At 48.8% G+C, this 142,776-nt stretch overlaps 4 protein-coding genes across 12 annotated transcripts; 2 read left to right on the forward strand and 2 right to left on the reverse strand.

Annotated features, from left to right (window-relative positions):
* Window positions 1-50,664: 50,664 nt before the first annotated feature.
* On the forward strand, window positions 50,665-56,341 carry FICD (FIC domain protein adenylyltransferase). 7 transcript variants are annotated; one of them, XR_007121843.1, is made up of 4 exons: window positions 50,665-50,742; window positions 52,250-52,603; window positions 53,595-54,847; window positions 55,413-56,340. XR_007121843.1 is itself a non-coding variant. In XM_047696977.1 (3 exons), exons 2-3 carry the CDS (start codon window positions 52,303-52,305, stop codon window positions 54,668-54,670), a joined length of 1,377 nt encoding a protein of 458 aa, XP_047552933.1. In that variant the 5' UTR covers window positions 50,665-50,745; window positions 52,251-52,302; the 3' UTR covers window positions 54,671-56,341. The 7 variants fall into 7 exon arrangements, 6 of the variants coding, with proteins under 6 accessions (XP_047552933.1, XP_047552929.1, XP_047552932.1 ...); XM_047696977.1 differs by having other exon boundaries at window positions 50,665-50,745; window positions 52,251-52,603; window positions 53,595-56,341; XM_047696973.1 differs by having other exon boundaries at window positions 53,595-56,340.
* Window positions 56,342-56,483: 142 nt separating this feature from the next.
* On the reverse strand, window positions 56,484-94,714 carry SART3 (spliceosome associated factor 3, U4/U6 recycling protein). 3 transcript variants are annotated; one of them, XR_007121842.1, is made up of 20 exons: window positions 94,185-94,520; window positions 84,731-84,857; window positions 83,507-83,611; window positions 79,763-79,947; window positions 78,571-78,676; window positions 77,176-77,300; window positions 73,309-73,464; window positions 72,451-72,589; window positions 71,852-71,959; window positions 71,351-71,428; window positions 71,167-71,225; window positions 70,112-70,221; window positions 66,487-66,599; window positions 64,878-64,954; window positions 64,108-64,276; window positions 61,279-61,733; window positions 60,589-60,741; window positions 59,560-59,750; window positions 58,553-58,805; window positions 56,484-56,605 (listed from the first exon to the last, which is right to left on the reverse strand). XR_007121842.1 is itself a non-coding variant. In XM_047696971.1 (19 exons), the coding sequence occupies exons 1-19, from the start codon at window positions 94,506-94,508 to the stop codon at window positions 58,628-58,630; spliced, it is 2,958 nt and encodes a 985-aa protein (XP_047552927.1). In that variant the 5' UTR covers window positions 94,509-94,714; the 3' UTR covers window positions 57,751-58,627. The 3 variants fall into 3 exon arrangements, 2 of the variants coding, with proteins under 2 accessions (XP_047552927.1, XP_047552928.1); XM_047696971.1 differs by lacking the exon at window positions 56,484-56,605 and having other exon boundaries at window positions 57,751-58,805; window positions 94,185-94,714; XM_047696972.1 differs by lacking the exon at window positions 56,484-56,605 and having other exon boundaries at window positions 57,751-58,805; window positions 78,571-78,622; window positions 94,185-94,712.
* A 1,116-nt stretch (window positions 94,715-95,830) lies between these two features.
* On the forward strand, window positions 95,831-102,982 carry ISCU (iron-sulfur cluster assembly enzyme). The gene is made up of 5 exons (XM_047697965.1): window positions 95,831-96,021; window positions 97,840-97,953; window positions 98,839-98,949; window positions 100,898-100,976; window positions 102,453-102,982. The coding sequence occupies exons 1-5, from the start codon at window positions 95,908-95,910 to the stop codon at window positions 102,539-102,541; spliced, it is 507 nt and encodes a 168-aa protein (XP_047553921.1). The 5' UTR covers window positions 95,831-95,907; the 3' UTR covers window positions 102,542-102,982.
* A 20,404-nt stretch (window positions 102,983-123,386) lies between these two features.
* TMEM119 (transmembrane protein 119) lies at window positions 123,387-130,302 on the reverse strand. The gene is made up of 2 exons (XM_047698184.1): window positions 130,156-130,302; window positions 123,387-125,512 (listed from the first exon to the last, which is right to left on the reverse strand). The coding sequence occupies exon 2, from the start codon at window positions 125,500-125,502 to the stop codon at window positions 124,645-124,647; it is 858 nt and encodes a 285-aa protein (XP_047554140.1). The 5' UTR covers window positions 125,503-125,512; window positions 130,156-130,302; the 3' UTR covers window positions 123,387-124,644.
* Between the last annotated feature and the right edge of the window lie 12,474 nt (window positions 130,303-142,776).

Consider the following 142,776-nt stretch of genomic DNA (forward strand, 5'->3'; position numbering starts at 1 on the left):
ACAGGGACATGGATTATATACCATTGGAATATTCCATTGGAGTATTAAGCATCTCTTTTAAAAATGCAGTAGATCTTGGGGGCGCCTGGATGGCTTAGTTGGTTAAGTGTCTGACACTCGGTTACAGCTCAGGACATGATCTTGGGGTCATGGGATCAAGCCCCACATAGGGCTATGCTTGGTGCAGAGACTATTTGGGATTCTCTGCCTCTCCACTCCATCTGCCCCTCCCCCATGCTCTCTCTCAAAAAAAAAAAAAAAAAAGAGAGAGAGAGAGAGAAAAGTAGATCATGCACTCACCAGACCTATTCTGAAATTACAAATGATATGTATCATTAGAATTAGATAAGTATCATTAGAAAGAAAAGAAACATAAAACTACATTTGGGCCCATGCATGGAAACAGGTTGTATGCAGAACAAGTTTGTGTTCCCTGGAAAAAGAAAGATGAGAGCTAGCTTTCTTGACATAAGAAAAGTCATTTTAGGTCCCCACCATCTTATCATCTACTTGCCCAAAGAGCATTCCTTGCAGAATTTCCTGGGGTATGTTGAAACTGCAGAACAGATCCCATAGATAATGTTTTGGGGGGATGGTGGTTAGAAGGGCCCGTGGGGGTTGGGGGTTAAGAATGTAAAGAACTAACAGCCACCTACCGGCCAGAAGATAGCCTAATCATATCAAGACAATAAATCAGACAGAAAACTACCAGCACTGGTTCAAAGTAAAGACTGACCTAACGCACATTCTTGAGTTATCTCAGCAGGATCTAAACCCCTCTGAGCACTCAGATGCCAGACCAACTAAAGTCGGAGAATTGCTGATGATGACTTTTACCTGGACTCTGTCACCTTAAGATGACTTTTGCCCCAATTCCCTGCTGAAGCCCCTTCAAGAATATGGACACTTTTAGCTTAAAACTTCCCCAGTTTCAAAGAGACACTGCTTTGGGAAATAATCCTACTGTTCTCCTTTAATCGGTGCAAGTATACCCTTCCTTTTCCTATTCTTTGGCTAGGTTGTGTCCTTTGGCTTGACAACTCACCAAAAGGGGAATCCAATTTTGGGTAACAAGGTGTGCAAATGCATGGGAGAAATCCCGCCAGAGAGCCCTCCACACTCATAAAAAGTGGGTACTGAGGGATGAGGAGGTGGAGCAGAGAGGATTTTTAGGATAGGAACCTATTCTGTAGGATACTAGAATGGTGGATACACATCATTATAAATTTGTCCAAACCCACAGAAGGTACACCACCAATAGCAAGCCTGAATATAAAACTATGGACCCTGGGGGCGCCTGGGTGGCTCAGTGGGTTAAAGCCTCTGCCTTCGGCTCAGGTCATGATCTCAGGGTTCTGGGATCGAGCCCCGCATCGGGCTCTCTGCTCGGCAGGGAGCCTGTTTCCTCCTCTCTCTCTGCCTGCCTCTCTGCCTACTTGTGATCTCTGTCTGTCAAATAAATAAATAAAATATTAAAAAAAAAAAAAAAAACAACTATGGACCCTGGGTGATAATGATGTGTCCCTGTGGGGTCATCAGTTGTAACAAATGTCTCACTCTGATGCAAGATGTTGGTACTTGGGGAGCCTGTGCATGGGGGCGGGGGGGTGGGGGCACATGGCATACATGGCAAATCTCTGTACCTTCCTCTCAATTTTACCATGAACCTAAAACTGCTCTAAAAACCAAAGTTTATTTTAAAAATAAAATAAATGCGAAAACATTTTTAAAAAGTGGATAACTCCGGAGAGAGGAGAGAGAGGACTTGTGTTTTCCATTCTATATATAAAAAAAAAAACCTTTAAAAATACAGAAATAAGGAGGGTGATGGTTTATCAGCTGAAAAACCTCTGCCTTCCAACGCCATCTCTCATTCCTGCCATTCTTAGTAAGAAGATAGATGTAGGTCCTGATTTTAAATATTCAGAAGGCTTTCAGGCATATGCCTTGCTTTGTCTTCTCTGCCTGCTTCCCTTGCCTGAATCTGCTTGGCATCCAATCCATGAAGGCCTCCCTGTGGGGCTGTGCTCCCCGTACAAGGGGCCCTAAGCACAGAGAAGGTCTAGGCAAAATATACACATGATGCAGTTACAGTCTTGCATGATTTCCCACTTGTGTCTTTTTGTAAACCTTGATTTAAATTTCGTTCCCTTAGCACATTCCCTTAGCACATTCTCTCCTCTTCCAGATATTTTTGCAATTGATACTGTGCTCTTTAAGATCTTCTGGGTTGCAAGTAAGAGAAACTAAATTAGCAAAAGGTAGAATTTATTATAAGCATTCAGTAAATGGTTTTTTTTGTTTTTGTTTTGTTTTGTTTTGTTTTGCTGCTGCCTTGCTATTATTAATTTTTATTTATTTATTTATTTTTTATAAACATATATTTTTATCCCCAGGGGTACATCTTGCTATTATTAAAGAGAGGACTTGGCTGGGTTTCAGAAACAGCTGGATACAGGAACTGGTATGCCATCAGAAATTTCATCTCCCCCCATTGCTCATCTCTGGTCCCATTTCAGACTGGTCTCTTTGTCTCACAAGTGAAATCCAAGTCAAATCAGCTTTAGAAAAAAAAAAAATTGGAGGGGGAGCACTTACTGGCTCATACAACTGTGTCTTCAGGAACTCCTTCAGTTCAACACCTTTAGGTGCTAAAACTATGTCAGTTATATGCTCATCCTGGAAGAGAGTGTGGAATCAGTCCTATCCAACCCACATGAGCTAACAGTGAGGAAAGGGTGGTTCATGCCATGGCAAATCAGGGTATTGTCACCAAAAAAGGTAGAAGAGATGTCAGGTAGGCAGAAACAACACACATCCATCACAGCTCATCTCTTTCCACATTCCTTTCTCTGTCTCTTGTCTCTGAAAACTGGTTTCTTCAGACACCAATCTTTATGGTAGGAGATACAGCTGCCAACACCTAAATCCACTTGGCCTGACTCTCTCCATCCCAAGTCCAAAAAAATCTCAGTGACGGTCTTATACCAGTTATCTGCTGCTGCCTAACAAACTATCCTAAAACTGAGTGGCTTAAAAAAGCAACCACATTTATTATCTCATGTAGTTTCTGTGGGTCAGGAATCCAAGGGCAGCGTAGCAGTGTGGTCATGGTTCAGGGTCTCTCAGATGCCAGAAACCATCTGAAGGCTAGACGGAGGCAACAGAATCCATTTCCAAATTAGTTCATGCACGTGGCTAGGGAGCTAGTTCTGGTTGTCACAGCTCTTCACTACGTGGGCCTCTCTATAGGCTGCTGGAGTGTCCTCAATTAATAGCAGTTGGCTTCCCCCCAAGGTGAGCCATCCAGGACAGAGAACATCTGTCCTCTTTATGAACAGCCTCAGAAGTCACATACCATCATTCTATTCATTAAGAACAAGGCACTAAGTTCAGCCCGTATTCAACAGGAAGGAAATTAGGCTTCACCGTTTGGAAGAAAGAATATCAGAGAACTTGTGGATATATATCGAAACCACTACGGAGCTCACTAGTCTTTCTTGGGTCAAGTTTTCCCCCTTGAATTAATCAACTGTGTCCAGAGGCAAGGTCGTGTTGTAACATGGCTTTTCCCTCTACAATTGTGTGGCTATGGATGGAAAAGAAATTTCTAGAAAAAGGAGCTGCACAACCAAAGAAGAAAGAGCTCTTTTCCTCCAGCTCCAGAGAGAAAAATCCCAGAGAAAGGTTCTAATTCGCTCAGCTTGCATCACATGCCCCTCTCAAGAGTCACCTATCACAGTGGTCAGGGGGCAGAACCTGGTGCCACAATGAGGGAATGGAGGAGGGGTCCAAAATGGTCATGTATGATCGTGTCTGTACTGTGGAACTTTAGGTGAGCCCCTCAGGCTTTTTATGTCTTAGCTTCAACATCTCTTAAGTAGGGATAAGAAGGCCTTCTGTATAGAGTTGCGACAACTATTCAATTGGGTGCTATCTGTAAAGCACATTTAGCCACATGAAAGTCTATTAAGATCCTTATGGCTTCAAGTCTATAAAACTTAAACTGGCATTTTTAAAAAGTAATATATAACTGGAAAGTCTCAGGGCCCACTCTGCATTTCTTTTTTTTTTTTAAGATTTTATTTATTTATTTGACAAAGAGAGATCACAAGTAGACAGAGAGGCAGGCAGAGAGTGAGAGGGAAGCAAGCTCCCCGCTGACAGAGAGCACAATGTGGGGCTCGATCCCAGGACCCTGAGACCACGACCTGAGCTGAAGGCAGAGACTTAAGCCACTGAGCCACCCAGGCGCCCCCCACTCTGCATTTCTGATTCTCTTGGTTCTTACTTCTTCACTGTGGTTGACTTCCTCCATTAGCAGGCTTTCCTCACAAAAGCAAAATAGTTGCAGCAGCTCCAGGCCTCAGGTTTGAAACCCACACCACACACACACACACACACACACACACACACACACACACACACACAAAGAATGTCTTCCTCCCAACATCACAAGCAAGACTCCTAACGTTCACTCTGATTGGTCTGACTTAGGTTACATGCCCACCTCTGAACCAATCAGTGTCCAAGAAAATGGACTGTGCTGATTGGCTTAGGCCAATCAAAAGTCACCCTGATGGCTGGAGGTAAACTCAGTCTTCCAGGAGCACAAGGGACAGTTGGGGAGAGGTGGAATAAAAACCAGGTACTATTAGAAAAGAGGGTAAGAGAGAACAGATGCTGTAGGCGAGGGTTGGCTGGCTGGCCAAATCAAGCCCACTGCCTGTTTTTGTTTTTTTTTTCTGTAATAAAGTTTTATTGGAACATAATCACATACACTGTTCTACATTGTCTATGGCTGCTTTTGTGTTACAACAGCAGCGCTGAGCAACTGCCAGAGACTGTGTAGCCCACAGAGCCTAAAATATTTACTCTCAGCCCTTTACTGAAAAAGTCTGCAGACCCCTGCATGTGGGCAAGCATACAATTTCCATTGCAATAGTACTAAAAAAAAAAAAAAAAAAAAAAATTTCACTCCCTTCTCCATTTTCTTTCGAGAGACATCATGACAAACCAGCAGAGCAGGCATGTGTAGGCAGAAGAATCTTACTAGGGTCCATCAACTCCCACCCCTTTGGCAATGACTAAACACAAAGCCACAGAATTCACATCAGGCAGAGGGCTGGGTTGAGAAGAGCTTTCATGGCTGCTGGAGCGTATAGGCTCTGACTCCATTACCCACTGCAGAACTTCACCACTCAAAGATCAATGACGCAGCCTAGATGATGCTGGCAGCCCACGGGCTGCAGATCTCAATTTTTCCTCTGTGATAAATGAGGAGCAATCTCCAGGAGCTCTAGCCTGAAAGACAGCCCTAGTTAAATTACTTTATCGCCCAGCTGAGAGATGGCCAGCTTGGAAAAGAGGTACTCAGGCAGCATGCTAACTAGAGTCAACATCAGCACAGGGGCCCTATCTTGGAGCACCAGACTCCTCCTTCCTCCTTCCCAACAAAGCAGAGAACTCCACCCTGCGACTGGCCTCTGGAAACCACTCTCCCGCTACTTTTTGTGAAAAAAAGACCAGGCGTCTGCGAAGAATACTCACCCTACATGCACATGTCCAGCGAGATCACTGCTTGCACGCTTGTTGAGTGGCAGAGAACTTACACATCATGGTGTCCTTGCAGACACTTGAAATGCTGGTATATCGAGCTTAAAAGAAAGCGCTCAAGCAGTGGCTAAGTGCACAGGCATCAGAGAGATTCAGAATAGGGTTCAAATCCCAGCTCCTCAATTCACTGTTTATCATGGGCAAGTGTCTCAATTTGGGATCTCTTAGAAACTTCCTCTGAGACGAGGGTTCAAGTGTAAGTAGTTGATTTAGAGGGTGACCTCGTCTAGTACCAGCAGGGGACTGTGGAAGAGATGGAGCCATGCAGCGTGTATATTAAGGAAGCTAATCAAAGTGGGCAACTGGAATTGAATTCTGGTGGGGACCCCTGGGAGCCAGCGATGAACACTGCCTCAGTGCTAACTCACCCAAGGAGCAAGGGAGCTGGGGTATTTATACACCAACTCCTCCTATAAAATATTATTCAAGGGCTGCCCCTGGGGGCAGTAACTCCCCGCCACTTCTGCCCTGCTATACATGGGGACCCTGGTGATCAGTGAGATCCCTCCGGCAAAAAGCTGTAGATGCTGGGCATTGGTTGGAAGTCCAGCCATGAACCCTGAAATGGTAAGACCCCAGGGAGTAAGTGCAGAGGGACACCAACAGCATACACTACAATAAGCAATCTAAATGCCTTCTTTCATTGTCTGTAAAATGTAATAATACCTAATATCGTGGGCTTGTCTCAAGGGGTAAAGGCAATACCACAAGTTACAAGAGTCAGCACAGTGGCTGGTGCAAGCACCCATGTGCGCCAGCTCTCTTTACAAGACCCAGGTTGCAAAATCAAATAGGCAATGACTGTCATGCTTATTTTCTTAATCCTCTGACAAACCCCCCAACCACACAGATACACATCCTAACGGGTTGTTGAGAAATTCAACTTCCATATTTTGGGGTGGTCCTTCCACCTTTCTCAGGTGGCACTGGAGTCTGAAAGGCTTAAGGTGGGGCTCAGGAAACAAAGGAGAAGCCTCTGGTCTTCAGTTCCCTATGCGTGGTTGATGGATGATCATCCAGCTCTATAGAATGGTTTCAGTTTGGCTGCAGAAATCTTTGTGCAGACCGAAAGCCTCAATAGGCAGGGCCCATCTTCCTTCAGGGTACCCCAGTCTTTCCAAACCACTCCATCTGAACCACCAGTGGGGTTCCAGCCATCCCCTCAGGATCCTGCAAAGCATCCCAACGTCTGCAGAGCGCCAACCAACCCCCTTCTGGTCTTGAGGAATCTCCCTCCCTCCACTCTCACTGCTTCTGCTGTTCCCCTGCTCCTCAAAGGCGCTTGTCTCCCTGTCTTTCCCTTCGAGACCTTGGCATCATCTGAGCTACACATCATCTTTGAGCTATGAATGGAGACGTTCTGTGACAAGCAGTGGAATCAGAGCCCCTCGCTCTCCTACAGAATCTCTGAAAGCTCTCATTAACCCAGTCCTCTGTCTGATGTGAATTTACAGGCTTTGTATGTAGGTCATTGGCTCTAGAGTGGCTTTTGACTCCCCCTGGGACGGTTGTGCCTGCAGACGACTACTTGACCAGTTTGTCACAATGTGTAACAAGACAGAAAAGGAAAGAGAGAAGGAAACAAACACTTATTGAGTACCAATGGTGGCAGACATTGCACATCTGTCTACCATCCTCTTTTCCCCTTTCCTAGCAGTACAGAGGAGAATTGACAAATAACCCCCACCTCGGCATTCTGATTCTTTTCCTGCAGCAAAACAAAACACAAATATCTCAATGAATTATCCTGCCTTATAAAACTGTGCTAAATCAACTATCATCTCATACCAAATTCTAATATAAGCCAGTAGCAAGTGCCAATGATCTAGTGGGGAAAGAAAAAGCCAAAACTATAAATTCTATTCATTTGGGGCTTGGTTTTTTTGGTTTGGTTTGGTTTGGTTTGGTTTTTCTGTGTCTGAAACAAGTTCATTTCGATAAAGGAGAATGCCTAGTATAGAGTAAGTACTCAATACTTACTGTACAATGCTGTGTTCAGTCCAGCACAGCAGATGTACCACTCTGGAGGCATGTTCACACTTTGAGTAAGAGAACTGTGTTATTTCTCTGGGAGTGGCCAAATGTCTGCTTCCCAAAACAAACAAAATAATGACTTTTCCCAGGGGGACGGAAGAGTGATCCAGGAAAATATGACCTTGCCACCTCACCATCAAAGGTATCAAAGGCATGAAAATTTAATACAGAAAATTTGCATCTATTTGGGGCTTTTAGCATTTCAAAATGGTCTCACCTCAGTTGCTATATTATGCAAGACTTCGCAAGTGTCAGAAATCCCACTCACAGTAATTAAGCCTAAAGGGAAATTTACTGCCTGGTATAACCTGGAAGTTAAATGTGGCTTGATCCAAGTACCCACAAAACAGCAGCAATACCTGGTTCTTTTCTATTTTGTATCTGCGTTGGTTTCCCTCTCAGGCTGGTGTCCTACCTCTCCCCAGGCCTCCTCCGCCCCGCCCAACCCATAACAAATTGACTGACAGCAGATCCCTGCTTCCACCCCACCAGCCAGAGTGCGCAGCAGAAAAAGAAGACCTCTGTATCAGGATTTCTCACCTTAGTAGTGGAATGCATTCTGATTGGGCCAGCTCTGAAGTCACGTGTCCTACCTGAGCCAATCATTGTGCCACAGGATGCGATATGTGTTCTCTGATTGGCCAGTCCTCATGTTGCCCAGGCCGGGAGGCTAGAACGGCACTAATCCAAACCCCACTGACTCAAACAAAGATGGCTCCTCACTGTAAATCAGAGTGATATTCCCAGAAGAGAAAGCTATGCCAAGCGGGCAGGCATAACTGATGCCCCTGCCAGATCCACAGGTACTATGTAATTCTCAAGGGGGGCCTGTGATCCCCGAAACGATCATCTGGGCTTTTTACCCTTTTTTAATCTCAAAGTCATACACACTCACTGTAATAATTACTTTTATAGATGAAAAAAGCAAATTCTCAGTCACTCTTCCTCTGAAGTCGGGGTCTTTACACCGCCCACTGTCTTTTCTCTTCCTTTTTCTTTTCTTCCAAGGTCCATTTACAGGCCCAGGCGTCATTTTCAGGATTGTCCATACTCTTCGATTGTATGCATGAACCAAAGGACCAAAGAGCATGCCTCACCCCTCACTCTCACAACCCAGGAAAAGCAAATTTCAAGAGACCATCTGCAGCCACCTGGAAGGGGAAGTGATCACTGAGCAAGTAACTGTATGTTGGGCTAATGCAGCAGTCTTGGGGGTTTTTGTTAAAAACAGTGGATCCCTAAGCTCTTCCCATTCACCTGTGAAATCAGAATCTCCCAGACTGTGGCATCCAGCCTCCAGGACGGTCTCCAGTGATTCCTGCCTCCCAGTGAATCCCTGGTGTTTGCATCTTGCGCACAATCCCCTCATCCTTGACTAGGCCTGACGTGTTGTCTTAGTTAGCTCGGGCCGCTATAACAAAAATGCCCTATGAGGGGGGTTGATGTAAACAACAAACTACTTCACAAGTTTGAGTAGCTGGGAAATCCAAGATCAAGGTGGCGGAGCTCACCTACTGGTTCAAAGATCACCTTTTTTTTCTGTGGTCCTCACCTGGCAGAAAGGGGCAAGAAAAATCTCTGTGGTCCCATTCATGAAGGCCTTCCTAACCTACTCACCTCCCAAAGGCCCCACTTCCTAACCCATCTCATTGGGGATTAGGATTTCAACATACAGACAAACACTCAGTCCATAGCACCCATGTAACCAGTAGGATATTGAGGAAGCTGACTTCTGACATCATCTACTTTGCTCTCTCCCAAATCACTTGTTCTGGGGGATGTCAGCCACCATGTCATGAAGAGACTCAATCAGCCTTCCAGAAGCTTCCATATGCCAAGAACCTGAGTTCTGCGATGGCCATGTAAGAGAGCCACCTTGGAAATGGGTCCCCCAGCCCCAGCCAAGCTCTGGCCCACACCCTGACTTCAACCTCCTGAGAGACCAGATGCCGAAACATCTAAGATGCTACCTGATTCCTGACCCTCAAAAGCTATGTGAGGCAAGAATTCATGTTGTCTTAAGCCATTAGGTTTCAGGGTAATTTGTTAGGTAGCAGTAGACAGTTACTGTACAGAGTGAGCCCAGAAGTCTACATTTTTCATAAGCTTCCTGGGTAAGTTAGATGCACATTTGTCAAAGCCACTGCAGCCCCAGGATGTCCCTGCAGCATTGCACAGACAGTGACATCGGGGCTCTCCAGGGAATCAGGAAGCAAATTACAGTCCACCCCCCAAATTACAGACAGGGATGCAGAGTACACAGCTACCTTGTCTTTTTTCAAAGGAGGCCCGGTATTATTTCATGACACATTGAATGAAAAAGCAGTTAGCATATACTATGCCATCCTATTTTTGTTTTATAGGTAGTATTATTATGTAATCCCTCATGCCCCAGGAGTCACCAACCTGTAAATATGTAATCAAGTCTTTTATTCCTCAAAGAGTTCCCGTTATTCCTAAATTATCTAGGCACAAGCCCACAGCAGCTTAATTGCTTAGAGTTAGTCCCTACTGTTTCTAAGGGTTCCCCAAGAATCTATTCACCCAACTTCAGGAATGAGCCCACATATCCCTTTGACCTTGGCCTCCTGCTGTCCCATCTCTGTGTTCTGCTTGGATGACACTCATCCCTAACCCAGGAGGGGAGATGCTGTTCCCCAACCCCAATTCCCCACACAGTCCTCAAATATATCCAAGTGAAACCAGGCTTCAGGGTTGGTTTATTCTGACACATGTGTAATACATGAAAATTCCACCATAAAAATTAGTTTTAAGGGGGGAACGGGGCAGGTCATGGAGGTAGTAGTGCTGAGTGGTTTAAATCCTCACTCCACCTCTTAAATCGGCACCATTGACTCTTTTCCTTGCTGTCCCCCTGCCCTGCACGATTTCAGGGCCACGGCGCCTATTGTTTTCTATGTACATAGCACCCCCTGGAGGTGTGCCCTTGTTTCCGCAAGTAAAATAAAGGATCATAATCATAATTATAGGGTCGTTATTAGAATGGAACAGGTTAACTCATTCAAATAAAGTCCTTCAACAGCGTGTGGCCCAGAGCCAGCACTCGGCACGCGTCACCAATATTTTAGTCCCACATAGGCTCCACACACAAAATTCCACTGCCCTCCTCTGAGGTCACCCTGCTTATTGTGTAAGTAGACACACTTGCAGGGTTTTCTGTGTAGTACATACATACAGAAACATGCTCTTGCATAGGTTTCTGTTTCCGGAATGAATGGGGTTGTTCTCTGTGGATCGCTCCCCAGCACGGTGTTTCAGAGAAACATCCACGTCCACACATACGGACCTGTCTCACTCCAGTGCAGACATACTGTGGTTTGTCTAATAGTCCCCATGAGATGGACACCTAGCTTATTCCTGGTTTTATGCTATTACAAACAAGCCCTCTGGTTCAATGTTCCAAAGAATGCCGACACATGCCTCTTTGTCCATCCTCTAGTATTTAGACAAGAGATTCCTAGAAGCAGCATTTGTGGGCCAAAGGGGATTTGCATTTCAAATCTTGACGGTTCCTCAGACTGTGAAACTACTACAGATGGCAAGATAAGAGGAGAGGCATAGTAACATGGAGATTAATTCTGAACCGTTGTTAAGAAAGTTTCCTCTCTTGGGGCATCTGGGTGGCTCAGTTGGTTGGCCATCTGCCTGTGGCTCAGATCATGATCTCAGGGTCCTGGGATCCAGCCCTGCATTGGGCTCCCCGCTCAGCAGGGAGTCTGCTTCTCCCTCTGCTTGTCCCCCCTGCTCATGCTCTCTCTCTCCCTCTCAAATAAATTAATTAATTAAATATTTAAAAGGAAGGAAGGAAGGAAGTTAGTTTTCTCTCTCTCCATCCTAAAGAGAACACCACATCTAAGCTCCATGATAAGGAGCTTGCTCACTTAGCACTAAAGTTGTTCTGGGGAGAAGGGGTGGCCTCCACTCCTCCAAGTTTCTGCCCAGCTCCTTCTGGGCCAAGAAAGATAGGAAAGAAGATTTCTTGCTAGTAGACCAACAACACCTCCCCATGGACCTGAGGAACATCTGCCCCACGGAGAAGTCCTACTTAGGATGCAGTGAGCCGCATGGCCCAAAGCAGATAACCACACTGCCCGGCAGGACATTTCCAAGTCAGTCTATTGAGTATTATATATCACCACTGGGAGGGAGACCAACATTGAGGACTCACTCTCCCATCTCATTTTGCCTCCAGCCTCAGGAGAGGGAAAGGTCAAACCTGCGCATCCCTCCTCCCACCACTGTCTGGCCCTCAAGCCCCAACACCAGTGAGCAAATGCTTAGATGAGAATACACAGCCCAACTGCCAAGAGCAACCAGGCACGTTCAGGCCTGGGGCAGCCCACCTTCGAGTTTGGAAACAGATTTTTCTCCAGTGCTCCAGGGGCATATTCTGCTAACACACACGCAGTCTGCATTAGGGTCTCCTGAGAATACTTAACAGCCCTGTCCCTGGCTTTAGCATGGCATTCAGGGTCTCCCCAAGAACTGCAGAGAGATATTTTTCTTATTTTCTGCTCACCAAGCGCTCACACACAGAATCAAGGGATGTTCCTTCTTAAAGGTAAATTCCAGCCTCCTGCCCAGACTACAGGAAATGTAATGTTTTAAATTAGGGTTTTCCAAGTGTTCCCCCAAAATGTGCGAGTTGACTCTACTCCAGGAACTCTGTTCAATATGCATTTAGAGTTTTCATTCCTTCCACCATATTTCCTGAGCACACTACATGCCAAACATTGGTCTAGGTGCTGAGGACCCAGGAGTGGGAAAAACAAGCCAACAATCCTCAGGGATTGCATCCCAGGGCTCGTACACATAGGGGAAAAAAGCCTACAGAATATTTTTAAATGATAATGGTTATCCTGAGGTCTGTGAAGATAGCAGACCCCCCCTTTTTTTAATGTATTGTTTGAAACTTTTCTGTTTGGAAAAAATCATGGTTTAGAAGAATATCGTTGTGGGCATGAGACCACAATATAGTACTGCATGAAAATCACTGACTATAGAAGAATATGCCAAGTGGTGTTTTTGGTAGTATGGTGCGTGCGCGCGCGCGCGTGTGTGTGTGTGTGTCGCTAGTAGTGATTTGTGACTGGAGGAATTATAAAAGAATCTGTTACTTCATTTTCTTTGTACCCGTGTTTTTCAAGAGTCATGCATTGTGCACACACAGCTCTTATGAATGGGGGAGAAATGTTATTGAACACCCGGAATGGCTGCCTAGCCCTAAGCTATTCTATCCATCCGTCTATCAGAATGCCAGAATGTTCTCCATTAGAGTCACTCCTATGATTAAACACTGTCTTCACGGAGGCTCCTGTTAAAATACGGAAGAGGAACAGCATGCTGCTCTCTGCGAGGGCTCACACTGCGAGGTGAAAATGTGAACAAGGGGATGGAGAAATGAACTGTTGCTTTGGGGAGCAGGGAGGTGCCCCCTGGCTCGGCGAGCTGTGGACAGAGAGGGAAACCAATGGCTGAATGGGAAGGAGGAAGCTAGCCTAAGGCAGGATGGGGTGGAGGAAGGACTCCTGTCCACACCCCTCCACCTGCCCCTTCCACCCCAACACCCAAGAGTTATTCTGGAAGCGAGGTCAACATGAATTAGCAGACTAATGAACAACCTATTTGTTGCAAGGAGAAGGACACCTATTGGGGAGAGGTTTTCTCAGGAGTGAATGGCTTGGCCCCAGTTTCAGAAGCTCCAGCTGGGGTGACGTCACTGTCCCTTGTCACAGCTGCCAGAGCTGAATGTCACGGCAGCACCTAAAGGACTCACTCTCCCTTCTCATTCTCTCTCTCTCTCACTGTATGTTTTTATCCATGTCCTGTTTGGTGCCATCTGACAGAGGAGAAGGGGGTCCCTCAGAACCAGCAGGAGAGCAGAGGGGAGGGAAGGCTGGCCAGCAAAGACCGCTTCTTGCACTCTGGATGGTCATGGTGCTGCACCCACGTACCCCTCAAAGCCTCCCTTGCTGGGACACCGTGATTGCACCCATCTAGGGGTGGGGGATGCAGGCCAGGGGTGTGATTCGGCCAACATCACTGAACGAGTTGGTAGTGGAAGAGGGTGATAGCCCAGATCTCTGATATCACCTCGCTCAGTCTCCCTTACAGCCCGTTCCCCCTCCACCGCCCCCCCGGGAATCTGAGGTGCGGCAATCCTAATCATCAAGGGAAGCCTAATCGGACAACAGCATTGCACCTAAAAAAGACAGATGAGTTCAAATCTATTGCCCTTACCCCAGTCCTATCCACCTCTCACGTCAGCAAGTCTCGTTGGCTCTTCCTTCAAAATATATTGGGGTTCCAGCTCCTCCTTTCAACGGAGGCCACCCGAGGCCAAAGCACCAGGAATGGGCAGCCAAGTAGGAAGGAGGGAGCTAGCCGATGGGGGAGCCGCCTCACTGCTCACAGCTTCCACAGGCCATTCACACACAGCAGCCAGAGTTCTCTCTTGAAAATATCAGTGGGATCATATGTCTCTTTCTGGCCTGGAGCCTCCAGCAAATGACTTCTGGTGGCACTTAAAATAAAACCTCCATCTCTCACCCAGTCTACGAGGCAGGACATGATCTGTCTGCTCATCCGACCTTATCTCCAGCAGCATTGCCCCAGTGAACCCTATCCTTCCTATTCCTGGAAAGCCCCCAGCCCTCCTTCCACCCCACGCCCTGGCCTTCACACTTGCTGGTCCTTTTCCCTGGAATTCCCAGCCCCTAGGTGTCTGCATGGCTGGCTCTTTCTTCCCCTTCAGGTATCAACTCAGACGTGGCCTCCTCCAGGAGGCCCTCCTGGAGTCTGTATGAAATCTCCTTCCCCTCATCCTTCCCATCTCATCAGCGGGGTCCTTCCTTCAAAGAATTTCTCACCATCCGAAATTAACCTTGTTCACCTATTTGGGGGAAGGCGAGAAGGGAGAAGAGAGAATGGGAGACCTGTCTGGACACCTCAAGCCCACACCCTTGCTGCAGCTCCAAGCACTCAAGTAAGCATCAGCTAACCTGGGTGGCAGGCCCTGAGCCACCCCCATCCTCCATCAACACCACCACAGTGGGCACTGTGTGTCGCCAGGCACAAGCCCCTATGAGTCCAGTCATGGCTATTCAGAAAAGCAGGGGCCTCTGCTAAGGAAGTGAGCAGGGACTCAGCAACTGTTTTCTCCAAAGCTGTAACATCACTGAGAATGCTTCTCTCTGAGCCAGGTTTATGGCCCTTACCTTTATTATTAACATTCTAAGGTATAATAATAGGTCTGTGAAAAATAGCCAACACCTATAGAATTCTGCCCCCCAGCGTCCGGCCCTGACCTTGGGTCCCGGGGTACACAGGTGGCCATATCACAGGCTTAGGGGTCCACACTGAGCTGCGGAGAGGAGCCATCCCAGCCAGTGTTGGAAATCCCTTCCTCTTACTCTGCAAGGAGTGGGGGCCCAGGTCAAACCAACCATGGATGATTCCCCCCAAATCCCAAGTTCTCCCTCCAGCAAGAAGAAAGTAATATCAATTCTGTAAGCTCTGGGGATGGTAAATTTGCCCATGTCAGGCAGGCTCTGCAGACTGGGAAGAAAACAAACCACTCCGGCACCTAAATCTAGTAAACTGGGGAGACGTGGCAGCCGGGATTGCTGCGGAGAGGGGAGGTAGGGGCCGGGAGAGATTTACAGGGCACCAGCAGGAGAGAAATGTGGGTGGTTGAGCCCATTCTTCTGCCAAGCCCAGATTTATGTGCTCCAGGCCTAGTTCACTGTACCCATGGGATCTCAGGGAACTTTTGGCCTCTCCTCCTAGCCTTGGGGACATTAATCACACAAAGAGGAGGCAAGTGTCAGGTGTATCATTGTGGGTGTACCTGTGTGTGCTTGGGTATGTGTGTGCATTGTGTGTCTTTGTGTGTTGGCCTCAGTGCATCTGTGTATTCTGTGCATGTATGTATTTGTGTTTCTGTTTGGCCATGCCTTTCAAATATATGCTCTCAGTATCCCTTTCAAATAACCTTTTGGGAATTTACTACAAGGTGCATGTTCCTCTCCTCTACTGGACATCATGAATCCTCATCCTCCCTTCCTGAATGTCAAGGCACCTTCTCCCATGCTGACCTCAGGGCAGATCTTGGAGGTGGTCCTGGGTTATATCGGGGATAAATGAAAATCTGTGATTGTGATATGCCAACAAAACAAGATAGGTGGTCTCGAGCCCCTAGCTGGCGAACACCTTCCTCCTTCCTTCCTGTGAGTCAGTTCTGATTTACAGCAAAACTTTTAAAATCCTGTGTCTGTAGTCTTTTTTTTTTTTCTTTCAATGTGCAGCCCTTCAATTCTCTCTTCCTCTGCCTCATTACCTGGATAATACATGAGACGGCAGCATCAGAAAACTCAAAACAGCCTGAATCCTTAAATCACTGCATAAAGAACCACCACCCAGAGGGTCGACTGACCTTCACCAGCATTCTCATAGGAAAAATAAGGCTTTGTTGTGGGAAGCCACGGAGATTCCTGGGTTTGCTTGTTATTGCAGCATTAGTGGGCTTATCCTGACTAATATATCCCTGGTGAGAAGCACGAAAATACTTTGCAATGTGCTGGACCTATTTTCAAGATGCTAACCTCTTGAGGCTCCTGGGTGGCTCAGTAGGTTAAGCATCTGCCTTTGGCTCAAGTCATGATCCTGGGGTCCTGAGATCAAGCCCCACATCAGGCTCCCTGCACATCGGGGGGCCTGCTTCTTCCTCTCCCTCTGTGACTCCCCCTGCTTGTGCTCTCTTTCTCTCTCAAATAAATAAATTAAATCTTAAAAAAATATATCCTAACCTCTTATGATTGGGTGGACCTAATTCTTTCCCCAGTCATACCACTGGACTCTACAAAGATGAAATCTCATCCTGATGTTGCCATCCAACCCTCCAGAGAGTTAGGAAATAAGTCTAAAGACACTGTCAAGCCTTCCCAGAATGGCAAAGTGTAAAACTGAGGGGGTTTTTTTTCTGTTTTATTTTGTTTATTTTTGGATTTTTGCTGTGACCGTGAAGCTTCTATATTTACTACCTACCTCAGAACTCAATCAACTGCTTGTTACCCTGCCCTGGGCAACTGTTCCCAACCTAACCCAAACCCCTTCTCTCCAGATGCCTTTCTATATTCAAGACCCTCCCAATTAAGGAAATTGCTTTGAAATTAACCACAGAAGAATCACCAGAAGTGCCCCTTGGCTTCAAGCAAGCTGGGTGCCTGGAGGGGTTTATCCTGGCTCTTGTCCAGTAAACTGGTCACTCGTATCTAACTGAAGTGCCAGTGACCTAGGTTCAAATCCCCACTCTGGCATGTCCTAGCAGTGTCAACTCTGACAAGTTTCTTAGCCTTCTGGGCCTCAAGTCCCTCATCTGTCAAATGTGGACCATACAAGTACCTGCCATACAGTTGCCCTGAGGAACTAGAGAACATGAAACTAGTTCTCCAAGTGTAAGTGAATCAGAGTAGTCCTTCATGTAAGCAGATTGGGGAAATACACTGTATTCAAAAATCCTTTTGTTCCCTTACCTGGCGAAGTGTCAGTTCTTTTGCCGCTACAGTCACCAGTTTGCATTAGTATATGGCCTCCAGAAATAAACTTGACCTGAGAAAGCAGCCCTTTGACTCTCTATTGCTCTCTAGCTAAGCATATTGCCATAACCACTGCGATCCACCCTACCCACAAACCCCCTTCTAAAACCATCCCTCCCTCAGTGCTCCTCACACCTTCTCCTTCCTGAAACCCCCCATACTATGTGGCTGGATGAATCAAAACCAACACTCTCCAATTTCCAGGGCTCTCGTGGAATTATTGTTTGTTCTCCAAGAGGGTGGGCTTTAATTCCTTTGTAGGTGAAAGCCTGGCTTCTATTCCCTCTCTGCTGTCATGGAAACCGGGGCACTGGCAACTTGGCATGGAAACAAGAACGCGGCTTTCTTCTTTCACCGAGCAGAGGAAAGGCTGAGAAAACTTCAGCACAGGAGGAGGAGATCTTACAGTTGATTTGATCTCCCTTTGTGAAGGAACAGCCACCCAGAAGATGCCAAAAGAAAGAAGGTATCACGCAGAGCTGCTCACCCATGGAGCCATGGAACTGATTTCAGAACCATGGAGAGCTCCCTAGGACTTCAAGGTTGAGTGAGGAGGCCACACCATGTCCTGACTTCTACAGAAAGCAGCGTATTCAAGATGGGGACTGTGCTATGTTTAAGGGTGCCAGAACCACAGAGAGGAAATGTGAAGTATCATTTAGTTCCTAGTTCCTCAAAGTGTGCTCCGAGGGCCGAGGCATCAGAATTCCCTGGAACACTGTTCCTTCTGCCATCTGAATCATTCTCTGCTGGGCGGAGCTCTGGATTGTGCATTTTAACACATTGCCTCAAATAATTCTGACACACCTCAAGACTTGAGGCCAAGTGATCTAGTGCCACACTCATATTTTTCAGGTGGGAAAGTGGGCTAGTCAAAGTGAAGTACATTGCCCCTGTTCAAACAGCAAGTTGAAACCAGAATGCATGTGTCTCAATTATCAAGAGTTCTCCAAACCATCCAGCATTGCTCTGGGTCCCACCTCAAAACCCTACCCTAAGTGCTGATGGCTCTGGGGAGCGCATGAGATACTCATGCCTGTGGTCATCTCTCTGAGGGTTCTCTTTTATGATACAAATTCTCCCTGGGAAACGCAAATTGTCTATCATCATATCCATATCCCTGGAACCTAAAGCACACACAGATGCTCAGTACGTGTTGGCTGCACCAACTAGTCGATTCGTATACTAGTGGATGAATGAACTGCTCAGCGATGGGGTGGGATGTCTCTTTAGTGCATCTATGATAAAAATTCACATTTACTGAGCAAGCATTATATGCCTGTTACAGGGCTAAGAAACCAACATTCATAGGCCCATTGAGTTTGCACAACAACCTAATGAGATAGGCACTATTATCGTCCTCAATATAAAGACGAAGAAATACAGCTTAGAGAAGGTTAGTATTTTACCCAAGGGGCACAGGGCTGTGGCAGAGCTGGGATTCAAACCCAGGTATACTGAATCCAAAGGCAGAGCTCCAAGCCACATTTTCTGGACACACCAGGAAAAGGCACTTATCCTTATGAATGGCCTCTCTGCCCTGGGAAGAAGGTTAAACAAAAGGCCGTCCAGGTCCCTGTGATATGCTTGGTCACTAGCTACAGCCTCTGCTTGGGGCTTACCAAAGAGAGGTTAAATCCATCCATCCATCCATCCATTTCTTCATTCTGCAAATGTTTTTTGGCCACCTACTATGTGCCAGGCCCTATTCAGACACTGGGGTACAGTAGTGAATAAGATAGACAAGGTCTCTGAGTAGTTGAGGGAAACAGCACACAAAGAACTAACAGGTCCCGAGATATCAGGCAGCGATGAGGGCCAAGGAAAATAGAGAGGGGCAGAGGGATGGAGAGTGCCCGGGCAACGCAGAGAAACAGTGAAGAGAGCTGCTGACCAGCAGCAGCAGTCGTATCTGTGATAACCCCAAACAACGAGCTGAAAAAGAACGGGTCAGGCAGCCCACTGTTCAGATCAGAACCACCCGAATAAAATTTAAAAATTAAAAAAAAAAAAAACCACCCGACCTTCTCAGGGATTTCTCTCCGCTGAACCGATCTTACTCTTACGTTGTCTTATTTTTTTTCTAACAGAATCGTTGCTGTATCGATAGAACTCGAACCTGAGAGCTGGAGACTGTGACCGACCCTCCATTCCCGGGCCTGGCCTGGGCCTTTCTTCTGGAGAAGACAGCACTGCTGTGAATAGTGGGGGCTGGCGGGAATGCCTGCTCAGGGCTAAGAAAGAACAGAGGCCTGTCTCTGGACAACTATGTCAGCTGGGACTCTCTGGAGACAGGTAAGAGAAGCTTTCCAAATCTAACATTAGGAATAAAAGGGGACATATAAGGGTGTGGAGTGTTTCAAAGAACCCAGGGTGGGGATAGGCCAGGACTGAGGAGAGACCTGAAGGAGCAGCAGGAGGCCCTCGGGATGCCGGCTTCCTCTCCACCTCTGACCCTCGGCTTCTTTCTCTGCCCACACGCGGGCTGTCCAGTTTATGTGACAAGTGACAGGATAGCTGCCTATAGCTCCCAACTTTCATCGTTTTGCTCAAAAGCATCCTTTTGACACTAAATCTTCTTAGTCCCAATCTCAAAGGCAAGAGGCTGGAATTGGCCCATCTGGGGCTAGGAGCTTCCAACTTGGGCCAGTCAACTCTGGACAGGGAGAGGGATGCTTCATTGAACAATTATGGGGAACCTGTGTATCAGAGGAGCAATGGAGGAGTTATTTCCAGGAATAAGGAAATCAGTGTGAGCTCTGCAGAATCTCATAAACTTAGCTGCGACAATGATACATCCCGGACTCTAAAAAGCTGAGAAAATGCATACTCCAAGGGCTGAGCAATGTGACCGGGAAGAACTTGGGGACCATCCTTCATGGAAGCCAGTGATGGGGATGAGAGAGTTAAGCCAAACCCACAAACTCTGAAAAGCACCCAACTCCACTCAGTAGTCATTGAGATGGCCTCATAAAGCTCGGAGGCAAAATTATAGATCATCATTTTAATTGAGTGCAATTGGCTATACATTAATATTCATGATTATTAGAGCAGCTAATTTTCGTCTTTATAGAAAGTGAGTGGGGGATCATTTCAGCTGCTACTTACTTTTCCTCCCTTAGATTTCCGTGGGGAGGTGAAAGAATAGAAGGCGCGGCTCTTGCAGTCAGCCGTCAACTTCTGAATGTGGGGTAATTACTAAGGATTTTTAATTGCTTTGACCTCTTAGAGGGGGCTAGGGAGAAGCATCTTATGAATATAAAAAACACACACATCCATGAGCCTCCAGAAGTGGCTCCTCTGGCTAGAGGAAAGCAGACTGTCTAAATGAGAATCCTATCCGTTCCTCAGCTCCACTCACCTGCCACGGCTGATAGTGACAACGGCAATGACAACGGTAACAGTAACGGTCGCCATCAGAGCCCAAGCGGGATGAGGACGGTATCCACCTGACAGTACAGCCAAGATGGGCTAGGAGAAAACAGGCGGGGCGACAAGGGCATCCACGCATGGCAGGGGTGGCAGCCTTAACAGGACAACTGTTTCATCAGTCAGACAATGAAATACACTGAGGATGATGGCAGCCAGATTTCTCATCATCAGAAGGGAGTGACAGAAGGGAGAAAAAAATCAGGATGAAGTCTATGGTGATAGATTCGAATCAGAGGTATTGATGTGACTTTATGGTTTTCTTTTTTTTTTTTTTAAGATTTTATTTATTTATTTGACACAGAGAGAGAGATTACAAGGAGGCATAGAGGCAGGCAGAGAGAGGTGGGGGGAGGGGGAAGCAGGCTCTCCGCTGAGCAGAGAGCCCGATGTGGGGCTTGATCCCAGGACCCTGAGATCATGACCTGAGCTGAAGGCAGAGGCTTTAACCCACTGAGCCACCCAGGTGCCCCGACTTTATGGTTTTCAATACACAGGAAATAAAAAATCTAGAAACAAATATAGGTGTAAACATGTATATATGTGTGTTTATACATGTGCACACACGTGCATGCACACATACACCTGTCCCCTAGCTTTGTTCCCGGAGGGGCTCTTGGCACCATGATGCCCCAACAGCAATACACACACCAACACCAAAATCTTTACTTCTAGATATTCTGCACTAAACCAAAGCAGGGCCCCCTTGAGAAATGGCTGATTCCAGGGCCACTCAGGGAGAGTACAGGAAGAGCCCAGAGCGTCTTGCTGCACCAGAAAGCAAAGCAGTGCACAGAGCAAAATGGAGGTCGTATCAAGGGACGCAGAAGGCAGCTTCCAAAAGGGACTTCTGCCAGCCAAAAACGAGGCAACTGAAGCCCTAAAATAAATGATGATAGTAATGGATTAAATGCACTAAGTAAAATAGCAAAGAATTAGTTCTTACCGACATGAATGAATGAATGATTTGTGACATGTACATAGTTTCAAAGAACCTGTCCACAAAAACACAAAGGGGGAAAGGGTAACTTCACAGCAAAGAAGCTCAGGAGAAACCACCTTTGTCACTGACCAAAGGGAACAGAGAGTAAGGGGATAAATGGAAACCATCTGGCAGGATTCAAGGAGGACACAGCGTCGGTCCTGTGCTAGTCCTGCCAAAGATGCACAACCTGAGCTCGTCTTTTTTTTTTTTTTAAGATTTATTTATTCTTTTGAAAAACAGAGAGAGAGCACAGGAGGGGGGGTGGGCAGAGCAAGAGGATCTTAAGCGGACTCCCCACTGAGCACGGAACCCGATGCGGGGCTCCATCTCGTGACCCATGAGATCACGACCTGAGCCGAAACCAAAAGTTGGACAGATGCTTGATGGACTGAGCCACCCAGGCGCCCCACAGCCGAAAGCTAATTTTGAGGGGATGTCAGATAAATCCAAACTGAGGAACATCCTACGAAATGATAGACCTGTCACCTTCAAAAGACTGAAGAATGCTCGGACTGAAGGAGACTCAAGAGATGGGACATCTACGGGCACTCTTCTACTACAAAGGACATTATTGGGACAGATAGCAAAACCGGAATGGGATCTGAGGATTAGAGGTTAGTAATGCATCAGGGCTGATATCCTGATCCTAAGAGTTTTATTCTGATTATCCGGGAGCCTTCCCGTTTTAGGGAAATAAATTCTACTCAATTCAGAGACGACAGGTCATCAGGTTGGCGGCTTTCTTTCAAATGGATCTGGGGGGAGAAAATTTTTTTTATTGAACTTGCAGTTTTTCTATAATAATAATAACTACCAATTTGAGTGCCAACTGTATGCTGTGCACTTTTCTCTTTTTTTATTTTTTTTTATTTTTTTTTAAAGATTTTATTTATTTATTTGACAGACAGAGATCACAAGTAGACAGAGAGGCAAGCAGAGAGAGAGAGGAGGAAGCAGGCTCCCTGCCGAGCAGAGAGCCCAATGCGGGACTCGATCCCAGGACCCTGAGATCATGACCTGAGCCGAAGGCAGCGGCTTAACCCACTGAGCCATCCAGGCGCCCAACTTTTCTCTTTAAAAAAAAAAAAAAGATTTTATTTATTTATTTGAGAGAGTGAGCACAAGTTGGGGGAGGAGCAGAGGGAGAGGGACGAGCTGACTCTGTGCTGAGAATAGAGCAAGACATGGGGCTCCATCCCAGGACCCTGAGATCAAATCAAAGAGCCAAAATCAAGAGTTGGACGCCCAGCAGACTCAGTCACCCAGGCGCCCTTGCTGTGCACTTTTCATCGCTCCATTTCTACCTTACAAACACTCTTACAAGACAGTTCTAGTTTCCTTCCCATTTTACAGGTGAGGAAATGGAAGCTCACGGAGGTTAAGCATCATGCACAAGACTGTTACCTCTTTCATTCTACAGGCATTCACTGCATCTCTGGGGTTGTGCCAGGCACCGGTACGTACCGTGAGGAAAAAAATAAGCATGTCCTACCTTCATGAAACCTCCAGTCTGGGAAGGCTATGGGAAATAACCGGGAATGCAAACAAGGAAACCGTTCCAGGTGCTGACGAGGGCCATGAAGGTAGCAATAAGAGGCAAGAAGGAAGATAATGTTGGAGAGGAAAGGATGATGAGCCAGGGTATGTGGGCCTTCATAGAATTTGGATCAGATTCTAAATCAATGGGAAATTCATGGACATGATTATACAAGGGAGTGACAGGATCTGATTCATATTTTAAAGGAACTCCTTGATTGTGGAGAGATATTAGACGGAGCAAGAAGAGAAAATGTAGGGTCCAGATAGCTGGTAAGTGGCAAAGCCAATGTCCCCCAGCCCCCACCAAGATCTGTCTGACTCACTCTCTTGCCACTTAGAGCAGGCCCTCTGGGTGCCCTTCCCTATTCTTCCACACTTACCACAACTGGATACCATGGCCCAACTTCTGGCTGCCATGCCAGGTCCAGCTCCTTGCCTTGGGCTTTCTCCAGCTTTCTCTGGCTGCCCAGGGCAGGTGAGCAGTGCCTGGAATCAATGCTGTCTATAACACGGGGAGGACATCCCTCGACTGATGTGGATAAATCCCACAGCTGCCTGGCTCAGGAAGAATTAAGCCAAATTAGCCACTTCATAGCGACCTGGGGCAGTCCATGTTACATAGAGATTAAAGATGGGGGGGAGCTCTGGAATTAAATGAGATCTGGATTCTCGCCCTAGTTCTGCCCCTTAGTGGGAGATGGAAGCGAGAGGTGTATAGGCTCCTTAAGTTAGAGCCAGTAGAGATTCCCCTCCTTTTTGCTGCTGGAGTATCCTCTGTTTTAGGTCTTCCTGACAGGGGGCACTAACCAGCAATGGCCAAAGAATTTTATGGGACAGGGTGAGTGTTCCTTTATCTGTACTATCCAATATGGTAGCCACTAGTCACACGCGGCTATGGAGTACTTAAAATCTGAGTAATGCAGCTGAGGGACTGACGTTTTTGTTTTGTTTTAAGGACTGAACTTTTCGGCTTCATTAATTTGAATGCAAATAGCCACATGTGGCTAGTAGCTTCCATAACTGGGAGGCACAGCTCTACACAGTGGGACAAATGGTAGGGCACAGCCGCTGGAATGGGCATACGCACCCAGCTTCTGAGGTCTCTGGAGAAAGGCAGCCGGTGGGAGCACCAAACTGCACATCCAAAGCCATGTGACCCCTGTCCTTGGGTCCCCAGGATCACCTCCTCTGTCCCGTCTAAACAGTACTGGTTCCTTTACAGAGAAGCACACGAATTTTCATAAGAACATACAGTGCTAAACTGCATTTCTCTCTCTCTCTCTCTCCTAGTAAGATTTCCCCTGCTAGCCCATTTTCACAGCTGCTGTGCTGAAAAGTCATCTTCTGATTGAGCCAAGACTTATGCAAGGGAAGGTGGGCGGGGTAGGGGGGCAGAAAGCCAGAGGAATTCAGGTCTATTTTCTCACCTCTTTGGGGACAGCCAGGTGATACAATCAAGCCAAGGACAATTTCCCTAACACCCGCTGTGAGGCCAGCTGACCCGCACCTGCCAGGCCGCCTGCAATTGACAATGTTGCCAACAGACCTCACCTTGGCCCTGGGACAGGTGGGTGGGGCCCTCATTTCTCTGGAGTGAACTTTCTCTTGCCCTTTAGGGGGAGTGAACACAGAGACCTGTTTCTGGAGAGAAGTTGGGCGGAATTTATTCTCTAATAGGAGATTGTGAGAGGCACGCTGGTGGTCTGAAAGCTCTTCAGGAAAGCCGAGCAGAGGTGATGCTTTTCCTTCTCCCTTCATTCTCCAGCCCTGGTCTCTTTAGGCCCCACAGGTCACAGACTCCATCCCTTTCTCCCCGCCTCCACAGCCCAGACCCCAGCCCCACCTGCGGCATCACTTCTCAGCTGGAGGAATGAAGTCACCCTCTGCACCAGAGTAACTCCCAGCGGGCAGGACAGGTGATGGGGCAGTAACAACTGATCCCCGAAAGCCAGTTACTCAGAACAATCAGGGTTCAGTTCTTGCTCAGGAACCATTCAGCTAGGACATCGGCTCCACATCCCCACGTGCAGGATGCCACCGGCGTGACTAACACGGGTTGGTGGCTTTTGACAGAAAATGCAACGGCTGCCCCTCGCTCCCCAGGCTCCCTGCACAGGGCCACCTGCTGTCATGTCTGCCCCTCTGGCCTCATTTCCTAGGCCAGGCTGGGGCAGAGGTCAGGGGGCTGCAGAATCTCTAAGGGGACAGATCGCCACTTGTGTCGATTGCATTTAAACAGTTTATGCCAGGAAGAAAAGCTCAGGCGCACACAGGACACTCCCTCCCAGATTTAGCACCAGGTCTATTCCTCCATCCCTGGGGCAGCCACACCAAGAACCGCAGATCAGGGAGTGCCCAGCCCTGACTAAGGTTTTACTTTATAATTGTTAGGATTATGGAAAGGAGATGTTTGCGGATAGGCCACCCTGATCTTTATTGTTGAAATGAAGATTTCACACCAGTAGCAGAATCATCTGATAAACAGGGAGGAGGACTCTTTTCCTGACCTGTCCAGTGCCTGTTTCACCCCTCCCCAGCATCCTCACCCCTCCAGCCCCTCCACCCCACCATCACAGGCAGGAAGAATGAGATTAAAAAGGTGGTTCTTCTCTCCACCCACCCCACCCCCCTTAAAGCAGCCTGAGCCAAAGCTCAGACCTAAGTTCCTGAGTTCCTCTCTGGTGAGGAAAGAGGACAGTGGGGGCAAGCCAGGAAGCCAGGGTGACTCATGTAGGCAATAATCCCAGTTCCACCAATTAACATCTGTGTGTGATTTAGCCTCAGTCTCCCGATCTATAAAATGGGGATACGAATAAGGTTGTTTGAGGATTAAATGGTAGAGTGAAAGCAAAGTGCCTTACATGTAGTAGGCGTTCGATATTATGAAGAATTTTTACATTTTGGGGTTTCTTTGGCTCCTGATGTGTCTTCCCCAGTGTCTACAAACTGACCACTGCCCTTCCTTCAGGGCTACCTCTGCTGGGAAGTCCTCCTTGATTGGATTTCCTTGGCTAATGAAGGTCTTGGTCACCTCAGAATCTGCATGCTATTTAGGTCTCAACGGTGACCTCTGGATAATTCTCGTCTCCCTGCCTCGACCATAAGCTGGAAACAGAACCTTGATTTTTTTCATGTGTCTGCTGAATCCAGCAGGGGTTGGACGTATAGCTCAGTACCATTCCCAGTGCTCCCTCTCTTCCTTGATCAGTCTTCTGTGCACCCTTTGTGGGATATTTTCAGTGCAAATTAGGCCCTGTCCATGCCCTGGTTAAAACTTTCAGGGACCATGCCAGGGGATAATGAATAAGTCATTAGCACTTGCAGCCATGCCCTCCACCTCTGCCACCCCTCTCCTGCTGTCCCCACCCTCTCATCCATGCCTCCAGCCAGGCTGAGCTCTCTGCCCTTGTGAATTTTCCAGACTCCATCCCACAAGCTGCTCTCTGCTCTCAGAACACCCATCCTCCTCTCCGTCCCTTGGCCCATGGCTGTCCCATTCTCTCGATCCTTACCTCCTTGAGAGCAGGGGTCTTGCCTGCCTCCCTCCTTGCCTTGCCCCGGGGGGCCTAGGACAGCACCTTGGCCCAAAAGGCACTCAATTCCTAGCAAGGGAATGAGTGAGTGCGTAAGTGGGCTTCTACCTCCGTGGCATCTAGGGAATGGGAATTACAAATCAAACGTGGCTGACAGGAAGAGGTGTGGCAGACCAGGAGACACCCTTATGGACACTCACCCCAGAAATGGAGGTGACGGAGAGGAAACCAGGCACAGACCCATGCTACAAGGCGAATGGGCCTCAGAAATGCTCTGCTAAGTGAAAGAAGCCAGACACGAAAGGCCAAATAGTGTACAATTTCAGACACACGAGCTGCCCAGAATAGGCAAATCTGTAAGACGGAAAACAGATTAGCAGTTTCCAGGGGCTGGGGGAAGAGGCTGGGGAGAGATGGGGGGGTTGCTAATGGAAAGCGGGCTTCTTTTGGAGCTGGTAAGCATGTTCTGGAATTAAATAGTGGCGAAGGTTGTACAACCTAGTGAGTACACTAAAACCACTGAATTTTACACCTTAAAAAGGGCAAATTTTATGACATGTGGATTATAGCTCAATAAAAAAAATGATAGATAGATAGATGGATACGTTGGATTTTTTTGAGTCACACCAGCTCTTTGCCTGCAGTTGATGGTGATTAGTATGTTGAGATCCTTATGCTTTGGTGAACATGTTCCTTCCCCTGCAATAATATCAGAGGATTTTCCTTCTAAACCTGAAGCATACTCCTTTAAGTAAAAGAATAAAATAAAATAAAATAAAATAAAATAAAATAAAATAAAATAAAATAAAATAAAATAAAATGGACCAGAGCGCTTAAGGCGATCTCCTCTTCCTGCTTCCCCATCAGCTCTGTACTGTTAACACTTTCATGGTGAATATAACATTCTCGGCTTTAACCCCTATATTATCACTCACAGAGCAGCCAATCACGGCCACACAGCTAGGAGCAAGGGACAGAATGAAACTCTGGCACCTTGCCCCAGATACTCTCCCAGCCTGCTCCAAGCCCCCATCCAGAAGGGATTGGCTGAGAAAATCCCGGCCTAAGACCCCCAGCTGTAGACAGACAGCACAAGAGGAAGATGGCAGATTGGGCCCCCTCCTCCACTCCCTCCTGCGCCCACACCCTCTGTCACGTCCCTCCCACTAGAGGTACTGTGTCTGCTCCACCGAGGCTGAGCTTGGGCCACGGGATGTGGACTTGCACCAATGCTGTGCTAGTGGACATGGTAAGTGCAAAGTCCTAAATACGATTTTGCAGTCGACTGGTGTCTTGTGCTCCAGCCGGTGGCCCGGGAAGAGAACACCCTGCGCAGCCCACTGGTCCCAAGAGGCCGAAGGTGAAGGCGTGGAGGATCCAGACCCTACTCTGCAGGCTGGAGCCCAGCCGTCTGAGCCCAGCTGCAGCTGAAACACAGAGATGCTGCAGGAGTGAGATGTACGTTCCGGTGGTAAGCCGCTGTACTTTGGGATGGCTGCTCATGCGCTGTTGTCATTATCGCTGACTAGTGCTTCTAGGCCCCTATGGTGGCACACCCTGGCTTCCTGAAAGACAGGGGCCTTCGGTCTGGACATCCAAACTGGCCTCAGCTCCCAGGAGATGGAGCAGCGGGCACTGTCTCTGGGCTCCAATCCTGCAGCCCCTCAGACCCTGGGCCTCCCGGCGATGGTGGGAGGAGTTTTCTCAGGCAGCAGACCCCCTGTGTGTCTCAGCAACACTGCAGTGGGGGCTCCTCCCCTCCACCTGCAAGGGAAGGAATGGACAGAGGCTGAGAGGGGGCTCTCAGGTCCCCTTCTCTTGAGGACTCTGGGTCAGGCCGGAACTAGAACGAAGAACCGATGCTTTCCTGCTGGGGGGCCAGGACCCAGCACTATGGGCCGTTTGGGTGATACTGCTCTCAGGAGGGCCCAAAGCTCTCTCGGGGTCCAGAAGGCAGGAGGCAGCCACTGAGTATTTGCTGGATGTGTGCCAAACTCCTTGGATTCAAATCCCAGCTCCATCCCTTGCTACTATATGACCTAATGTCTCTATGCCTCAGTGTTTCCATCTGTAAAATGGGAATTTAACAACAAGAACATAGCATTTGTCCCATGGGATTGTTGTGAGGATTAAACAAAATGGATACATGTCAAGCAATCAGCCCAGTGCCTAGGACATACTGAGGGCTCAGTCGTGGTTACTGTCGTTATTATTCTCAACGTTATGAAGGGAACAAATGGGTGAAGGGATAAAGAATGAGAGAGGAATATATTTAGTTAGGGTGGCCATAAAAAGCTGTGCCAAAACTCTCATTCCAGCTGAGACTTGAATGATGAGAAGGAGACAGGCATGTGGAAGAGCTGGAGGAAGGGGCATCTCAGACTGAGGGAACAAGTGCAAAGGTCCAGAGGTAGGACAGAACTTGATGCTTCTGAAAAATGGAAAGGGGCTGTGGATGGAGCAAGGTCAGTTCCTCCCACCTCAGGGACTTTGCATATGCTCTTTCTTCATGAAACACTTCTCCCCTCCCTGTTCCCCCCTCACCTCCAGCCCAGCCCCTTTTGCCAGCATGAACTGCTACCTATCCTACATCTCTCTGCCAGTTCAAAAGTCACCTCCTCACAGATTCTTGTGATTTCCCAGATGAGGTCAAAATCTGTTACAACCTCTGGACTCATTTCCCGGGGCTGCTGAAGCAAACTTGCACAAATGTGATGGCTTCAAACGGCAGAAATCCACTTTCTCACAGTTCTAGAGGCCAGAAGTTCCAAATCAGGGTGTCAGTAGTTAAGAATCCTTCTTTGTGTCCTCCAGCTTCTGGTGGCTCCAAATGTCCTTTGGCTTGTGAATGCAACACTGCACTCTATCCTCACATGGCCCTCTTCTCTTTTCTCTTATAAGGACCTGTCATTGGATTTAGGACCCAGCTGGAAAATCCAAGATCATCTCATCTTGACAGCTGTCATTTAATTATATGCACAAAAATCCTTTTTTCCCAAATGTAGTCCCATTCCTAGGTTCCAGAGGTTGGGGCACAGACATATCTTTTTAGAGACCACCATTCAACCCACTCAACCTCTGCCTGTCATCTTAAACCTCCCCTCATGCCTTTAACCATAGGTGGAAATTCTATAATTACTTGTGACATCATTTGGCAATGCCTATCTTCTTAGGAAGCTGCAGGCAAACGGAAGGCAGGTCCCACGTCTGTACTGCTCACCCCCAGCACCTGGTGGACAGTGGGTGCCTGGTGTGTGTGTGTTTTGACCGAATGGACTGCTGAGCCCCGAGCTCCCAGAGGATGCTTCTTGTCAAGGACACAGACCGGAAGCCATAAGCAAGGCCTCCAGCCTACATGTACTTAAGCCTTTACAGCCTCATAAATTCCCCGGCTGGTGGCATGATTAGGGACTGAGTCAAAATGCAAGAAATTTAATTTCCCAGTGCCCAGCCTTGTAAACTCACCCCCCCAAACCAAAAGCCATAAATGTCTGATAAAATACCATGCGGGTTCTGCTTCCCAGAAATGGCCCCTGGGCCCAGGGAAGAAGCCACGTTGAGTCTGCGCTAGACGTGATGTGGGCATTGTAATTAATGTTTGGGAGAGCTCTTCTTAATGGCCTGGGCTCTTTGAGGCCATATCAATAACAATGACAGTCAACCAGCCAGTATGCTGTCGAGTCCAGTCCAGAGAGGAAAAGAGAAAGAACAAAGAACCTCAGAAGCAACTTCACACATGTGACAGGGTAGAGGAACATGGCTATGGACTTACAGAGGGCTTTGGGCTTTTCATCACACAGCCGTGTCCTTGATCTCACTTGATCCTTGCATTTGGGTCTATGAGAAGAACAAAGCAAGAATTGCTAACTCTCAGGGCGCCTGGGTGGCTCAGTGGGTTAAAGTCTCTGCCTTCTCATGCCTCAGGTCATGATTCCAGGGTCCTGGGACCGAGCCCCGCATCAGGCTCTCTGCTCCACGGGGAGCCTGCTTCCTCCTTTCTCTCTCTGCCTGCCTCTCTGCCTACTTGTGATCTCTGTCTGTCAAATAAAAAAAAGGATTCCTAATTCTCTTTAATGGAAGAGAAAAGTGAAGCCCGGAAAGGAAACTTTCAGGTCATGTCACTCATCAAAGCCCCAGGAATTGAACCCAGCTCTCAGGACACATGGTCCCCTCATAGACAACCAGGGGTGATGCTGGGAAGGAGAGAATCCACCTAAATAGCAGCTGGAGGGAGAGAGATCAGGTTTGAGGAGGACCTTCCTGACCAAGAGCATTCTACAGCACATAACCAACTGCAAAGGCCTTCTAAAGGACACCCGGATCCAGCCACACCTGAAGCCAGAGCTCTGGATTGTTCAGGATATTGAGCCAGCATATTACTTTAATTCAACCAAGGTGGATGGAGTTTCTAAGGTGTTCAAACAGAAGAACACTGATTCAGACACTCTGGATTCTATCTCCAAGAAGAAGGCGAGGAATTGGAGGAAAACCCCCCTTACTCTTTATATAAATAACTTAAGGACATCCTAGCTGTACACATGTTGGCAAGGGATGTTATTGCATCAATAAATTCCAGAATGTCAGAGCCGGAAAAGTCAATTCACTGTACAGAAGAAGAAACAGAGGCCAAGAGAGTGGACTTGACTCTCCCAAAGCCACACAATACAGGGACCAAAGCAGGACTCATATACGGTTCAGAGTTTCTTCCTTTACCAGCAGGCAAGGAAGGCATCACTCGAGGAGTACGAAAGAGCATCTACCAAACACAAATGATCAAATCAATTAAATCACCTGATCAGAATGACTTCCTACTCCCATTAGGGACCCATTCCTCCCTTGTTTTCTGTCTCCAAGATGAATCTAACAAATAAATAAACCCAGGGAAGGAATTCTAGCTAGGCTGGCTGGTGGAATGATACAACTAAACCAGTTGTGGATTATCACTGGGTTACTATAGATGGGGAAACTGAGGCCAGGAACAGGACCATGACTGGCCTTTCCACTTCCATAGAAAGATCTGCCTACAGCAGGCTGAAGGCAGAGCAGACACATCTTTGGGAATGACACCCAAGGGGAAGAAGTGGGAAGAGCCCAGGGTTAGATGGTGCTAACTCCCCTAATTCGCCCAAACTGACATTGGCCAGCTGGAAACATGAGGACTGCAACCGGAGTGGGACACAGGCTCTAGATCAAGCCCCCCTTCCTTTAAGAGTCTAAAAAACACAGCAAGTGGGCATCTGGGTGGCTCAATCGGTTAATTGTCTGCCTTCGGCTCAGGTCATGATACCAGGGCCCTGGGATCGAGCCCCATGTCAGGTTCCCTGCTCAGCGGGGAACCTGCTTCTCCCTCTGCCTGCCACTCCCCCTGCTTGTGTTCTCTCTTTCTCTCTCCCTCTCTGTCAAATAAATAAATAAAAATCTTTAAAAAAGAACACAGCAAGCTCTAGTCACTCTATCCCTGTAGTAAGAAGAGAGAATCTCATATTTTGCCCTTAAGAAATGGGTGTTGACGTCTCTTTACATTATTAGAGAAAATGCCCGGCCAAGAAATAAACCACAGCTTTATTTACAGTATATTTCCCAGAACTCAGAGAAATGCTGTGCTTTTCTGCATAGACTTCAGACCAAAGCATAATTTATCACAATACATCAAACTTAACAGAACATACACCTCTACCTACCTTATAAAAACATACAAGGGTTTGTTCACTCTTTATATAAATTACTTAAGGACATCCTAGCTGTACACATCATTTTGAAAGGATTTCCATTACTGGAAAGAGCTGATTCTACCAGTGGCAATCTTTGCCGTGGCCGAGGGAACAGTTAAAATGGGAATGATGGAAGTTGTAACAAAGCTGTTGGCAGGGAACAAACATCCCAGATCAGCCTAGAGCAGTGGGGGTTGTCCTAACCACGAAAAAAGTCACCTCCATACTGAAGTCCAGGCTTGCAAGGCGGATGATTGAAATAGGACCAGGATTATAAACACCCCAAGGACAAGGACTGCATCTAGTTTTGGTCACCAATGTACCCTAGCACATAGCAGATGCTCAATAAATTCAAATTGAAGAGGGAGAGAAGGGGGTGAGGGGGAAAGGGGCAACCAAGCCTACCACAGTAATGATACCCAATTCCCAACCACCCTCGACCCAAACCACACCCCACATTCTGTGATCTTGAGCCCAAGGAAGAAAGAACAGAAAACACGATTCTACCGACCCCATTCTCCATACGGGAAAAGTAAGGCCCAAAGTCAGGCTCTTCAGTTAGTCGTATTTATTTAAACCAGCCATTGCAAATCTTAATACCTACAGGGACAGGCAGGATAATTACTGAGCCAGACCAGGCGGGGGAATGGAGTGCACCGGAAACCACTCCCCAGTGCTTCCCCAAAGGCTGCTGGCATGCGGCTCAAGCCAACCAAGGCCTCATAAGAATGCTGGCCCCGGGCTGCCAGCTGCTAATTATCTTAAGAGAAGCTGGAAATAGCCATTTTTAAGCAAAATCATATTTTCAAAGTTAACTACTATTTTTTTTTTAAATTTTAAACATATTATGGGCACTCCCCCCACCAGTAGCAATGAGGCCCTCCCGACTGGTAGGCCGGGGTGTGTCGGCTTTGATTTCAAACAGTGCGTTTTAAGGATCCTGGGCCCAACCCTGAACTTACCTATTTTGCTTTACCACAGGTGAGAGGCCAGGTATTTTCAGAGGACATGAAGGCAGGAACTGTGTCTGTCTTGTTTACCACTCTGTTCCCCAGGCCAGGACACTACCTGGAATGTAGCACTGTTTGGAAGGAAGGACAATGGGGAGGGGGGAGAGAAATGGACATTTACAGCATCTGCTTACACACCATGCAAGCTTTCTACACATATGGTATGGACTGAATGTGTCATCCCATGGCCCCCGCAAATTCATATGTCAAAGCTTTAACCTCCAAAGTGACTGCATTTGGAAATGGAGCCTTTACGGAAGTAATTAAGGTTAAATGAGGTCATGGCATGGGAGCCCTGATCCAATAGGGTTGGTGTCCTTATAAGAGGAAGAAGAAACACCAGAGATCTCTTGCTTTTCCTCTCTCTCCTCCTTCCCTTCCCCCTCCCTCCCTCTTTCCTTCTCTCTCTCTCCTTCTTCCTCTCTTCTTCTCCCTCTCTCCCTCTCCACCCCCTCCCTCATACACACAAGCACTGAGGAATGAGCCATCTGCAAACCAAGGAGAGAGGCCTCACCAGAAACAACCCTGTTGACACCTTGATCTTGGACTTGAAATCTCTGAAACTGTGACAAATACATTTTTGTTGTTTAAGTCACTCAGTCTTTTGGTATTTTGTTATGACATACTACCTAATACAATACATAATCCCATTCCATTTAAAATACAGAATAAAGGTATGACATAAATAAATCCCCAACCAAGAGAACAGTGAACACTTTACCTTTGTGCAGTATTTTATTTACGAAGCCCTGGCGATGGGGAGAGTGATGGCGGACAGATGACTGCCTCCATTTTTCCGATGAGAAGACTGGGACTCAGAGAGGTTGAGGGAATTGCCCAAGGTGAGAGGAGAACACCAAGTCAATCACTCTTCCAGACAGATTGCAGCATTCTGTCTAACCTAGACAATATTGGTACTCAGGCCAAATCCACTCAGATCCCTTCACTCCTTTTCTGGGAGCCCCACCATCCACCCCAGCCTCTGGGTGCATTCACCTCTACCAGCCAGTCCTGGGGACCCTTCTTGGAGCACCACCCTTGGCTGCTAGGGGCTCTCTGCTGGCACTTATAGGGGACCAGAAGCCCCTGAGCTTTCCTCCCAGGCAGCCCTTGCCTGATGGCCATCAGTTGCCTATGTCCAAAAGCCCCGCTCCTTCCCCAGGCATGGGCTAATTCTGGGATGTGACTCACTCTCCAGGGCACCCCTCTGCGGGAACAGGCTGAGAATACCCTCCACGGGACTTTGCCAAAAATCATGCCTTGTTTGGTTTCCTCCCTTTCCCTGTCCTGTCTCCCCCTTCCCCTTATTCATCTCCCTTGGGACATGTAAGTCCTTCTCTCAGAAGATCTTCTTCAAGGAAACCCAACCCAAGACCAGGTTCCCTTGAAGACACAGGCCCTAACATCAAGGCTGTTCCTCTCCCCTGGGTCTTGGGTCCTGATGTGGTCAGAGCCAGGCAGAGCCCAGAGCTCAAACAGAGACTCACACCTCCAAGGAGACCCTGAAGGGAACAGCTGGGCAGCTCTGGGGACAGCTGTCAGTGGAGGTGGGTATGACAGCAGGAGAGGGAAGAGAATGAGGCCCTCTGGCTTTCTTTGACCTTTACTATTTTATTGTTACACAACTTCGACACACACACACACACACACACACACACACACATATCTATATATATATATATAATTTTTTTTTCCTCAGTGTATAGTGAAAAAAAGTTTCGAGGCAGACTTTTTTTAAGATTTTATTTACTTATTTGACAGAAAGAGAAACAGTCGAGAGGAAACACAAGCAGGGGGAGTGGGAGAGGGAGAAGAACGCTCCCTGCTGAGCAGGGACCCTGATGAGGAGCTTGACCCAGGACCCTGGGATCATGACCTGAGCCGAAGGCAGACACTTAAAGACTGAGCCACCCAGGCGCCCCTCAAGGCAGATTTTTTTTAAAGATCACCCAAAGATAAAATAAGCAGTCAACATAATGGGGTATCTCCAGCCAGACTGTATGCATGTGTTTAAACAAAAATAGGGCCATCCCATATACAGAATAAGTACAGCATAGAGGAGGCGTCAGAGTGCGGGTTCTGGAGCCAGATTACCAGGATGTGGATCTTGACTCCACACCCACTAGGCTGTGGGACCTGAAGCAAATAAGTCACTTCTCTGTGCCTCTGTTTCCCCAGCTGCAAAGTGGGGAGGCTAGGGTCACCCTTAGAGGGTGATCTTGAGGATTCAATGAGTTAGTGCACATAAAACACAACAGTCCCTCACATACGCAAAGCGCTATGAGAACATTGGCTAGCCTCACCATCAGTAGTGTTACAACTGCAGGTCGCAAACCAGCAGCTTCTGGCAAGAGCCAGCCTGCAGATGTGTTCTGTTTATCTGAATAATGGTTTGGGGCTCCGTTCAGCTCAGCGTGTGTAGGGGCGTATCCCCCCTCCTCGCCTCTCAGTCATTGCCAGGTCCCAGCAGAATGGATTCTGGCAGTCTGAGAATGAAGCTCCAGCACAGAGATGCAGGTGTGGGTTGTGGGGGAAACAGTGCATGTGAGCACAGTAAAGGGGTCTGGGCCCAGGGGCAGGGCACTGACTGTATTCGCTAGAGACAGATTCGGACGTGTGTGGAGGTATCTTCCAGCTGCCAGTGACTGGCAGGGGTGGAACAATGGAGGCTAAACCATACCTTGCCCAGTCCCACATAATGAAAAACAGTCCCACCCCAGAGATGAACACTTCTCTAGTCCCTCATTTGACAGGTGGGGAAATTGAGGCTCAGAGAGGGAAAGCGACTTGCCCAAGGTGAAACAGCAACCCCCCCCCCCAAAAAAAAAGAGGCCACAAAGCCAGGGGCTAGAACACTGGTCTCTCCTCAGCTGCCCTTGAATCCTAATTTGTGCCTAAACCTAAAAGAGAACATTCTAAGCCCCGAGTGCATAATCCCTGCTGCAGTTCTAGAAGGGGGAGCCAATCCCCCAGCCTTCTCTGGCTGGAGTGGGGAGAAATCAAACTTCAAGACAGTACTAGTGCCAAAAGCAGATGTGCAAACAAAGATAAGGAAGGCAGGGTTTTCACCAGACAAATTTGTGCCCCGCTCAGTTTAGACATTAAAATGAACTAACTTAATTTCATGCCATATGCAAATCCTTACCAGCTGTCAGCTCTGTAATCACAGGAGACTTAATGTAATAACTAAACAAGAACAAAAACGCAGCAAAGACAGGCTCTGGGCAAGTCCATTGACAGCGGGTTTTATGTTCCTGGGAACTCAGCAAGAGGGGAGTGTTTATGGTGGACATCTGGAAGCAGCTATGGGCCCCAATGCCTGCCATCTCCTTCATGAAAATGCTGGTGGCAATAATAAATAATGGCTAAGGACCGATGTGGGCGTTGCACACCCTGAGCCCCCATGTTCCGTGAACGTCTCTCTCTAGACCCTACGGCCTCTCCACACTTGTCAAGGTTCAGCTGGGCCTGGCTGCAATCTGGACTAAGAGCTTAGAAGAAGCCAAAAGACAGTCCAGGCTCACGGGGTTTGGGTCCCCCCCCGCCGTGGAACCAGAAAAGGGGGAAGATGCCTGCCGCCAGCAGCTGACGATGGGTGGTCTTCCAACCTGGGGAGCTCCACGTTACCCTGACTGCTCGAGCTAACAATCCTAACAGCAAACATTTATTAAACGCTTGCCTTGGGCCAGGAGCCAAATGAACCGCCTTCTGTGCTTTATCTCAGTGTTTCCCAAAGTGTGGAGGATGACTGAAGTTCATCTAGTCATTCATTCAACAAGCATTTATTAAGCGCCTATTGTGTGTTGGGCACTGTGCGGGAACTGGATCAGCAAACGAGATACATACAAATGCCTGGCCGCGTGAAGTTTAGTTTCTGGTGGGGGACATCTTTAAAATACAGCAGGGACGTGTGTTAGGAAATAGACACTTCGCACTCTATGAGGTCACCAACGTTACTGCCTTAGGATGAAGTTCTAGGTTTAAAAGTTGTTTCGAAGAAAAGCATTAAATGGAGTGCCTGGGTGGCTCCGTCAGTTAGCGTCTGCCGTCAGCTCAGGGCATGATCCCAGGGTCCTGGGATCGAGCTCCGTGCCAGGTTCCCTACTCAGTGGGGAGTCTGCTTCTCCCTCTACCTCTGTCCCTTCCCCTGCTCAGGTGCGTGCTCTTTCTCTTTCCCTCTCTCTCAAGTAAATAAAATCTTTAAGAAACAAAAAAGATTTTCTAAGAAAAGCATTAAATAAATAATAAAACAGGTGGTTTCACAGGTGGGCTAAAAGCATGATGGGGTTTCTTCTCCTATAGGACCGTGATACAGGTTTTATCGTTAGTCTCGTTTTATAGCCAGGGAAGCTGAGGCTCAGGGAGGTGGAGTCATTTGCCCAAGGTCACATGGGACACGGTGGAGTTCAGATTTGAACCCAGGTTCATCTTCAGAGCCCGTGTTTTAACCACTACTCGGAGCTAAGGAGATACACCAGGTGGCCCATTTCATCCCACCACTTGGCTCCCTACCACCAGCTCCCCAAATCACTGTGCACATGGCTTATATCCCCTCTACAGAAATCCCACCAAGGGGTTATGCCATGGCTCTTGCCCATGGTTTAGGGTTAAGGAGGATCCAGTGCAGCCTATTTTATGCCCTTCCTTCATTTGGGAGCCAGGACCGCCCCCCATCCACACAGTAGCCTAGCTCAGGGGCCTGTGGAAACAACCAGGGACCCACTACAGGGAGGGAAGACCCTCTGACAACCCACAGCTACTTGCTCAGCCCCAGCAGGGCTGATCTCAAGTGCGATCGTGTCTGTGACCAACATGCAAACCTCCCAGCCTCCCCCACCACAAGGAAAGCAACTCAGAACATCTTCATCTCCAACTGCAAGCCCGAGGAGCAAGAACATCTCCCAGGTGTCACCGGCCAAGAGCTCATTCACTCCTCCAAAAACCATGTGACAACCATTGTGATCATTCCCATTTTGCAGATGGAAAGACAGAGCCAAGGAGAACTAAGTAACTTGCCCAAGGTTGCACATCTGCTCAGGGGTCAGAAACCTTGTGCTATGAAGGGCCCAGGAGTAAATATTTTAGACTTTGTGAGCCATAAAGCTGCTGCTGCAGCCACCCAAATCTGCCAGTGTAGACTAAAACAGCCATGATGATACATAAATGAGTGGGTACAGCTGGGTTCCAATAAAATTTTATTTACAAAAAACAGGCAGTGGGCCACATTGGGCCCACAAGCCGTAGTCTGCCAACCCTACTTTAAACCATTGCACGACACTGCCTTTTGTCATTTCCAAAGGATATACCGTGAGCCACCCACCCATCACAGAAAAAGCAAATGAATGATCAGTTGGTCTTGAAATCAGGAGGCGAATCCTGTGGGACCCTGAGAAGACCGTGTAACCTCCTGGTCCTGTTTCCTCTACTGTAAAATGAAAACAACACCCACATGGCACACACAGAAAACGCACACACGCGCGCGCGTGCGCACACACACACACACACACACACACACACACTCTACAGGCTTACTAGGACAATCCAGGGAAGAAGTGCATGCCGACGGTTAATAAGATCATCCCTGTCCAAATGCAATTATTGTTATGCTATAATTGGGGCCTCCAGCTACTTCTTCAGGAGGCACAGAAAATATTAGGCATCGTCCAGAGGCTCTCTCTACTACTTCTAAGGGCCCCTCTATGCCGTCCCATCGCACTGGAAACTCATTTGTCCTCCATTTCCATTGTGACTGAGCCTCTTAACTCCCTCCCTGTTTGAAAGCCATAAGGGCCAACGTGTGAGATTTAACACTCCATTCCCCGAGTAATTAGACTCAGCCATACAAAGTGAAATGTTGAACAATTAACTTCTGTGTGGCGCCCGGAGGTGATATGGCAACAGCACCAGCGACCCCATCCATAAACCACGCTTTTGTTCTCTCCTGGAGCCCTGAAACCACTCATTTGTCCCCTGTTGACTCCGCATTTTCAGAACTCCAGGATGGGGTGAGCAGAGGTCCACACCCCAAGAGAGACACTTAGCCCAGTGAGGGGGAGCCACGGGGAAGATGTTTAAAATGGAAGCAGCAAGGTTCAGTAAAATCTAATCAGCCCTGAAACAAGGTGAGCTCTTGATGCTTACAAGAACGTTCCATTCGTGCTGGAACTATTTGGGGGTTCGAGCTGTGTGTTGTCACTGCTGCAGACAAGGGCTGCCCTCATGAGTCCGCAGGCTGCCAGGGCTTCAGCAGACAAATAATTCAGTACAAGAGGGACTGACACCCAAGGAGAGACCACAAATGGGGTCAGGACTTGAGCAAGTTCCCCAAGAAAGGAGCTGAGATGCTCTGAGGTGAGCAGGACTTTGCTACGGGAAGCACAGATGTGGGAAAGAATATTCCAAGAAAAGAAAGTGAAGCAGTCCTCTGACTAGATGGCTCTCGGTGTGTTCTGGGTAGTCCCTGAACTCCCTCATGGATTTTTTTGCTACTTGACATCACCCTGCACATCACTGGGGATCAAAAGATCTTTCTTGAAGTGAAATGGATGGTCCAGGTGTGCTCCTTTTGCTCCTCCCTGATTCAGGGAGAGACTCTGAGCTGGGAAGCAGGGCCTGCAGCATGTAATTCTCCTACAGAATCCTAAGACAACCAGCAAAATCAAGCAATAGGGGCACCTGGGTAGCTCAATTGGTTAAGCGTCTGTCTTTGGCTCAGGTCATGATCCCAGAGTCCTGGAATCGAGTTCCGCATTGGGCTCCTTGCTTAGCGGGGCATCTGCTTCTCCCTCTGCCCTTCACCCCGCTCATGCTCTCTCTTGCTCTCTCTCAAATAAATAAAACCTTCAAAAAAAAATCAAGCAATAAACATCTATGTATCATCATCAATTAATCCTCAGACCCCAATTAAATTTCACCAGTTATTCCAATAAAGTCCTTTATCATAAAAGGAAACAATTCAGAATCAGGACATATCATATTTAGATATCCGAACATTTCCTCAGTGTCTTCCAGTCTGTCATAGTTCCTCGGTCTTTCTTTGGCTCTTGAGATCAGGACACTTTTGACAAGTACTGGCCAGATAGTTGGCAGGATTTTGCTCAGTTTCCATCTGTTCAGTCAGATCATTCAATTAGATTGTCCACGGCACACCCACTACTGCAGAACAGTATGCCGCCAGCTGCCACCGGTGAGCGGCGCGCTTACCAAAAGTAGCCATTTGCTCCCAAACCTGTTTATGTCTGTTGTAGATGCCATTATAATTACATATCTTAGGTACAAAGCAGATAGGATAGAATAGGAGGGGAAAAGAAAGTTGTGTCTATGAAACATGAAGTGCTTGGGAAAGCCCTAAGAAAATCAACTTCCTCAATAGGAACTGATGGGGCATCTGGGTGGCTCAGTCGGTTGAGCATCTGCCTTCAGCTCAGGTCCTGGGATTGAGCCCTGTGTCCGGCTCCCTGCTCGGCAGGGAGTCTGCTTCTCCCTCTGCCTCTGCTGCTCTCCTTGCTTGGGCTCATTCTCTCTCTCTCTGTCAAATAAAAAAATCTCTAAATAGGAACTGATAAAGAATTAGTTATTGAGGTAGGCACTGTAAAGCATCAGGTGGGGGCCACCATTAAAATCAGGAAGGGTCCTATATTCTGCTCCGCAAGTGTCTAAATTCTCATTACACTGAAGTAAGCCAAAAGAGACAATCATCTGATCTGTACAGGAAAGATGAGAGGAGACTTGAATCAATTAAACCCTCGTTGATTAATTAACCCAATATTAATTACTTAGGTTATTTAATTGACCTAATATTAATTAACCCAATATTAATATTGGAAAATTAATGTACAGAATACAAATGAACACACAGAACACCTGTGCCGGGACACTAACATAAAAGAGAAAGTATTCTAGGATATAAAACCTTCTGTTTTTCTGCTTTCACAAAATTTTCCAATTAATCTCCCCAGACACAAGTCAATGGGAAAATCCTATCATGCTCCGCGTCACAGGTCATCGGGGAAATGCAAATTAAAACAAGACACCACCACAGATGTAGGAGAACGGCCAAAACCCAGAACACAGACAACACCAAATGCTACCAGGGAAGTGAGGCAACAGGGGCTCCCGCTCGGTGCTGCTGGGAGTGCAAAATGGGACAGCCGCTTAGGGAGGCGGTTTGGCGGTTTCTTAGAATGTGAAACATCCTCTCAACGTACGAATCGGCAATCGCTGTCCCTGGTATTTACCCGCAGGAGTTGAACACTTCTGTCCACACAAACACCTATGCACAGATGTTTACAGCAGGTTTATTCGTAACTGCCCAAACCTGGAAGCAACCAAGATAAATAAATGGGGGTACATCCACACATGGAAATATTCAGGGCTAAGAAGCAATGAGCTATCAAGCCACAAAAGACATGGAAGAACCATCAGTGCATAGGACGGAGTGAAAGAAGATCTGAAAAGGCAACATACTGTAGGATCCCAACATATGACATTCTGGAAAAGACAAAACTTCCAAGACAATAAAGAGATCAGGTTGTCCTGGGTTGGTGGATGGGGAAGTGGGGGTGGGGAAGGGGTGGGAGGCATGGGATGGATGAACAGGCAGAGTGCAGAGGATATTTAAGGCAGTGAAAATACTCTGTATGATGCTGGATGCCTGTCCTTAAGCATCTGTCCAGACCCACAGAATGCACAACACGGAGAGAGAACCCAGATGGAATCTATGGACTCTGGGTGGTGACGATGTGTCCGTGTAGGTCCATCGATTACAACGAGACTTCTACTCTGGTGGGGGTGCTGGTAAAGGGGGAGGTTGTGCCTGGGTGGGGGGGACAGGGCATAGAAGGGAAATCTCTGTAGCATCCTCTCAATTTTGCTGTGAACTTCAAGCTGCTCTAAAAAACAAAGAAAGAAATAAAATCTTTTAAATTAAAAAAGAAATGATAGCAGACTAGCATCTCAGCTGTACCCAAGGACATGTTCAAAGTGGACCCTAGGAAATGGTATTTGGCCTCAAAAAGGTAGGAAACTCTGACCCGTGCTATCATGGGGATTACCCCTGAGGACACAGGCTAAGTCTTCTCAAAGATACAAACACTGTAGGGTTCTACCTGGAGTAGTCAGAATCTGAGAGTCGGAAAGTAAAAGGGGGTCCCCCAGGCTGGGGGAGGGGGACTGGGGCGCTAGAGTTTCAGTTTGGGCCAATGAACAAAGTCCTGGAAATGGATGGTGGCGTTGGTTAGACAACAATGTGAATGTGTTTAATGCTACTGAGCTGCACAATTCAAAATAGTTAAGATGGTAAATCTTACGGTATGTGCATTTTAATGCAATAATAATGCTGATGAAATAAACAAGTCAAATACCTAGACCAGCGCAAGGCAAAAAGTGAGATGATTTCTACCTGCATTGTTAGGGCTGCAAGACAGAAAACAGAACGTAGCTTCGGCAAAGCAGGTGCACAAAGAGGTGGCTTCTCAGTGAATCCCACAAAAAGAAAAGGAGGGGAAAGAAAGGTCACAAGGACAGACTAGTCCTGTCTAGTCCTAACACACGTGACACTTGCAGGACAGTGCCGGGCACGTAGGAAGCACTTGCCGGTTGTGATGATAACTGTCCCACCCCGGCCTCCATAAAAGGGAGTCGTGGGGAAGCATGTCCAACTCAGCGCAGGTGGGACACCTGGCCAGCCGTGCTCCGAAGGGGCCTCTTGCCCCACTACAGTCTCGAAGTAGCGGGGAAGGCTCCAGATGGAACAGGAAGGGCAAGCGCTGGTGGCCTTGGCCTTTGTTAGAGAGACTGTGGAAGACCTTAAGGAGGGGCAAAGGATAAAAATGCTGAAAGAAGCCGGTCACCAAAGACTACACATTCTATGCCTCCATTTATAGGAAGAGGAATCTATATGGACACAAAGTTGTTGCCAGGGAGGAGGGCAGAAAAACCTAAAGGGTGGGAGGTTTCTTTTGAGGGGGAGGGGGGAGATGAACAGTTCTAAAATCGACTATGATTATGAGTGAATGGTGTAGTATGAGAATCACAGCTCAATAAAGTTGATATTAATAACAGGAGCACCTGGCTGGCTCAGTGGGTGGAGCATGAGACTGTTGATCCCGGGGTTGTGAGTTTGAGCCCCATATTGGGTGTAGAGATTTCTCAAATAAACAAATAAGCTTAAAAAAAAAAAAAAACCTGGCAGTCTTCTTAAAAACAACAATAAACAACAACAGAAAGCTGCATTGGCTCTAAACTTCCTCCTCCGGTTCCTCTAGGAATGCCAGAGCCAACACCATCACTCTAAGGGCAACGCTCTTTTCACAATTCATTAAAGAGCATTTCCCCGATGCCAGGAAGACACTTTGATGTCCGTCTGGAGCCCATTCGGAATTCTTATCTAGTTAGAGGAGGGGAATGCATAGTAAAGGGTTGGATTCCTTGCCTAGTCAGACACCCTTGCTAATTTCCTTGTCTCCATGTTACTATGGCAACAGAAAGCTTCCTCCAGAGAGCTTCTGGGGCGTGTCCAAAGAGACTGTAATCTGGACCCAGGGTGGCTGCCTCCCGTCTGTCCAGTAGCTCCCAGGCACTGGCTGCCCTGCTGATGGGTGGGACAGCCCGTAATCCCATGAAGTAGGGAAATCGGGAGGGAGGCAGACAGGGGGTCCTGTGGGTCCACACTCCAGGCTGGCCTAGTGGCCACCCTGAGTCACTATCACCACGCAGGAAGAGGAGAGGGTTTTAGGCACATCTCATAGAGGCTGTGACTAAAATGGCATCTTGAGCACCTGAGCCAGTCTCCAATTGTCGGCACGGCCATATTTTTAGGTAGGGGGAGGCAGCTTCTCCGGCCAATGAGAGAAACGTAGCTGGAAAGCTCTCATGGAACATCTGGGGGAAAGGCAATTGTCAACTGGAAGCCCATTGTTGCGGAAGGTGAGTCTCACAGATGCAGAAGCTTCCCGCCCCCCCCCCCAAGACTTGGCCAAAGGGGCCTGAAGTCCAGGCTGTTGGGCTGTCAGATGGAACCACTGGGGTTGATGAGGGGCAGGCACAGTGGGCACTGGATAGGTGGCCTCCAAGATGGCCCCTAATGATCCTCACCTTCACCTGGCTGAACAGGATGCAGTCCCCTTCCACAGTGTACCTAGGTTGCTGTGTGTCATGACCCAGACAGTTCAGACACTATGTGACTTCCAAAGCTATGTAGTAGAGGACATCATGCTCTCAGAACACTCATACCAGGGGGAAGCCACCATGTTGGGAGGGCACCCAGACAGCCCTAATGGAGTTACCCACGTGGAGAAAAACTGAAGCCCCTGCCCAGTAGCCAGCACCAACCTGCCAGCTGCCTAAGCAAGCCACCGTGGAAATGGCTCCTCAGCCAGGTTAAGCCTTCAGGTGACTGCAGCCCCAGCCAAGATGGTGACACAATCTTAAGACTGATCCTGAACCTAAACTATCTGACTAAGCTGCTCCTGGACTCTTGTCACACACAAAGTACATAAAATAAAATACACTTGTGTTGTTGTGTTAGGCTGCTAATTTTGGGCACTATTTGTTACACAGCAGTGGATAACTGATTCAGAGTAGGTCCAGCAGCCCCTAGGATGGCCAGAAATTGTCTTGAGAAGAAAAGATGGTTGAGAAGATGGTCTTGAGAAGAAAAGATTTTCCCTCCTTGGGACACCTGGGTGGTTCAGTTCAGCTTGGCCCATGATCCCAGGTTCCTAGGATCAAGTCCCACATCAGGATCCTTGCTCGGGGGGAGTCTGCTTCTCCCTCTGGCTGCTGCTCCCCCTGCTTGTGCTCTCTCTCTCTCTCTGACAAATAAATACAAATTAAAAAAAAAAAAAGATTTTCCCCTCCTTGCTCCTCATACCCTTCCCCACCCTTTTACAAAAGAAAGTGATGTGTTGGTGAACTGTGAGTCTGCAGACTTGGATTTGCATCCAGGCTCTGCCCTTGCCCTCTAACCACTTCAGTTTCTCTATATGTAAAATTGAAGAGCTAGCCCACCAGCCCTGAAATCATAGGGTCTGATACTGGTTAAAACTCTAAGTTTTGAGTTAGGAATACTGGTTGTGAACCCTGGCTCTGCCACTTGCTTGCTGTGTGACTCAAGGTAATTACAGAACTTCACTGAGCCTTGGTTTCCCCTTCTGTAAAGTGGGTTTAATGATCTCTACTTCATGGTATTGTTACAAAAATCCAGTAAAACAATACACATCTATTACTTAGTACACAGTAAGTGCCTAATAAGTGGTTGTTACCACTACCAATAATGAGATAGAGAGACAGGTACAATTATTTCCACTTATAGTCAAAATAGAGGAGGGTCACAAAGGTTGGAGGACTTTATTGGTCTAGAGCAGGCCCAGGTATGGATTTTTTTTTTAATCTCCCTAGGTGATTCATTCTTTGAGAAACTCTGCCCTAGAGAAACTTCCACACACATGCCCAAAAAATCATACAAGAATTTCACTGCCATGTGTTTGTAACAGAAAAGGACCTGATTTGGCTTAGGTCCTGATCTTGGGGTCATGGGATGGAGCTCCACACTTACCACCGAGTCTGCTTGAAATTCTCTCTCCCTCTCCCTCAGCCCCTCCCACTCGTGCTCTCTCTCTCTCTGTCTCTAAAATAAGTAAATAAGTAAGTCTTAAAAAAAAAAAAAAAGAAATAGATCATATTACCAATGCTCTGAAGCCCTGAGCATCCTCTCTGGTGTCACTTCCCCTTCCTTCCCTCCCAGAGACAATCACTGTCTTGAATTTGTGGCTTATTATATCCATACATGGCTTCTTGTTTTTAACCATATGTATATACTCTTAATAATATATAGCAATATTCTACACGCTTTTACATGTTACATATACATTGTGTATCCTCCTGCATTTTTTTTTTTGGTTTAGCATTATATTGTAGAGATTTATATTAATGTTGATACAGTTAGTTTGAGCTCAACAACTATCGATTGCTGTGTTGTACTCCACTTACGATTTCCCATTACCTGTTGATAGGTATTTGGATCATTTCTAGTCCTTTTTTTTCCTTTTTAAAGATTTATTTATTCATTTGAGAGAGAGAGAGAGGCAGAGAGAGCACAAGCAGGGGGAGAGAGAGAGGGAGAGGGAGAAGCAGGCTCCACACTGAGCAGGGAGCCCAATGAGGGACTTGATCCCAGGACCGTGGGATCATGACCTGAGCCGAAGGCAGCCACTTAACCATCTGAGCCACCCAGGTGCCCCAATATGGTATTTCTTAAACTGGAGACTTGGCACACAGGTACCCATTTTATTATTTATGCCTTCTGGATGTCTGAAATACTTCATAATTTAAAAGTAGACATGCATAAAAAATATCTAGTACAACTGCCCATGGGAATTTTTTTCTTATTATTGTTTGTGACCCCATTTTGCTTCTATTCTGTCTGTGATCCCATTTTGCTTTTAGGAAATAAAGTGGTTGTAAAAACCTTGTAAGGTGATGGACAGTAACTGCACTCTTCGTGGTGAGCACTGAGCGAGGTACAGAGTTGTCGCATCACTATGTCATATACCCGAAACTAATATGATATTGTATGTCAACTACACTTCAATTTAAAAAAAAAAAAAAGGGAAATAAAGTAGTTGGTTATTTTGGCTATTTAACAAGAAAAGAGTTATGTCTGATTTATTGAAAGTAAGAAACATCACTTCCCCAAGTGATTGGCTCTGAAAGCAACACTTGGCGTATCTGAGATCATCCTGAATCCAGAGCAGGAGTCTTGGGCCCAAGGACACCTACGGGGTGTTCCCCCAAACCCTGCCTCTTGGGGATGCCCCAGGCACTGGGCCTGACCACACTGGGTATGCAAACTGAAGATGTCAGTAGTCAGGGAGAAGGGCTGCTGGGGTGGGGGTGGGGGGGTTGCTCTTCGGCAGCAGCTCTAAGTTAGGAGAGAAAAAAAAATCCAAGCAGGCTGGGAGATGAGAGGAAGAGGGGGTGTCAGGGGAAAGGGGGACCAGTATGGTGCATTCTCTTTTAAATGAAGTTGAGTCATTCTGGAGCCATTTCAAGGCAATATAGCCTCCATTTGGGGAGTTTTGTGTTTCCTAAGCAATAGAATCCGACTCTGCCTCCAAGATGCGCTTGACTGCTGTTTCTTAAAGACGCATAAGGGTTTGTTTTGTTTTGTTTTGTTTTGTTTTGCAGTTGTCGAGTGTCAAGGTAAGCTTTTAGAGAACTCCTCTGTAGGCCGCGAGGAGGCCATTTCACCCAACATGGAATGCTTAAGGTGGAGCAAACCAACTTTTGAATATCGCTTCAGGGACCCTGTTTTGTGCATTCAATGCAGCTGAAGGCAGTCAAGAAAATTGAGAAGGTCTCCTGACAGAGAGACTGGATGGGGGAAGTGATGCCCGTGAAATTACTACCCCCTAGTGGTCACAGGCAGTGGTGCGATCATCAGCCGAGAGGCATCTATGACGTTCCTTCCTGTGTTCCACCAGCCACCATCTCCGGCCCATTTTAAAAGCCTAAAACGGGGATTACGGTCTGGCAGCCCTCCGTAGCCAGTGGGCAGACATACCAACTGTTTGAAAATCTGGAGAGTTTGCTTAAAAATCTAGGCCTGACATCTCTCTTGAAAAATTAGAAAATCTGTCAACTTTTGGACTTAATACATTTTTTACACAATAAATGTAGGCTAGAGCTGAGAAGTTGCTGCCCCCTTTGGATAAGGCAGGTACTCTCACCTTCTCCACACTCCCCACCTCACCCTGTTGTCTGATTCCCAGGCAATTTTACTCATCTATGGATCTTGTGTAGCCTCTGGGCTTGCTACCCATCTTTCTAAGCTCATTGAAGAGGCGACGCTGGCACCTCAGAATGTGGAAAGTGGATGGTGCCTTTATGTTTTTTAATTTTTTCTTTTTCTTTTTTTTTTTTTTTTTTTTTTTTTTAAGATTTTACTTACTTGAGAGACAGAGACAGCGAGCGAGCACAAGCAGGGGTGAGGGGCAGAGGGAGTGGGAGAGCAGGGAGCCTGCCACAGGGCTTGATCCCAGGACCCTGGGAGAGTGACCCGAGCGGAAAGTAGATGCTTAACTGACTGAGCCACCCAAGTGCCCCAGACAGTGCCTTTTTTTTTTTTTAAAGATTTTATTTATTTATTTGACAGAGAGAAATCACAAGTAAGCAGAGAGGCAGGCAGAGAGAGAGGAGGAAGCAGGCTCCCTGCTGAGCAGAAAGCCCGATGTGGGGCTCGAACCCAGGACCTGGGATCATGACCTGAGCCGAAGGCAGCGGCTTAACCCACTGAGCCACCCAGGCGCCCCCAGACAGTGCCTTTTAAGCAAATGATGACATCACCTTATGCCTGGGAGGGGTAGAGGTCCACAAGCCCAGGATACCCAGTTCAGTGGGTAAGTGACCTGCTCCAGGACACACAGCTAATAAGAGATACACCCTGCAACTGAACACCTACCGGCTGGACCCCTGAGCTTCAATTCTTTCTACTCCACCAACCATTCCCCATAACTAGCTGGTTGCATAGTAGGCCATTTTCTGAGGAAAGTTTTTACAACACTACTGCTTGGGCCATCAAAAGCAAAATTCACAAGACTTCAAGAGAACAATGTTGGATTCTTTGTTTAAAAAATAGAAACAAGAAGCCCCAGAAATAACCACTATCCTGATTTTGTTTCTTGAAAACAACATGGTTTGTCCTGCTTTGGGTATTTCTTATTTGAGTCAACAAAATTTCTCGAGCATTTACTAGATGCCAATTTCCATGCCAAGGCCTGGGAGCTGGGGGAATGGGGAATGGTTACAAGATATAAACAGGAAGCACAACCAGCAAGGGCCAAAGTTGTTTGGTCCTTCACTTTGCAATGACCCCCACCCCCACCCCATGGTGTCTTTTACGACAGCACACTTGCCTAAACTGGAAGCAGATTGAGACCTATGAGAGGACACGGAGTCACTCCCCAGGGACTGGAGCCACCTGCAGCTCTGACAATTTCTTCTGTGAATAACAAAACAGCAATGACTTTATGTCTTCTCTAGGAATAATTGCAACAGCAGATACTTATCAAATGTTTGCTTTGTGCCAGACATGTAGGATCTCACTTCCCTGTCGCTCGAAACTTTATGAGGAGGGAATGGCATCACACTGTCCCCATTTTACAGAAAAGCAGACGGGACCAGTGAAATCAAGTCACTTGCTGAATGTAACTCCATTTCCAAGCGGCAGAGCTGTTATTAGAAGCCAGGGCTGTGTGGCTTCAGTGTGACACCCACAACCACTGCCTGATAGGGGCTCCCAAGGAATGTGTGTTGTGGAGGAGGTCAGATCTTGAAGGTCAGGCCTTCTGCAGATCCTGAACTTGGTGGTGGTCAGGCCAAAGGTGGGATTGGCTGTTTGTCCCCATTTTACAAATGGAAAAACTGAGGCTTGGAGCAACACCCAAGATCACACAGAGCTTAGGTGACAAAGTCTGGATTGAAGCCAGGGTCTCTCTACCTCCAGAAACTATAGGCTAACATCTAATTGCTCAGCATTTCTGGGCACGTCCTGGATGTTGAATTTCAGTATTTGTGAACAAGGATGCAGGTTTCAGCTCTCTGCTTCGAGGAAAAATACCAGTCTCTCTGAGAAGCTAAATAAACCAGCCAGTTCCTTCTCCAGTGGATACAAATTAAAAAGTTTGGGAGAAAAAGGGAAAGAGAGGTGAGAAAGAGGGGGAAGGGGGCAAACCTGGTATCACAGGGTGGTGACTAAGAACAGGAGCTCTGAAGTCAGACAAAAAGGGTGCGGATCATCCTCATTTTCCACCTAAGGAAACGGAGACCCAGGAGAGCGGCCCCGCACAATGAGCAGAAGAACAGCACTTCACAGCAGGTGGAATTGCGAGTTTCCGGTCGCGGAACCTATCGAACCCCCATATAGCCGCCCCGCGTGTTTGCCGCCCGCTACTCCCGCCTGCCGCCGAGCCACGCCCCTACGGCTACCTATTGGCTGCTGAGTGCACGAGACCAACACAGGAGCCAGCCAATGGGGGTGACCCACGGCGCGTCTTTCCTGGGGAAGCAGACACAGGGGCTAGAACCCGGAAGTGCGAAGCGGCGACCAGTCGGGTAAACCAATCCGCCGCGACGAGGATGGCGGGCCGACCAATTGCGAGTCGCCGGGGGCGGGGCCAGAGGGTAGCGGCGGAGCGGAGCCTGGGAGCCGGTGGCTGCGGAGCCTCGGAGCGCCTGGAAGGCGGCCGCAGGGGTCGGGCAGCAGCGCGCGCGGTAGGACGGGGCGAGCCCCAGGAGCTCGGAAGGGGCAAGCTGGGCAGGGGGGAGCGGGGAAGTGAGTCTTGGGCGGAATTCAGAGGGACCTAAGTCCAGCCACTTCGCCCCTCTGGGCCTCAGTTTCCCCCTTCCTAGAGTAGTGAGGGGTGAGACGTTCTTATCTCCTGCCTCCCCCGCGCAGACCTGGGTCCCTGGAGAACTCCAGACCTGCCGCGGATCCCGTCGCTCCGGGAGCCTCTCAGAGCACCTGGACGAAGCAGTGACCCATATCTTCTAAAACCCGACAGCACGCCCAGCGTACCCGGGTTAGAGCGCAGACCAGGCCACTTTAGGTGTATCAATGAGCCAGGCTCCCTCATTAGACTCCAAGCCCTGGGCGATCAGAAACCTAATCAGTCATTTTTGGGTCTTGGAGGCCCAGCACCAGGAGCAGGCTGGAGCAGGGGTGCATGGGTCCTGGTTGGAAATAGAGGCTAAGTAAGACCTGGGTGCTCTTCCCAGATGTACTGGGGATGCCATTCATTCATGGCGCTTCTGTTTACTCCCATGGCCTTCTAGAGATTGACTTACTCTGCTTTAGTTTCTCTTGTCTGTAAAATGGAGTTGGGGGTAGCTTTCCTTCATAAGGTATTGATGTTTGAGATAATGCATGGCTAGCACTCAGCTTAGTGCTCAGTACACCATAGTTGCCCAATAAATGCTTATTGTTAGCATAATGGTGCTTGCATACCTGACCCCTCCACTACCACTGCCAGCCCAAAGCACATACCCACTGTCATGTGGGAGGTGAGTGGTCACCCACTCTGGCCCGCAGCTTGAGTTCCTTTTGAGATGCTTGGACTGCCCAAGCTCTCGGTGAGATCCTTTCTGGACAGGTCAGGGAAGGCAGGCTAGAGAGGGGAGCAGCACTGCAGCTAATACCAGGATGTGGGCATGAATTGACAGCCACCATGAGGCAGCAAATCAGGCCACCAAACAGCTGTGTGTATCAAAGACTAGACCTCAGAACTGCTTTGGCCAATCTGGGTATGTGTGTGGTCAGAGACCTGTGGTCAAGGGAAGGGACTTCAGAGCCATGGGTTCCTGAATTCAAGTCCTAAGGCTGTCACTTACTCACTGGGTGACTTTGGGCAAGGGGCTTCATCTCTCTGAGCCTGTTTCCTCATGTGGAGAAATGGGATGACTGTAGCCATCAGCTCCTGTTGAAGATTGCAAGAGATAGTGTGAGGTCCTTAGTGCTTGGCCCAGGGCCTGGCATACAGTAAGTGCTCAGTAAATGTTGAGTGCCATGGCATTATTTTTCAGAGTCACGGGGCCCTAGAAGTGGCACCTGTCCTCCAGGCTGGCCCCTTCCCATTTATATCCACTTCCTGCCTTGCCCCAAACCCCTGGTCATAGTGAAATAGGAGGTGTGGGAGCCTCCAAGCCTCCACTGAATTCAGAAACTTATCTGGAACATGCCCGCTTCCCCTGCCTCATCTACAACTCTTGGTTCCCTGCAGATCTTGTTCTCAGGCAACTGAATATGAGCAGGGGGCCCACCCCTGAGTCCAGATGACACTCATGCCGATGGCTTCAGTGATGGCAGTGACTGAACCAAAATGGGTCTCCGTCTGGGGCCGTTTCCTGTGGGTTATGCTGCTGACCATGGTGCTGGGGTCCCTGCTAGCGCTGCTGCTACCACTGGGAGCCTTAGAAGAGCAGTGTCTAACCGTGCTCAAGGGCTTCTACCTGCTCAGGAGCAAGCTGGACAGGGTGCAGCATGCTGTCACCAAGTGCAGCAGACCATCCACAGAGCTCAGTGTCACCTCCAGGGACCCGGCACTGCTGGCGGTCAAGACCAAGGCCTCTCCAGGTAAGGCAGACCAGACACCGCTCCTCACCACTTCTTAATTGGATAGCTGTGTGGAGTGCCCGCAGTGTCCCACGTGCAGGGTACAGGGTACTCGGCGAACAAGACTGCCCCGAGCTCCCAGCCTAGACAAACGGACAGTCAGCTAAGATAATAAGCATCACCAGCGGTGATGGGGAGACAAGGGAGCACACCAAGTAGGTTCCCTGGAGGGGATGCCTGAGCTGAGACCCCACTGTAAACAGGAAAATGACCCAAAGGAAAAGGAATGGGGGGCAAGTACAACCAGGTGGCGACCAGAGGGTGAGAGAGCCTAAGGATGTGAGGAAAAGCAGCCCCGTGTGTGGCGGACATACAGCGGGTGGAGGGCTGGTGATGGGAGGTCTAGATCTAGAGCAGTTTCTCTCCTTCCACACTGTCCTCTGGGGTGCATTGCAGGATACTGAGCAGGATCTCTGGGCTCTACCCACTGGATGCCAGTAGCACCCCCCCCAACTGTGACAACCCAACAAGTCTTCAGACACTGTCCCCTGGGGGGGAAATCACCCCTGGTTGAGAACCACTGGGTTAAAAGATTTGAAGAACAGCCCAGAGATGGAGAAACCTCCAGAGCCTAGCATCAGGGGGAGCTGTTAACAGCCTAGGCCTGAGGGGCCAGGGGCCAGGGCCAGGATCACCAGGACTGACACAGGACAGCAGAGAGCGGAGAATACGGAGAAACACCTAACAGGAGCTGTAGCCACAGCCACTCACTGCGGCACTCAGAGGCAGGGGGCCAGGGAATCCAGGCGGTATCTCCCAGGGCAGAGAATGGCTTTGGGGACACACAAAGACCAGCTGCGGGGCACAAATGCATCTATATGTGTAGCATGGAACGGTGAGCAGAGGGGCTGGAATGAGCACACTGAAGGCCCAGCACAGGGGACAGCTCCCCTGAACATTCTTTGCCCATCCCCCAACCCTCTCTGCCAACGCTTCTCTGGCTCTTTTCTAGCTGGTAAATTGGAAGCCAAAGCAGCTCTGAACCAAGCCCTGGAGATGAAACGCCAAGGCAAGCGGGCAAAGGCCCACAAGCTCTTCCTGCACGCACTCAAAATGGACCCAGACTTCGTGGATGCGCTCAATGAGTTTGGCATCTTTTCAGAAGAGGATAAGGACATTATCCAGGCGGATTACTTATACACCAGAGCGTTGACCATATCGCCCTACCATGAGAAAGCGCTGGTCAACCGGGACCGGACGCTGCCGCTGGTCGAGGAGATCGACCAGAGGTATTTTAGCATCATCGACAGCAAAGTCAAGAAGGTCATGTCCATCCCCAAGGGCAACTCTGCGCTGCGCCGGGTCATGGAGGAAACTTACTACCATCACATCTACCATACGGTCGCGATCGAGGGCAACACCCTCTCCCTCTCAGAAATCAGGCACATCCTGGAGACCCGCTACGCTGTGCCGGGGAAAAGCCTGGAGGAGCAGAACGAGGTCATTGGCATGCACGCAGCCATGACGTACATCAACACAACACTAGTCTCCCGCATCGGGTCTGTCACCATCAGCGACATGCTGGAGATCCATAGGCGGGTGCTGGGTTACGTGGATCCAGTGGAAGCTGGCAGGTTTCGGACGACACAGGTCCTCGTGGGACACCACATCCCTCCCCATCCTCAAGATGTGGAAAAGCAGATGCAGGAGTTCATCCAATGGCTCAACTCCGAGGACGCCATGAATCTGCACCCAGTGGAGTTTGCAGCCTTGGCCCATTATAAACTGGTTTACATCCACCCTTTCATCGACGGCAATGGAAGGACCTCGCGCCTGCTGATGAACCTCATACTGATGCAGGCAGGCTACCCACCCATCACCATCCGCAAGGAGCAGAGGTCTGAGTACTACCACGTACTGGAGGTCGCCAATGAAGGCGACGTGAGGCCATTCATCCGCTTCATTGCCAAGTGTACGGAGACCACTCTGGACACCCTGCTCTTTGCCACAACGGAGTACCCGGTGGCACTGCCTGAAGCCAAACCCAACCACTCCGGGTTTAAGGAGACCCTGCCTGTGAAGCCCTAACCCTGGAAATCCTCCCTGGGTGACAAGGGATGTCCCGAGGCAGGGGAAACCTTAGCATTTCTAGAAACCTAACTGTCTCCTAAAGCAAAAGGAGAGAAAAAGAACTTAAACATTCTTTACCTCCAGATGTTTCAGTTCAGAAAAAGAAAACCTAAATTATTAAGCCTTATCTCTAAGGTAACTTATAATTCAGCCCAAGTTATTATTTATTTTCTTCTGTGGGGCTAGTAAATGTTGTGTGGTGTCCGCTGTCTGCACTGGTGGCCCAAAGGAGGCTTTGGGGGCATCAGTGCTCTGTGTGTGACCAGAACACAAGTTCTGGAACAGAATTTGCACTCAAGTGGGGAGAGGCCAGAAGTATGGAAGGAGGTCCAGAAGCCATAGGAGAAACTCCTCCAAGTGCCCTATGACTTGACCTGAGAGGTCAGCACTCTTGGGGAGAACTTGGTCCCGGTTTTGAGAAATGACTGAAAGCTTGCTTCTACAAAGAGATGGGTGTTGTGACTAATTCTCACTGGTAGAGCAAACTTTGGAGATATGAAATAAAATTAATGTTGACATTTCTAGTTAGATACCTTGCTCATTTCAAGGAGGTCCTTGAGTCCTACCTAGTTAGTTCACAGACTCTAGTACCAGAGGCTGTTAACATTCCCTCATCAAGACTGTTTTTCTAATTAAGAATAGGGGAGTGGCCAGTTAGGTTTTCTCTGTGTATAAAATGTTTCTTGCACTTTGTTTGCAGCATCTCAGACCAGACGTTTTAGTCTACAAGTCCTCTGCGCTTGTCACACAACTGAATCCTAGCACAGATCAGGTATTGTACGAGTAGCCAAGTCTGCCCTCACCGACCCTTCGGTGGAACACCTCATGTAGGTAGATATTCGAGAACACACCTGAGAAAACAGCTGCCACGTTAACACCAAATAAGCCTTTTCGATAATGAATTAGAGGGAGCTGCTAGCAAACCAAGAAAAACCTTTCGCCCAGCCAGGAGGTGTCCCTTTTGTCACGCAGTCTTCCCCACTTACTGACTCCGCGCCCACCTCCTCCAGCCCTGGTACTGTCCCGCATCCCCTAGGGGATGCTGAAGAGATTGCCTTGGAGTGGCCTTATTTTTCTAGCAACTTGTAAAATGATAAAATGTCCCATGTAACACGGCCAAGTTTCCAAGTCTCCATTCTATGGAAGAAGCCTCCTCTCTACCAGTAGCATGTTGGCCCAGGTGCCGAAATGGCCACTGCTGCGCTGCTCAGACTCCAAATGGCCACAGGCTCCTTTCCCAGCGGCAAAGCATGCTGTCGTGCCCTGGGTCGGCGTCAGAATGTGGTGAACACATGCAAAGTCACACCCTGACAGCAAGGAGGTCACTCTTCTGAGGTGGCAGGTGTTTCTATAGTTATTTAACTGTGTAATAGGCACAGAGTAGCTTTCCGAACGATTAAGAAAAAGCTGTGTGAAGTGGCCCCAAGGGATATTCAAACCTTTATAAAAAGTATTTTCATACTCGTATGCTGCCATAAGGTCTCTCGGCAACCTGAACTCTCCTATCGTCTTGGTTTTATAAGCACACCGAGAAAGCCTAACAGAAGAACATGCTTTGTCATAGAGAGAATCGTGCACTTTAGTTAGCTCTGTTGTAAAGGAGGTTATTTTAACAGATTACTGACTCTAATAAAGTATTTTATTACATAAAGGCCTGAGACCCTGCCATCTTATTCAGGCAGTGTTCCCGTCTGTCACAAGGATGAAGGAGGAATCCTCTCAGAACATCAAGCCCCGTTTGTACTGTGGTATGAGGCGCCCGTCTCGACCAGCAGATGAGACGGAACTGTGGGGGGACGCCACCTACCTGCGCTGACAGGCCTGGTCTTCTGCTAACACGCCAGTAACGCAAATGGTGTTTTGTGCTTCTCTTTACCATCAGTTCTTGATTTCCTGGGGAGAACACATAAACCCACTCACATGTTCCTGACAGTCCGTTTCGCGGACCGTCCACACCCTGAGCCCAAGTCTGAGTGGGTTCAATTCTGTAATGAGCCTGTGCTGACACAAGAAAGCATGAAGTAAGGGCCGAAGACGGGCCAACAGCAAGAGAGCGGAACAGTGAAATGGGCAGCGGCAGGAGTGAATCCACATCAGCCTGGACTAGGGAGGAGATACTCAGGGCTCCTCGGTTGCAGGCCCTGCATGTCCCCCGTCTGCTCACCTCACCAACAAGCTTCCATGGGGTGGGAGTGGGGGGTTGGGAGGGGTTAGTGCCCATTCCAAGGAACACAGGAGGGACCAGGGACACAGCATGCGTTCTTCTGGCCACTATGAATTTAATTCACAACTAACACCTAACAAAAAATGTTTTGTGAAAAGGAGAGACAAGGTGGAGGGGACCTGTCAGATTAAAAGACTTCAGATGTTTATCAACCTACCCTAACTTCCCAGGGTAGGTGGGGGGGATGCACTTATTAAACAGGAAACTAGGAATCTGGATAGTTGAGGACCTTAAGGCATTACTGCTCATGTTTCTAGGAGTAATGACAAAACCATGGCCTGTAGGGCCTTATCTCTTGGAGGCACTTGCTGTAGTCCCTGGTTGGGAGGGCTGGCGGGCAGGGGGTGGGGTACTGTGATGTCTGACACAGCCTTCACTGTAACAGGGAGGGCGGGTGTAGCAGAGATGAAGGACCCTGTGCTAGACAGATGCTGAAGCTCAAGGACAGGCACTAGAGTTCCTTTTGCTCTTTTGTCAACACTTTTGGATGACACTTCCAATTTCCCATTAAAAATGTAGTAAAGGCTGATGTACAAAATTAAAAAACAGATAAAGTGGGTTGATTTCTAGCACGCATGAAAGCATTTCCTGATTTCTTCTCCCAGAATGTCTTTATAAAAAAGTTGTGTTTCCCTACTGAATTGGGAACATGGCTTTTAAAGCAATAAATATTTGATAAGAGATGAAAGATAAAAAGTAAAGAAAGAAAGAAAGAAAACCCTAGAAACTGAAGGGCCAAAATGCAGGAAAGTCAAGTTTAAAACTGAAGACCCAGAACAACTGAAATGATTGAAATCAAAGGGACAACGGGATCTGACTTACAAAAGTTCTATTTACACATCTGTTAGGTAACACAAGTGCACCCATTTCAAAATCCATCCACTTTTGAATGCACATCTGAGTACCATTCAGCAAGAAGCTTTGAAGAGAACTTCAGTTTAATAAACAAAGCTAAGTGGGGAGAATTTAAGTTTGCACTTGACGTGCAATACTGAAACTCAGTATTTAGACAAAGAACACGGTTCACTAATCGCTAGGCAAAGAAAATGGTCCAGAGCAGGTGGCACACACAGCTCCCATATAAAACAAAGGTCACAAATATTTTGCTTTTAGGAAACATAAAACAGTGGGCTGATGTGTCATTTACAAATACATAATATAAAAACGCACAACCCCCCCCCCCAACAAAAATCCATCAAATGTTTTTTATGTGACTTCCCCAGTCCCCACCACCCCTTTACTAAAATAGGCCATTCTGGTGAATTACTAGCATCTGCCATTTTGTCTTTTAAAATTAAAAGAGTGACGGGCACATGAGCCGTGCAGGCTGTTAAGAGAAGTGTCTTATAAAAGGGGGCCAGAGCTGACCAAAAATGTTTGGACAAGTAGGTCTCAAAATGGTGTGTTTGAGTTTCACTTCTGTTTCTCACTCTGTAAGACACAAAAATAGCTTAAGAAACTACACACTGGGCTCAACCCATGGAGTGGTCACTTTCCTCCCCTTACCCTCAATATGAGGGAGCACTTCAAGCCTCTTTCCTTGGACACCCTCATCCCTTTCTGTCTAACCGCGAGGAAAATAAACAGGACGGGTGCTGCCCCGGGCCCTTCCATACCCAGAGTACAGCTGGGTGCCGGCTGCTCTTCCTGGCCAGCGTGCAGTAAGGCATTTCCCTTCTCCAGAGTCCCATTCACTTTCTCAGAAGCAACTTGGCAAAATCGGCATTGGACATCTTGGGTGCCTCGGTGGCTGCTGAGGTGGTGACCGCTGGCTGCGGAGCAGGGCCGTTCTCGGCCTGGGTGACTGTCACACTTGGGCGCTGCAGGGCACGAGGCAGCAGGGAGAGCTGGGTTCTCCCCTTCCCCCGCCTGGAAGAACAAACACTGGATGTATCCTTGCGAAGCAACCACTCGTGGTCCCTGCTTCATTTGCAAAAATAAGCGAGGATGGTCTTCAATCACCCGAAGCAACAAAGTGAAGACCATACTTTCTGGGCTCACTTCTATAGTTTATTAGTAGAAGAGAACTTTCTCAGAGCGTGAAAAGTATCAAGTTAATAGGTGAAGAGTAAAAACCAGAGAGGGAAGATGATTCCTGTCCTCCGTAACTTTGACTAACAGGTAAAAACCAGTGTAACAAACTGCCTTTTTCACAATTTGGGGAAAGACCAACCCTGTGCAACAGTCACATGTAGCTACGCTAGATAGAAACGCTATCCTTTCAGACCTCACCAAACCACCTCACAATTTCGCTGTCTCCTTCCAACCAGGTGAAAAGCCAGGTCTTCTCTGGTTACAGCCAGAGTGCAGATTACCGCAGCAAGCACACAGCTGTCAGGTTCAGAATCCACACATATGCATTCTACTGCCAAAGGAGACTAAAATAATCACTGCCTAGAAACCAAATGACCTCAGATAAGCCACACCTGTAAACTGGCAAACACCAGGAAGGGTTCCACTTCCGGGCTTGCGTTCTGCGTGGACCCGCTCTGGGGAATGGCAGTGAGCATCCGCAGAGTGGCAGGCCCTGGCTTCCCACCACAGCTCGCTGTACCAACAGGAAACGAACCCACCGTGGTGCTGGCCAGAGCCGAGCGCGTGCAGGGCACATGCACACACTTACGCTCCATAAATCTGCCGCGGCACCATGGCGCCACCTGGAGCTTTCCTTGCCTCTGGCTTCTCTGGAACCTTCCTCTGAGGGGGATTGCTGATGGCCACTTTGATGACATTCTCTTTGATAGTCATGCCGTCCATCTTCAGTACAGCCTGGGATGCCTGGGACTCATTTTCATACTCCACATAGGCCAGACCCTGAAAGAGGCAAGATCCAGAGTCAGATCAGGTGCGGGTGAGCCAGGACCCAACTTCCCGCCTCAGTCCAGAAGCCAGTACTGGGCAGGCACCCCGACATCAGGTTCCCTTCTCCACCACCATCCTTCGTCTATAGGTTTATGCACTGGCCCTACTCTTCCTCCCTGTTTCTGCAACTGACTGTAACTTCAGATAACCTTTGTGAGGTCAGTATACCTTGTGCTTGCTCCAGCAAAAAAAAAAAAAAAAAAAGGAAAATATAAAAAAAATTAAAAAGGAACAATAGGGAGGGAGGGAGGGAGGGAGGGACAGACCAGTATAAGCAAGAGCAAATGAATGAGGTGGTTGGACATAGGGTGAGATCTCATGTCTGGGCCTTGGCCACTCCTTACTTCATCCTCTTCAACTCTCCTCTCCAGCAGCCCTCTGGGGGCTGGGGGAAAGACAGGTAACCCAAATTTGTGCCTAAACAACTAGTCAGAATGTGGCATGAGAAGAGCTAGTGGGCAGACAGGATGGGGTCTTGGCCTGGAGGAGGTGCCTGCAGGCCTGGTGAAGAGGCAAGTCTGGGCAGGAGGGCGCACCCAGCCAGCGGTCTGCACTGTGACCCGTTACTCATGGGAAGTTTTCTTTCCCCCAGTGCCCTGCTCTTTTCAGTATAATTAGCTAGAAAAAGGCTAATCTAACTCCAAATGCAACTAGAGCCAAGTGTCCCTATTGTTAACTTGTCTGTTTCTCAGCAAACGAGGAACCCACTCAGAACCTAGTAATCCGAAGAGACAGACAACTAGGTTTGCCCAAGCCTCGGGAAGCTAACGCTGTCTGCGCAGACGCTGACCTTCGGTTTCCCTGCCCGGTTGGTAACCAGCCTGATGTCCTTCACAGTGCCATGAGCCTTACAGATTTCTTCTAGTTCCTCTTTGGTGCAGGAAAAAGGCAGGCCCGAGACAAACAGCTTGTGTTTCTCCAGGGCGGTGCTATACCTGAACACCTACAGGAAGAAGGGAGGGAAAGAGTCAAACTCCCACGGCCCAACCCAGTGCACCATACTGTAGCCGGTACCAGACGTGGCCACAGGCTTTGCCCCAATCAGAGACCAGAGCTGACTCTGGGTGCTGCGAACTGTTAATGGGGTCACCCTGGGCAGGTTAACTTAACCTCTCAAAGCCCCCACTCCCTCCCTGGACACGTGGCAGGAATGAAAGCCGCTATTCTGAGTTGGGGTGAGGATCCGACAAGGTAAGCAGTAAGTACTCTGCACGGCCCTTGCCACTTTGCAACATTCAGTGGCAAGTAGCTATCATTACAATTTCTAATTTTATCATCATTTGTCAACTAGCATGAGCTTGAAGTGACCAAGCTGTGAGTCAGGGCTCACCTACCCAGCTCAGAAGAGACCCTGGTTAAAGTATAGCTCTTAACGGACTGTAAGTATCCCACATAAATTCTAAATGTTAGTTGCGGGAGGCAAAGAGCGTTCAGTCTATCGACCGCAACCCAACATGGAAGGTGTTTTCTGCAGACCCACCTTGAAATCGGGATTTTTGCTCTTATCCACACAGGGGGAAACAAACATCGGCCTCCCTTCCACAGTCTTCCGGTCCAACTGCAGCGCCTGCAGGGCGGACTTCTCCTCTTTAAACTCCACATAGCAGTAGCCTCGGAAATCGCCCCGGTTGCTGAAGATGGGGCGGATCTCTGCCACCTCCCCACAGGCCTCAAAGAGCGGCCGGAGCTTCAGGTCCGGCTCACCCAGGCTGTAGGGCAGGTTGCTGACGAAGACGGTGATGCTGTCCTTGCTGCTGTCATGGGGCACCTTGGGCATGTCCCTCTTCAGGGCAGCCGCCCTCTCCTTCTGCTTGGAGGGGGGGTCGACATCTACAGGCGCACTCTTCCCAAAGAGGCCAGTTTCTGCCTCTAGGTCCTGTGCTTCCCCGGCTGGAGGAGTGCTGTTCTCCACCTTCCTGCGTTTGGAAGGCTGCTCTACAGGGTGAAGGAAGAAAAGCAGCAATGTGGATGAACTGCTAATTCTCCTCGTTGAGGGGCTCAATGCGCGCCCTCCCCCCAGTGCGAAAGCAGGCCTGCGACGGCTGCACGGGACACGCCCATTCCTGTCTCTGAGCCCAACACGCACCACGCCCTCTGTCGAGTCCTGCCTGACCCACTCAGCTCATCCTCTGACTTTCTGGGCCCAGGTACACTGATGTAAGTGGACTAAATCAAGGGAGATAGTAACACAAGTCCCAGCTATCCACTCTTAATTGCACAGTGGACCCCTGAACAACACGGGCTTTAACTCCACAGGTGCACTGACATGCAGACTGTTTTGGATAAATACAATCTGTATTTTCTCTCCCTTGTGATTTTTGCAACAGTGTTTCCTTGACTCTAGCCTTACTATAAGCAGACGGTACAGAACACGTAAAAACATATAAAATGTGTTAGCCAACTGTTTGTTTACACTGTCCTGCTAAGGCTCCCAGTCAGCGCAGGCTATCAGCAGTTAAGTGTCTGGAGAATCAAAAGGTAAACATGGCTAAACATGGATTTTTGACTGAGTAGGGGGTCAGTACCCCTAAGCCCCAAGGTTCAAGGGTCAATTGCATAAAAGGTCAGCAGGTCTCAAAGTTCAGATGGCAAATTCTAGTACTGCTCTCCTAGAAAGACTGGGGTAGCAGGAGAAGGAGGAGCCTGGGGACTTAAGGGGTTTTTTTGTTTTTTTTAAAAGATTTTAATTATTTATTTGAGAGAGCAAGAGAAAGCATGTGCAGGCATTCAAGCGGGGGAGAGGCAGAGGGAGAGGGAAAGCACCTCAAGCAGACTCCGCACTGAGCAAGGACCCCAACATGGGGCTCAATCCTGCAACCCTAAGATCATGACCTGGGCTGAAACCAACAGTTGGACACTTAACCAACTGAACCCCCAGGCGCCCCTGGGGACTGCATTTAAACAGGGACCTAGGTAACTCTGACGTATGCACTCCACAGGCCACACCCTGCAAAGTACTGTAATTCCTCTACATTCACTGTTGTCTTGTGTCCTTCAGCAGAGTGGAATAATATTCTACACCAACCCATCTGCCCCACAGCCTGCAGAGGGTCAGTACTGAAAGCCAGCTGCATTGGACTCACTTCCAGATCTTTCCCTCAATTCCCCACTGTTTTCCTAATGAAGTCTAACCAGTGCACACCACCCCAGCCTCACCTACCCCAGCACACAGCCCTTAGCATGCACCAGGGCTCTAACAAACTCATTTGCTGCTCAGGGAAAATTCCAGGGTGTTCTGTGTCTCATGCATTGCTGACAGTGGCGCTCTGTCTGGCTTACCCTTCCCTTCCTTTGCACTTGACAGTCACCCACTCCCACCTCCAGATGCTGAGATGCATAAAGTCTTTCCTGCAGGGAGCTGACCCACCAGAGCCTCCTTTGGCCTCCACCAGTAATCCAGACTGCCCTCTCCCATGATCCTGATCATATGCCACTGCAGTCACACATCACATCTGCCTTCCCCATGGGGTGCCTGGGTGGCTCAGTGGGTTAAGCCTCTGCCTTCAGCTCAGGTCATGATCCCAAATCAATCCCCACATTGGGCTCTCTGCTCAGCGGGGAGCCTGCTTCCCCCTCTCTCTGCCTGCCTCCCTGCCTACTTGTGATCTCTCTCTCTCTGTCGAATAAATAAATAAATAAAATTTTTTAAAAAACAACAACAAAAAAACCACATCTGCCTTCCCCTGCAGCCCTGAAGACCAGCGAGCTACCCAGCCATGGTCATTGCAAGGTGCACAAGAACGGCCCCTCTGGCTGATACCTTTGTACTAGGAAAACACCTGCAGTCCTTGAATGTCCACAAACAATGCTTTCCCTTGCCGGATGTTCCTGACCCACACCTGCCCACCCCTGAAATGGCAGAGGCGAGAGAAGCCCCAGCTGGAAACTCCACCAAGTCAAAACCACCTGGTGTGCTGAGCAAGGCAGGTGTGTGCGCAGGCTGCAGTGTGGGATGCTGGAACCTGAGTGGATGAAAGGCAGGGACAGCCAGGCTGTGGGAGCCTGAGCAGAGTGAAGGGGCACCACACAGGAGGCGGGTGGAGGGGGCAATGGCACTGTGGACAGAGTGGAGCCTGGGTGGATGGGCGGGAGCTGCTACAGGGCAGTGCCAGGCGGATGGCAGGGTACCCAAGTAGGGGGGGAGGACGACGACCACGTGGATGACAGGCAGAGAAAGGAAGGGAGACGGGGCACCATGTGAGCAACTCATTCTCAGCTGGTTCAAGACAGAAGTTCTCTCTCTGTACAGTGTCTGTAACTCCTCTGGAAGTTAGAGATGTTCCCAAATAACATTTCCAGAAAGCTCTACCTTCTTCATCATCTCCCCACTCCTTCTCATCATCCTCTTCTGCTTTGCGCTTGTCTGCGCCTCTGGTCTTTTTCTTCTTTTTCAACGCTTTCTTCTCGGCCCGTGCCCTTTTCCGCTGTTCGGCCTTTTCTTCCTCTTGCTGGGCGAAGGCTGCTTCCTTCTCTGCAGCCTGGGAAGATGGGAATATTGGACGCATCACTAGGACACAGCGACTGCAGGAACTCTACGGGCCCATGACAAGCAGTGAGGAAAGGGGATGCAGGGAGTGGAAATTGGCTACCCCAGAGAAAGGAGAGGTCATGAGGAAGAGGAAGAGGAGGACAGCATGTTCACAACTTTCCCTGCCAGGGCTTATTCAGGCTTCTTGGGATTCTGTATCTCACATCTACAGAATGTTCTGCAACATCCCCAGTAATTACTCACCAAAAGAAAGGAAACAAAGTATAAAACTGGGGCTCTGATTAATTTGGATGTGTTTACCTTCCATTCACAGGGCTGAGTGAGGCTCCATTCTTAACTTTTCCATCTACATCCCAGTAAACTTTAGGTCCCAAATTCCCCAACTATATAAAGTTTTTATTGTCGGGGCTAAAGTACTAGCCAAACCAAGTAAATGATATAAGACAGGCTTAAATACACTGATTCAAGTATTTCATGAATACTCCCTGAGGAAAAGATAGTTCTTAGGAAGACCTCAGAGGTTGTGACAAACATTCATACCACACGCAAAGTAGCTAGCAGAGCTTCAAAACTTGAATAGCATCAATTACCTTAATTCTCTGCTCATTAACACGAGCTAGTCGAGTTTCGGTTTTCTGAACAGCTATATCCCAATCTTCTAGGGTACCTTGACAGAAACAGAAGCAAAGTCACGTTTTAGAATTTTAAAGGATAGAATAGAAAATTTTCTTATTCCCCACCACAAGAGATCTCTCCCATGAGGAATAAGAACTGTAGAGCTCGCTCCCCATGTCCAGATTTCCTTACTGTGGGCTTGAACTTTTTAGAATTTGAAAAGTTCTTCCAGATGTGGTTTTTTTAAAAAAAAAAAACAAAAAACAAAAACATTTTCTTTATCTGAGAGAGAAAGAAGAGACAAAGCATGAGCGGAGGGAGGGAGAGGGGCAGAGTGAGTGGGAAAAGCAGACTCCCTGCTGAGCAGGGGGAATGTGGGGCTTGATCCTAGGACTCCAGGATCATGCCCTGAGCTGAAGGCAGACGGCAGACTTCTAACCAACTAAGCCACCCAAGCACCCCCCTCTAGGTGTATTTTAAACATCCCCTCTCCTGGGGCACCTGGGTGGCTCAGTCAGTGGAGCAGCCAACTCCTGATTTCACCTCAGGTCATGATCTCAGGGTTCTGGGACTGAGCCCCATGTATCTCCCTCTGCCCCTCCCCATGCCCTCCACTCAAGCGTGTTCCCTGTGTGCTCGTGTTCTCCCTCTAATATCTTAGAAAAAAAAAAATCCCTTTTTTTTAAAATGACCTGAAAACCAGAATATGATGTTATTCTCATTAGCTAAGATTATAAAGACATTCTCATGTAAAAGGTACAAGACATGACATGTATAAGGACTAAAGGATTTTAAAAGCTGCTCAAATGATAAACGTTGGTTTTTTTTTAAGATTTTATTTATTTATTTGACAAACAGAGATCACAAGTAGGCAGAGAGGCAGGCAGAGAAAGGGTGGGGGAAACAGGCTCCCTGCTGAGCAGAGAGCCGGATGTGGGGCTCGATCCCAGGACCCCTGGGATCATGACCTGAGCTGAAGGCAGAGGCTTTAACCCACCGAGCAAACCAGGCGCCCCTGGGGTGTTTTTTAATTTGCTGTTGTTACTTGGGTGTTTTACTTCCAGTTCTGAGGAGTTCAAACCCCAAATCTAGATCAATGCCTATGGATAAATTCACTATTTCCCTATTGAGAACTTAATACCGAGGCTCTAAACTTTATAAGGGATGCAACATGACCAAAGCCCGTGTTTAAGCCCTCTGCCTCTCAGCGTGCCTTTGGTGTCCATGACACTGTGCTACAGCAGATTCTCAGCTACAGCAATCTGGATCCCCAGGCAACAAGTCTGGAGACATTTCTGTCATGACTGGGAGCAAGGAAGGGTGCTACTGGTACCTAGCGAGTAGAGAGAACAGCATCTACCACAAAGAACCAAGAGAACTCTGCAGAGGAACATCACAGAGAGCCCTCCTTGCATTCGGAGACTCTGAGGAGAGGAGTTTCGTGGGCTCCCGTGACAGTCTAATCACCGAGCACCACTTGAGTGGCTATACCGTATGCAGTCTGTCCTCACAGACTATAGTCTTAAGACAAGAGGGCGGATGGGACAGACGCCAAGCCAACATCAGAGAGCTGAGGGTGCCCACCTTCTGTCCTCTCCATGGTGAGCAACACTTCACAGACGTGCTCTGGGTAGTCACTGGTGCACTGGACTGCCCGGTGCAGGGCCTTCCGACAGTGCTGGGTGTCACCGTGTGCCCTAGGACAGAAAACAAACCGTTGCTGCCACCAGGACGCAAAGCAGAAGGCACGCAAAGGGAGGCGCCGTCTTCTCACAGGTAGTGTCACAAGATCAGAAGCTCTGCAGCGACTTTGGCTTCCAAAATTATCCACCGCTCTTTGTACTACGCCACTTAAAATGTTTTTTCCTCTTTCCTCCAGTCAAAACTAAGGCTTTCTTCTAAGTTACTCTTTCCATTAGCAAGGAGATGCTACTAGAAAATGTACCTGGGACAGTAGTCTGAGACCAGGTGTCCAGCCTTTATAGCACTGGCACTTGCAACACAGGTGGGGGAATCCAAGAATGCAACACTAACTTGATAACTTGGGAGAAATTCTAGAAGGCCATCCTATCCAAGGGGAGAATCACCATTCCAGAGGACGGTCAGATTTCATGCCCAGAGTTACACATTGTGATGCACACATGGAAAGATACACTGCTCATCACAGTAATTAAAAACTATGTTCTCTTACAACAGTTCCGAAACACTATGTTCCCATTTCTATTTAAAAAAACTTAAAAATACACATAAAAATTATAATATATATTAGAATACTGGAAAAAAAAATTACCCCAGCAGTTCTCAAAGTAGGATCCATGTAGCCCTAAAGGTCTCTTAAGACCCTTTCAGGCGATCTGCAAAGTCAGAACTACTTTATCATTGAACACTGATTTTTTCACTGTGTTGACATCTGCACTGATGATGCAAAAGCTGCGGCGGCGCCTGGCACAAACCGAGGCTGCGCACATACTTCTCACATTTTGTGCGACAGAAGTAGATGTGCTTTATGTGAACATATAAAGCACCTTTTCTGCACACCAGAGTACAATGGTCGTCACAAAGAAAAGCCTATCTTTTTGTCTGGGGCGCAAGCTGTACTAGTTTGTTTTTTCATGGAACACCATTTTTACTTGAGAAAACAGCTCAGCGACAAAAACAGTGGTTAGGTAGACCTGAGTATTTGGCAGACATTTCTGAAAATTAATGAAGGAAGTCTGTCACTTCAAGGAAAACCCCTGGCCATATTTGTTGCCATGATAAAATGGCAGCTTTCAAGTGAAAATCAGAATTTTGGAAAATCTGTACCTGCCACTTTCAGTTTGACAGCTTCCTACTTTAAAAGACTTTTCTATTAGGGCACCTACCTCGACTCAGTGGATTGAGCATCTGACTCTTGGTTTCAGCTCAGGTCAGGATCTGGGAGTCGTGGGATCGAGCCCCCCACCCCCACCTCAGTCGTGCTCCGTGGGGAGTCAGCCTGAGATTCTCTTTCTTACTCTCCCTTTGCACCTCACACTTGCATATGCACATTCTCTAATAAATAAATCTTTAAAAAAAAAAAAACAAAAAAAACTTTTCTAAGATCACTGAGGATATGAACAAATGTAATTTGTTAAATACTGCATGATGAAATGTGTCCATACTGGGAAGAGCTACATGACTTAGTGAATGAGTATTCTCCAAATGGAACAATGGCTGTCACAGAATTGTGTGTGGGTAAAAGGTCTATTGAAAGTACAAAGAAAGTCAATGTTAAATGGTTTCAGATTCCACACTGCAACTATTTAAGAAACAACCACTTGCTAATTTTGCTCTAGTATGAAAGAATATCCACAATTATCTGGGAAGGTGAAATACCCCTTTCTTCTAACCTCCTACATGTATGAAGCCAAATTTTCCTCATATTTTTCTTTTTCTTTTTTTTTTTTTTTAAAGATTTTATTTATTTATTTGACAGAGAGAAATCACAAGTAAGCAGAGAGGCAGGCAGAGAGAGAGGAGGAAGCAGGCTCCCTGCTGAGCAGAAAGCCCGATGTGGGGCTCGAGCCCAGGACCTGGGATCATGACCTGAGCCGAAGGGAGCGGCTCAACCCACTGAGCCACCCAGGCGCCCCGTTCCTCATATTTTTCAATGAGAATTCACAACAGTGAATGTAAAAACAGACATCAGAATCCAGCTATCTTCCAAGCCAGACTAAGGACACTTGCAAAGATAACAAAACCATGTCACTTTTCTCCCTAAATTATTTTCGGGTTTGGAAAACATTTTTCGTAAAAAAGATATTCTTTATGTTAAATGTAATCAATTTATTATTTTGACAAATAACTTTTTATTTCTCAGTTTTCTAATATGCTGATATTGATATTTAATAATATTTGTCAGCATTTCTAATATGGTAATATTAAATATATATGATTCGCATGAATAAAGCTTCTCAGGGTTCTCAAACTTTAAGAGTATAAGGGGTCCTGAGACCAAAAAATTTGAGAACTGCTGACCCAGAGGAATATTCAAGAAGCTTTTTTTTTTTTTAAAGATTTTATTTATTTATTTGACAGAGAGAAAGAGCACAAGCAGTGGGAGCAGCAGGCAGAGGGAGAGGGAACAGCAGACCCCCCTCTGCAGAACAGGGAGCCCAGGACCCTGGGATCATGACCTGAGTCAAAGGCAGATGCTTAACCAACTAAGCCTCCCAGGAGCCCCTTCAAGAAGCTTTAATAGTGGTCATCTCTAGGGGTGAGATGGTAATAAACTTTCTACCACATAGTTTGGCAAATGTTTCATTTAAATTTAAGCATGTGTTATTTTTTAAATTGGGGAAAAAAAACAAAACACTCAAAAATGAAAAAAATATATGAAAATATATATATATACATATATATATATATATATATATATATTTTAAAGATTTTATTTATTTATTTTACAGAGAGAGAGATCATAAGTAGGCAGAGAGGCAGATAGAGAAAGAGGGAAAAGCAGGCTCCCCACTGAGCAGAGAACCCGATGTGGGGCTTGATCCCAGGACCCTGAGATCATGATCTGAGCTAAAGGCAGAGGCTTAACCTTGCATTGAGATGCAACGCTCAAGATACCCCGAGATCATGATCTGAGCTGAAGGCAGAGGCTTAACCTTGCATTGAGATGCAACGCTCCAGATACAATGAACAGAAAGGCTGGTCATATTCTTTACATCTTCCCCATGATATAAATATTACTGGTTACATTTATTTAAAGTAGTTTTAGAGATTTCTAACATGTACACTGTCACTGTATTTTCTTTAGGAAAAAAAAAATTAAGCATAGAAAAATCTCAAAGAATATACCCAAAGCATTAGCTAATGGGTTATGTCTCTGGGTCTGCCACTGTAGATTAATTTTGGGGTTTTTCTCCTTGCTTTTTAGTATTTTCCACTTTTACATACAAAGCAAATACAAAAAATAGTTCCCCAAAAAGTTAAATAAAATATTTCTATCCAAAAACCAAAATAACAGAAAGAAACATATGGTTGTATGACAAGCCCAGACACAAAATTTCAGGTAAGTTCCCTAGCCTCTCCCAGTACACACAGAGCCTCGAACAAAGGACAGGCTGCCAGAGGCCAGGGCCCTGTGGAGAGGGGCAAGCCAAGGCCAAGAGGAGTCAGCGAGGACTGAACATAGCTTACCCCTGACAGGCACCACCAACCCCGCCCCCAAGCCAATTACCTTTCTAGGTTGTAATACTCGAGCCACATGTTGGCATACTTGGCATTCCCTTTGGTCATGATGCTGTCCCAGAGTTCCCGAGCCTTCTGCATATTATTGCACAGTCGAGCCTAAAACGCATTAACAGGCTCCATTAGGAAAAGACGCAAACCTTAGCACACTGGCACCCATTACGAAGCATGCCTCAAACGGCCATGCCTTAAAACCCCTCACTGACGATCTGTGTTCCTTGACTCCCTGGATATTTCCCAGCCACTGTCCACAGCAGCATGCCCAGCTCAACCACTTTAGGCTTTGAGAGGAGACAAGCCTCAAGCTGTCTGCCTATTTGCCTGTCTATTTGAGAGCAAGGAGCAGGAGCCCACAGGTACTTAAAACAGAACTGGCAAGTCACTTTTTATTTTTATCAAGCTTAACTACAAGCATTTAATCTGAGTGCAATGTGGAGAAAAGAAAGACCGATCTAGGAGGAGGTCCCAGCTCTGCCATTTATTAAGTGACTTTGGCAAGTGAACCCTTCTGAACCTGACAGACACTGGTTCTTTGACCTGACTCCCTCAGAAAATAAAACAGGATGAGAATTCCCAACTCTGTTACATGATCAAGGGCAGATTCCATACCTTACTCACTTGGGGTCCTTGGTCCAAAAACAACACTGAATTCATTATATCCCTTAATTATCTGTCAAATTTCTGTCTCCCATAGGAGATCAAAGACGTGGGAGCACCAAGCAGGATTCCCCTCATCTTGCCAGCACACAGTAAAATGCCTGGCAGACGGTACACACCCGGGATCCTCTCACAAACCAGACACCAAGGGGAGGGGGGCAGAAGTCCACTAGTCAATGCCTGGCATTCCGACGTTTGCTGCGTACTTCTTACCCAAGTGCTAGTGTCTTCTCTAAGATACAGATGAATGTGCACCAAGCTAGATACAGAGCACAAATCCCTACAGACCCCAGACTATCACCGGGGATGCTGACGCAACCGCAGCCACATCGTTATACACGTCCTTCAAAGGTGCATGTCACTGGCACATCTGTCAAAAACACTTACCTCGATCCTAGCCCAGTTCTGCATGATCATGCAGCTTGGATCTCCGCTCTCATTAAAACCTTGAAGAAGAGAAGCAGCCAAAATTAGAGAAGAATTTAGAGACAAAGAGCCTCTGCCGGAGAAGGCACGCCCACCAAGTAGGGGAAAGACAACCGCAGGGAGGAGCAGGTGAAGCCACACTTACGCTCCTCCACCTCCTGCTTCAGATACTCCAAGGCGCGAGTGAACGCAGACCTCAGCTCTTCCAGCTCTTTACTGGAATCTGTCAGGAGTTGCAAGAGAGGTTTGGCTTCAAGAAACTGCATACCATTTTTTTTTTTTTAATGCTACAGTGAAACTCCTGGGAGCCCGCTGTGCACCTGGCATCAGGCTGGGGACACACAGAAATAAAATTGCCAGTCCTGCCCTCATCATGTGGTTGGGGAGAAAGACACTAGAACAAATAGCACATTATGGACAGTGCTGGCAGGACTCGGTATAGAACATAAGAACCCTAAGTATCTTCCCTTACAATTCACAACAGGACTTAAGGATTTAAGAAGTGAAAATTACGGGGGGAAACAGTTGTCAATGGCTGGTCTACACCATTTGCCTCATCATGATGTATCTGGGCAACTAGGATAACTCACTGAAAGACATGTTAGGAAAAAATCCGGAACTGAATCTGACACTTGAATTTAAATACCTTGTTTGAAATCAACCCTTCTCCTCAGGTAATCAAGGTACGCCTGCCAAATCTCCACATAATCAGTGGCCTGAATGAAGCCAGCGCTCAAAGCTTTCTCAAAGGTCACTGGAATTGAAGAATAAGCCAGGATTTGTTACCAGTTCAAAAAGAAGTTAATACAAATTACCGAGATTGTTATAAAAACCTCTACTATCCAATACTATATGACTTCATAATAATGACGGGGGGAAACAAAGTGAAATGAGCTAGAGAGAAATGTTTAAAAAAAAAAAAAAAAAAAGAGCCTCCAGGATTTACATGAACTTTGTTCTAGAAAGGGCATGTTCCACAAGATGCCCCGCACTAAAAGAATTCTGGGTCAGTAGGTTTGGAGAAAAGATGCCAACTTCCCAGAAAATCACAATGAAATGTTAGCATTTTTACATTTAACATAAAGCTTACGATCAGTTTATCTCTCACTTAGGGCCTTTTCTGTCACTAACACCCTATGTCCCAAAGCTAACACCCAGGGGAAGGCTGATTTAATGACTGTCACAGCACTAGGTTTCTGGCCTGGGACAGAAAGCTTTCGAGTCTTCCCACAAAAACATTCGCACCAGAAATCACTTGGTGGTCAACTCCATGTCTTTCCATGGCCAAGAGGTAACGACTCCATAGGGCAACTGTCCATGGGCAGTTTCTAACAGCACGGTTATGTACAGATAAAACCAAATCCTTTACTTTCAGCTGCCGATCCTACGATAAAGAAGTCCAGAGTTAGGAGAGAAAGTGCTACCATTACAGACTTTACCATCCGTGACACATCCCCAGCACAACCAGCTGACAAATTTCTTTAGAAATGCCTCTCGTGACTGGTTTCTTCAACAAAGAAATTATGAGGAGTTAGGGTGGAAGAAGAGAGGTAGAGAGGGAACCAACAGATGAAAATAGCCTTAAGAGACATCAGCCAATCCTAATGAATGGACCCTGCCTAGATCCTGATTCAAATCTTTTATATACATGTACTGAAATATTTACCAATGAAATGTGACTTCTGGGATCTGCTTCAAAATCCCATGGAAGAGGAAGAAGATTAAGAACATAGACGAAATTAGACTAGTGCCAAGAGTTAACTGTTAGAGCTGGGTGATGGGTCCATGAGGTTTCACCTTATTAATCTATGTTCTAATGCTTACGTTTTTTCCCATAAAGAAAAGTTACAAGAAAAAAAGTAATCTGTCATAAAGTCCTCAGTAAGAAGACTGTGCAAATTTTTTTTACAGTGTCAGTCTGAAATGACTTGGAACACCGGAAGAACTCCCTGAGTGAGTTGGCAGAGGGGAAAGAAGGATGAGGGGAAAATGAGGAAGCAGAGAGGGGTGGCACAGAACTAACTCCCGACACTCCTGCTGATATTCTTTGAACAGGCTCCCAATCGGTAAGAAGGAGAGAAAGTAAAAGTCGAGTGGTCTTACGAGGAACTGAGTGTAGCGGATCCACAGGTCTGGGACGAGGCAGTTCTCGACAAGGGCACGCTCGAAGATCAACTGCACGCGAGCAGGGTCACCAATTTTCATCTCAAAGTCGATGTACGCTTGATATTCAGCCAGCCTGGGTGACTCTGCTTGCAACTAAGGCAAAAGGGAAGCATAATGAGATGGAAATGAGCTACCTGACACTGTTAGGAAGCACAACATATCTTCATAGTAAATTCTGGCAAGACTGGCTATGTCAGTAAAAGTCCCCCATTCCCACTCGCAGAACCTCTGGCATGCCGGGGTCTACAACACAACGGGCAGACTAAGAGTCCACAGCGCCTCTTCATGGCAACAGTTAGAAAGGTTCCATGAACCCTTTTCCAAACCCACCCTCAGGCCACAGGGGGCTTCTGATGGGAACATCCATCAGCAACTAAATGAAAGAGAAACACCTTTGCCAGTGACCATGGACAGCCATCCCTCCGAAACGGAAGTCACTTTCTCAGCCTACTGAGTGGAGTGAACACATCCACACTGCAGCGATTTGCTGCCTTCATTCCAAGGCTTCTCATTCCAGTATCAGCTCCTGCCAGCGTGCAGGCACATGCAGAACATGAAAGAGGCTAGGCTGAATGTTTACTGAGCCAAAGAGCTACAATCGAAATTCTTTTCAGACAAAATCCCTACACAACCTTCCTCTTCAGCTACACTCTTCTAATGGTCGTAACAAAATGAATTAGCTGAAGATTTCATTAAAGAGGCTTTAATAAATACAACTACCTACCAGTCATTTACATGTGAAAAAGGGAGAGGGTTCACAGGCCAGCCAGCAGGAGAGCACACATGCTCTGAGTAGAAAAAGAGGATGTCTTAGTTTCAGTTTCTAGTTTTAATGACAAACGGGTTACCCAGAGAGACTGCCACTGAAAACTACAAAAACTGCTGGATTCGATATGAAAAACATCTTGAAAATCATCAGCAAACTGGCAAAGACACAAGAAATACTAAGGACAAAATCTAGGTGAAGGTTAAACTTTTGCTGGTGTAAGATATATATTAAGGATTTGATCTTCACAGTGGGGATCATTATCATCCCATATTACATTCAAGGGGACTGAAACACACGGAGGGTAAGGACAAGCTCAAAGTCAGAGAGCTAGCAACTGACAGAGCTAACATTCGAACTTGAGGTGGCCTGGCTCTCAAAGTCACTGTTCTTACTATACCACAAGATACCAAAAACAGAGCCCAACCAACCACGAACAAGATAAATACAAAGATATCCACCCCTGGACCTAATGTACTGAAACTATGGGACATCAAACAAAACCTATGAGATTTTAAAATGGGCCAGAGAGAAAACAAGGACTGCCATCACAGAAGCGGACGTCTCAACAGCGACAGCAGGAGCCAGGAAGACAGGACGCGTAACTGTCGATCTAGAATTCTACATCCTGAGAAATGAACTTTTAAGAAGAGCAAAGTGAGGACCTTTTCAAATTAAAATCTGTTACCAGCAAATATCCAGGGCAGGTGACTTTAAAGGGTGTACCTGAAGCAAAATAAAAATGATTCCAGATGAAAGCTCCGGGATACAAGGGAAGAAGAGCAAAGGAAGTGGGAAATGCATGTAGTGAATTAAGGAAGCTGGGCTGTATAATTCAAGATGAACTGCTAACAACGATGACTTGCAGGTCAAACAGGACAAGAAAACACGAGGATAAGTCTGAGGTACGGTAAATGTAGCTGAAAGTATTCTAAGACCAAGACAGGTAGAAAAACACAACTTATTACAAACAATATTATGGTCAAAAACCAAATATTATGGTCAACACGGAAAATCCAAAAATCAAAAAAAATCTACTGATCATTAATAAAAATTTAGAAAGTTCAACAGACAAAAAAAATTAGTATAAAAACCAAATTACAATTTATATAGCAAGAACAATTAGAAAAGCAAATCTTTTTAAAAAGGTGGCATTTTCTATACAATCAAAAATATCTTAGAAATAGGTGTAAAAAATGTGTTCAAGGGACCAGATGAAATTATAAATTTATAAAACTTTAGAGAAAGATAAGGCCTAAGTAGCAAAGGCCTATACCACATTCATAGATTAGAAGATTCAGTATTTCTAAGATGTAGTCTTCTCCCAATTGATCAGTGCAATTCCAATACAAAATTCAACAGGTTTTTTTTCAATAAAATCTGAAAAGCTGATTCTAAATCCAAGTTATTAAGAACTAAAGAAAGAAAGGGAAGACACTCTTGAATAGGAACAACGTGATTGGGATTCATGTTACCTACAAGCAAAACTTATGAAACTGGGGCGCCTGGGTGGCTCAGGTGGTTAAGCGTTGCCTTCAGCTCAGGTCCTGATCCTAGGGTCCTGGGATCAAGCCCCACATTGGGTTCACTACTCAGCAGAGAGTCTGCTTTCCCTCTCTGCCTCTCACCTCTCCTTGTGTTCTCTCTCTCAAATGAATTTAAAACAAACAAAAAACTTACAAAACTGTCATTATTAGGACAGTGTAATTTAAGCCAGTGGGGCAGAAGAGAAAGCCCAGAAACAGATGGACAGCTGATCTATGACAGATGTGGGCCAGCACATCAATGCGGGGAGGATAGAACTATCAAAATCAGTACTGGAACAACTGGTTGTCGTATGGACAAACGAAACTGGCCCTCACCTCACGCCATACACAAAAATCAATTCCATATAAAGATCTAAACATGAAATACACAGCTATAAACTTCTGGAAGAAAAGAGAGCTAAGAATATTCATGAGTTTGGAACCTGGAGAGATTTCTTAAGCGTAAAAGCAGAAACGGTAAGAGAAAGAATGATAAACCCAATTAGAGTAAAACTGAGAACCGTTCGTCAAAAGATGCCATTAAAAAACTAAAAAGACAAACCACAACCTGGGAGAAGCTTCTATAATACATAAAACCAAAATAAGGAATATGATCCAGAATTCCTAAGAATTAATGAGAAAAAAATACAGATGAAAGAAAAATGAGTCAGAGACTTCAGGCACCTCACAAAAAAAGGACATCCGAATGGCCAACAGATGTGGAACAAACGCTCAACTTTTGTTAGCAATCAGGGAAATGCAGATTAAAACTACAACTTCAGACCCATCTCAGTGGCTCATATTTAGGTCAGTATCAAAGGCTGGAGAGACCAAAGAGAACCCTCGGTTCAGTGAGAACTCCTGGGCAGGAGTGCCAACTGTTAACACAGAAAACAGTTCGGCACAATCCTCTGATCCAGCAAGTCCTCCTGGGGATGCCCTCTGGAGAAAGCCTATTCACGTGTGCACCGAGAGACATACACAAGAAAGGCTAGCAACAAACTGGAAAACGACCCGGCTAGGAACACGGATGTATAAAGTGTGGCATACACATACGACTTCATGGCCGTGAAAACAGACTATACTGATCAGTACGAGTACAACCCACAAACACGTTCAGTGAAATACACAGCATGATTCCATTACATAAAAGCTCAAAGACAAGCAAAATTAAACAATATATTAATCAAGGATATGGTCATAGGTTGTAAAACTATAAAGAAAAGCAAGGGAACGATTATCACAAAAGTCAGGAAAGTGATTACCTCTCGGGAGAGGGAAGAGGAGGCAATCGGAGAGGGGCACATAGGAGACTTCTAAGGTACTGGCAATGTTCTATTTCTTAACCTGGGTGGTGGGTACATGGATGTTCACTTTATTATTAGTATGTAAACTGTATGCAGACATTTATACACTCTATAGATTTCACAACAAAACAAATTTTAAAGATGCAACTATTGATTAGGGAAAAATTTGCAGCGAGAAGTTCACTGTAAAGAGGCCGACACTTACCAGTGCTTCTTCATAGGGTTTGTATCTCTCCAACTGCTGTAGTGCTTTGTTATAGTTCTGAATTACCGACTCTGGTATTGGGTCTTCTGACCACTCTTCATATTCTGCAAATGTGGCTTCCATATCTATTGAGAGATGGATTCAGCCCCATAGGTCTTGCCACTGAGTTTTATCAACCCAGAGATTAAACCATGAGACTCAGAGGATGCCAGCCCCTCCCACGAGTGACCATAGCAACTCTTATGCTCGAATCTTCTCTTGGGCCCAGACTTGACCTTAGATTCTGTCTCAAAGCAATTCCCCCGGAAGCCCTACCAATTAATCCATCAGTTAATTAAATAATAGCAACACTTACCTAGTGCTTCCTATGTTCTAAACTTTCCATTCGCTAACTCATCCAATCCTCCCAGCTCTAGGGAGTAGATTCTACCATGATCTCCATTTTGCAGTTGAGGAAATGCAAGTAAAGGATTATATCAATTGTCTGCAGGTCACAGTAGAGCAAGGCCTTGAACCAGGCAGTCTGGCTCAAGTACATGCTCTACTCACTGTACTATGCCACGTCACATTGGTATGGGAGAGGAAACCTGCAGGCTGCTCAGTTCTAGCCTTTTCTGCAGTTGAATCACCCAAGGATTCAACTGGAAAGCCACTTTATAATTTGTTAAATCAAATCCAAATAAGCCACGAAGTAGAAAGAGCAATTACGTCTGGGCTCAAGCAGTTGTCCAGAGGTGCCAAGGGCATACAATGTGAAACTACGCCTGGAGAACAAACAAGATGGCAGCACAAAACTCTTCCCATGCCCAGAAAAATCCTCCAGACGCTGCTCATGCTCTAGCTCTAGCTCAAGAGTTTCAAGGCTTGGCTTACCAAAATATATTCACCCAAACAGGAAAATCCTTACCAAACCCCCAAGAAATTCAGGTATGAACACTTCCAACCAACAGGGCTCCTGAACCAATCACCCCCACAGAAGAATGCTACAAGCCTGTGGGAAATCCTCATTCTGATACGGAAGAGGTTACTCCTAAAGAGAAAATGCTCACCATGGAGCTCTTACTCAATAAAGTTTCCCCAGAAAACACAGGGAGGTTCGTTTCCCTATTCCTTATAGTAACTCTACCTCTCCAACAGTGTCTTAATAGAGAAAACTGCGAGTCAGGAAGTCTGGGTTCCAGGTCTGCCCACTGACCCTCAATCCTCTTGACCATTAACAATTCAAGGTACGTTTTTTAACCAAAGGCCTCATCCACAGTGACAATGTCCAGTGAGAGTAAGAACACCAGCAACATCTACCTCACAGGGTGCTGGGCAAGACCTAACGAAAGGACATGCCCCAAAGCATTTTAAAAACCACGGAGGGCCAGCTGTCGACAGGTCCGTTTCTCTTACCATAGAGTGGGATCGCCAGCTGTCGCCGGAAGAGACTGTGGACTTTCTCCAGCTGTGAATCAAAGGTTTGTTCCCGGTCAAAAGGGGAAAGGAAGCCAGCTATGGGCTAAAGAAGCAAATTTGTAGTAAATGACAAACTTGGCAGTCCTTCCTACTTCAAAAAAAATATTGCAAGAAATTTTTTAGTTCAAACTAAAAATACATTTATGTGACCTCTGATACATGAGGTATTGTGTCAAATGCTGAGAGAGGCACAAAAATAAACGTCTTTGCTACTAAATGTTTCTGACTGGGTAAAAAGCAAAAAGGAATGTTAGAAATGTATATACGGACAACATATGCACAAATGACTATAATGAAACATCAGGAAAGAAAGTATCACAAGGTTTGCTTTCGGCTGGTGTTTAAGGCTGAGTTTTTTTATGAAGGGAGGAAAGCAGCACAGACTCCGGGAGGAGCAGGCAGTTGGGATGCATCTACAGGCTCTCCTGCCATAGTAAGAGGAGGAAACGGACTCCCAGTCGAAGGAACCGTGTAAGTACAGTGGCCAGCAAGTGCACAACTGTGGAGGGGCACGTGGGAGCAGAGTCCACACAAGGTTATGTCTGATGCTGGAGGGCCACAAATGTCAGCCAAAGGAGTTAGCCCCGATGTCTCCATCAGAGTGAGCTGAAGGCACCACTGCAGACTTCTCAACAGGGTGTAATCAACAAGGGACTGGGCTACTTTAATAATAACCATCTAACTACTAGAGGGCTCCACTAGTTACGGATGGTAACGCACACACACACACAGGAGAGGGAACACTGGGAGGACACTGTAAACCCTTGAATCAGAGTTCAAAAAAATCCAATTATGATGGGGTCAAATCTCTTACACCTCTTGCCAGTTATTACTGGACATGACTAATATATATACATTTCTTTTAAGAGACATAGTTATTCTGGTGTATTCACCTGGAACCAATAACTGAAGTAGTATTTTTAAATATCAGAAAAATTACAAGGTCATCTGTTTTTAGTCAAAGAAATCATTCTTGTTGTTCCACAAACACTACTGATTTTATTTTACTGCCCACCCACTAACGGACTGGCGAGGACCATTTCATTAACTATGTTCTTCCGAGGCCACTTACAAAGACAGCCCCAACTAGTCGAAGGCAAGCACTGGTCACAGAGACCAGGCCACTCACCCGGGCAGCTTCCACAATGGCACTTTCAAACTCCCTGTAAGCCTCCCAGATGGCGAGTCCTTTGGTCATATGTAAGCCAACTGACGAGAGCGCCCTTTCAAACACAGAACGGACTTTCTCAAGGCCACCTTTCTGACCAATTCCACCGACTGAGTACTGGCCATACTCCAGCCAAATGTTAGGACCTAAGAAGGAGAAGTGCTCTATTAATTCAGGATATGAAATACCCAAAGATTAAAACTTTTGTTCCGCTGAGTCACAAAAGAAATATGCCCACCAAAACAATACTCATTCACGCAAAAAGGCAAGAGCACATCAGCAAGCATCCAATGTACATAAATTACTAATACTGCAGCTAGAAAGGAAAGTATATCTTAAACAATGTCTCTACTAGGTACAATTACTGCCATTTTACTGCATAAACAGAATATGCCAGCAGGTAATATGTAATATGCTCATGATTAAAAAGCCCATTTATTAAAATAGAAGCAATTCAATGAAAATATTCAATGCAAATAGTTACAAATCTGAATACTTTCAGAAAGATTTCAAAGCTTAGAATTTTTTAACTTTTGAATCTTTTTAAGCCTTCTGGTCAAAATCAAAGAACAAATTAAAACCACCAATTCTGTAACCAGAAGTCTGTATTTTAAGTCTCTGTTTGTGATGATGTTTATTTTTTTTTTTTTAAAGATTTTTTTATTTACTTATCTGACAGAGATCACAAGTAGGCAGAGAGGCAGGCAGAGAGAGAGGAGGAAGCAGGCTCCCTGCTGAGCAGAGAGCCCCATGCGGGGCTCGATCCCAGGACCCCGAGATCATGACCCGAGCCGAAGGCAGCGGCTTAACCCACTGAGCCACCCAGGCGCCCCTGTAATGATGTTTAAACAGCAACAACAGAAAAGACCCGATCGCCCTTTTTTTTGTCACTTTCTTCTTAAACTTTATATACACTCACCCCTGCAGCTTTAAGAGCAGACTAATGAATTAAACTCTTTAGGAGTGCTTGCATGGGCAGCACATATATTAATCTCTTTAGGAATGCAGTGGTTCCCAATGCACACGTTTTGCATATTAAGTCACTTTTCAGAGATCTGAAAATATTTCATAGGCCTATCCATTAACCTTGTAAAATAAAAATACTTAGAAGATAAAGCTGATTTGACAATTACTGTATGTTTTCCCAAGGACTGCTTTTTTCATGAAGCAGGTTTATTTCAAAGAACTTAGCCAAACTTTGTTAGCTACTCTGTTTTAGCTCACCAATACAGAGCAGCCATATGGGATGCAAAACAAAAAAGGAAGAGGGGGCGCCTGGCTGACTCAATTGGTAGAGCATGCGACTCTTAAAGCAGGCCAAAGTGGCTTCCGAACATTCACAAAACAAGGGACATAATTTCCATGCTCTAGGGCTCCTGAAACTAACATAAGAACCCCATGGGCCCCCATTCAAAACTACTTTAAGAAACCTAATCTGAGGAGCACGGTTATCTGGCTTCTAGACCCCCAGCAGCCCTGAAGCAGTTGGGGAACGAAAGGCACACTGACCTCAGCACTGACAGTGGCAGCCCCACAGCAGGTGACTGTAAACCATCAAGGACCGAAAAACATTAGTCTGGGGAAGTACTGTTAATGATGACTCTGAGACATTCACAGAGGGGTTCCAGGATCATCAAAAAACATGGAAGCATCAAGCCCTTGGAACTGTCAAAAGGTTCTAAGAAGCCACATGGACAGATTGGAGCAGAGACCCAAGAACATTAAAAGTACATAATAGGGGAATTTCATATTCACAAAACACCTGTAATTTTCAGTATCCAGATTATAAAAACTAAAAACTGATCAATTCTCTTGGCTGATAAAGGCACATGGAAAATGCTCTTCCTCGGGGCAGTCTATCTTCAAGTTCCAGTGCCTGTCAAAAGGGGAAATGCCCACAGTGGGGAAAACCAGATATGGAAGAAGGATGTTTAATTTAAAAGGAGGAAATCTGGGGGCGGGCGGGGGGATGCCTGGGTGGCTCAGCCGGTTGGGCATCCAACTCTTGATTTCAGCTCAGGTCATGATCTCTGAGTCAGGCTGAGCACAGAGCCTGCTTGTTCCTCTTCCTCTGCTCCTCCCCGCTCCCCAGCCCACACTTGCAAGTGCACACTCTCTCTCAAATACATAAAATCTTTTTAAAAAAAAAATTTAAAAAATTTTTAAAAGGGAGAAATTTTTAAAACTTTTTTAAAAAAACATTTTGTCCATAGCATCTTCTGATGTGTCCTATACGTAAAAAGCGTATTTAGAGAATCATACTGCCAACAGGGGAGGGTAAAGAAACTTCGAGAGAAGGTGTCTACTCTACTTGCACTAACAAAAATTCAACACGAGTAGACAATGCACAGCATACACCTGTGTGGTGATGGAGGTTCTCTAAGTCAACTGCAGTGGTTACCAGAATCTACACGTGGGGTAAAACATCACAGAAGCAGACACGCACATTGTACTAAGATCAATTCTCTGGTTTTGATTTTGTATAGTAGTTACAGGATACGGAGGAAAGCAGGATGAAGTTTAGGAACTCTCTGTACTACTGTCCTGTAAATCGTTTATTTTATTTTATTTTTTTAAATCGTTTATTTTAAAGTAAGAAGTTTTAAAAAGCTTTTTAATATTAATATTAATTAATAAATTAATTAAAATTTAAAAATTAAAATTAATATTAATTTTTAACATTAAAAATATTAAAAATATTTTTTTAAAAAAAGCATTCTGTCCAAAACTTCTAAAAATCCAAACTATGTATAAAAGGCAACCTTTAGGGGCGCCTAGGTGGCTCAGTGGGTTAAAGCCTCAGCCTTCGGCTCAGTTCATGATCTCAGGGTCCTGGGATCGGGCCCCACATCGGGCTCTCTGCTCAGCAGGCAGCCTGCTTTCCCCCTCTCTCTGCCTGCCTCTCTGCCTGCTTGTGATCTCTCTCTCCATCAAATAAATAAATAAAATCTTTTAAAAAATTAAAAAACAAAGAAAAGGCAACCTTTAGTCATCTGAAAATACCACGTAAGTTCTCCCCACCAAAAAAATGCTGGGTGTGAGTATGTTCACTCCCTTACTACAAACATTTCTCCTAACTATATTTTAAAACCAAATATCCTCAAATGAAAACCACAGACAGTGGGCGTGGACGGCTGGGTGGCTCCCGTTGGTTAAGCAGCTGCCTGCAGCTCAGGTCATGATCCTGGAGTCCTGGGATCAAGTCCCACATCGGGCTCTCTTTTCACCGGCGAGTCTGCTTCTTCCTCTGCCCTTCACCCTGCTCTCATGCTCTCTCTCAATCTCTGTCTTTCAAATAAATGAAATCTTTAAGAAAGGAAGGAAGCGGGGGGCACCTGGGTGGGTCAGTGGGTTAAGCCTCTGCCTTCGGCTCAGGTCATGATCTCAGGGTCCTGGGATCAAGCCCCGCATCAGGCTCTCTGCTCAGCGGGGAGTCTGCTTCCCCCTCTTTCTCTGCCTGCCTCTCTGCCTACTTGTGATGTCTGTCTGTCAAATAAATAAAAATCTTTAAAAAAAAAAAAAAGGAAGGAAGGGAGGAAAAAAGAAAAGAAAGAAAGCCAAAATGAGCATAATAAGTAAACTCAAATCTTTCTAATTGTTGGACTAACGCTCTCCTTTCTGAGGAGAAACCCCTTATGAGGCAACCCCGGACAGCAGAGTTGGAAGCATCTGCAGACACCTTGAAAAAGCGCGCAGGGAACTTACAAATATAATCCTTCACAGCTTTCTCGAAGAGGTCGTACACGTGCTCTCTGTCCAGGCCATCCAGAGCCATGCTGATCTCGTCATGCAGCCACTCCAACCAGAGCTCTGCAAGACAACAGCACTTCCTGCATGACCATCTCCTTCACCAAAGGGCAAGATGACAGCAGGGACTTTACTGTAAGTCACCAGTGCACCCACGTCTCACCCATCTCATACAGCCTGCCACGGTTCACAGAAATTCAATTCTTAAAACTTGTACCAAGCACATATAAAGTTTATGCTTCCAAATAAGACCAAGTAATTAAAGTCATAATACTGTACATCTGTATTTTATGGGCATTTTATATTTTTGCTAAGTACTTACGTATATATATTTCTCATTCAATCTTTTTTAAACTCCTGTAGATGATAGTTATAATAATGAGTAACGATGGCACCTATCTAAGCATTTATGACATGCTAGGGCATTTATTATGTGTTGTACCCACAATACCTCATCCAATCCATGTACTATAACATAGAAACTACTGCTAGCCCATCTTACTGCTGGGAAAACTGAGTCTTACAATGTTTGCATAATTCGCTGAAGGTCTCACAACTAGTAAGATGTACTGTCAGGAACGAATCTGGACACTCTGATTTCAGCTCCTACACTCAGCAGTTATGCTTTTGGGCAGGGAGAGGGGGAAAGAGCTGGATCTGGGACCTGTGTTCTCCCAACCCCTCCCTAAAAGATCAATTACAAACTCACAAAGGACTGGTCTACAAGACGCACAGGGTAATTCTGTTTCAAATAAGTAAGTAAAAGTAATCTAAATCCTAACTACCATGTAACAAACGAGGTATGAAATGTTTACACTAAAAAGCATTTATTAAAGTTTAACTGTAATACAATTAACTGGCCCTGAGGAAATGGATTAAAGAAAACACCAGAATGGGAAACAGAAAGATGTGGGAAAGATTAATCATGACGGAGGATTAAAAAAAAAAATCAGGATCCAAAACATGAGTCTGTACTACACAATCACAATTATGTTTTGCAAAAAACTAAAAGATGAAAAACTAGAAATCACTGACACTGGATAATGAGTTTTCTTCTTTCCACTGTTATTTCTATGTTCCACATTTCTGTAAGGAACACATCCAAGTTTCAGCACTGAAAACAGAATGTATACTCTTCAGTTCTCTGTGTTTACAAAAGCAGGCCCACTGCTGATATGTTACCTTCAGTCAAAGGAAAGATCTCACTCATCTTCTGGCGAGCCATCCTCACTTTGGTAAGCTCCCCTTCCAGCCGGAGCAGCCGGATCAGGTCCACATGGCAGTTGTAGTCATAGACGTTGATAGACAGCTAGGAGGAAAAGAGCACAAGGTGAAATTTAAAACGCCACCATCAAAAGAACTTAGCATTCTTCACCAATGGTGACAACGCTACAAATAAGAGATGTGCTATCTGGGAGTGCCACTGAAACAGCAAGGCCACATTTACCCCCAGGAAGAGGAAGAAAAATCAATGAACAAGCCTTTCTCTAATAAACACACACAGAGCCTCCACTCTGTTCCAGTCCCTACTGTAAGAACCCAGCTGGGTTGTTCTCTGAAATACAGGAAACATTCTGATGAAACAAACACCAAGTGTGACCTCAGGCAGGTCATTAACTTTGCTCAGCCTCTATTTTCTCATCTGTAAAATGGGGATATCACTAGGGTCTAGTCCGTAAGGTTCTTGTGAGGATTTTAAAATGTGATTAATAATGTGCTTTAGCACCTGCCGGCTGTGTAGGTAAGAGCTCTTTTACCAAACAAAAACAACAAAAAGGAAACCCCTAATGGGAGGAGGGAGAATGGCAGCACCTGGTGAAGCTAAGCAATAGGTACATTAGAGATTTACTTCTATTATTTGAAACTTTTCAAACTGAAAGTTAAAACAAATGAAAATAACTGCTTAAAAAGGTATCGGACATCTGAGACAACAGAAAACTAAAAGAACCTACCACTAGCAGACTTTTCTCTTAAAGACAGTGAAAGGAAGAGAAAGGAAACGATCAAAGACATCTTGTAGCATCAGGAAGGAAGGAAGAGCTCAAAGAGCATGAAATACAGACAAGTATCCCGGAAGATCCTTCTCATGGGTTTTCTAAGCTGTATGTGATAACTGACACAAAAATCTTAAGACCACCTGATACTCAAAACAATGATACTTAAAAGTGGGGATGCTCGGGGCGCCTGGGTGGCTCAGTGGGTTAAAGCCTCTGCCTTCAGCTCAGGTCATAATCCCAGGGTCCTGGGATCGAGCCCCACATCGGGCTCTCTGCTCAGCAGGGAGCCTGCTTCCTCCTCTCTCTCTCTGCCTGCCTCTCAGCCTACTTGTGATCTCTGTCTGTCAAATAAATAAATAAAATCTTAAAAAAAAAAAAAAAAAGTGGGGATGCTAAGTGCAAGGACGTCCTCAATGGAAGGACCATTTCCACACTTCACCCGGTGGTAGAACACAGCTACCGTGTAAGTCAAATCAACTATTCCTAAGGCAACCACTAAGAAACTATACAAAGCAATACACTAAAAATCACTAAAAATAAATCAAGACAGAATCCTAAAAAATGTCCTTCCCAGGAAGGCAAGAAAAGAGAAACAGAAGAATAAGAAACACAGGAAACAAATAGAAAATAATAAAATGTCAGGCTTTAGACCTAACATAGCAATAATTATCTTAAACGTTTATGCTCTTGGGACACCTGGGTGACTTAGTCGGTTAACCATCTGCCCTCAGCTCAGGTCTTGATCCCAGGGTCCCACATTGGGCTCCTTCTCTCTGCTTCTCTCTCTGCCACTCCCCCTGCTTGTGCAAGTGTACTATTCCCCTTTCTTTCTGACAAATAAATAAAATATATCTTTTAAATATTTATGGTCTCAATATACTAATTAAGGGGCACCTGGGTGGTTCAGTTGGTTAGGCATCTGACTCTTAATTTCAGCTCGGGTCATGATCTCAGGGTCATGGGACTGAGCCCCACAGGGGGCTCTACGCTCAGTGAGGAGTCTGCTTCTCTCCCTCTCCCTTTGCCCCTCCACTCATTCACTCTTTCGATAAAATAAACAAATATGGGCTACCTGGGTGGCTCAGTCAGTTCAGCGGCTGCCTTCAGCTCAGGTCATGATCCTAGGGCCCTGGGATTGAGCCCCGCATTGGGCTCCCTGCACAGTGGACAGCCCGTTTCTCCCTCTCCCTCTGCCTGCTGCTCTGCCTACTTTCTCTAGTTCTCTGTCAAATAAATAAAATCTTTAAAATAAATAAATAAAAATAAAGAAATCTTTTAAAAATATATACACTAGTTAAAAGGCACAGAATGGGAGAGTAGATTAAAACACAACCTAACTATATGCTGATTACAAGAAACTCACTTCAAATTCAAGGACCTAGGAAGGCTGAAAGTAAAAAGATAAAAAAACAGAGAGCATATAAACATTAGTCCAAAAAAAGAAGTGGCTATATTAATATCACATAAAGCAGACTTCAGAGAAAATATAATACCAAGGATAAAACGGGGCATCACAAAATGATGAAAGGCTCAACCCACCAGCAAGACAAAGAAATCCTAAATGTGTATCAAACAAACAACAGACCCTCAAAATAGATTAAGCAAGACTGTTCAAGCTAAAAGAAGAGAAATACACACTTACAATGGGGACTTCAAAATCCTCCACTTCAGCAACTAGAACTACTAGACGAAAAATCAGCAAGCAGACAGAAGAGCCTCAGCATCAACCAACAGGACCTAATTAACATATACAGCACATTCCATCTGATAGTAACAGAACACAGCTTTTTCTTCCTCGAGAGCCCATGGAAGGTTTAGTGAGACCAAAGCATGGACTGTAAGACAAACTCTGACAAATTTTTAAAAGTGAAATCATATAGAAGATGTTTTCTGATCACAACACAATTAAATTAGAAATCTGTAATGGCAAATAAAAAAAAAGGAGGGGTGCCTGGATGGCTCAGTGGGTTAAAGCCTCTGCCTTCGGCTCAGGTCACGATCCTAGGGTCCTGGGATCGAGCCCCGCATCAGGCTCTCTGCTCAGCAGGGAGTCTGCTTCCTCCTCTCTCTCTCTGCCTGCCTCTCTGCCTACCAGTGATCTCTGTTAAAACAACAACAACAACAACAACTCTGTAATGGTAGGGAAATCCTTAAACATTTGGAAATTAAGCGATATACTTGTAAATAACACATGGGTCAAAAAGGAAGTCTTGAGGAAAACTTAAAAATATGTAGAACTGAATGAAAATGAAGATACAGGGGCACCTGGGTGGCTCAGTGGGTTAAAGCCTCTGCCCTCAGCTCAGGTCATGATTCCAGGGTCCTGGGATCGAGCCCCGCATCAGGCTGTCTGCTCAGCAGGGAGCCTGCTTCCCTTCCTCTCTCTCTGCCTGCCTCTCTACTTGTGAACTCTGTCTGTCAAATAAATAAATAAAATCTTTAAAAAAAGAAAAGAAAATGAAGATACAGCAAGTCAAAATAAGGATACAGCTACCACAATATGGAGAGGAAAACTTACGGAACTAAATTCAATGTATAAAAAGAATCGTACACCATGACTAAGTTGAATCTGTTCCAGGTACATAAGGCGAGTTCATACTGCAGTCTGTGAAAATCAATCACTGTAACCCACTAGCTCAACAGGCTAAACCAAAATCACGGTATCACTGGTACAGAAAATGCATCTGACAAAATCTAACAACCATTTGTGATAAAATTCTATACCAGTTAGGCCCTTATTAAAATTTAAACTTTTTGCTCTATGCAAGAGTCTACCAAGGATGCAAAAACAAGCTACAGAATTCAAAAAATATATGTACGAACCACATGTCCTTTACCCAGCAAAGGACAAGTATCTAAAAGATACAACTCCAAACTCAGCACTAAGAAACCAAGAATCCAATTAAAACATGGGTAAAAGACATGAACCAACAGGTACATAGAGGACACAAGACAGCAAGTTAAGTGCACAAGGTAGTCAACATCATGAACTATCAGAGAAATGCAAATTAAAACCACAATGAGAAATCATTATACATCTAGAATGACTAAAATAAAAAATAGTGACAATACCAAATGCTGGAGAAGATAAGAAAAAAAAAATGAACTGGCTCACTCATACTTGCTGATACTGCTGATGGGAATGTAAAATGTGGATGGCAGCTCTGGAAAACAGCTGGGCCATTTCTTATAAATTCCACACACAATTATCACATCACCCAGCAAGTGCACCCTTGGGTACTTTTCCAGAGAAATAAAACCTATGTACCTACAAAACCTGTATGTGAATGTTCCTAACAGCTTTATTCCTAGTAGCCAAACCTGGAAACCCAGATGTCCTTCGATGGTGAATGGTTCCAGTAACCGTGGGGCACCCATACTGTGGACTACTACTTAGCCAGAATGAGGAAATGAACAACATGTATCCAACTTAGATGAATCTTTTTTTTTTTAAGATTTTATTTATTTATTTGACCGAGTCGGGGGCAGGGGGGAGACACAGCAGGGGTAGAGGGAGGAGAAGCAAGCTCCCCTCTGAGCAGAGAGCCCGACATGGGGCTGGATCCCAGGACCCTGGCATCTTGACCCGAGCCAAAGGCAGATGCTTAACTGACTGAGCCCCCAGGGGCCCCATAAGTCAGATGAATCTTAAGGGAATTATGCTGAATAAGAAAAGCTAATCCAAAAAGATTACATACTATATGATTCCATTTACATAACATCCTTGAAACGACAAAATTTTAGAAATAGAGAACAGATTAGTGGTTGCCAGAGGTCAGGAACTGTAACTATAAAAGGACAACAGGAAGGACCCTTGTGATGACTGATCTGTGCAGACTGTATCAACGTCGACCTCTGGGTGGTGGTGTTATACTACAGTTTTACAAAAGGTTACCATTGGGAGAAACCAGTAAAGGGTACACAGGATCCCTGTAGAATTTCTTAAAACTTCAGGGAATCTACAACTATCCCAAAATGAAAAGTTTAATTTTTTCAAAAAGCTTTCGTATGAGTTGGGATATGGGGTTCCCTTAAGTCTACATATGAACACCAGGGTCTACTCTTCCAACATCTGCCACATTTCAGCACTAAGTTATTTCCCTCTCCTTCATTTAACTAACACTCTGACAATGTACTCAACAATCTAGACACGAGGTACTGTATTAAAATACACAGAGGAGAATCTGTCTCACCAGGTAGCAAGACTTAGTAACAATGATTTAGAGCACGGAAATGACACAGGACTGACAAACTGACCAACAGAACAAAAAGAGAACGCTGAGAAACAGACCCATGCAGACAGAAAACATATGACAGAACAACACTGGTTCTATCTATCAAAATGAATTTATGACTCACGACTATAACCCCAGTTTGAAAAACACTCAGAGAAATCCTTATACATATATATATACATATATATAGAGAGAGAAATCCTATATACAGAAATCCTTCAACATACATGTTGAATAAGAGCACATTTCAACAGTAACAATGTTCCTTGTAGCTCGTTAGTAACAGGACCAAAGTAAAAGAAAATAAAACAAAAATAAACTGTGAGCAATCTTAATGCCAGAAGAAGTGATAACACCCTCCAACGGCGTAGTAAATACACAGCGGGCAAAAAAATGAATGAACTGTAGCTACAAACAACACGGAGGAGCCCCAAAACACACCGCCGCGTGGGAAGCCGTCCCAAACGATTAAACGCCACACGATACACTTCCCAAACACTCAGAAATTAGCAAAAGTGGGCAATATATTACCTAGGGACACATATATAGCTGAAAAAAATATACACTTTTTAAAAGAGAAGGAAGCACACCAGTTCAAAAAAGTAGTTACTTGGGCTTTAAGGAGGGGAGGCAGGGCCACGGAATAGGGGAAAAGCCGATTAGGTACGTACAACTGTACTGATCAGCTTCTAACTCTTAGACCAAGTGGTGGGGTAAGTGGTGTTCACTTGACCACCACACTTCACAATTTACAGGCCTGAACTGCTTTGTATGTATCAAATTACATGCAAAAAGACAATACTCAATAATAGGCAAGAGTCTGACCTAAAATTTTTATCTTAAGACTTTTAGCAATGTTCTCCTGCTCATGAGATATAAATTTTAACAAGCTAAGCCCATCCCATGATTACATGATGAGTTTAAAAAGGACTGGACTAGGGATGCCTGGGTGGCTCAGTGGGTTAAAGCCTCTGCCTTTGGCTCAGGTCATGATCCCAGGGTCCTGGGATCAAGCCCTACATCAGGCTCTCTGCTCAGCAGGGAGTCTGCTTCTCTCTCTGCCTCTGCCTGCCACTTTGCCTGCTTGTGTTCTCTCTCTCTGACAAATAAATAAATAAAATCTTAAAAAAAAAAAAAGGACTGGACTAGGTCAGGACACAAGCGTTCTAATCTCCCCTGGTTCTTGGCTTCTTCATTTGTACCAGGAAGGAGCCAGAGTAAACCTCTGCTTCTCAAGTGGTTTGTCCTGACACACTCATGTTTCACAACTGTCAAGTGTGCAGCCAAGTCACACTAACTAAAGAAGTGAGGTTTGCCCAAAATGTACTTTTCTTGCTAAACAAGAGGCAGAGGCTCTCCCTGTCACCCAATGCTCTCAAGTCACCTGGGTCTGAAGGTGGTTTTGGAGCAGGAAGGGGGGTATGACAGTCCTGTTAGAGCGACTAACGTCTATACAGCTCCCCTTACACGAATACCATTTGTAGGTCAGGAAAAAAGGGTATAAAAGTCAACGAAGTAGAGAAACTGCTTCCCAGGATGGCTTTTGGTCTAAATTTCTGATTTCTAGGCCCAAATAATAAAGAGTAAGAGGTGCTCCGAAAGTATGTGTATTTAACTGCATACTGAGATGCATTTATGAGACTTTCCAGAGTTCACTCAGCACCCACAAGTGAGAACATATACTGGTCTATTCTGGTCTCAGAACATCATGAACAACAAAGGACGACTTAAAGAAAGAGACGGCTTAGCCAGTGCACACAACGATGTGCTGTTTTCCTGATCCCCTAACAACCTGGATCCCGAGCGGTGGTAGAGAAATAACGAGGCCTGGTCCTAGAAAACACAACCACCGCAATTCCGGACAGGGTGGGGAAAGCACACAGCAGGCCACGGCACCGCACCTACTGTGTGTCAAATTTGCCGGGAGCTTTATAAGCGTGGGTCACTTAAGCTCCACTACAGTCCTACGACCCTTGTTTCGACCACGGAGGACACCGCAGGCTCAGGAAGCTGGAATAACTTATAAGGCACCAGGAGGTGCCACTTTTAGTTTCAGGACACAAACACAGATAAAGGGAAATCTTTGCTTTTGTTACATGGATGGCTACCACAACTAATGTTGAGCTCCCATACAATACACTCAGAGAACTGGAATTTGCAGAGACGACAAGGCTGAGGTTTTCACAGGCTTGTCTTGATGTTATCCATCGTGACACTCCACCGTAAGAGCACTTACAGCAGGAACTAGAGGCGATGGGATCAGGATGAGGTGGGAGGGAGGTATGCAAAAATTGGAAAAATCAATCTCCAGACCCCATACAAACAGGTCAATAAGAGCCAGAGGCTCTTCAATTCACATCACAGTGTGGTCACCGTGTGAGCTCCAAACCACTTTCTGTGACCTGAGGTAGTGCAGGTAACTAGAGGACACCAGTAACCAGGAGACCTCTGCTCTGACCCATCCTGCTCTCTTGCTAACTAGTTACTCTGACCAAGGACTTACTCTGTTCCAAGCTTCCCCTTCCGCTCAAACAGCTAATCCTATTTCCCCTGACTCACAGAAGAGTAAGCGAATGGCTTGTGGAAAAGCCCAAGGCTCCAAAGAAGTCAGAAGCACAGATTTCCATCAGGACAGGGACAGAGTCAGCCTGGCACCCTCTGTTACACTTCTGTGTAGTGAATGAATAGAAGACTGTGAATGAATAAAAGACGAGTAAACACTGGAGTACTTATTTCTAAAAAGCAGAAAAGATAACTACTTGCTTACCCCTACTGGGCTCCTTTGGCATTCAAATGTGATGATGAATGAAACAAGTGATACTGATGGGTATCGTCACTATTTCACAACAAAAGTATAACTGCCAAAGAGGACATTATAAGGAATCTCACACCCAGCAAAGTTAAGTGAGTAAGGTAGGTTAACAACTTCACATAGCTAAGTGATTTCTTATCAGTGTGGCTTGTGGCCCACAGACAACCCTGATAAATTCAATTCCCCTTGTGAGTGACTCTAGGCAAATCATTTCATCATCTGTTCCAAGCCTGTTTCCTCATTGCTAAAACAAAAATGTTCTCGATTTGTTTGCCTTTCCAATTTCTTTTTCAAAGATTTATTTTTGCAAGAGAGAGAGTACACGTGTGCAGGGAGGAGGGTCAGAGGGAGAAGCAGGCTCTCTGCTGAGCAAGGAGCCCAATGCAGGACTTGACCCCATAACCCTGGGATCATGACCTGAGCCAAAGATAGACGCTTTACCAGCTGAGCCACCTAGGTACCCTGCCCTCCCAATTCTACTTTCCCCTCTCATCTCTGTCCTGTGCCCTCCTGTGTGGACCACATCCAGGGAGTCTCTGGCTCTCTCACTTCCAGCAGGGTTTGCCCAGCAGAAGGCACCAGCAAATGTTTGGAGAGAGAGAGGTCAGGGTATTCCTTCTCTCACCCCAATCCCTGATGGGAAGCTGGGGCTGTACCCCTGCCTAAAGGTCTGCCCTCTCAACACAGCTATTCAGAAAACTGGTCTGTCTTCTCTCTCCCCTCACCTCTTCAGGCCTAGAAACAGACACAAGGTCCCACAGTCACTAGCCCTGAGGTACTGCACATCCACTCCTGATCTGACCACACTTTAATAAACACAGCAGTCCCTTTATCAACCTTCTCTCAAATTATCCTAATCTGAGCAGACCACCTTTCTCCTGCTGAGATCCTGGATTACACAGGAATTACAAATTATAGATCATGGTACCATCAGGTGCCAGGCACTGGGCTATTAGTTACTGTTACAACTACATGATGCAGAACGTGTTGCTCCCAATTTACAGGTGAGAAAGCGGAGGCTCAGAGAAGTTAAGAAATGTGCCTAAACTCACACAAACATGGACGAGCTACAACTGGGGCCTCAGCCTCCAGACGCTGAGATTTCTACCATCCTATTTCTATCGTCACAATCACGGTCATTGCTTTGTCTATCATACCGCAGTTCACCATTGTGGGCACTGCTACTTAAAAGGAAGAAAAAAATCTCTTTTAAGTACAATTTCATTGCGATTGCTGACCACAATTTAACGGTGTGATTAAAAGCGGGAGCTCTGTAGTCGTTCCAAAGTTCGAGACCTGGCTCGCCACTTGCAAAAGTGTAATCTTCAGCAAGAGAATTCCCTCCACGAGAAGCCTCAATCTCCTCCCCTAAAAAGGGGAATGCACTACTTCCTTCCTTGGGTCGCTGTTAGCGTTTAACGGGATATCGCATGCAAAACACCCGGCAAGCAATAAACGCTCAAATGACGGGACCTGTGATGATTAATAGCGGTTTTGCGGCCTTGGCGGCTTTACTACTGCCGGAGACCTGGGAAAAGAGCCGCGACCCGGGAACCTGAGGGAAGGAGCCCGCCGCCCAGCCCCGGACCGACCTGCTCCTCCAGCCGCTCGATTTCCAGCTGGTTCTTCTCCTCCTCTTCGTCATACTCCCATTCGTACTCCCCAGGGGAGCTCTCGGCGGAGGAAGCCATGGCGTACTCCTCGTCCCCATCGCTCTCACTCACGCCTTCCTCCGGCTGGTCCCACCCCGGCCCCACGGCCTTGTACGTCGCAGTGGCCACGGCCCGCGACAACACCTTCCTCCTCGTCCTAGCCGTCTTAACGTCATCCTCCTCGCCCTCCGCTGTGGGCCCGGCCTTGGGATCAGCCTCCGCTTCTGAAGCCGATGTTGCGGCCGCTGTCGCCATCTTGCGCATCTAGTGACTCCCGGGTCTTCTCGCGGCCGCCGAAGACCCGCTGAAGGAAGAGCTGCCCGCGGCGTGCGCCTGACCTAAATCCCGCTCTCCTTACGACGGAAAGGGAAACTGTGAGCCTCGAACGACGGGAAAATCTCGGAACCCGTGAAATTTCGTATTGCTTTTATATAGGTATAGAAGTTCTTTCAGAATAAGAACTCTCCAACACGGCATGTGTTCCGTCGCAACTTCGGACCGAGGTTGGGTCTTTGAACAGGAAGTGTAGGCCGTAGAGGAAGTCATGGAGTGATGATTGAAGGGAAGGGTTTGGCGCCATCTTGAGAAGGTCAAAAGGAATCTGGGAATGAAAGCCTTCCTTACAGCCTAGTCCCATCAGGCGCGTGGTTCAGTCTCCCCAGCAACTGAACCGAAAACGCAGGGAAAACTCCAAGTACCCGGGGAAGGATCGACTGCACCGTTCACGAGAAAAACATATTTCACAGAGCGTCCTCCTTTTTATGTAATACCTGGTGCCTAAGCGTTAAATACACATGTGGGTTTTCTTGTATGAAATCATGTTCTGCAAGCCAGTATTAATAAATTTCATTACTAAGCGTTTATTAGAAACTCTTCATGTCCAGGCATTGGTCATATAAATATGTCCGCATGCTGATGAAGAGAAATAGATGTAGACATACACATACATACTTTAAAAAAAATCAGGGTATGGCGTGTTCGTTTTCCGCAATTAAGCTACCATTTTTGAGCTAGGAAAATATTGTTTATTTGCTGCCTTTCTCCCTCATTAGCAAGGTTAATTGTGTAAGGAATTAATGTGTTTTTCTTTGTTGGATCCCCAAAGCCTAGGATAACGCCTTGAATTGCTCTTGAATTAGTATAAAAGCGAGGATCAAGGCTTAAAGAGATTATGTCATTCGCCTAGGGCCACACAGCCGGGAAGGAGCAGACTCTGGATTCTAACCCAGAATTGTCCTTGCTTGAATCTCAAATAAGACTGGGCAATCTTGGAGAAGTTACTAAACCTCTCTGACCCTCAACTTCCTAAGCTGCAAAATCGAGCTGTGAACAGTAGTGGTTGATCCACTGAGCCGCATTCCGGCGATGGGTAGGCTTGGTGAACGCAAACTTGGGCTCCCACTCCTGCCTGAGACCCCTCAGATTCAAAACCCCGCGCTCGGAACAAACCCTCCAACTTCAGTCTTTGAGTTCGGTTTCCCGCCCGCCCCCGGAGGGGCGTGGTCAAGACGGGACCAAAGGCAGACACGTGCATGGAGGGGGAGGGCGCAGGCGCGAAGTCGCGGTGACGTAAAAGGGTGCGCGCTCCAAGCCGGGAACCGACGCGCGGGCGCGTCCCTCCCCTCCGTCTCGCGCTCGGCCTAAGCTGGCGCAAGCCGGGAAGATGGCGGCGGCTGGAGCGGGCCGTCTGAGACGGGCGGCGTCGGCCCTGCTGCTGCGGAGTCCTCGCCTGCCTGCCCGGGAACTGTCTGCTCCGGCCCGGCTCTATCACAAGAAGGTAGGGGCAGATGAGGGAATGCGCGGGACCCGCACTGGTAAGGCGGCGGGATGGCGAGGACCGGCGAGAGGACCCAGGTATGCCGGCGCTCGACGGAGGCCGGACCTGGGGAGAAGTGGCTGGGGGTTGTGCGCGGCCTTGGGAGCCCCCACTGCGGCGGGGATAGGGGCCACCCCTTCGCGCGACTCTAACTGGACTACGTTTCCTTTGCTGCATGGATAAAACTAACCGCTGCCCGTGGGCCCCGCCGCTGGCTGCGATTTCGTGCCTCAAAACCCAGCAGCCCAGGAAGGAGGGCCCGTTATGACCTGCCAGCCTCGCTCCAGGGACAGACACACTGGCGCGGGCTCCGGTTTCAGGGAGGCCGTTGCCCTAGCCAGATGACCTTGGGCAAGTCCCTGCTCTGCGATGAACCTGTTTTCCCCATTTGTAAAGTGAGTTCTTAGTTTTCCCCTACACGAGATAGATAGAGCTTGTGCAGTCCTTGGCATGGTGCCCAGCACATGGAGATCATTTACGGTGCAGTTACTGTTGTAGGAACTCACAGTCTCCGAGTGGAGTCAGACACGTAATCAACAGTTGCAGTGTTTTAATTTTGTTCTGTTTTTTTTGTTGTTGTTGTTTTTTGGTGGGGAGTAGGGGGGACAGCGTCGGGGGATAGGAATAGGTGTATAGTTTGCAGCCCTTGCCTTTCGGGGGCGTAAAGTCCCCTAGACCAGAAACTTTCCTACTCTGGAAACGACTAAGAACGCGGTGAATCAACATGGGGCAAAAAGTCCAGATGAGGTATTATCTTGTAGGTCCTTGGGCTTGGAATCAAAATCCGCGGTCGGGAAGAGACACTGGAAGAAGATCGGGAGACTTAAGGCTAGACTTAAGGCTAACTGGTAGACACGCCTCAAAGTTACATTAAAGTCTCCTGTGTGCCAGTTTGAATAGATACTGTTCTGTCCTGGCTTCAGCTCGTCTGCCAGGGACTTCGCTCCTCCCCTACCTAGGGGTGTGTTTTGTTGACAAAACACCCTCAACGAATGTGGGCTAGCAGCCTTTCAGCCACCAGGGTGCGCTGCTCCACCAGAGTGATTTCCGGGCTTGACATACAGTAATGGGACGGTTACTGTTTTATCATACACAAATGGATACATTCCATAGCATTGTTCCCCGTATAACATTCTCCTTGAGACTTCTGGGAAATCCTTCGATTGCTGGACCATACTTGTTTTTTGAAAAATTTTTAATAGTAATCATCCTTTGAGGATGGATTTATTTGGAAATAACCAGAAATGCTGTTTGAGCCCAAATCTGGTGACTTAGGTGGTAAAGATCAGCTAATTATTTGTGATTTAAAAACCCTATGGAGGGATGCCTGGGTGGCTCAGTCAGTTAAGCCTCTGCCTTCAGCTCAGGTCATGAGCCCAGGGTCCTAGTATAGAGCCCCAGGTTGGGCTCTCAGCTCAGCGGGGAGTTTGCTTCTCCCTTTCTGCCCCTTCCCCCGCTTGTGCTTTGTCTCTTGCTCTCAAAGTCTTCAAAAAACAAAGCAAAACAAAAAAAACCTATGGATTTAAGACATGATTTTGCTGATTTTTCTCCAGTAACTCAAATTTCTGAGGGTAGTTGGAAAAGAGGTCCAAACGGTTGGGTCATAAAGTCTCACTGATGTAAGTGTAAGCCTTCCTCCCCTGGTGATGTCTGATGCTTAGCGACTGACTTCGTGCCAGGTTCAGCTTGCTGACTTCAAGAAACTTGAAGGAGCTTACCATCAAGTTGGGGAGACAAAAAAGAGTAATCATTGGATTTCTCTTAACCTTCTAATTTCAGGTTGTTGATCATTATGAAAATCCTAGAAACGTGGGGTCCCTTGACAAGACTTCAAAAAATGTCGGAACTGGATTGGTGGGGGCGCCAGCATGTGGTGATGTAATGAAACTGCAGGTACCTCTGGTTTTCTTCTTTAATGGTAATGACAGTAATCCCTTTGCTCATACAGTGCTTCGTTGTTTACAAAGCATTTGCATGCACAGCTTTCTCCTTGGTCTCTACCTGGATTCCTGTGAGATGATGGGATGATTCAAAGTTATCAATTATTAGGTAGGGACTGAATCTTAGTTGTCCCATACACTGTGCTGACTCTTTCTGGTGTCAGTTTTCTACTCAGTCTATCATCTTAAATTCCAACTTCAGCCAAGTAGAAAGTTTTGTGAATTTTACTGAGCAAAGGAAAACCACAACCATTCGGTTAGCAATCCCCAGTGAGACAGGAAATGCCACATATCAAGCCTCCGCCTGATTGGAAACAACACAAAGGTAGTGACTGGCACTTTGAGTAAACTGTAGCTTTGTCCACATCTGCTTCATCGTGGTGAAGGGGCAGCTTGCCAGAGGTCTCCATGCCTACCTTGGAAAACAGAAACAAGGCAAGAGGATACCACTAGATGTCATTTCATACCAAACTAAAAAGCCCTAACTAGGGACCTTATTACAGACTCTCCCAGTGTTTAAAGATGCAGATTGAGCAGCCAAGAGAACTTCATAGCCAAAGAGCAGACTAGAGTTACAAAACCAAAAATTGGGGGTGGGGAGTATATTTTTCAGCTTATCTTTACCCGGTAGGCCTATATCGTTCTGATGATCATTCCTACATTTTACTCTTCATCACCGAGCCCTTTGTAACAAAGAAAATTCAGTAATTAATGTTAAAACTTAGGGTATGGAAAGCAAGACCAAAGCCCTTGGGGAGAGCCTCAGTGAACCCCCTATAAATGCAGGTTCTACAGGGCGGCACCAGGAACCACTGCTTAACTCCTGTCTCTTTTCTAGATTCAGGTGGATGAAAAGGGGAAGATTGTGGACGCCAGGTTTAAAACATTTGGCTGTGGGTCTGCTATTGCCTCTAGCTCATTAGCCACTGAATGGGTAAAAGGGAAGACGGTAAGTTTGCTTGCAGATTGACAGAATTAAATCACATTTCTGACAAACCTGCCTCTGAGTTAAGGGAAGGGTCTAATTATTAGGGGGAAGGAAGGGAGGGCTGATTTTTTTTTCAAAATATTCTAAGAATTTCTTTAATTTCTCCTGCTCAGGTTTTGATTAAATTCTTCACATTGGGGATTATGGATCATTTTGTTAAGCTTTTTATTTTGGGGTTTTTTTTTGTCAATCATTTTTATTCGTTTGGAGGTTTGGGTGGTGTTTTGTTTAGGGCTTTTTTGTTTTCTGTTTTGGGTGGCGGGGCAGAGGGAGAGAGTCATAAGTAGGCCCCATGCCCAGCACAGTGCCCAAGGCAGGACTCAATCCCATAACCAGGTCATGACTGAGCCAAAATCAAGAATTGGATGCTTAACCAACAGAACCACCCAGGCACCCGTTCAGTTTTGTTTTTAATTAAATAGGAAAAATATCCTCACCTCCCCCACTAACCGAAAAGAACGGCAAAGAACTCTATGGCTTTCTGCAAGGTTGCTGATTAAAATTTCTTAGGAGTCTAAGGGTGGGAGAGGCTATATTGTGGTTTGTGTTCTTGTTCATTTCTTTCTATCATGTTTCAAAAAGGATTGCAGGTGGTTTATAAGGATTCATGAAATAACAAACTAGCTGGTGCGAAAAGGGATTAAAGGATCAGAAACACCAAAGATGGAGGCAAAGGAAACAAATAAATCAGAACAGTGATCCCGGTGGCTGGTGGGCAGGCCCTCTGAGGGTGGAAATGAGACAAGCTCGAACACCGTTTCTGTTCTCTCTGCCAAAGCCTCTTTCCCAGAAGCTGCAGAGGAAGAAGGTCCCAAACCTGGTGAAGGACTGGAGTTTCTAAGATCCAGTCATAAAACCACTCAGAAAGCCAAAATATAGGGCTGCTTATCTTTGTAGCCCCAAGGGACCAGGTTCAGGGGCTGAGTCACAGAGGAGTGTGCGTGGGGAGCTGAGCGGCTCTACAGCAATGCTGGGAGCAGGGCCACGTGCCCCCGGCTTCCTGTGGCTCCGGGCCTTCTGGCTGGCGAGCTCCCTGGGCGAGCACAGACCTAACCTGATCTGGAGGAGATGCCTCTGAAGCAATTTGTTAAGACCTATGCTCCGGGAAAGGGGAAGCAAGACAAGGCACCTGTGCTCCCAGGATCTGGCCTTTGAGCTGTGATCAGAAAGAGGAGGAAGAGGGCCTTTCTTTGACCTTGTGGTCCTCTCTGAGTTTCTAAGAGCAGAACGTGAAGCATTATCCTTGAAGTCAGCAGAATTGGGAAATTGGGGGACAGAAGGGGAACTCTGGCTCTTCTTAAGGCAGCAGGGCTCCTTCCATGTGGGCCTCCTTCACGTGTCCTCGGACACTCGAGCAAACTCAGGGCATCCTTTCCAGTCTGTTTGGCCAAGATAGATTCTCTTCCGGCAGAGGATGATCCCAAGACCGGTCTGTGCCACTGCCAAATGCTAGAGTGCCACTGGCCTATTTGCCACCTCTCTGACCATTCTGACACCATTCAGCACTTCTGGTTGAAGGGATTTATTCTAAACATTTGGTATAAAGACATCACCGAAGCTGATCCTCACAAAACCAGAATAGGAGAAATCACTGCTTTTAAATAAAAAAAAAAAAGCAAGATTCCTGTTGCTGGCCTGAAGCAGACCCCTCAGAGCGGTCACGGGCTGGCTTGTCGAAGTGTCTTTGCCGGCAGTGCTTACCCCAGCCACGCCACACAACCGAGTGTGTACTCCATATCGCAGAGCCCCAGCTGCAGCCTTGACGCACAAGTGCATGTCCTCAGGGGTTCTTAATGGCAGTCATCCCCACCACCCCATTCTGAGGGCCTCTTTGGCCTCCCTTTTTGATTTCCTGTTCCTCAAGTTAGAGCTTCACTGAGACTGTCTCGCTCTCCTCCATGCCTCTCAGGTGGAAGAAGCCTTGACGATTAAGAACACGGACATCGCCAAGGAGCTCTGTCTGCCCCCCGTGAAGCTGCACTGCTCCAGTGAGTTTCCGCTCTGTAATGCCCACGAGCTTGCACGGCTGGGAGCACTTCTGTAATGGCATCAACTGGCATTTGTGCGGAGTAATGGCGAGGCCATTTTGGTTGTGGCGTCCCTAACCTTCAGATGGCAAAAGCCTCGAGACCTCACTGCCCATCTCCAGGAGGGTCTTAACAGGAGGTGGGGTGTGCTGGGCGTCATGCGAGCACTTTGTGGCATCATTTCTAAGCCTCAGAAATGTCCTCTACTCCACAGACAGCATCATTATCTCTCCCTCTTACCAGGAAAGCGGGGCTCAGCTTAAAGCACCCCAGTCACATGGCTTCTAAGTGGGAAAGCCAGGCCCTAAGGCCCAATCTTTGATTCTAGAATCTGTGCTGGTCCCACCCATTGGAGTCAAGTTTGGACCAGTAAAGGAGATAATTCTGCTTCTGCCATCATTCTATCGCAAGTGTTACCACTTCCTTCCCAGGTGCTGTTACTGTGTATATAGTCTGAGTCCGTGTATACAGATTGACTAAGTCCAGTTGTGCAACAGTCCCCTGTATGCTGTCCTAGGAGAAAGCCCAGATGCCTTAAGACTTATACCTGGCTTTCCAGTTTGGCCTTTGTCTTAAATCTAAAGTGTTTTCCATCTTCTCTCAGCCTTCTAGGGGAAGGAGGAATGAGAAACAGTAGCCTTAACTTACTGACCAAATTAGTTTAAAATCAGCAGAGAGCCAGGCCTCTTGCCAGAGTAAGACTCACAAGGAAAATCAGGGGCAGGGATGTGCTAACAGTCGTCAGGAAGTCTGCTATGACCCGAGTTCTTTCCACCCGAGCTGGGATTCCCCAGTATGCAGGAATAAAGCCATAGCTTGTCGACATTTTCAGAAAACCCCCAGCCTCTTCATTTGGCCTTCTTGGGCACCGCCACCTTTAGCTGCTCCTCTCTGCCTGTTGCTTACTATTTCCCCCCATAGTCATTATAATTCTGACTCCAAAGTAAAAGTTTTCAAAGTTGGGATCCCTCCAGAGGATGTGGCAGTTGCCACCTGTCAACTAGTGGCATGACCCACGTTGCGCCAGCTTGCTCAGCCAGCATCCGCTACATTTACTCCGGACTTCCCTGGGGACAGATGAGAACTGACATCTCTTGTGGCCTCTGACATGTCAGTTTATTAAGCCCTCACCCTATCCCAGCAAAGGGAGAATGTCCCAGTTTTATAGAACAGAAAGGGGATTCCAGGAGGCTGAGGCTAGCCTAGAATCCCAGGTATTTAAATTCTAATCTGCCTCCGAAGCCACGGGCAGGCGTAATCAGGCTCAGGAAACGCTGGCTGGCTTTCCAGGCTTGCTCCTCACTCCCCACTCCCCCAGCCGGGGGCTCTGATAAGCCCTTCCCCAGCGCCGCTGCCCTCTAGCTCTTAGAGGTGTGATGCCCAAGACCCTCTCTGTACAGTCTACAGACTGAGGCTCTTTCCTTGTGCTCCTTCCAGTGCTGGCCGAAGATGCAATCAAGGCTGCCCTAGCAGATTACAAACTGAAGCAAGAGCCCACAGGAGAGGCAGAGAAGGGGGAGAAATGAGCCCTCGGCGAAGCATCTAGCGGGCAGACCTGCTGTGTGTCCACCCACCGCGCCGTCACTACAGATGTTCAGAACCCCCACCCCCACCACAGTAAAAGAGCTCGGAGTCACGCGCAGCGCTTGCTGGTCACGTGGCGGCTCCCATGCCTGCAAAATACACCGTTTACTTGTTCTAAGTCCTGTGCTTTCTTTTGGCCCACTCTTAGCGCCTTAACCCTGTTTGTATATATTTTGAATTGTGCGCGTGGCCTCTAACTGAAATCAATCACAAATTCTCAAGTGTGGTAGTCAAAGTGTGCAAATACCTAATTTCGCCTGAAATTGTCTTGGGGAAGAGTACCAAGAGAAGGCCATGATACGATTATTTGATAGAACCAATTATTGTACATAAAACAGATGTGCATATATATATATATATAAAATAAAGGATATAAGACCATGTTTTTCTCTGAAAAGCCTTGTCTCTTGGATCCCTCACTCACTCCAGGGTCCTGCCCGGAGCCCCCTTGGGGCTGCCAGATGCTGGGCTGTGATGACACGCGTATCTTTCTGAGCAAACCGGACAATAAGGCCCATGGGCAGAGCCAGCCAGACGTGTGTCGCGTTTTACAGAATGGGGTCGAAGGTGAAAGGAGAGCGCCATCTCTTTTTGTTGTTCTTTGCAAAGTAGTAGATTGACAAATCAACATGAGTCCAGAATACTCTATAATTTCACTGGTTTGTGAAACACTAAAACCTGAGAAACCCTGGCCCTGACAATCGCGGAAAGTCACGGAGCAGCTGGGGGGAGGGGGTGGAGCCTGTGTCTGGGGGACACCCACCTGCCTGCTGCTGGTGGCCTTGTCACCTTCCCGTAGAAGTGTGGAGTTGGTGGCCGCCAGGCTGGGATGAACTGTGCACTCAGTGGAAGCAGCGATGCCAAACCAAGCCACGGCCGGTGCCACGGTGGCAGCCAGACTGCCCTTTGGCGCTGTGGAATTGGCAGGCCCTTAGGTCTTGCAGGCCACGAAGCACGTGGAGCCTCGGGCAAAACAAGCTGTTCAAAGTCTACCAAAATCTGCTTTCAGGGTACCACCACCGCGGGGGCGTTGACGCCGGATGACAAAACGTTAAGCAGCGCGAACACAGGCATAAGGCCTACTGCCACTGAAGGACAAAGGAGCAGCTCACCTACAAGTGGTGCTTTTTTTTTTTTTTTTAAGATTTTTTTTTTTTTTTTTTTTGTCAGAGAGAGAGGGAGAGAGAGAGCGCACAGGCAGACAGAATGGCAGGCAGAGGCAGAGGGAGAAGCAGCCTCCTGCTGAGCAAGGAGCCCGATGTGGGACTCAATCCCAGGACGCTGGGACCATGACCTGAGCCGAAGGCAGCTGCTTAACCCACTGAGCCACCCAGGCGTCCCACAAGTGGTGCTTTTAAAATCACCCCGACAGGAGGATCTCCGCACACAGCAGCCAGAAGGGACAGAGCTAACGATTTTCTAGAAGGCAAAGCTAAAAACACGAACAGATGATGAATTTAAAATTTTTACTAGTTTATGTATAGAGGTACCAGCTCTTACACTAAAATGCCCCAGCTACAAATGTTTAAAATGATGTAGCACAGGCTGCATCAAAAGCCTCGGGGTCCCTCTCTTTGTATGTGAGGATCTTCAATCAGATTATAGAATATGTGGAGATTCATACTCAATAATTGTGGGTAAATGTATGCAATTTGAGTAGAAACATGGATATTACTCATGTAGCAAGTAATTTGGTACCTACTTCACAGCAAAGTGAATGTGCCCATCTGCCCTCAAGGGGCCCCCCATCTAGTGCGAGAGTGATAAGCTGGTGATTAAAATCCAGTGTGATTAATACTGTGATGGAATTAGCACAGGCCGTTGCTCCTCTCATTGGGAGGAAAGGCTGCTGAGCTTTCAGAGAACTGGCCCACCTGCTTGGAACCTTGAAATAAAAAATGAATTTAGCCACAACTTTGACCCAAGAAGTTGATCTAGGTATGTATACATCCCTGATGGAATTCAGATTTCATACATTAAAGGCTGTAACAGTAGGAGTCCTAAAAAAAAAAAAACAACAACAAAAAAAAAAAAACTCCACCTGGGGGTCAGTTGAAAATGGAGATTTCTAGGCCCAGCATTTGGCTTTAGGCCTGTGCAGGTGATTCTAATGCCCGTGACTTCGGGTGGCCGCCGGCAGTTCTGGGGGGCAGGGGAGCCAAGCCACAGGGGAGCAGTTGGCTTTGTCCAGGCTCCATCCTGCCCCGCACAGGTGTGCTGTTCGAGTAGTTCATTCCTAACGGTCTGTCCGTTTATGGTGACCTGAGTTTTAAAGAACAGCCATCCCTGGCCCAGCATGCCTAACATTCTACCCACTGTCCCTCCTGAACCCTGTCTGTGCCCCAGGGTTGTGGATATCATTCCAAGGTACCCACAGTCCTGCATCAGCCAAAATCCCACTAAAGGAGGCCCTGGGATCTAAAGTACCAGCTAACCATTTGAGATCTCCTTCATCTCTTCAATAATGAGATGTGCTTTTTTCTGATGGTGGTTTTTTTTTTGTCCAGGCATGGGCTGGCTGTCTCTTCTCTTAAATATACCTCCTTTGTTAAAAAAAGAAAAAGAAGAAAAGGAAAACAAAACAAAACAAAACAAAACGTCCTCTGAGTCCTGGAGAAGTGCACAGAACTTCAAAGGCCATTCCCTCCATGGCCTGTGGAGAGGGCCAGGGCCTTCCTAAGACTTTTTGGTTAGGGCCGCCGGGTGGGGACATGTCAGGAGACAAGTCAGATTGGTCTGCATGGCACATGCTGCCATTTCAGCCCCTCTAAGCTAAGCAGATCTCCTTCCCTGCTTCATCATATGTGGCAACACTGCAATTCCCCCACTGCTTCTCTTTGTAATTTAGAAAAACGAGATCTCTCTGCCAGGGTGAGTATCCTCTGAGAGTTGAACCAGAATTCTGCACGTCACAGGCCGCTCCCAAACAGCTCGGGCAGTATTGCCAGAACAGCCCAAACCTCAAAATACGCGGTTGTGCAGCTAAAAGAATTTCTGTGACTTACATTCCAGACTACCCGCCCACACACCCCCAACCCCGCTTTGCCCAAACAAATCTAGTTTTAACCACAGGAGGGCATCGCATGCCCTTGAATGAGCTTAAAGCTAGATCTGAGCGTGTCGGAGTCAAACTTCCTCAGGGAGATGTGTGTATCCCGCACACACGCCCTGGGCCAGGCCCTCACAATGGTATTGTGTTCCCTCTCATGACAACCCTCCGAGGTGGACGTTATTTAAACCAACTCAAGCCAAAGCCCAGGCTTCACCTTCCTGGTTTCCTTCTGGCAGAAACACCAAAGATTCCAACTGACCGTACATCAGACGCTCACCTGGGCCTTGAGCCTTCACAGGAAGAAGATGCACCAACACAGGACAAGCCCCAGTCCATTCATTCAGCCATCTCGGCCCCAAGCACCAGGGCCCTTACCTGGCTAATGCATCAGAACTGCCAGGAAGCCCAGTTTAACCCCGACACCCCGTTAAATCTCATGGCCTGGCGGTGGGGTCTGGGCGCTGGTGTTTCTGCCCATCTCCAAAAAAGCTCCTGAGTCCCTTCCTCTCTCGACCCTACACCCCCACCCCCCTAGCATCTGCCTCAGTCTAGACCTTCCTCCTCTCTCCTGGCCTCCCCACTGGTCTCCCTGCCTCCAGCCTCACTGCTGGGATCCACGTTGCACGTGACTACGGCAGGGGTCTTCCTAAACAAAAGTGACCCTGTCCCTGGCTCCCCAATTGTCCATACTTTTCCTACCACATCGATGGATTTGCTCCAGGATGCTGAACCTTCCCCTTAGGACTTCCCCTTGTTATTCCTTCTGCCAGGAATGCCCTCGCCAGGGGTCTTCCCTTAACCTCCGCTCAGGCTGGGAGCCTCATCTCAGGCATCACCTCCTCTGGGAAGCTTCCTAGATTGTCCCAGGCTGAGCTAGGTGTCACTCTCTGCTCCCACAGTCCCCTATACTTCTTAATCACATATGTGTCATGAACAACATCATAATTTGCTGTTCTCTTATCTTTCCATATCATTATGCAGACACTGAGTCTGTCTTTTTTTTTTTTTTTAATTTTAAATAGGTAACATGCTCCAAGAAAAAAAAATCCAAACAACACGAAATGGAAGAGAGCTAATGTCCTTGCCATCATCCCTAATCTCCTGCCTCCTTCCCCAGAGGCAGTCTCTGATTCTCGTTTCTCAGGTGTCCTTCCAGAAATTCTCTGGGCAAATCCAAATACACATGTGTTCAAATAGACCGTTTTCTTCTTTTTTACACATGTGGTGACATACCATATACTTCTGCCATGTTTATTTTCCTCTTGACTGTACTTCTGAAGGCCATTCCCTATCCATTCTTATAGACCTGCCAGATTCTTAACGGCTGCACAGCATTATGAAGGTCCATAATTTAGTTTTCTGTTGATGTTTGTGTAGATTGCCCTCATGGCAATGTCTTAATTAGGGGACCCAGCATCTGGTATAGTTCTTAACTCACTGGGGAGCTCCCTAAATGCCTACTGAGTGGATGGATGGGTGTTCATGGGTAAGTGGATAGATGGGTGGACGGGTGGGTCAGTGGCTGGGTGGATAGATGGAGACTGTGGGAGTGAGTGGGTGGGTAGATGGATGGATGGATGGGTGGGTTAGTGGGTGGATATGTGGTGGATGGGTGGGTTAGTGGGTGAATGGACACATGGATGGATGGTGGGTGGGTAGGTGTGTGGGAGGAGAAACAGGCTTAGAATGAAATGACTTGCCCCAGATGACACAGCTTGGAAGCAGTAGGTTAGCTGAGGTCCTCTGCTGAGGTCCTCTAACCCCCTCCCACCCCTTTCAAAGGACCACACCACAACTATGACCATGTCTCTAATTTAACCTCTCCTAAATGTTATTCCTGGATTTTGGCCACTTAGGACCACATCAGAATGTACAGTTTTAGAACCTCACATTAAGCATGTCCTGTTAAAACTAGCTGTCCCTATCCTGGAATCTTCTTTAAAAGCCAAACAAATGAGGGACGCCTGGGTGGCTCAGTCGGTTAAGCGTCTGCCTTTGGCTCAGGTCATGATCTTAGGGTCCTAGAATTGAGCCCCGCATAGGGCTCCCTGCTCAGTGGGGAATCTGCTCCCTCTCCTCCTCCCCCTTGCTTGGTGCTCTCTCTCTCTCTCTCTCATGAATGAATGCCAAACAAATGAAAGGAAACTGCCATGAACTTGAGGCAGGAGTGCAGGCTCTGTGTCCATCATCATGGGTAGGACAGAATACTTCTAGACCCACTGAGTCTTGGCAGAGTGACGGGGTCCCTGCAGACAAGCTCCAGCCCCAACCAAAAGGTGGACTGGAGTAGATTCTTTATCAATGGCTCTTTCTGGCCTATCTGCTGGCTTTCTCCCCCCATCCAAGGTGACATCAGCCAACCCTCAAAAAGCCACCTCCCCCAAGAAGGCTGTCGCCACACAGGGAGACACCAGCAGAGCAAAGCAGATTGAGCTGGGAGCACTGGAGTCCGACAAGAGTGGGTTCAAATGCCGTCTGCCCCTGTGTAACCCTGAATAAGAGACTTAGAGCAGCCTGAGCTGCTCAAGCCTCAGCTTTTCCATCTGCAAAATGGGAATGAAAACAGCACCTATGCAGTCAGGTTGACATGACAATTAAATGAGACAATGCAAGAAAGCACGTGGTCCATAGAGCTCATTGTCATGGTGTTGGTTATGATCACGCACAACAGCTCAGCCCTGACGCAGACCAGGCCCACTTGCTCGGTGTTGATACAGAGGAGCTCATGGACTCCTCCCAGGAAGCCTCAAATGCTATTATTATCCCATTTGGCAGATGAAGAAACTAAAGGGTAAAGTGACATATCCAAGACCACACAGCTAGGAAGTGAAAGAGACAGGATCCAAACTCAAGGCGATAAGATCCAGACTGCCGGCGCTCCACTCGCTGCTTCTCTACTCCGTTCCCTCCCCTGCCCTGAGTACTGCTAGCACAGGTATCATGACCATTCTGAATGGTAACTGCTGTTACTCTTACTTCTGTTGCTGCTACTTCTACTGTTACTCTTTTTCAGATACCAGAACCTCAAAAAAAAAAAAAAAAAAAGATACCGGAACCTCCAGGCTTCTACCCTATGGTGTCTTCGTCACCAGACCAGCCCTCACAGTATGACCTTCCAAATACCGCAGAGCCCTCATCGGGCTGTCCAGGTGCAGGACACACACAGAGAGGACTTCTGTCCCACACAGCTTGTTGGGCAAGCTGCCTCCACTGTGCTCGGCTGACCACAGGGCATGGCTCTCCCCGGGGCCCAGCCTCAGATACCACCACCACCCTCTCCACCCAGCTCTCTTTGGAAAACTCTAGCTCCCGGCCTTACCCCAGAGAAACCCAGCTCCCAAAATAACTCCAAGAGGCCCCCAGGGTGAGGACAACCATTAATGTCCTAGAGCTTCTGGTGCCAGAGAAGTGGCAGGAGCCTCCTGCCCTGCCCCCAGTGCCTTGGGCCAATGCGTCGCAGGAAGCCCCAGTGGGGAAACTGGGCTGGACACCCCCTCTGCCCAAACGCTTCCACAGCATACGCAACCCTGTGTCGCTGGCTCCTTTGAGCAGGACCACAGGGCCTTAGGGAGCAGCCCTGGATGGGGACCTGGGAACTTGGATTCTGATCCCAGCTCTGCCATGATCACTGCATGTGACTGTAAGCAGGTACTGAACCTCTGTGAGCCTTGATTTCCCTTCCTGAAAAATCACCAGAAAACTAGCTCCTAAGTCATAGAATTGTTGAGAGGATTGACTGGATTGTCACAGGTCAAGTTAAAAAAAACACAGAGCTGGGCATGTAGTAAGCACTCAATAAATGTTAACTGCCATCCCCTTTACCATCACCCCCACAACCACCATCGACATCATCAGCATCACCATCATCCTGTTCATCATCACCACCATCCCCCTCATCATCACCATGATCCCCATCATCATTACTATCATTGTCATCTCTATGATCACCACCATTATCACCATTATCCTCATCCCTATCATCACCAGCATCATCACCACCACCATCCCCATCCCCACCATCACCACCAACCCCATCATCACCACCACCATCCCCATCATCACCACCACTATCATCATCACTACCATCATCACCACCATCATCATCATCACCACCACCATCCCCATCATCATCACCACCATCACCATCACCACCATCCCTACCATTACCACCATCATCATCACCAACCCATCATCATCACCACCAAGCCATCATCATCACCACCATCATTATCACCACCACCATCCCTACCATCATCACCACTATCATCATCATCACTACCATCATCACCACCATCACCACCACTATCATCATCATCACCACCACCATCCCCATCATCACCACCACTATCATCATCACTACCATCATCACCACCATCACCATCACCATCACCACCATCATCATCACCACCAACCCATCATCATCACCACCATGCCATCATCATCACCACCATCATTATCACCACCACCATCCCTACCATCACCACCACCATCATCATCACCACCATCATTGTCATCCCCATCATCATCATCACCAATTACAGCAGCAGCAACAGTGCCATCACCATCCTGGTCATCACCATCATCACTGTTCCCATCAACACTGCTATGAACTAGATTGTGTTCCCCCAAAATTGAGACATTGAGACCCTAACCTGCAACATGGCTATCTGAAGATAGGGTCTTTAGAGGGTAATCAGAGTTAGATGAGGTCATAAGCATGGGTGGGACCTTACAAGAAAGGTCCCTTTGTATGCTCTCAGAGGAAAGACCATGTGAGGACGACATGGCCATCGACAGGCCAAGAAGAAAGCTCTCACCAGAACCTGAGCCCTGTCCAAACCTTGATCTTAGGCTTTCCAGCCTCCAGAACTATGAGAAAATCAATTTGTATTGCTTAAGCCCTGTCGTCTGGGGTATTTTGTTATGGCACTGCAGGCCGACTGATACAGCTGCCATCATCATCACCATCATCACCACCATCATCATCATCACTGTCATTGTTACAGGTCAGATTCCCCAGGATGCTGACTCTGAGACTGAACTTAGCATGAAAAGTATTTATTCAGGAGTGTTCCTGGTGTCAATACCTGTGGAAGGATTAGGCAGGATTGGGCAGAGGGAGGAGATGGGTAGTCACGTACCCCCAACAGAAGTGCCTGTTGATCCTATGGGGAGCTCTAAATCGGGCAGCCCCTCAGAGTTGGCCTGCGTCTGAGCCCCTGTCACTTACAATCTCTAGAATTTATCACCATATTGGGTTCAAGTCTTCATCTTCCCACTCATTTTCCAAAGGAGATGTGCATGTTACAAGAAGAGGAGCCAAGCGCTTACCACCACCGAGTAACTCATTAATGGTGGAATTCCAAGCATCTGTTGGGTTTACTATCTGGGGGCAAAGGAGCTTTGTAGGAGCTTCTCACACTGTCCCACTTGCCCTGCAGCCTCAGAGCCCTGCTCACTTTCCCACAACAGCGGGGCCCCTGGGACCATCTCCCTTCGAGTGGGTATTCGTCTATTCTAACCCCAAATGCTGGGGACACCACAGCCCCGCTTCCTGGCAAGACTTCTTGGGCGGCCGCCGCAATCCGTCTCCTCTTGACCTTTCCCACTCTTTTTTTCTATGGAGCTGAACCAAAGGATGATCTGCTCGTGCAGGCAAGTCCCTTTCTGGCCAAGCTGATGGAGCTGAGGGCCTCAGGGAGAGGGCCTGGGTCAGGGCCGCCTACACTGCATGGCCATGGGCAAGTGTGGGCCCCTCTCATTTAGAAACCCTTCAAGGGCCTGTCACAAGGCAAAATGAGGTCACATGATTAAAGTGCTCAGGAGAACCAGGCACACAGTAAGTGCTTATTAAATGCTCCTTCATCCACAGGACAGGACCTTAGCAGGCACCACAGAACAGAAGGAGAAGTCAAGATTCATGCCAAGCAACAGCTTCTCACTGAACCTCTCTCTCTGGCCCCTGAGACCCCACCTGTCTACATTTCGCCCCACTCACCCCATTCCAGCCCCAGTGGCCTCCCTGCCATCCCTCAGACCCGCCAAGTTCATTCCTACCTCAGGAACTTTGCACTTGCTGGCCCCTCTGCCCAGGGACCCCTTCCCCAGAGCTTCCTAAGGCTGAGTCCTCCATTCGGGTCCTACCTCCTCCCATCCACTCTGGCTCAGGTAGAAACCCATCCATGCCTACTCACTAGCTCATCACCCTGTTCGCTTTCTCCACCATGCATGGCACTCTGGATTCACCTTGCTCAGGGAGGGTATATCTCAGGATTCACCATTCAAGCTCCAAAGCTTAGAGCACTAAATGTGTACAATACGGGAGGTGCGCCCATAGGCCCGTTCTGGCCACAGGTCCTGAGAAACATAGGAGGGAAAAGAGATCTGTTTTCACTCCCTGGGCAAATCTTTCTCCTGCTCTGTATTTGCAGGGTTTTTTTGCAAAAGGAAGAGATTGGCCCCAATGACTCCATATTCCCTTCCAGCTCAAACAAAAAGATTCCACAAACTTGGACAACTTCTCATTTTAGCCAATAACCAACTCAGGCCAGAACATGATTCATCTCTGCCGATTTCGCCTAGCAACTGGCCCTTCTCCCCACACCCCGAATTAACCCCCCCCCAAGAAAAATTCCTCCCCCACCACATACTCGCCCTGCCTCCCCCGACCCCTCTTCTGGCATCCTGGAGAGGAATGCAAGGCTTCAAGATCCCCCGTCTGTCCGCCACCAACATTTTAAGGCAACATCAGAATGTCTCGGGCTATGTCTGGAACAAGCTGGGGCGGGGGTTGTTCCCCCCGCCCCCCCGGGATTAGTACAGGAAACAGCAGCAGAAGTCAGGCAGGCAGAAAGCGCTGACCCAGCACAGGGAGATCATTTCTATTCTGATGCCTCACCCTTCTCAGGCCTTGAAAAGTGTCTGCATTTCAGGGAGGAAGAAAGGAGAGACCAGGAAAGTGAGCAGGGTGGAGGGAGGCTCCCTGCCGGAGACAAGCCCAGCCCCATTCAGATGTCTAAGGGGTGCTTGCTTCCAGGTCCCCACAGTGAGAAAAAGGACTTGTCTCATCTTAGCAGATACTGGGAAGCATTTAATAAACTTCAATACCGTTTGCGACACAAAATCTTGGCAATCTAAGAATAAAAAGGTATTTTCCTTAACTTGATAAAGGATATTTACCAGAAAATGAAAAGCAAATGCTTCCCACTGGAAAACTTTGGAAGCACTACCATTAAGATCGGGCTCCAGGCAAGGATGTCCACCACCATCACCTCCACTGTCATCGCCTCCACCATTACCTCCTCAATCATCACCTCCTCAACCATCGCCTCCACCATCATCACCTCTACCTTCATTACCTCCACTGTCATCACCACCACGATTATCTCCACTGTCATCACCACCACCGTCACCTCCTCAACCATCACCTCCACCATCATCACTTCCAGTGTCACCTCCACTGTCATCACCTCCTCAATCATCACCTCTACCATCATCACCTCCACCATCACCTCCTCCATCATCACCTCTTCAACCATCACCTCCTCAACCATCACCTCCACCATCATCACCACCACCACCATCACCACCACCATCACCTCCTCAACCATCACCTCCACCAACATCACCTCCACTTTCACCTCCATCATCACCTCCACTGTCATTACCTCCACTGTCACCTCCACTGTCATCACCTCCACCACTGTCACCACCATCACCTCCACCACCATCACCTCCTCAACCATCACCTCCACCATCATTAACACCTCTATCACCACCACCTCCATCACCTCCACCATCATCACTTCCACTGTCACCTCCACTGTCATCACCTCCACTGTCATCATCTCCTCCACCATCACCTCTACCATCACCTCCACCGTCATCACCTCCACCATCATCACCTCCACTGTCATCACCTCCACCATCACCTCCTCCATCATCACCTCCTCAACCATCACCTTCTCCATCATCACCACCACCATCACCTCCTCAACCATCACCTCCACCAACATCACCTCCACTGTCACCTCCATCATCACCTCCACTGTCATCACCTCCACCACTGTCACCACCATCACCTCCACCACCATCACCTCCTCAACCATCACCTCCACCATCATTACCACCTCTATCACCATCACCACCTCCATCACCTCCACCATCATCACCACCTTACCTCCTCAACCATCACCTCTTTTACCAACACTCCATCACCACCCCTACCTCTACCACCATCTCTACCTCTACCATCACCTCCATGTCCATCTCTTCCTCTACAATCACTCCACCACCTCTGCCACTATCCCCTCCACCTCTACCTCCACCAGTCAATACTGATGACAGCCAGGGGACCTGGACTGGAGACCTGCCTCAGCCATTACCTTTCTGGGTAACTTTAGGTCTCAGTTTCCCCATTTATAGCTTAAGTGGTAGGACTGTACCTACTGTTTACAAATTATGCTCCACTGAGCGTTAAGGGCCCTTGCAGGGGGCACAGGGAGGCAAACATGTGCCCTCTAGTTAACCCATCCCCCTTCCAAAATGCAGCTCTTTCTTTTATTCAACTTCGGTTAAGATCTTTGGTAACAGAGTTTATTAGAACAAAGGATTCTGTGGCTGAAAAGAGTTGAAAATCAGTGGATACACCATCAGTACAAGTGGGGACTAAGGATAGAAACAGGTAATTAGAAGAACTCTGTAAGGAGAGCCCCTTTCTCACCAGCAATCAGACAGCTGTACCTAACCCAACAATGGAATGCCACTTCTCACCCATTGGGTCAGAAAAACACTGAACACCAGTGGTGTTGTCAAGGATGGAGGGAAGCGGGGGCTCTCCTAGACCAAGATAGGAATGGAAACCGGTGCCGCATCTTGGACAAGGCATTTGGCAGCACCTGTGAAAGGCGAGGCGTGTACCTCCCACCCGGCGATCCCACTGGAAGGCACAACTGGCAGGACAGCCCCCCGCATCTGCAAAGACAAAAACACATGTGGGATCCCCTCGGAAATGTGTAAAAACACAGGGCCACCCAGCTCTGCGACCTGTGACCGCCTGCTGTGGCCCCCACTACTACCCAGAGGAACCCCAAAGTGGCTCCATCCTGGGGACACCCAGAGCCCATGAGAGGAAATCTGGGCTCACACCTCAAAAAAGTGAACTGCTTGTGCAAGTGTATCTCGCCCGGGCTGCTCCCCGGAGCTCAGAGCTCGCCCTCTTCATGTAGACCACAAAGCACAAGTGTGACCTTGGACCCAGCTCACCTCCACCAACAATTCACCGAGCAGGAATGGTTTCCACATCGGCTGAATGAGGCTAATCAAAGGAACTCCATAGCGATTTTTCAAAAGAAATCATTTACGTGAAAAGCCAGTTGGGAAATATTGACTCTTTCAGGATTGACGCCCCCATGTTCCAGGCCCTTGCCCCCCTACAAGCAAATTCTCCCTGAATATCCTCTCACTTGGCAGGAGTGACCCCTACCATTACTCCCCCACCAGCACTTACACGGACTCCCTTTTGTCACTTACAAACAACGCTGCCATGGGGTCTGAGCATAGGCCGGCTTCACAAAGCACTTCCAGGGCGAAGGGCAAGGACACATACAACGTTGGTCGACGTGGCCACCGGACCCTCCAAGAGGGCTGTTCATCTTCCCTCCAGTCTGCTGAAACCCAGACTATGCGAAGATCAAATCTAGACAAAGATAAGATGTTCTTATTTTATAAGAGGTCATGAAAAATTCACAGTGTTTCTGTTTCCCCCAATAACTCGCCCAGTCCTTCCAGCCAGAGCTCTGCTGTGGGCAAGGTGGTGAGGAAAGTGGCCCGCGGGCCCAGTTCAACTTAGGTGTGACAGAAGAAAGGACTTCCCAATAGGGAGGCGTCTCAGATGCTGGAGACAACCAAAGGTACCCCACAAATTCCTCCAGGGAACTCTTACAATGGGGGGAGAGGGGTACGTTGAGCTCCCTGGGAAGCATTAAAGTGGAGGTGGGGAAGAAGACAAAATCTCCCAAGACCTTCTCCTCCAAGAACTGAGTGGCTGTTTGTACTTCGGGGAAAATGGCCTCCTGCAGGCTTTCCCCTAGGTGCTGACAATATCACCTCCCACAGGATCGCAGAGTTTGGAGCCCACCAGCTGGCTGAAGTCCAAAGCAAGCCTCCTTCTTCCCTTTGCCAGAGACATAGCTGAAGACCAGGGAGGGCAACCGACTTGCCCCAGGCAGCAAAGACAGGGAAGGAGTAGAGCTGGATGACCCAGAGCCCCTACCTCCCCAGGGCCTCCCATCTGCAAGTTCACATCTCTGGAGAGCCCCAGGGCTGTGGGCTTGACTTCCAGATCCGGTGGACTCTTCGGAATCCCCACACATGCAGCATCCTGGGCAGGACCAAGGGCCCTGGGGTCCCAAGAGCCATCTGTCTGCTTCTTCACTCACCGTGTGACCTGGGGCTCTCAGGACTGTGGGAACAAAGGCTCCTGCGAGGTCCTGCTGCCTGGGGCTCCAACGCATGTCCTGCCAGCCCGAGGCAAGTGTATGCATGTGCCCTGATGAGCCCTGAGGGCCGGGGGCGAGCCCTGGGCTGTTGTCAGAGCCCTTTTTGCCTCCTTTCGGCAGCCAGACCACGGTCGCCACTGTGATGACACCTGCTCTCCCAGCTGAGCTACAGGGCCACGTGCAAGTGTGGGTGCCTTGGCCTTAGGCCTCTGCTCCCACACTGTTGTCCTGCATGCCTGCACTCATTCATTCATTCATTCACTCACTCACTCAGGAACAAGAGTGCATGCAGTGGTTAGACCACTGGCCCTGGGGGTCCAAAAGCCTCAGGAGGTTCAAAGGCCAGCTCAGGTCCTTTCTAGCTGTGTGACCTTGGGCAAGTTGCTTTACCTCTCTGAGCTTCCACTCTTCCTCCGTAGAAGGCGGATATCTGTGCCTCGCTCGGCTTTGTGAGGACCCAGTGTATAGAAAGCGCTTAGTGCTGTGCCGGGAACACAGTGGGTACTCAAGAAGTGATGGACACTGGGCCTGAGAGTGGGATTTAAACAGCGACCAAGGACAGAAGTAGGAGATTGGGGGCCAAGGAGGTTTTTCAGAGAGCCTCATTTCAACCCTCCCTAGGGTGGGTGCAGAGATGTCCTGCCTCCCAATGTCACCCTTCCTCTCTGCTCCTCAATCAAGGAGCAACTGGAAAGAAACTCAGCACTCCTTTCTCAGCAATCATTGAGCACCTACTGAGTACCCAGCTCTGTTCTGGGCTTTGACCCGCAGTGCTGGGCAGAGAAGCCGTAGAATCTCAGAGGTCAGAATAGCCTGTAGCAGCCTCTTCACTGCTTCCCAGCAGTAGGAACGACGAGATCCTTAGAAGAGTCAACAGAAATGGAAACATTTTTCTATCCTGGTCCCCGGGCCCTGAGCTCGAGGAGCATTTTCTTGTCTGAGTCTCACAACAGGACAGGACCTGTGCTCTCACAGGTGAGGTGCTGAGGCTCCGAAAGGAGGGGGGTGGGGTAGGGCAGAAGCTGCCCAAGGTCACACATCCTGGAAGTGGAATTGGAACTCGGATTTGACTCCCGGGTCTCTTGGAATGCAGACGTCTTACGTTCTCCCCCCTGCGCCTGAAGCAGTCTTCTGCCCAGAGTCAATGCTGAGAAGTATTTGGCTTGTTTTACAAATGGGAACCCAACAGAGAGGGGAGGAGTGGGGAGATAGTCCAGGTTACCTGGAACCTAATCCAGCTGGGTACCTCCACCCCCAGCATTTCCTGCTCCCCACAAATAGCCCTGGTGACTGCCCATGATGGGCCCAAGTCCCTGAGCTCCCCGACCCACGTTGCCAGCCACGTCTCCAGCCACACTCAGCCAGACAATGTCTAAGCTCTCACTGGGGTCACCACACCTCAGAGGGAGGCAGGGAACAGCTGCCCCATGACCTCCTGGCCCCCATCAGGCTCCAAATCCCTGCAGAGGAGCACATGGGCTTGGGGGGGGCGGCGGTGATCTCTGCCCAAAGGGCAGCATGAGCCTGTCTCTTCTCTGGAGCCTCATCCTTCACGCCCTCCTTGGGGTTCATGGGACTTCCCTGGCTGCTGGCCTTGTTCTGCTTTTACCAACATTTCCAGGACCCTCTGCCCTACTCCCACCCCAAGAAATCACTGATCCTTTTTTTTTTTTAAGATTTTATTTATTTATTTGACAGACAGAGATCACAAGTAGGCAGAGAGGCAGGCAGAGAGAGAGAGGGAAGCAGGCTCCCTGCTGAGCAGAGAGCCCGATGTGGGGCTCGATCCCAGCATCCTGAGACCATGACCCGAGCCAAAGGCAGAGGCCTAACCCACTGAGCCACGTAGGCGCCCCACCACTGATCTTTTGATTCTGAAGCTACTATACTTAGATCTGGAAAGAAGAGGTGGCTCTCAGAACAGCGAGACACTTGGAGACAGACCTTTGCCCTTTTTCTCCGGACACAGCACTTCACAGTTTATAGCTAACGGCAGCTTCCATTTATTGAGCACCATGGGGAGGCCTGTTCTAAGCACTGGAATTGAATGAACTCAACTTCCACTGCCTCTTTGACCTAGGAGCCATTATTCCCATTTCACAGATGAGGAAACTCAGGCCCAGAGAGGTGAAGTGACTCGCCCGAGGTCACTCAGCCGTGTGGTGGCCGCGCTGAGATTTCAACCCAGGCCGTGTGAAGCCTGTACCCCTAACCACCACCCCGCCCTGCCGTCCTGCACATCGTAAAGTGTATTCACAGCATTGTGGGGGTGGGAGGTGGAAACAGGGCAAGGGCTGTAGTCCCGGGACTTTATATGTGAAGAGCCTATAGTTCAAAGTGACTTGCCCAAAGTCATGCAGCTAGGAGGAGCCTAGCTGGGTCTCCTGGTTCCTTGTCTCTGTATCCCACTATCTCTCCCCCATCCCTTGCTGTCCCCAATCCTCCACCCCTGCACAATCTCAGTCCCTTTCCCCCCTCCAGACCCCCTAAGTGAGTCCGGTTCTCCAAACCCTAAGGCAGAGGCTGCAGGTGGCCACCCACAGACCTGGACCCTCCAGTCTTCCAGGGCACACCCGGGGTGTCCCTGTGGGGCCCCATCCAGTGGCAGGATGCCCATGCTGGGCACTGCAGAGCCTCTGACATCAGAGATCCTGGCAAGAGCGGATTTATGAGCAGCACTATTTTATACTTTGCAGCTGCCACTGTAAACCCTGGAACCGTTTGGGGAGGGGAGAGCAGCTGCAGAGGACCCCTGAGCCTTGGAGCCAATGCCAAATCCCTCCTGCTATTTCTGAGCAGCCGGAGGAATCCTGAAATTAAAACCGCTTGAAAAAAGGACAAATCCCTGTCCCACTCCACATCAGCCTGCTTCTTCCCCAACACCAGACGCAGAGCCAGAGCTAAAGCAGAGAAGAGCTAGACACAGCACAAGACTGCCCACCAGAGACCTGGATTCCTGGTCAGCTCTGAATGGGTCCCTGTCTGGTCCTCGAATGTCTAAGATGAAATGCAGGGGGCTGGTCTAGATCAGGATTTCTGAGACCCTCTGAGCTTCAGAAGTTCCCTACAATAACTGAACTCAAATATTCCTACTTCAAGATTCAGTGCTCCCACTCCTGGCTGTGTGACCTTAGACAAGTTACTTGACCTCTCTGAGTCTGTTGGCTTAATCTGTAAAATGGGGAGAAATAACAACCTTCTCATTAAAAAGGTCCATTCAAGGGAACTCTACTCCACAGTAAAAAGCAGTGAAATATTAATATACACAATAACATGAAAAAAATCTCAGAACAGTGCTGTGTGCAAAAAGCCAAGGAGTACACTGTGTGGTTCCATTTTTTTTTTAAAGATTTTATTTATTTATTTGACAGAGAGAGATCACAAGCAGGCAGAGAGGCAGGCAGAGAGAGAGAGAGAGGGAAGCAGGCTCCCTGCCGAGCAGAGAGCCCCATGCGGGACTCGATCCCAGGACCCTGGGATCATGACCTGAGCCGAAGGCAGAGGCTTAACCCACGGAGCCACCCACGCGCCCCTGGTTCCATTTTTTTAAAAGATTTTTATTCACTTATTAGTCTAAGAGAGAGCACAAGCAGGGAGAGGGGCAGAGCGAGAAGCAGGTTCCCCGCCTAGCAGGGAACCCAATACGGGACTCGAACCCAGGACGCTAGAATCATGACCTGAGCCGAAGGCAGCTGCTTAACCAATTGACCACCCAGGTGTCCCTATATGATTCCATTTATAAAATTTCAGAAAATAAAAATGAGTCATAAGGACAGAGGGCAGATCAATAGTGGTCTAGGGACTGAGGTGGGGGGGAACAGCCCGCAGAGATTGCAAAGAGGTAGGAGGAGATGGTCAGAGGAGATGGATATGTCTATTATCTTGACTCTGGCAATGGCTTCATGAATCTGCTCATCTATCCAAATTATCATGTTGCACATTTTAAATACGTGCAGTTACTGCGTGTCAATTATGCCTCCATAGAGCGGAAAATCTAGCGTCAGGAAAGCGCCAGACGCGCACCAGAGTGCATTTGTATATGGCAGCCCTTCCTGTTACCAATCACTGTGATTGCATCTAGATGATTCTTTGATTCATCTCCTCCTCTCATTTGCAGCCAATGTTTCGTTCTCAGTACCTGGCGCACAGTAGGTGCGCACTAGAGTCTGAGGCTGGGAACCAGTGTCTCTGACCTGGCAGCTGCTCTTTGGGCGCTTTGGAACCTGGGTTGCTGATTAATCCCAGCTGGGACAGACTCATGGGGCCCGAGGCTCTCTGCATGAGCACCGAGACAGGAGGCCCCCCTGGCACTGGGCAGTCACAGCCAACACCCCGAGGGGGAGGGTGGGCCCCGTGATGAAATGCAACAGACACCCCAACACCAGTAAAAAGGCTCAGCCTTTGCACGCACAAACAGGTTCTTAACATGAAGCAGGAGGCTCAGGGCGGAAGAGCCCGGCTTGAGGAGCTGGCCAGGCCCGGGGTTCAAATCCCAGTTATGCCCATCTGTGTGACATGGGCCAAGCCTCTGCACCCTGTTTCCTCATCTGCAAAGTAGGGGATCACGAGATTGCTCATGTCTCTGTGGGGAATGTGGGGAGGGTTAAGAGGGGACGTGGATGCACTGGCGCAGAGGGCTTCCCTCAGCCGCAGACGCATGCACGCATGCGCACTCGCAGGGCACCTACTGCGTGCCCGGCGCCCGGCCCGGTGTTGGGGGGACAGTGGTAGACAGCCCCCCAGGCTGTGACAGTTGCCCAGCCGTACCCTTGGACACTCTGATTTCATCGGTCTGGGTGAGGGGGGTGCCTTGTTGACTCGGTCGGTAGAGTGCGCGACACTTGATCTTGGGGGCGTGAGTTCGAGCCATGAATGAATGAATGAATGAACGAATAAAACAAATAAATAAATAAATGGTCTGGGTGGCGCCCGGGAGTTACGCCATTACAAAGCTCTCGGACAACCGCAGTCTGCAGGCTGAGACCCCTGCCAAGTAGAGTAGGATCATCTCTTTATGCTCAGGGAAATGAAAGCCCAGAGAGGTGAGGCCATTCACCCAAGGCCGCACAGCTAAGAAAGGGTAGAGCTGGCATGGACACTGGCAGTCTCCCCCTCCTCAACCCCTCCCCCCCAGGCCCAAACTACATAAATCACCCCAAGAGGGTTCAAGACAATGTGCCCTGAGACCTGAGTTCTGCCCCTCCTGCTCCTGCCTTAGACATGACCCCCAGCCAGCGAATGCCCAGCCCCTGGGGTTAATCAGAGAAAGTCACGGCACATGGAAGAGGTCCCTTCAGCACCCCACAGACCCCCTGCACACTTCCCCAGAAGGCCCCATTTCCACACTGAGCTAGAGGCTGTGTCTTTAGGTGGTTTTGTTCCCCCTCCCCCTCGTTTTTTAGGGAGAGAAGCAGCAGGCTTGGTCCGGGAACAGACTCCCAGGCTGAGGGCAGCTGTGTGGTTTTACAAGGCCTGGGACAGTGGGGGCCTGTTCAGACCTGGCAGATTCCCGGATTCCTGGGAACAGTGGAGCCCCCCCACACCCACCCTCCAGCTCAGGTCTCCCCCTTGCTCAGCCCCAGCCTATACGGGCCCCCAGCCCATCTCCCCCTAGGCTCGCCCTCCGCTGGTGCCCGGCCAGATGTGTGCCCACAGAAGGCCCCTCTGGTAACTCCGTCAAAAATGTGGGAGCACCCTGGAGGGGCTCTAAGCAGGAGTGAGGCCTTGGTCTCTCCAGCGCAAAGGCTTCATTCACGCATTCATTCGTCCAAGCAGCTGTCCAAGCCGTGGAGGACTCACTCTAGAATCAGACGATGGGGCTGGGATCCTGGCTCTGGGACCTAGGCAATGGACGCCCCCTCTGCGACATGGGAACAACAGCGGGTCCCTCTCCCCAGTTGGGAGTCTCAACAAGTAAATGACATTCATTGCTCAGAGCAGGGCCTGGGACATCACAGATGCTCATGAGCTGTGAGCAGTTAGGAGTAGTGTTGAGCGCAGGGGAGTCTGGGTGGGTGCTGTCGGGGAGAGCAGGGGACATCTAGGCTGGAAGGTAAAGGAGGAAGGGGAGTTAGCTGGACAAGGAGTGGGGTAGAAGGGTGTCCTAGGCAGAGGGAATAGTAATTGTTAAAGCTCAGAGGTAAGGGAGAGGTTGATGCTGGTTCTGAGCTCAAAATACCTCCTGAGTCCCCGCCCCCATCAGTCCCAGGGGACATGGGCTGTAACTAAGGCCTCATACTTCATGTCCTCCAGCGGAACCTGTTGACAATTAATGGGGAGCCACTGACCTGGAAGCTGCTAATTGCAAAGTCATCCCTGCCTGCTCCCCAGGAATCTCTAACATCTGCTTCTGTGTTACCTGAGTTTTATCTGCTATGCAGGTCAGTGCGTACCCCAGCCACCTCCAATCACCTAGGACCCTTCAGGAGCGGTCACACACAGAGAGGCTGAGTGATTTGGTCAGAGCCACACAGCATTCAGGGATTCACATTGGATTTTCCCTACATTCTTGGGAGGGAGTCGGTCTGGGCTGAGAAAGGGAGGGCCTTTCCCCGCTGCGAGAGACAGAGGCCATTGTGTGTTATGAAACTCAAACCCGGCCCCCTCTGAAAGGATGTGGGGTCAGCGGAGGAGAGGGATTGGGGGGGTGGCCTCCCTGCCCCCCTCACTCTGGGGGATCCAGCCCATGCTCCCAGCCCAGCCACATCTGGATTCCAGCTGGCAACTCCAGGGAAGGGGGCGGGGGGCCATGGCCTCAGGAACTTGCCATCAAAGGCAAGGAAGAGCCTGGTGGGCGAAGAGACAAAGGCCAAGGCCGCCTCCCATCCCAGGCTAAGGGTGCCGGGAGCATGGCATTGTCCGTGAGCCCTGTTCTAGTCCTCTGCCACTCTGCCAGCGAATGGGAGACTGAGCCGGGAGACTGGGCTCGTGTTCCCTGGAGAAGGAGGCGGGTAGATCTCCTGCAGCCACAGCGCATCACAGAACTGCTCTTGGAGGCCGGGTCTGCATGGCCGCAAGCCCAGGGCTGGACTCAGCCTTGGGGGCAAGAGCCCCTGCCACGTTCCCAGAGGGGATCCCGTTCTGCCCTCCTTTCACAAATCATCTCATTCAGCTTCTCAGGCCTGCCTGATGTGTCTCCCCCAGAAAGCTACCCCACGCCATGGAACAGCCCAGAAGAAATACCCTGCCCCCACCCCCATCAGCAGACTCATTCCTCCCTCAGAAAACCAGCGACACTCAGGCCAGAATAAAGGTTTATTGTGCTGGTTTGCTACATCTCAGCACCTAAAAAGTTGTGCAGAGGTTGGGGGGGTGCCAGATGGAGGGATGAGGAAGAGAAACACCCCCAGAACCTCCCCCAAATTAGGACGGAGCTCAGGCTCCCTTGTCAAAGGCTTAAAAATGCTGTGAGCAAAGGCTGCCAGACAACACACGTGAGCAAAGGGTCGGGGGCCAGGGCTCCCCTGCTCCAAGCTGGGCGTTAGAAACCCTCCCCTACCCTCTCACACTGCTCCCAGAGTGGGGCCCCCTCACACACAGCCCCCTAGCTTCTGGGCAGCTTTGGAGGCCTGACAAGAAAGGTTCAATTCATTCATCCCATGCCCGTAGCAGTAACGGGATGAGAAATTCGTCCCCAGACAGAGATGCTTGGCACAGCTTGGGCGGGCCTGAGCCCCTGGACCCACGCCCCTAACCCCAGAGCGACCGCAAATTGGGGGGCACCTTCAGGAACATTTGGGGCAGTAATTTCCAGAGTGTGTTCTGCAAGACTTTACTCTGTAGCTGTGAAAAAAAAAAAAAAAAAAAAGTGCCCTATGGTCAAAACCAGATTCCACAGCGGCGTTTACTGAAGTATTTGCAGAGCCCTGGGGTGCTCTAAGAGGGGGTACAGGGAACAGAGAGGCAGTGTCTCCTCAAATCCTTTTGGCCCCCCAAATCCTTTTTCCACTGAGTAGCTCCGGGAACCCAGCCCTGAACAGGCTCACTTAGGGACCCATAGTGATGTGTGCACAGACCCCTTGGAAACTTCCTGCCTCCCCAGGCCCATTAATGCAGTCGCTATCACTGCTTCCACCCTAGGGGCCTCAGCAGGTCCCATTCACCCTTGTCCCAAACTCCTAGTTACTCTGACGTGTCTTCCCTACCTCCATGGAAAAGCGACAATGTTGGCACCATCACAGGGGACTTGTGGCCTATGTTTGCCTGAGTGATGGGGCCAATTTTGTGGGATGAAGCGTCACGGATATAATGGGGATCCTTCCCATTCCCCCTCCCCAGAGGCGCTGTTTGGGATTCAGCCCTTTGGGGCCACAGGGGCAAATAGTCCTGGAGCCCGGGGAGATTCTTGGAGTACACCAGAGACTAGCATCTCTGCCTGCAGTCAGGGGTGGCCAAGGAGGGGGTGTCAGGGAGCCGTAAGGGACAAGGGCCTTTTCACACCCACAGAGGTGACCACAGGGGTCCAATAGTCAGGGCCGGCAGCCCCAGAGGACTGTTAGACCTTGGGGGCAACACTGCAAGCACAGGGGCTCTCAGGGGGATCAGCAGCTCCCCTGGCATCCTGGGCTAACAAAGGAGCCTCTCTGGGCTCACCTTGGCCTTGGCCTTGGCCAGCCTCCCACACCCCCTCCTCTACCACGGGGCTTGGCTCCTCCTGCCCCTCTGGTTTCGGTTTCTCCTCTGCTGCCGGGCTCCCACGTCCCTGGGCCTCCTGGTCCGCCTCACGGCCTCCGCTCTCCTCTCCCTCAGACTTGCTCTCCATCCTGGCTCCGTCTCCGCCCTCCAGCGCCACTCTGGCGGGGGACTTGAGGTTCTGGGTGGCAGCGAGGATGTCAGCCTGGAGCTGCTGGGACGAATCCAGGGCCTCCTCCTGCCGGCCGTCGGGAGCCCGGTCGGGGACCTCGCTGAAGGCCTGCGGGCCGCCGGCCCGGTCACTCTGGTCCACGTACTTCTTCTTGGGGAAAGACGAGGGATAGTAGGCTGAGGCCTTGTGCTTCTGGCGGGTGATGAGCGCCGCGCAAACAATGAACATGAGCAGGAACACCAGGGAGCCCACCACAGCGATGAGCATCACATACTGGCGGAAGAAGTCCACGATGCCATCCAGGAAGTTGGTGGGGGGCTTGGGGCCTGCCAGGGGCGTGGGTGGGGGCCCCAGCGATGTAGGGCTGAGGGCCGGCGTCCGGGGCGGTGGGAGGCTCGGGGACGAGGCTGACGAGCCCTCGGCTTCCCCGCTGCCCCCTGTGTCCTCCAGATAGGTGGCCTTCAGGGGTGCAGAGTAGGCCACCACGGGCAGCGCCCTGAGGAGCAGCAATAGAGACACCACCAGCCTGGGCACTGCCGCCGACACCATCCTGTCCGAGCGAGACCTGTGAGGCAGCGAGGCAGGAGAGAGCGCGGGGTAGAACTCTGGGGTGTCCGGGGACACAGAGCAGATCCTAGCCAGGGCCACTTCCCTGGACCCCATTCACTCTACATGGGGTTCTTGTCTGCCCCTCCACTTCATCCTGAGACCATCCCAGTGAGGCACCCCACTTCGCCCTGAGGGGACTGACTCTTATTTACCTCGGCATCCTCAGGGTTTCATACCACATCTGGTATACCATAAGTGCTCCATAAATGCACCTTGGCTGAATTAATAATAATTTACCCTTTCATGGCTTACCAAGTGCCAAATAGTATTTTGAGTTTCTTAAGTAGAATTTCACTGAATCCTGGGAACCACCCAAAGGGGGAGGTACTATTATTATCCCCAGGTTCCAGGTATGGAAACTGAGGCTCAGAGGAGGGAAGTCACTGTCAGGCAAGAGCAGGGGTTTGGGGCTAGGCACGGACGGTGAAATGGTCAGTTGGGCTGGGAGTAAGTAAGAAATGGAGCAATGGAGGGAGCCGACCCCTCCTCTTCGGGGGACCCCTCCCCAGCAGCCCCTGGCCCTTCTGTGGTCCCAGTACCCTTCTCCCGGAGACTCATGCGTTTTGAAGCTTCCAGACTCCATGAGCTCAGCAGAGGGCTTGGATGTCAGGAGCGTGGCTAACCCTTACATTAAGGCGCAAAGCAGGGCCTGGAGGCCTGGGAGGGGGTGGAGGGACCCTCGTGCCTGAGATGAAGCTGGAGCTGAGTCCACCACTAAATGGGAACCAGATGAACCCCGCCCTCCCCCCTCCCCCCTGCTGGAAGGCTGCTCCCGCCATGAACCCCCAGACCCCATCTGGCCCAGACAGCCCGGCTGACTAATACATTCCGCATGGTCCAGGTTTGCAGAGGAAGCTGGCTCCTAAAACACGGGCTCTCCCCACCAGCCCGAAGGGGGCTGGGCCCTCAGACAAGCCCAGCAGCCCTTTTCTGTGCCCCTGGTGGGCTGTCTGTCCCTGAGAATCCCCTTCTGACCTGGGTGGGGCTCGAAGCGTCAAGATGAAAAAGCCTGGGGATCCCCTGTCTGACAGTCTCTCCGAGTTGGGGGAACAGGGGCCTGGAAGCAGAGCCAGGTCTTGGGCTAGAAGGGGAGGTCGGGTTCCCCACATCTGTGCTGTGTGTCCCTTCAGGGGCCCAGTCCTCAAGGCCTGCTCCCTAAACCTGCTGGCAGTCCCGGCCACACAGGTCACCATGGGGACTTGGGGAGTGAGGTAGTTATGATGTCAGGACACTGAGTGGCTTCTTCCAACTGACCTGAGGCCCCCCAGTTAAGTAGCACTAATTGAAATTAATTGTACTGACGTCAATTTGGACACACTGGCTCAGATGACCAAGAAAACCCAAAGGTAATTCCAGGACATAAAAAGAGGCAAAACTACTCAGAGGTTTGTTTTAAATGAGCTGACAATCCTGGGCTCTGACGGTGGGGAGGAAGCCCCCACCCTCTTTGCTGGGGCTCAGCCCTAGAGAAGCCCTAGAGCTCCACCCTGGGGTTCAATGCTGTTGAGGGGCTGGGGGTGCCCAGACAGACAGTGACTTGCCCAAGGACACACAGATGGTGCCTGTCAGAGCTGGGACTTGAACCTTCCTCTGGGTGAGTCTGAGAGTCCACACGCTTGCACCACACACACGTACATACTTACAGACACACACACCGCACACAAACACACTCACACACATACACAGACATACACACCACACACACACCCATACATACATGCACACACACAGCATACACACACACCTATGACACACACACGCTCCCCTTCTATACGTGCACACACCCACATTCACACATATACATACTACACACATACACACACAGACCCACACACAGACAGACAGACACACACCACACACGTGCTGTCATGTGCCCTGGGGCAACCCCCAAATGAGCTGGCACCCCTGGATGACACCATGCATCAGCCGGAAGGGTCCTTCCTCACACCCCACACTGAACGTGTTAGCAAAGGTCCCTGCAGATGGCTTTGACCTTTGGGGTCTTGGTCCATGGGTCACCTCCCTGCCTCCTGCAAGTCAAGCCTGAGAGAGATCTTTGGTGTCGGGGGCCGAGGCTCCTCCCCACCGACGACAGCTATGGGCAGACTTGGGGGACTCCCCCTGGGTCCAGCTCTGCAGGCGGCTCTCTTTGGGCCTCGTTGTCCCTGCCTGTAAATCGGGGGTCGGTGGGGAAATGATCACAGAGCCACAAGGGCTGGGGGAGATGACAGGTGGAAAGTGTCTGGCACAGGGAAGCTGTGCTTTGCAGGAAAGGTCGGGCTCGAGAGCAGCCCCTTTTTTACTCCAGCAGAGCCCAGCACTAGCCCCATCTTCCCACCAGGCGGGCGGACGGTTACCTTCACTCTATGTGTAGACTGGGTCATCGCCCCCCGCCCTGGGCGGTGACAACCTTTACACCTGCTGAGTGAAGGCTCAACTCCAGCCACCCCAGAATCCATGGTACATGTGTGTGTTTGTGTGTGTGCACAGACAGATACACACACACACACAGACACACATAGACTCACACAGAGACACACAGACTCACACAGACACACACACAGACTCACAGAAACACACAGACACACACACAGACACAGACACAGACTCACAGAAACACACAGACACACACACACACAGAGACATATACCGAGACGTACACAGACACACACACAGACACAGACACACACAGACTCACAGAAACACACAGACTCATAGAAACACATAGACACAAACACAGATATACACACATACACACAGAGACATACACTGAGACGTACACACACACACACACACACACACACAGACTCACAGAAACACACAGACTCACAGAAACACATAGACACACACACAGATATACACACATACACACAGAGACATACACAGACACACACACAGACATACAAACACACGGACACACACCCACACACACACACACACACACATGACAATGAGCTGGACACAGGGAAGAGCCCCCTTCTCCCTGGACCCTTGGGGTGAAGGACAGAGGCTCAGGAAAGGGGCCACACAAAGGTATCACTGGCTCTTAGAGGCCGAGACCCTGACTCTCAGGTCCCCCATGCCCCTCCTGGGAAAGGTGCAGGCAGAGCGTGGGGAGCTGGCCAGACCTCAAAGGCAATGGCTGTGTGGCCCTTCATGATGAGCCCCTGCCCCATCTAGGCCTCAGTTTCCCCTCCATACAGTGGGCATGTTGGCCCAGGCAGCCCCGAAGTTATCAGTGAGCCCATCAGCTGTCTCCACCTCCTTCTGGGAGACAGTTGACCTCTCTTCCCGAGACCTAATATTTTCCAGGGCTCAGAAACTCACAGGCCACTGGGAGCTTCGGTCAGGCCAACCCTCTCATTTTAGCCAAGAGGAAAATCAGGTCTGAGACCGGGAATGGACGGCCCAGGGTCTAACAACCAAAGGAGAGCTGGTCGGAGCTCCGCCCAGCTATGCGTCCTGGGGTCAGCATGTCATCTGTGAGCCTCGGCTTCCACATCTGTGCAATGGGTCTAAGGGCCACCTCCCTTGACTGTTGTTAGGACAAGAAACAGCAGTGCCGGATGGGAGGGGGTATCAACTCTTGGGCCCCACATGACGATGGAGTAGGACCTTCCTCTAGAGCCCATCTCACTCAGGGTTTGGGGTTTTGGAGGTGATGAGCACCCCCAGAGGTCAGGAAATATGCCAATAATGCAAATCCACCCCCAGGGCCTAGGAACCTGGGGCCGAAGGGCCAGAGCCTCTGCCCCACCCCCACCCGGAGACTGGTGGCCAGCGGGGGAGGGGCAGCCCACGAAAACCTGGCTTCAATTAGTGGCTTTTAGGGGAGGAGGGTCTGGCTGAAGTGTTACCCCCACCCCACCCCAGGGCAGCCAAGGACAGGGACTCAGGCCCCTTGGAAGGGAGGCCTGAAGAGGGATGGGGAGTCCTGAGGCTCAAAATATACACCCACACAAAGCAGCAGCAGCAGGGACACACAATATACAGACACACAACACAGACACACTAACCTGTCTCACAACACACACACACATTCACACTCACACTCACACAGCAACAGGGATACACAAAGCCCAGACACCCCAGAAAGTCCGCAGAGCCCACCAGCACAGACACACAGAGGAGGCACAGCAGACCCACAACGGACTGATTCTCTGGCCACAAGAGCACAGACATAGTCCCCTGTCACACACTGGGGCCCCCACAGACCACAGACAGCGGGACGACCCGGGCCACACGACCCTCCTGCTGACCCTGGGACAACCACCCTGGTATCCACTTTTTGAGAACACAGCTGCTCCCTTTAGGCCACAACTGCACGCATGCCCCCATGCACGCGGGAGCACACACACACACACACACACTCATGCGCGCGCGCGGGACGCCCCACACACCGGACACAGAGAAGGTGCACACACATTCCACCACCGGAACCCTGAGCACAGAGCCAAGCGCGCGCACACAGCCTCCAGCACACACTCAGAAGGCACAGGAACTTAGAGAAGCCCGCAAAGTGCGGGCACCGGCTCCCAGTCCCCAAACCCCCAGCGCCCCCAGGCTCCCGGGGAAGAGGGGCAGCCGGGACTCACCAGTCCGTCCTTCCGTGCACAGGCCTGGGTGCTCCCACCAGGTGGAGCGACAGGGAGTGCCAGCTGCTGCTGCTCCGGCTGGCGCCGCCGCCACCCTCCTGCCCCCGCCTCCCGCCTCCCTCCTCCCTCCTCCCGCCTCCGTCCCGGGGCTGCTGCGGGGCCAGCTTGATTCCATTAAGAGGGTTTGGGGTGGGGACAGGGGAGGGGCGGGGCTGAGCTCGGCCACACACGATCCCCCCACCCTGCTCCCAGCTCCCACTACTGCCAGTGCCCCTCCATTGCTGGGGAACTCCAGATGGGGCACTTTCTCCCCGACCCGGGGTCCCCAGCGCTGGCCCAGGCAGACAGACAGACAGACAGACAGGGCTGTCCTGCAGCACGGCCCCTCCAGAACAGCAAGCTGGGGGCCTGCCTCCCTTCTGAGGGGGCCAAGGTCAGGGAGGTTCAGGGGCCCCTGGGGGTGAGCAGGAAAATCCCCCGGCCCTGGTTCCAGCTGTGACTCAGGTTTTCCAGAGGCTGGGGTGCAGGGTGAGAGCAAGCGGCCAGCTGGAGGGTATGGGCCTGGGCAGGGAGCAGAGCCCAGGCACCCACTGTCGGGCCGTGGTCCGGCTCTTCCCTCATCCGGGCCTCAGTTTACTTATTTGCCAGGGTGGGCAGGAAGCTGTCTGGGCTCCCTCTGGCTCTGACACTCTCACATCCGCTGCCTGAAGGCACCCCAGATGGAGAAGCCCCAGCAGGAGCCCGAGGGCCCCATTTCACAGGTGGGCACAGTGAGGCAGGGTGTAGTCCAGGGGCTCAAGCAGGAAATGAAGGCAAGCCAGTAGTAGCCGCGGGCGCTGGGATCTCTGGCTGACCTGAGGACTCCGGAGGGTCAGCGGACCTTTGCATTCATTCATTCACGCACCCCTTCATTCGTTCATTCAGCACATGCTCCATGAACATCTGTAGCGTGCCAGGCACCGCGCCAGTGGGGTTTCAGAGGTAAATCAGACACATGCCAGCCCCCGAGGAGCTCTCACGCAGAGACATTATTACTCTCTTACAAAACAGAAAAGGGTCCATAGCAGGAGAAGCATCAGGCCAAGGGCTTGGGGGACCCCAGAGCAGGCAGAGGTCCCCTGAGAGGAAGAGGCAAGGAAGTTGTCCTGGAGGACGTGGCTGTGAGCCAGCAGAGTCTGGACAGGAGACCCAGGAGAGGCATCCTGGTTGGAAGGACCTGCATGGATGAAGGCAGAGGGGCCCGAAGGCCATAGTGTGATTATATGAGGTTGGAACATGAGGTGGACAAGAAGGGAGAGCAGGTAGGGCTGAAGTCAGTGAGAGCCAGGCTAAGGTGTCAGAACATCACTCATCCATGAGGCAGTAGGGAGCCACAGAAGGTATGGGGCAGGGAGAGTGCCTGAATCCACAGCTTCAGCCCACCCTTCAGGAACCAGGACTCCAGATTATTGTCATTCCTTCCAGCGGTCCCAGCAAGCCCTACTCACCTCCAGAAAGGGGGACAACAGCTGTTTGTTTGGAAAATAAAACCGGAGTTCCTATTTTTTCTTGGGATCACCCCCAAACCCTACATCCTCAAGGAAACGGACGACTGCCCACCGGGGGACGCACACTGACACACGCACCCCCAGGTGTGAGATGCCGCCCCCACACATGACCACATGTTGCCGTCACTGTACCCGCTTTCCAGGTGGCCAGGGGATATCCAGGGCACCAGGGGAGGAGTCCCTCTGCTAAGTCTGAGGGCCACAGGGACTCTGACCCCAAGAAATCAAGAGTCAGGGGACACAACCCTCCCAGACAGGGCCTGCCCCCAGTTGGGACAGCCCAGATGCCCCAGCCTGAGTCAGGGTCCTGTTCTGTGCTCCTCTTTTGGTAGCAAGCACACAGACCTGGGCCCAAGTCCTGCCTCCACCAAGTCCTCCCTCCCACGGAGGCTCTGTTTTGTCATCTATAAACCGAGGATAGAGACTCTCTTGCTCACAAGACTGCTGGGAAGTCAGAGGAGCGGGAGGGCAGGAAATTGCCTGCATGCCAAATGTATGAGTTTCCTACAGTTGCTGTAACAAATGACCAAACTCAGTGGCTTAGATCAACACACATTCATTATCTTAACGGTTCTGGCAGTCGGAAATCAGAAGTGGGTCTCGCTCAGCTGAAAGCACGGTGTTGGCAGAGCTCCATGCATCCTGGAGTCTTCGAGGTGGAGGGAATCTAGAAGCCGCCTACAGTCCTCAGCTTCTAGGCTCTTCCTCTGGAAGGGGGCTGAGTCCTCAGGCTACTATCTCTCTGGCTCTCTTCCAACCTCTCTCCCAATTTCAAGAACCCTTGGGATGACATTGAGCCTACCCAAGTAGCCCAGGATGAGCTCACCATCTACTCTCCTTAACTTAATCCCATCCGCAAAGCCCTTAGGCCGTGCCGAGTGACACATTCCTATCCACAGGTTCCAAGGATGGGGATGGGGCCATTTCTGGGGGAGGGTCATACTCGGTCTCCACACTGAGATTGAGTAATATTACTTGTTTCCTGCACAGATGGAGTCATCCCGCCAAATCTGCCAAAGCGCAGTTTTCCTCCCCTCCATGAATGCTTGGGGAAAGGTGGGAAAGCCCATTGGACAGATGTACAGACTGAGGTTCCCAGCAGCGTGACCTCATCGGGATCCAACAGCATGTGGGGACCCAGACCTCTTTCTTCTTCACCAGCCCCTGTGTCTTACCTGGAAATGAAACTGCCAGGCCGGGGACCCTCCCACCACCAAGGGGCCCATTCCCCACAGGAGGGCCCCTGTGCTCTCAGACCTATCAGACACGTCAGCACACATGCACATGCACACAGAGACACACATGCTCTCCTGAAGCCAAATGTCCCAACCCTCAGTGTGAGCACAGCAAGAATGTCGGTCCCCCAAGAGAAAAAAAGACCCCTGAGCTCCAGCCCTAGCTCATGCGTCAACTGTGGGGGTCCGGGCAAATCCCTGCCCCTCTCTGGGATGCAGCTGAATGTGGGGTTGGGCTCCATGTCTGTCACAAGCCTGCCGACACTGAGGTTCCCATGCTCTAACATTCTGCCCTTCCTCCGTTCTAGAAATTCCTCTTGACATTTACTTTATCTCCAGCCAGGATCAGGCTCTGGGAGACAGTGACAAGCAAACACAGGCACAGAGCTTACAGAGTCAAAGGAGACCTGCAGTAAACAAGTAAACAAACAGATGAATATCTAACTGCACACTGCGCTAAGAGTTGGGATGGGGCAGTTCTGGTGCTGTAGGAGGTTAGTCCGGTCCCAGAACTCATGGGATCCTCCATGAGGAGGTAACAGTAGAGCTGCTCATGAAGATGAGGAGGAGGTGGTATCTAGCAAGGCAAGGGTGCAAGAGGATTCCCAGCAGGGAGAATAGCACATACAAAGGCCCTGAGGTAGATGGCACCCAGCACCTTCAGAACAGCTCCTGAAGGTTATTATCGATTAAGAGTAGATGAGCCATAATAATACATTATATGTTAATAAAAATAATTTTTTTTAAAAAGCCTGATGATTCACAGACCTGTACCCCTGGGGCAAGTAATACATTATATTTTAATAAAAATAATTTTTTTAAAAAAAGAGTAGATGAGCCAGGTCTGCCGGGTCTGTGTTGTGCATGGCCATAATGCCAGCATCTAGGACAGTGCCTGGCATATAATAGGTACTCAATAAATGCTTATTGATATGTGCACGACCACTCTGACCTCCCTACTTGCATTCCCAGGTTTGACAACCATATGCTCTGAGAGTTTGCTCTTGTCATTCTCTCTGTCTCTCCGAGGGTCTCACATTCTACACTCTCCAGTCCTGGGACCTGCTGTGGGGCCCAGGCATGGTCCTGTGCCCCACACCACCATGGCTCCAAGGAGCGCGGGCAGGCCTGTGGCACCGAATAGGCCAGGCCACTCGTTTGCAACCTATAATCCAGCCTCAAGGCAACTCAGAGACCCCACCCTGTGCCCGCTGTGCAATTAAAAGCTTGCTCCCGCCCAACTGAACAGCCGAGGCCGAGGAGGCAGAGAAGGGGAGGGAAACCCCCCACACCTTGAGTCTCTGCCAAGGTCCTCCCCAGTGGAGCCTGGGGTGGCCTGGCCCACCACAGCCCCCAGCTCCAGCCTCTGCTGGGTTCAGAGCCACCTCTAATTACCCAGCCCTCAGGCCACTGGGGCCTGCCCTCCTGGCAAAAATATCTGAAGCCTTTCATGTGGCTGAAGAGGCCTGAGCTGTGGCCCCTTCACAGCAAAGTCTGGGCCTTTGGAGGGACACCCATGGCGTGGCCTCCGGTGGGGTGCTCCAACGAGGCAGAATCATTTGGGCAGGCCAGAGCTCTAGGTGTGCCGTGAAATCTCTCTGGGCCTCAGTTTCCCCACCCATAACCTAGAGAGGTTCACTCACTCCCCAGCTATTTACTGAGCACCTACGCATGCCAGGACCTGTACCAAGCGCAGAGAACCATGATGCGTTGTCCTGCATGCCTCCCTTGCCTGACCACACGCCTGTGTATCTTGTAGCTCAATCGTCACCACCTCCAGGAAGCCCTCCCTGACCCCATCCTCTGGAAAGGGAGATCAGCAACCTCCTCCCTGCTCCTGCACCACTCAGTGCTCCTGCACCACTAGGCTCCCCACTTGGAGCACTGAGCTCACTGGGCCGTCATGGCCCTATTGGCATAGGACTCTATTCAGTCAGCTTCTGAAATCCAGAACCAGGGCCTCTTATCCCCAATCCCAGTGCCTGGACACAGCAGGTGCTCAAAAAATGCCATCCACTGGCTGAATGGTTTTACAGATGGGGAAACTAAGGCCCAGGGAGGGGAGACACTGACATTATTTTGCTCTGCACCAGCTCCTGCATGGGGGAAGAGAGAGACCAGGCCCCTTCCTCAGGGAACTCCTAGCAGAGGGTCCAGATGAGACCCAGGTCAACTGGCAAATCAGAAAGATAGCTCAGCACTGCAGAATGCTACCAAGGACATAGAAAGGATACGGAGTAGCTTAGAAGCAGGTGGGGGCAGGTGCCTGGAGATCTATTTTAGTAACTATGGTCAGCGTCTCCAAAGAAGTTTCTAAACTGAGGCCTGCAGGATAAAGAGAAACTGGGCACTCGAGGAGCAGGAGGAAGAGCTCCATGGGCCATGGGAACAGCAAGTGCAAAGGTCCTGTGGTGGGAAAGCGCTTGACATGAGGACTCTTCCAAGAAAACAAGACTGGGTGCTGACCTGATAAGACCAGGGGGAAGTTAGAGCTTGGAAATGGGGGAACCTGCATTAGCTCCCGGCTCTGCTCCCCTCACACTATGACCAAGCCTCATTTCCCTTCCTGAATCAGGAAATGTCAGGGGAAGCTCTTCCAAGCTCTGTCATTCAGTGATTCTGAGTAAATTTTCCACTCATTTCCCCTTGTTTGCCCACCCCCAGCAAACAACCGGACGCTCACCCACTATGGATATGGAGAGAATAATAGCACAGTCTCTTTAGAAAGCAGTCTGGCAATTTCTACGAAGTTAGCCATCTACTTTCCGGATGGTCCGGCCATCTCTTTTATAGGTATCTACCCAAGAGAAATAAAAACACACATCCACACAAAGACAAAAATGTCTATAATTGCTTTGATCCCTAAGAGCAAAAAATCTGGAAGAACCCCAACATCCACCAAGAGAAAAACGGATGCATAGATTGTGGGATGTCCATACAGGGAGCACTTCTCAGCAAGGCAGGAAAGAGGCAGAAGACCTCAGCTTAGAGAAGTCTCATAAACACACCAAGCGAAAGACCTGGACCCAAAAGAACACGCTCTGGGTGATGCCATTTACATGACCTTCTGGAACAAACACAAAACTCAGCTATGAGAAGAGAAGTCAGAGGAGCAGTTATCCTTGGGGGGCTGTTGGCTGGGGAGCGGCACAAAGGGACCTCCTGGGCTGGAAATGTACAATATCTAGACCCGGGTTGTGGTTATGTGGGTGCGTGCGTATGGAAAAATCAAGGTGCATGCTTCAGCTGTGTGTGGTTTACGTAGGTTACGACTCAATTAAAAGTTTTCTTTTAAAAAAAAGAAAAAAAGACCTCTTCATCCCTCTATTTTTTTGAGGGGGGCAGGGGGAGCCTGTCAGATCTCTGGCTTCCTGGGGCGGAGATGGCCAGTGGCCGGGCCAGCTGCAGTCTGCCTTGTAAACATTTACATTTCCCTACGTTAGTCCCTGCAGGGAAGCCAGATCTGAGGGCAGGAATGTAAACACGGGCCACCAACTGGCCTTGCTCTCCTCTTCCACCTACTGCCCACTGGGTGCCCTCCAGCAGATCGCTCCCCGGGAGTCCCCACTGCCCCTGCCCCACCTGCTATGACATCACAGGAAGGAATCGAGAAGATGCTTCTGAATTCCTTTGCAGCACTTTTGGAAATGGGGCCCCTGCCCGACTTTGAGCAGAAGAATGCTGGCTGAGAGGGAGAAGTGGGGAGTCTGGGGGCTGAACTTCAGGGGGTCTAAAGGCATCATCAGTTCATCACTCCACATTTCTCCTGCTTTCTTTCTGCCCCCTTACTGTACACTAGGATCTTCTGTCCCATCTTCCTTCTCTCCCTTTTTTTCCTCCCTACTTCCCTTCCTTCTCTCTCTCTTTTTCTCTCTCTCTCTCTCAATATATACTGAGCACATACTACATGCCAGATGCTTCCCAAGCCCTAGGGCTACAGCAGAAAACAATGCAGATAAAAATCCCTGTCCTCATGGAGCTGACATTCTAGTGGGACAAGGAAGACAAAGTGGTAACTTAGTAATGTTTATATGGTCTGGCCTTGAGAAGAGTCAGAGAGAGGGTGATGTTCCAGCAAAACCCTGAGGGTGAGAGAGACTGAGCCAGAGATGATCAGAGGAAGATCATTACAGGTGGCGGGAAGAGAGTGCAAAAGTCCTGAGGTAGGGGGTACCTGGCATTTTCAAAGAGTGGGAAAGCATAAGTGTCCGGTGTGGCCAGAACAGAGTGTGAGGGGACAGTGGGAGGAAGTGAGGTCAGGGGGCACCAGGGCCAGATCACGCAGGGCCTCTGTGGCCGTCGGCAGGGGATTGGGATTTTACCGTAGATGAAGATAGCCAACCATGGGTTCCTATGTGTACAAAACCCTCTACCACTTCTCTCCTTGCATCAAACCCTTCTCTTCCACACTCAAGGACTCTAAAAGGTGGTTCTAGGTCTCATCTCTGGGAAGGAGAAGGGGTCCCTATGAGGTCCCCACGAAAGCCACCCTGATCCCCAGCCCTCCCTGTGGCTCCTTCCACCCTGACCACCAGCTTCTGACTCCACTGGGGCCAGAAACTTGGCTGGTGAGGGCTCCTGCTGGGCCACCCGCTCCTGGCAGCTGCCATGAGTCCGTCTTCTGCAACCAGGCCCAGGGACATCCTCACCGAGAGGGTCCTTCTCCAACATCCAGACCCACCCACCATGTGGGAAAGGGCCACACGGGGGGTGACAGCAAGGAGGTACACCCAAGACCACCTGCCCTTTAGGGACCTCTGGGTCCTGTGGCTTTGAAGGTGGGCGACCTGGGGTAGATTACTCAACCCTCTGGGCCTCAGTTTCCTCATCTGTAAAGTGGGAGTTATAGTAATTTAAAAAAAAAAAAAGCCCGCATCCCTGGGATTATTAGTAGAAATCAATGAGCCTTGGCTCCTGGCACTAAATAAAGATGCTAATAATAATAATAACAGCAACCAAGTGACACAAGGGATGGAGAACGTGAATCACACCATCTGGACAGCAGCGAACACAGAAGCCTGGCATACAGCAGGCGCTCCATAAGGCTACTGGATGGAAAGGGGCAGAGCAATTAGCCCCACCCCTCCACCCCACACACCATTAGGCCAGTCTGCAAGGGGCACCCCCAGCCTTGGAGGGGTGTGCATGCAGGCCTGGGGCTCCCCTCCACACTCCTACCCCTGCCACTCAGCTGGGACTCCTGGGTGCAGGAGTGGGCCCCTCTCGCCCTGGGTTAAGTCAGACCTCCCTGAGCAGGGACACACGCGGGCGCTGGCCAGGGGGAGATGGGCCCCAACAGCTGGGAACATCTGGTTTGAATTGTCGGTTGGAAGCCCTGGCCAGGCAGCCAAGGAATTTGCGAGCTAATTTTAGGCCAAACGACAGAGAGCTCAGCAGGGTGGGGGTTTGCTCCCCAGACCACAGGGGTGGGGCTTCGAGGTTTAGGGGGGATAGGGAGGCCTCCATGGTGCGGCTCAGGTGGTTCAGGTCTGCCCCGAAGCCAGGGACCATCTCTCCCCAGATGGGCCACAACTGGGCACCGACAATGTGTCAGCCACATATGTGGTTACCTCCCTTGGCCTTAGGGTTAGCAAGGATTCATCTCCCCATTTCACAGGTGTGGAAGCTGAGGCCCCCAGAGGTTAGAGAATTGCCTACCATCCTGCAACTGGTAAGCAGTGGAACCAGGATTTGAACTAGGACTGCCAGACTCCAAGCCCTACACCGAAGGCTCCCTTGGTCTCCACCCCCAGTACTTATATTTTTGTCAGTCCCATTGGTTTGCCTCCCTCCCCACGCCTTCGCAAATCCTCCCTTGCTTGTGTGTTCATTCAGTAACTATCCCCTGAACCTCTACTGTGTGCCAGGCACTGGGCAGTGACGAGGGGAGAGTGAATACGAGGGATAGGGGCCGCTGCCCTTGCACAGCAAAAATCGGTATCTCAACATTCCTGCAGACCATCATCGGTGCCTTGAAGGGAAAAAGGGGTTGTTGGAATGAAAACCTATGGACAGGGCTACAGAGAAGTCCTCTCTGAAAAGGTGACCTCCAGCTGAGACCAGAAGGATAATACAGTGCCAGCCATGCAGACATCTGGGAAGAGAACATCAGGTAGAGGAAACAGCAAGTGCAAAGGTCCTGAGGCAGGAGCATGTGAAGAAGAAAGAACAAGAAGACTCATGGGCCAGAGCATAGTGAGAGGGAGAATATTGCCCTACACTTCTGAAACTCTGCAGGAAATCATACGAAGCCTCTCCCTCCTGGGGGACCCAGTGGTTGGACAATGGGGTCTCAAGAAAGAATCACCCCCAGAGAGCAGGAGGCAACCCAGAACCAGCACTGGAGGGGAGGGTGGTTCATGTGCACATGGCTTCCCTGGCAGGGTTCACGTGCCTTGGAAAGGGGTCTGTGTCTGTGACACTTTGGCACCCCGGTCTCCTGTCCAAAGGCCTTTTTCTTCCTCCTTTCCTGGGGAAGTCAGCCCTGAGCCTGTCCCACCGCAAGGCCCAGTGACAGCGTTCTCACTCCCCTGAACTTGGATGTGGGCAGCATCTCTGCAGGCTCCTGGGCAGCAAGAGCGGGGGCAGCTATAGCTCCAGCCTTCCAGCCCCCAGGAGGCTACTCAAGGTTGCTGGCACACAGAAGCCCCTCTGGGTTTCCAGAAAGCTCTGCGAAGGGGCCCTCTGTGGGTCTGTCACTGCCCAGTGGGGACAGCAGGGTGTGTCCACCTCAGCACTACTGGCCTTTTGGACCAGACACTTCTTTGATGTTGGGGGGGGGGCTGTCCTGAGCACTGGGGGACAGTAGCAGCAGCCCCAGCCATGTGTTCGACACCAGGAGCATGGCCCATGTATCCACAGACATGGCCAATGTCCCTGGGGAGGGCAAAGTCACCCCCAGGTGAGGACCATGGGCTCAGAGTCTTCCCATGTGGGCAGCAATAAGTCGAGGATGGTTTCCCCCTTCCAGCGGGGAAAGCTGGGACCCCCAAGTTCCCAGGACTTATGGTTTTGTTCCATTTGTTGAACAATACAAAGAAAACACAGAAAAATCTGAAAGGAACAAAGAAAATTCACCTATCATTACACAGCGGGTGGCTCACCTCTCAAAGATTTGGTGCACCTCCTTCTAGTCTTCCTTCCACTCTCAGTAATCCTGCTGGCTGTGATTTATCAGGCACTTCCTCGCCTCCAGCCCCGTCTCATTCAGCCTCCTGACATTCCCCCCCCCAAACCCTGTGGGATGATACTGTTATTATCCCATTTCCCAGAAGAGAAGACCGAGGCTCCGAGTCCACGTGATGTTACATCACAGGCATTTTCCCCTGTTGTCCTTCGAAAACACTTTCATGCCTATCCCGGCTGCTGGAATATTCCACGAACGCTGCCCATCGCCCACTTTGTGCCGGGGTCACGCTGGAGGCTGAGTCCTGATCCCTGACCATAAGCATGCAGCATCCCGGGCCAGGGAGGGGGTTGTGTGCAGAGTCAGTGCAGGAGCCAGAGGCCAAGGCTGACAGCCAGGTGGCGGGGGGCAGAGCCACCTGAGGAGCACGCCTGACCTCATGACCAACTGCGTTTGGACCCTGAATCCACACACCACCTTATACACAGCGGTTTCAACTTTTGTGAGCTGCCTCGGGGTGCAGCTGAGTTACCCACGGGGAAATGCATTGGGAAGGGTTGTTCCACAGGAGCTGCGTGTCATTCTGTGCTCGGTCCCCTGCCACCCGTGGGGATTGAGAGCCTCCTGGCCATTACTAACCAGTGCCATGTTGGAAAAGGACCACACTCTCTTCGGGGCAGTCCCATTCCTGCCCCTGGCTTCAGGTCCCACCGCCCCTTTGCAGTCCCTGGCACAGCAGGACACCAAGGATGGGCACCCAGTGGCTGCTTCCCAGCACCTCCTGTCCTCCACTGTGGGTTCACCTCCAGGGTGGACTCCTCTCCCTGGGGAAGGTCAGGTCAAGGGTATGGCTTTGAGCTCTGGAGATTTGGGGGGATTTTCCCAGCCCTTCCTCAAGGAGCCAGCTTCTTGCCCTTCCAAGCAAGTCTAAGAGTTTAATCCCAGATCTGTGATTTTTTTTCAAGCTGTGTGGCCTCAGGCAAGTCATGGAACCTCTCTGAACCTGTTTGTTCATCTGTAAAACGGGGTTAAAGATAGGACCTACCTCACAGGCTGAGGATGAAATGAGGAAACACAGACAACAAATCCAGCACAGAATAAGCTCATGGTTGGCACCTGGGAGTGAGCGGCTGACATTACTTCTCCTGCCTCTGTAAGGTTAATGGCACCCTGTGCCCGGGGCACTTGACCGTGCATAAGTTAGACTGGGAGGCTCGGAGAGGCTACGTGGCAAAGATGATACATGGCATCATCTTGACTTCTGTCTCCTTCCTGAGCCTTCTAGGGCATGAAAGACCCACAGGACCTGGCCTTGTGAGATTCCCACCTGAGCGGGAGGAACAGGCGAGTGAACAGTGGCCACTCAGTGGCATGAGCAGACACGCAGACACCCATTTTACAGATGGAGAGATGGAGGCCCAGAAGGGAGGAGAACAAACTAGAGTTACCTTTTGGCCAGGCAATCTAGTCTCTGTCCTGGGGCTCAGGGCAAAGAACCAGGAAGAGGAGGGACAAACAAACAGGGAGCCCAGAGGCAAGGCTAGATCAACCGTGAGCTCAGAAAATGCCTGGGGGGCCCTGAGAGAGCTGAGCCCCAGAGAGAGGTAGTGGAAGGAGGTGATGGATCAGAAGCAGGAAGCATGTGTGAGGAGGAATGAGGAGTGACAAGGTCATCTGTCCAGACCATGAAACATTTAGGTCAATGGCCAGCAAATGACAAGACTGGAAACATCTTCTGTCGTCGGGCACCAGGAAGGGAGTCAGTGACGGTGTCTGCTCACAGGAGAAGCCACTGAAGGGAAGGAGGGTTGCATCTAGGCAGGACACGGGTGGGGTGACCCCGGAAACCGTGGTCTCTTCCGGCCTCCCTGGGGCAGATGTCCAAGCCCTCCCCCAACACGTGTGCTCCTTCATCCGAGCTGACCCGCAGGCGTGCCCAGGCTCAGGAACCCACTGCCTGACTGCTTGTTCATTTGCTTGCACTGGAGTGCGCTCCACACAGTGAAACGCATCAGTCAGACGAGAAGAGTTGAGGAGGATCCCGTGTGACCAGCACCCAGACCAAGATCGAGCATATCCCCATCACCCCACAAGCCTCCTTCCAGTCCCTCCTAGATCATCACCCAAAAGGGTGACCACTGAGCTGATTTCTACCACTCTAGATCGGCTTTGCCCGTTCTTGGACTTTGTATCATGGAAGCCACATAGCATTCAAATAGCTCTTTGTGTCCGGCCTCTTTAACTCACCGTGTGTTTGAGATTTGTCCCCATCGGCTCATGGATCAACCGCTCGCCCCTTTTTATCCCAAGTAAGTTCCCACTGTTCACGCACCCGTTCACCAGATGACGGATCTTTGGATTGTTTCCTGCTTTTTGGCTACTATGAATAAAGCTGCCATACACATTGCATACAGGTCTCTGTGGGGACACACGTCTTCATTCTTTTGCAGAAATGCCTAGGAAAAGGGTTTCGAAGTCTCCCGGATATGCACCTTGCGGAACATGCAACATGGGGAATCCGCGTCTAACTTAATAAGAAACCGCCACAGTGGTTCCGGCGTGGCTGCGCCCTGCTGCACTCCCGTGAGCCACGTGGGAGTGTTCTGGCTTCTCCCCGGCCTCGTCAGCACATGGTACCTTGGGCCTCGAATGGTAGTCCCTTCCGGAGCCACGGGGTGACAGGGGCTGTCATTGGCTAATGATGTTGAGCA

Source organism: Lutra lutra, chromosome 12 (assembly GCF_902655055.1).
Source record: "Lutra lutra chromosome 12, mLutLut1.2, whole genome shotgun sequence".
Lineage (NCBI taxonomy): Eukaryota > Metazoa > Chordata > Mammalia > Carnivora > Mustelidae > Lutra > Lutra lutra.

Coding starts and splice junctions, on each gene's coding strand:
- FICD (XM_047696977.1), top strand. CDS start 52,303: ATGACACTCATGCCGATGGCTTCAGTGATGGCAGTGACTGAACCAAAA. Junction 52,604..53,594: donor CAAGACCAAGGCCTCTCCAG/GTAAGGCAGACC, acceptor GCTCTTTTCTAG/CTGGTAAATTGGAAGCCAAA.
- ISCU (XM_047697965.1), top strand. CDS start 95,908: ATGGCGGCGGCTGGAGCGGGCCGTCTGAGACGGGCGGCGTCGGCCCTG. Junction 96,022..97,839: donor CCCGGCTCTATCACAAGAAG/GTAGGGGCAGAT, acceptor TTCTAATTTCAG/GTTGTTGATCATTATGAAAA. Junction 97,954..98,838: donor GTGATGTAATGAAACTGCAG/GTACCTCTGGTT, acceptor TCTCTTTTCTAG/ATTCAGGTGGATGAAAAGGG.
- TMEM119 (XM_047698184.1), bottom strand. CDS start 125,502: ATGGTGTCGGCGGCAGTGCCCAGGCTGGTGGTGTCTCTATTGCTGCTC.
- SART3 (XM_047696971.1), bottom strand. CDS start 94,508: ATGCGCAAGATGGCGACAGCGGCCGCAACATCGGCTTCAGAAGCGGAG. Junction 79,948..83,506: donor AGCTGTGAAGGATTATATTT/GTAAGTTCCCTG, acceptor TCTCCTTCTTAG/GTCCTAACATTTGGCTGGAG. Junction 71,226..71,350: donor GAAGCAGGAGGTGGAGGAGC/GTAAGTGTGGCT, acceptor CTCTTCTTCAAG/GTTTTAATGAGAGCGGAGAT.